The sequence below is a fragment of the Castor canadensis genome, chromosome 15, assembly GCF_047511655.1.
Source record: "Castor canadensis chromosome 15, mCasCan1.hap1v2, whole genome shotgun sequence".
Taxonomy (NCBI): domain Eukaryota; kingdom Metazoa; phylum Chordata; class Mammalia; order Rodentia; family Castoridae; genus Castor; species Castor canadensis.
This window is the reverse complement of record NC_133400.1, coordinates 90,692,807-90,836,985: the sequence shown is the minus strand read 5'-3', so window position 1 is coordinate 90,836,985 and position 144,179 is coordinate 90,692,807. Positions and strand designations below refer to the sequence as shown.

Genomic DNA, 144,179 nt, shown 5'->3' with positions numbered 1-144,179 from the left:
GACTCAACATGGTAACTGTAGAGTCATTTACTAGGACTCTTACATTGTCAAAGGTTGAAAAGTGGATTTAATTATTTAAAATATTTAATATTTATTTCTCCTTACATATTTGCCAGTTCTTCTTTATTCTTTTTTCTCCTTCCACTCCTTTAGTCTCATGTTCTATCTAACATTTTTAGATGGTTTCAGCAAGAAAGGCAGCCTAGGGGTCTACCTGCTCACACTACTGAAAACAGAGTCTGCTCTATATTTAAAGTTCGCTATTCTATATTTAAAGATCACTATCTGATACTGTTACCAAAGCAGTTATATGTGCCAGTGACATTATGTAGGAGTGACATAAAAAGTAGAAAACTATGCTAGACATCATGGTGCATGCTGTGATTCCAGCTTCTTAGGAGGTAGAGATTAGAAGACTTGTGGTTTGAGGTCATCCTGGGCAAAAAGTTAGTGAGGCTAATCACAACAGACAAGCCAGGCATGGTGTTCATACTGTAATCCAAGCTGTGTGGAAGGCATAGTTAGGGTGATCATAACAGTACAAGGCTGCCCCAGGTAAAAAAGCATAAGACCCTATCCAAAAAAGAATTGCAAACACAGAGGACTGAGAGCATGGCTCAAGTAGTAAAGCACCTGCCTAGCCAGCATGAGGCCCTGACTTCAAATCCCCATAGCCCCCTAAAAAATCTGTGAAAGTTCAGGAAGGGAACATTAATATTTTCCTTAGCCTTTCTTGAAGAATATCATTTTTAAAAATCCAAATAACAGATTAAGGAAACTACTTTTGCTAACCCATTTGGAAATGGTCAACTATTTAAAATTCATTAGAATGATTATCTTTTTCATCTCCTCTATTTAGGAGAACTCTTAAAGTTTCTTCATTGCTTTCTACTGTGCTGATAGAGTATAGAACATTCAGGTGGTGTGAGAATAGGAGAGGTGAAGACATCAGTGCTGGTTCAGGCTGGCTTAATCTGGAGAATCCTTGGAAAAAGTATGAAGATAGAGCAAATGAAGTGGGAGTTCAAATTCTGTGTCCACCACTCATTGATGTGTACTCATGGACTAGTGGTTCAAAACCTCAGAATGCTGTTTCCTCCAAAGAAAATTAGAAAATGTTTTATCTCATCAATAAATTGTCTTAAGGACTAAACTGAATGACAAAATGTAAAGTATCTAGCATTCTGGCTGAAATGTTAAACATTAATTCATAATTAAATGTTAATTATCCTCCATCTTCATACTATTACTAATGATATCCGGCATAGAACAGAATAGTTTTAAAAATTGATGGGATTAAGTACTGTATTTCCTGGATTCTGAAAGATAAACTGAATATATATCCAGCTTCTCATTTCCTGCTTGTTTTCTAAACAGAATGTAAAAGATTTCACCGTCTATTTTCAAGGACCATAAATGGTAATTCCTATGCTGGAGCAAGGAATCCTTCAAATAGTCAGCCTAGGAAGCGAATAAAGTAGTAGTGAGTTGAAGAAAGAACAATTGACTGAGAAGAATTCATAGACTTGGTAATTTGATGGGTCTAGCAACCAGCTCATATAGGAAACAGATGGAGTGATTCTTTCTTACTATTTGGCAGTGCTGATGTGACAGTGACCTGGACTATTAAGTGAACTCAGTTTGTAGGCATAGAGCTTTTAACTTTTACATACAATGGGGACACAACCTTATGAGACAAAAGAAAATTCTACATATGCGTATGTATACATACACATGAACAGAAAAAGAAAACCCTGAGTATTTCCCTGGTTGACCAACACTTGGGGGAGGAGACACTTCCACTGAAGCTACTGGAATATAGAGATTCATCTACTGCTTTGGAAAAGTGTTTATTGCCTTTTACATTTACACAATCAGTTACTGGTAAAATTTTCCTTCTTCCTGGAGTTATAGACTTTGCCCTACTGATTCAGAAAAAAAAAAAAAAAAGCTCTGTAAGCAATTCCTAAATAGGGCTGGAATGACAAGTGAGCCAATTAATAAGAAAAAAGTGTTCTGGCTCAAAGCTTATATTTATAATAATTTAAATAATGATAAAATGTCTAACTTGAAAAAAGTTATGTCCTTACAACTTGGAATTTGTTTTGTAACAATCAAATGAGTGGATATTTATTACAGTAATAATCAATAGAGGGTAGTTTTTTCCTCAAGACTGTATAGCAGCATAATTACAAAATGCATTTTTCCTTTTTGATTGATTGAGATTAATGAATGGAATTTGCTTTTTGTTAAGAAAAATAGAAGGAGCGAGACTGGCCATATGCAAAAAGTTTCGCATATTTTAAAAATGTAAATAGCCTTGATTTCATTATGTTGGTTTTACTGTCTTTTAGTAACCAGCATGTACATTAAGAAAATTTATTGAATGCAACTTTTTTAAAAGCCTGGTTGAACACCATCCAGGATCCTTGCCCCTGCAGACTCAGCTCCCTCATTTCTTCTTTCTCTGGAGCAGGAATGGGGGGGTTCTAAGCTTACTGCTATGTCAGGTCTGGATAGCACTGTCTTGCTGTGGTCTCAGTCCCCAGTGGACTTGGACACAAATGCTCAAGGTCATGGGCTTCATGTCCCCAGAAGTGAAACCTGGAAATGGACTTTCTGACGCCAGATTCCCTGAAGTGTCATTACTTCACATTGGAGTAGAATCCTGCATAGATCACCAACTTGCTCAAAAACATTTTTGCTATTTTGCCTTAGGTTAATCTGTGTAATAAGTCCTGTCTTGTACGCTAGGGGAATTATTTGATCTTCCCCACTCTATGACCATTATAAGGCAGGTTAAACAAAAGCAGGCTCATTGGGCCTCAGAAATTGGTGGGCTAATCAAACAATGTTTTCATGGAAAAAATGATGTTGACACAGTCATCGAGGATGGAATCTGGAAGGGAGGTGTCTGGTGAAAGAGGCACTCCCAAGAACATTACTTAGGCACAGGAAGCTAGTGAGGGAGTGACAGCAATTGATGGTTGGCCTCCAAGGAACATTGGGATGAGAACAAGAGGTCAATTTCTGTCTTGTAGACCTGTGGACACTGCAGATGACAGTCAGAAAGTGATGTGATGTGCTAAAAGTGACATTGGAAGAATGGACATAATTAAAATTTGAAGGAACATTTAAACCAGGATTACATGATTTCACTATAAACATTTGCTTTTCAATAATAATTCTTGACTGTGAAGATATATTCTGAAACAACAAAGGGAATCAGGAAATATTATTGAAAACACACTGAGGTAAGGTGGTCAGATTTGATGAAGAATAAATAGGGAAATTTATAATACACTCAGTTCACTGGTATATAGTTTCATGGTAACAGAGGATCTGCTGATAATAGTGAAAGGAAGGTTCCGGTTCTGAGAGGATAAAGATTTCTTTATTTCCATGTATGACACAGTTTCTGTACAGGATGTGGTATGCAATGTTCAGACCTGCTGCTGAATGTCAGATCCTGTAAGAAACAGAATATGGAAGGGTGCTTCTGTGACTCTGAATAGAACCTTAGTTCTCTAAAGTTCCACTCCCATCTGCCTGGTGGAGGGACAAACAGGTAGGGTCCTCCCAACCTAAAGACCATTTTACCTGGTGTTTCCCCATCTAAACAAGATACACAGAGCTCTAAACTTCTTCACACTACCATGGGAAACAAGAAATAAATGGAAGAGCATATGCTCAATCATTCTCCTAGACTTTTACCTTGCATAGAAATTGTTCTGCATATGTGTTGATGTCCCTAAACTGAATGAAATTTGATTTTCAGTCTACTTTTAATTGCTGGAACAGGGGATGTTTAAATACTATAAATAAAGGTATCCAAAGAAAATAGATTACAAACAGAGACAGATCTAGTAATTTAGAATATTTCTAATATTACTTTCATGGATGTGAAAGGTGAAACTACAAATGCAGAAAAGTAGGAAATAGAAGTTATTTGAACAAAGATCCATGTTAACTTAAAGCAAAGGACATGGTAGCTGGGTGTGGTGATGCACATCTGTAATCCCAACACTCAGAAGGTAGAAGCAAGAGAGTCCTGATTTTAAGACCAGCCTGGGTCTCAAAATGAGACCTTGTCTTAGAAAGAAGACACAGAAGCAGGGGTTAGGAGAAAGAGAGAGAGAGGGAAAGAGAGAGAGAGAGAGAGAGAGAGAAAGAGAGAGAGAGAATGTGGTATATCACAGTACTTAAAGTGAGACCAGTGAGACAAATCCCCGGGTCAAACTATCTTTCACCTTTTTCCTGAATTATTTCTGCAGCACAGATATTTCCCTTTAGTATTACATTACCTTTGAGTGCAGTATTTTTTTGGGGGAATAGTCGATAAGAAATTTGTGAGTAAAGAGTCAAAAATGTAAAATTCACATTGATAGCAGCAAACCAAATTACCACTTGGTAGCTAGATAAGAAATACAATGGTGATTTAAATATGGTTTGCTGAAATGAAAAATCCTATCATTTTGTAAGACTGTGAGCATGCTACATGATAATAGGCTGGAGCAAATACTGCTTTCCATGGCATGGTTGAATTATTTGGAAACAAGAGACATGAGCTAAATATGGGCAGAATATTCAACTTCACCAGCTTGATTTGGGAGATAGAAATACCCAACTGTCAAATAGTAAGGCCATGCTTCCTATCCTTCATCACTAATAGGGTCATCAAAACCTTAGAAAAATAAGCTTGAAATCACTATTTGACAGCATTCAGTCATGAAACTTTTAAATCAAGGAGGTTTTGTCAATATTTTTTGCAGCACTCATTATCTCTAATTTCACAAACACTGTAACTGAGGCAAAGAATGATTTTCTAAGCTCAGAGAAATTGATGACATCACTGGCCTTTCAAAGTTACCTCACCAGACTAAGTAAAAGCTCCATGGAGCACAAAACAATATTAAAATAAATAGCTTAGCTAGGCCTCAAGCCTACAATCCTAGTTATTTTGGAGGCAGAGATCAAGATGATTGCAGTTGAAGTCCACCCCAGGCAAAACGTTTGCCAAACCCAGTCTCAAACAATGGCTGTGCACAGTGGCATGTGTCCGTCATCCCAGCTACTCAGGGAAACACAAATAGTAGGATTGTGGTCCAGGCTAGCCCAGTTATGCTGGTCTGAGTACTATCTTAAAAATAACTCACACAAAAACTTCTAGAGTCATGGTTCAAATGGTAGAGTACCTGCTTAACAAGCACAAAGCTCTGAGTTCAACTTCCAATACCACCAAAAATTAAGTAAGTACATGAGTAAATAATTAAGTAAATAAATAAAATAACTAGTTTAGGTTATTTCAGTCTTTTTAGTATCTGAGTAGTATTTTTCCATAAGAAGCGTTTTTAAACAAGGAAACATCCAATTTTTAAACATTTTTGTCAGTTTTACTCCTAATCCCTTAGAAAAACATGAGAACATGTATAACTATATATCAAGATGTCCTCTGGTCAGCATCTTGATATTGTTCTTTACAAAACTCTGTGCTAGAAGTTAGATTTTTTAAAATATTAAGGTATGATTTCTCTTTGCATACCTTTCAGGGTAATGGGAAAAGATGGACAGGTAAACAGAATTGAAATTGTGGTCCTGCTACCCTCACTACAAGACAGAAGAGGGACTATAAGCAGAAGAAGGACTCTAAAGACAGAGGGATGCTCCATAGAGAATCACATGAATGATATGTGAAAGGTAGTGGAATTAAGATGGGTTTGGGTGTAGTTGGCCAGCCTGTTTGATTAGAACTTAAACTCAAGCTGAACAGTTTGGCATGAGCCACATGCCAAATGAGCTTGAGTAATTACACTCTGAGTAAGTCTGTACTTTTATTGATTCTGCAACTCATTCATTATTGAGAAACAGTAAAAGGGAACATGTTTCACAAATGATTAATTTAGGATTTCCTTTCCTTTGGGGTATACAGCTTAGGAGCACACACATCTTTGTCCCAGCAGAAGAAATAGTGGTCACTGATATGATTATTGCTCAGGTCTACAGAACAGAATGCTGAGGTGGTGACAGGAAACTGAAGACAAGTGACAAAGCAATGGTGACATTGTTTAGGCCCCTTCTCTGCAGTGGTCTTGAATAATTTAACTCAGAAAGAACCCAGTACATTCTTCCTGGGATTGCACAGGCCTGAATAGGAGCATAAGCTCATTCCTTGGTCTGATTGAGGTCTTGAAGAAAAAAATACTAATATGGTTGACAAGAGACGAAAACATGACCTTTAATAAGGCTGACAGACAAGTGTGGCTTATTTTGTGGGCCAAGGGCTTCCTGATTCTGAATGGTAAAAGTGCCCCCTACACCTAGTCAGAGCCATGCTGATCTAAATTAGGACTTCTCAGGAAGGAGAGCTCCTATAAAACATTGGCCATGGAGCAGCTTAGGAAAATACTTGCTCCCTAAGGCAGGTAATTCCAAAGAAAGAATGAGAAGAGAGAGCTTTCAAAGTACAATTAGCATCGACCTCCACATTTATCTGTAACATCCCAACCTCATTGGCATTGACTGGTTAAGTCACATTCATCTCTGTGCTCAGAAAGGATCTGTGATTGGAATTCAGTGCTTCCTGATGAAGAGATTGGAAGTTAACCAATGATACTTTGCTCCAATAAAAATTAGCTGGTTCATATTCATTTATTTATTCTGAAATCTTAAAATGAGAATAAATTTTAAAAAAAGTGAGAAATACTTTTTTTATCATGCATATCACAGTAAAGTTCTGTAGATGTTTATTCAATGTAGAATTTTACTTTTAGATTTTTTTATTGAGACTATATTTACTATTGGCAGATTAATAATATCATTCTAATCATATTTATTATTGTCAGCTATATATCAAATACTATGATACATGTCTATAACAAAACTATTAATAAGAAAGAGTGTTTACTCTCTAGAGCCCACAGTCTAGGGCTGGAGGAAGATAATACCTCAGCTGAAACTGGGAGGCACAATATGCCAGTATTATAGAACCTACTGTCTGGCAATTTATCACTTTAAGACTATTGCAAAGAAACCAGAAGCATTCGACAATTTCTGTGAAATATTGCTATTAGAGAGTGTTAGGTGAATGCTCATACGTCCATCAGGAGCTTGAGAAACATTTCTAAGCCCCACAACAAACAGGTGGCAATGTCCCTACTCTATTCACCCTAGATTTAAAGGGAATGCACACCAGATGAAATTCAGAATATTCCCAAAACATAAAAGAAAGCTAAATCATTTTATTATAAGACTAAGAACTTTTAAAACATGATTTGTGAGAATTGAAGGGTAATAAGGGAAGACAGAGGTGCATACTCTCAGGATGTTGAAGCTTTCTAAGTACCCTTAAATGCAAATATATGAGATCTCAGGAAGTGACAAATCAGAAAGTTGTCTTTTATCTTTGCTAATATTCAATTAAATAAACCAAAGCCAATCCTTAAGCATAGAGGAAGCTAATACCTGAATTCCTTTCAAGACTTTTTTTCCAGTCCTGGGGATAAACCTGAGCCTGTTGTATGCTAGGCAAGCACTGTACACTGCATTATATCTCCAATCCCCAAATAATTATTATTCTTGAACTTCCATTAGGATTCAAGGAAAATCAATGTCTCTCATTTTCCTCTATATGGAACCATGTAAAAGAGATTCAGAAGTTTGGTAGATGGAGATAAAAATACCAGCTTTATTACTGCTAAATTTGAAGATGCACCTGAGGATTGAAGTACATTGTGTACCTGAGCAATGAAGTCTAGAACATGAGAGCTTTATCCTCCCAACCACAGGTGTCTGTAACATCACTGGATCTGCTCTGACAGAGGCTGAGCTCTTTACATAAATGCATGGAGCCAAGAACCACTTAGAAACATCCTGGAGACAGGTAGATTCCTGAGAGAGGAACAAAAGGACTTACCCATGCATGCCCAGCTCTTCTCCAAAGTTCCTTTTCAGATAATAACATTCCCTCCCACAGTGGGATAGTAAAAGTATGGAGAGAGGCCAGGATGGCTGGGAATGTAAATCCCAGAGAGGAGGCTGTCTCTCCTACAGCAGTTACTGTTAGCAACTTCCTTCTGGGGCTCCCTGTTTTATTCCTGAAATTATTGTATATTCCCAATTTATGTAGTTGTTATCAATAGGCTTAGAATGGTACATTTTTGTGCAGTCTAACAAAGGCTAATTACATTATGCATACTGTAGGTAAATATAATATGATCAGAAAGCTAAAAGGCGACCAGGAAAAGGTGCCCACAATTTTTTAAGTAAATAACCATCACCCGTCGCTATTACCTGAGATGTGACATGGGATAATGAGGTTTTGTGCAGGTCCCAGGGCTTAAATTCTGGGTGGATATTCTTCAGTATTTTCAGGTGAATGGTAGCAAACAGAGCCATGACTGATTCTATATAACATATTTCAGAGTTTCATCTGAGAACTAAAAGTAGCCTTTTAATAGCTACTGATTGAACAAAAATACTTAGATACACTCTTATACCATATATCAAAATAAGTTACCACTGGATTAAGAGTCAGATATGTAAAATCTGTGGTATAATAAAAATTTAAAAAGCATATTTAAAAGTAAAATGAATTGCAAAGTAAGTTACAAGACACTAACAATTCATTTCATAAATTTTCCTCTGTATTAAAAACCTCTGGAAGATTCTTGAATGTACACAAATATAGGTGATAAAGAATTGTACATTGCAGAAAATTGATCATTTATTGAACAATTATTCAATGTTTTCTTGTTCATACATAGCTTGATTCTTAGGATACAAAAAGGATTTTTGCCCTTGGAGGTTTTGTGGATTGACAGAATCAGATAAAAGAACCAAGAAAATTGTTAGACTATCCCATTTTTAAATAGATGTCTTGGGAAGAAAGAAGCAACATGGATCTGAAAATATTGAGAGCTGAATTCAAGGGTGCATTAGTGAATGACAAAGCCTAACAGGAGAACCTGTCAGAAGAATATGTATGCAGGGCCAAGTGTGGTGGCTCACCCTATTGATCCCAGCTAATCAGGAGGCAGAGATCTGGAGGATCACAGTTTGAGACCAGCTCAGGCAAAAATTAGTGGATCCCAGCTCAGTAAATAAGTCAAGCATGCATGCCTGTAATCCAAACTACATGGGAGGCATAGGCAGGAGGATCATTGTCTGAGGTCAGTCCCTAGCAAAAACATGAGACCCTATCTGAAAAATAAAGCAACAATGGCTGTAGGTATGGCTCAAGTGGTAGATTACTTGTCTATATGTGCAAGGCCCTGAGTTCCAACCCCCTGTACCAACAAAAAAAAAAAAAAGAAAACAAACTAAAACAGAATATGGATGAGGTCTCCACACCTCAAGGCAAACACATTCATTATAGAAAAGGTGAAAGGGAATCAAAATAATTTTAAAAGAAAGAAATAGAGCAATAGGTTTTCAGCAAGAGGTCTAATTATATTGGCATGACTTTACCATTCTAAAATCAACCCATGTTTTGAACCGTATTTTAAATATGGTAACTACTGTTCCTAGTAACTATTGTGATGTACTAGATACCAAGTACAAAATAGCAAAACTCTGGAGCTATGGCAAGTCAAGAGGACATTTACCACTGCTAAGCTGGAACTTACAGAGACTCAAATTTCATTGCATAGAAGATTTAGCTTCATCTTGCATTCATGGTAGTAAATACAGAAAGGGCTACAGAGCTCCAGCATCCCAAAGGTCTGTGCAAATGGTAGTCACTCTCACCTCTGTTCATGAATACTCAGTGCTATACATTTAAGAGGAAGCACTGAAAAGTAATACTTCTCAAATATCGCTTTGAAGAACCTACACTTTAAAAATCCAAACTCTGCACACTTTGAAAATGTAACAGGAGAATTTATTTTCTCTGTGATTATAATATAAAGTCCCTGTTACAGAGAAATACGTGTAGAACATAAGAAGAATGTGAGTGGTGCAGAAGAGGACAAATCAGGATCACATTAGACAGAGCTAGCCCCTAAAGCAGCATTGTTAAGTACATCTACATTCTTTGTGGCATTTCGTTCAAAAGAGATTTGAGACTAAGTAAATAGGGAAATTCTAGATTAAGCAAATACGGCCGGATATTTTATTGCCCTTCTTTTCAGTGTTTTGATGTACTAATATACATGGAGTCCAACAGAGGAGAGAAAAGGACAGGCAATGTGTCCCAACTTACTTCAACACAAACCCTGTTACTACTTCATGAAATACATTGGGGAACATTTTGTCAAGATAAAGTAAGATGTTTACAAACTTTAAGGAGGTAAAAGTGAAAATTAGCACTAAAATTTTGTGATTTTTTTAACTGATTATATGGCTCAATTAACAAAAAAATCAAAAATTTGGTGTATTTGGACAAAGCAATCCCTATTGGATTGCCTTGTTTTCATTCAATGAAATGAGCCAGAGGCAAACAAGTAAAATCAAAGCATTCATTTGAGAATAACAACTCTAATAAGAGGGCTTCCTCTTACATTGTGTAGAGTTACATACAAATTTCCCTGGGAGTCATAGTTACGAATTACAGAGATTTCAAAAAAACATAGAAACACAATTATGGATATCTGGTTTATGGCTTCATGAGACCACAGTTTAGCCACTCCCCATCTTGCCACTTCATCCAAACTACAGCGTCTGGAAAAGCTATTTGTGTCAGGAACGTGAACTATCTAAAGCAATTCTTTATAGTGGGCCTAAATTACAGTCTTCAATGCAAATCAATATAACCTAAATATCTTAAGTAAAAGTAGGAACACATCTCAGAAAGTATATTTTGGAGGACTTGCTGTACAGGTAATTCAAGAAAAATAAGCAAACTGAAACAAACTAGCATGTAAACTTTTGCTCTCCATTACCAAGCTTAGGGCGTAAGCCATTGGTTAGGAGATATATTGTGCTGATAGTGAGTTCATGGGGCAAACAGAAAGTGAGCTCATTCAGTAAACAAGAAGAGCCGACAGACTAGTTCTACAGCCATAGTCTCTACCACCTGAGTCACAAGTTTGCATTCAGGTGTGGTGAGCTCACTGCTTCTTTGTAAAATAGCCAATCATTATTTCACAATCCCCAAATAGGTCACAAAGGCATTTCTGAATAATATTTGTATCCAGTCTCCTAGGAGCAAACATCTGGTAACTATAATTGTGCTCAACAGATCTCATTGTATATCACAGAAATGTGTCTGTGACATCATTCATGAAAATTTTCATCATTCAAAGTCTTTTTAAATGCATTGTGAAGACTTCTATTTTAAAATGTTACCACAAATTAATTTTAGTGGAAATTAAACAGTTTTAAATGTATCTCATGGCCTTCAATTTTGCAAAACAGGGTATGTGTTTTTATCAACAGTTCATGTACATTGGGGCAGTGTGTTAGCATTTATGTCAACACAGGTAAAAAATATAGCAGGAGGAGATGTAAGAGTCAAGTCTTTGTTTTTCTGCTACAATGTAAAGTTTACAGGTATACTTATCATATGTCTTTTGTGTCTCCCTTGAGTGAATGAATGAACGAGTACCAAAGGGAAAGTTCTACTTCCCAGAGACCATGGGAGTCTAGTGATTTGAAACATGCATCTGTTTAGTAGAGGGCAAATATCTTGTTTAGCCATATTGATGTCTCATATTTCTTCATAGTATAACTACAACTGCCAGGAACAAACCTATGCTGGAAATAAAATTGTCAAAATGTTCTCCAAAGTTGTTGTCCTTGATCTGAAATTCACAAAAGCCCATACTAAACACATCAAATATCCTACTTCCTGCATCTATGTGGTGGGTATGAGGGGAACCAGGATTGGAGTAGGTAGATCTTAATTGAGTTTACTTCCATTAATTTTGTACCAAAGTCCTTTATAATTATATTCATGAAAGACAAAAATCATGGTAGATCATATTATAAATTCTATTGACCAATAATACTCCTTAAAAAATGATCAGAAGGTAATTATTATTTAGGCTGTCTTTGTTTACAAAAGACTCTGATCAAAGCTTGTCTTTGAAATCATATAAAAGAAATAGCTAATAAAAGTATAGTCACCTTAGGGTATTATGTGATATAGTTTGGAGTCCCACATTGAAGTGAACAATTACAAGTATAACTAGAGTCTTTTTCAAAATCACCAAAGCCCAAAATAATATTTTATCCAAGCAGGTAGCAACAGCGAACATTCAAACTTATAGAGGGAATAAAAATTCCCACATTGCTTGAGACCTGTCTATAAATCATAGAATTGTCATTATATTTATCCTCCACAAACAGCTCTTTCTAAAGAAAAATGATTCTCTATACATGGTTGTCTTTGCCCTAGAATAACAGCTAACAGATATGTATTTTAAGGTTCATGGTCTAACTCTTCAGTAAGTACTATGTCATTATTTCTCTACATCATTCTTTTGTATATCTTTCACTGTTTGCTTTGAATGTATAATTCCCATTATGACTCACTCTGACATTAGACCAAATATCTCATTGCAAAGGTGACTCACAAACTTAACCAAGCCATGTGTGTATTACTCAACATTTCAAAATATGTAAATATATACTTAATTGAATACAAATTCCTAAATATACTATGTTAATACAATATCAAGCTTCAATTTAGCATTTTTGAACATGTCATCCTAACATAGCCATAGAGCTATGTCTACCATGAACTAGGAAAGTGAAAGTTTAAACTGTTTAGTGTTTAACTATCTTATCTCCTAAGCTCAAAGTCCAGTGTTACATTAACCAAAGTTTACCCTTGAACCACATTAAATTTGGCCATTCTTCTAAAAATAGTTGATTGAGAGACCACATACAATAAAGTATTTCATATTGTATGTGACATTAAATTAGAAACATTAATTTTATTGGTTATTGATTTCCAATAAATTGTTGATGCTTTTAAAATAAATTTCTAAGCTTTTACAGTTCGTATGCATAGAAAACTTTATTTGGGTTTTCAATTTAATTTTATATCTTTAAACTCATAATTGTTACAATATATGACATAGGATATGTATGCTTTTTATTTTTCTATATCTGTTCAAATAAAATTCCTTAAAGATTAAAACATTGAAGACAATATGGAGCAATAATTTAGGTGAAACCTGAATGTTTGACTGCATTGCACTTACTGAATTTAACTGCATGCTTTTTATCCAACCACAAAATTGTTGTCTTCCAACATAGGACATGGATTTTAAAGTCAGTAAAATTATTAAATTCATCAAAAATGGTTTTCTGCTAAAATTTGTTGGTTTTTAATTGCTTAAAGTGAATATGTTTATTGATTTTCAAAGGCTTTATGTATTTTATTTAGAAATAACTGTAGTGTTATCAATTAAAACATAAAAATGAGAAGTGTCAGTTCAATATGCTACGGTTATATTTGGGGTAAATACTGAAATATCCATCTCCTTTTCTATTTAACAAGTAAATAAACATTTCAGTGTTCTGTCATAAGTCTCAGTATGAAGTGGTCTGTGCAAGGTAGATGACAATGAATATAGGTAAGTTATGTAGCCATTATAATGAGGAACATAAACTTAAGCCATAGAAATTTGGAACAAAGCATTAATGTAAAATTCTTTAGAGAACTTCAAAAACGTCGTCTTCTACTCTTCTGAAATATTGTTCAAGCAAACAACTTTGACTTGCTTTTAGTTTTCTTTGTTAAATAGAATTCAGCTTCTCCTCACACAGAAAAATACCATGCAGAATTGCCATAGGAGAAGCAGCTTCTTTTGGATTCTGAAAATCCACTCCTTCATTTCTGTCTGAGTCCATTATGAAGGACCTGAAGCTGGTACCCTATGCAGGAAAGAGGTCTGTTTAGCTTACAATTTTGAAGGCCTAAAACATGGCAGCAGCTTTTGCATGGCTCTGGTGAAGGTTTTCTGGATCACACAGCAGAAGTCATCAAGGTGGGAACACATGCAAAAGGGAGAAAGGCAATGAAGATAGAAAGCAGGAAACCGAGAAGGGGACAGGTTCTTGTTATAACAGACATTTCTATTAGAAACTAGCTCACTCCTGTAAGACTCAAGATACTCTGCAAGATCAGCATTAATCTATTAATGAGGGTGGAGTGTCCAATGACTTACTTGTTCATCACTAGTCTCCACCTCTTACAGATTTCACCACCTCAATACCATCACACTGGAGACCAAGCTTCCAGAACATGAACCTTGGGGTGACGTGCTCAAACTATATCCAAGTCACACCAATTCCCAAGCATCTGCCCTTTTGATGATCAAAATATAGTTTATATATGAAAACATTGTGAGAGATCAAGATTACCTAAAACATCATCCATTTCTTCTGCACTCCACATAGAGAATTGACCTCCTGCAGGTCCCCAAGGTTTAAGACAGAGAAAATCTGTTTGCTATTATGTCAACATTCTAAAGTATATCATTCTAAACATAGCAAACAAAACTGTTGAAAATATGTCAATTTTTCAATGATTTGGTATCAAATGGACTAAAACATATGAGATTTACTCAATTTATTTTACCTTTTGTATTTGTTTGTTACTGGGGTCAGGTTTAAGAATATAAAAAAGTTAGTGTATGAAATCACATAAATTGAGTTAGGATAGTATACCTGTTATAACTGGTCTATGTGAACTTTGCAACAACTTTCTATACACATATATATGTATGTATAGATAATATATGATATATGTGTATACATATATACATGTGAAATATATACATATGTATAACACATACACACATTATATCTATAATAATAAAACCCATCATCATTACCTAAGTCTTCTCTCTTGTTCTCCTGGGACTGAGTAAGACCTTCATAATCCAAAGGGTGACAAAGAGATCTACAAAGTACTAAGAACAAATTGATAGCTAAATATATTTTATATAGGAAGAATCAAGTAGAGTGGGCTAACCATGCCTGTTATTTAAAGGACTTTTAAAAAGTCAATTTATTCCAAATATCCCATATCTGAATATTGAGTCAAATTTTTCTTATATTACTATTAAATCAGTATATAATGAACAAGCTAAATTGTAGTATGTTACGTGGAGGCATAATGTGCCATCTGTATGTATTTTTATAGTCACACACTACTTCGTTGTATCAGTCTCCTGAATCATTCAGCAGAGCTGACCTGAGATCAGATGAACTTTTCCTGTGGGGCAAGGTCAGGGAAACACTATAGGAAGCATTGCCACGGCAGGTGGTATGGAGTGAAGCATTTCCAGAGGTCTGAGTTCATGGTGGGTTTGCACAATAGTTCAGGGTGAGACTGGAAGTTAAAGGGAGTAGAAAAGTTAAAAAGAAAATCTAGTAAAGATGTGGAGCCCTTTGCTGGGACTGCAAAAGTGTTTCACTTGCTCCAAGAGGCAATCTGGAAAGCAATGAATTGTAGAGGGTCTAAAATCTGAGAAGTCATAGCTTCCTGCACATACTGAGAGAAGCGTGCCTTTTTATCCTGACATTTTACAGTGACATTTGCATCTTTGTCATAATTGTCAACAAAGATGTAACTGAAATTTAGATGTTTTATTATTTAATATATTTTTCTGTTCTTTTGACTGAGATCATTAATGCATCCAGTCACTAATGCAGCAAAACAGCCAATACCACGGCAGAGGCAGTTCCACATATTTGAAAGGAATGGCCTAATTCCGACTCTGAATTTTTCAAATGAAAAAACAGTGTTTCCAGTCACCAGATTTTGGCTAACATTTTACAAAAAGACTAAGATCATATACACTCTGAAGATTTTATATACAATTTACCTGCCAACGTATTTCCATTGGGCTTAAGCTATTCAGATGCTGTATAAATTTTCTTGATGTTTTAAAGCAAACTTCTTTCAAGGGAAGATCTCTGATATTTATTTTAAAAAATGATCATTTGGAATGGCAAAATAATCTAAAACAGTTGAAAATATTAATTTGTTTCAGTAGTTATAACATGCCATAGTCAGAAAACTTGAAAATTGGTTGTATTAAAAAGACTAAATAACTTAGTTGGATAAGACACTAAGAGGATTTAAAACCATAATTACAGATATATTGTTGATATGTTTTACTAACAGGACTTTTATATTGATTTGTATATTTTTTTTTAAATACAACTTTCACTAATCAGTTATCTAATATCATTACCGGCCAACAGAAATGAGAGACACACCTGTAACTTTATTTTCATGTAACCATGTTAAAAAAGTAAAAACCAAAAGAATGAACTTGAATTATATTATTTAAGCCAATATATTAAAAATTATTATTTCTTTATACAGCTAATATAAAAATTATGAAGTATACTACATTATTGCTTTGAAATTTTCTGTTAATTATAGCACATCTCAGGATTTTCCACATACTAGCAACTCAGAGTCACATGAAAATGGTGGCTACTGTGTGGTATAGCACACCTCTAACCCATAATCATCAATCATCCAAATTCAATACGGTTCATCTTTCCTAAAAGCATTACAGACTCACTTCACTATGCTCTGTATTTTTAAATAATTTACTGATTATAAGTGCTGATCTCAGTAGTATATTTGTAAGAATGAGAGGAACAACTGATCCAGGAAATTTCTACAAGTGTAGTGGTTATTAAAATTGTTTTTGATGGCATGACAAACTAATATTATTTCTCAGTTGTGTTCTTCTTTATAGGTAATTTAGAGACATTACACTGAATTTTTCTTCAGCACGAGTTTGGATTTTTGATTTAATATGCTCTTGCAAAGGATATAGACCTCAAGAATAACGATAAAACAAATTTTTTATCTACAGTCCTGTGTCCCATAATTATATTTTAGTCAATGACAGACCACATATGCAACATGTGGTCCCATAAGGTCATGGGAGCTGAAAAATTCCCATTTCCTACTGACATCATAGCCATACATGATATTGCAATGCATTACTCACATTTATGTCAATGCTGGCATAAATAAATCTACTGTGCTGCCAGTAGTGTAAAAGTGTAGCACATACAATTTTGTGCACAATACACAATATTTTAAAATGATAATGATCAATTGTTTATGTTTATAAATTTATCCTTCTACACTTTTTTCATTATTTACAGCTTACTCCTTCTAATCATAAAATATTTTACTGTTAAATAATGTTCTTAGCTACACTAGCAGCAACTTCATATGTCATGAGTTTATTATGCCTCTTGATTACACCAAGAGCCCACGTTCAGTGATCAACATATCATCTAGGTTAGTGTAAAGACCCTCTAATGCTTGCACAGTGACAAAAATTACTTAATGATGAATTTCTAAGGAGATATTTTGTCATTAAATTATGCATGACTATACTTAGTAATTGCAAAAATGTATTATGATTTCTACCCTCACAGAACTAACAGACTAGCAGATTACAACATCAATGGCTAAATTTAGACAGATTGACCTTGAATCCATTTTGTAGATCAAACATATGCATCAGTATTAATTATAGTAGTGATATAAAAGTTACATTACAATATTATTGAGAAGACAATGTAATTATTAGACACAAAAATTTGAATGAATGCTTCCTTGTACTCATTAACAAGAATCAATGATAAATTATGATACAATTCATTATTTATAATACAAAATGTGGTTTACTAATACTTGCAATGGATACAAAACTAGCAAAATTCTAAATACATTCATGGTTAGATCTTCATGAAACAAAACATTATTACTTAGTCAGTATATGGTTAGTTGCTAGTGTATGTGGGTGGCTTACAAAGCCACCGGTAGTCAGGTGACAGTAAATATTTGCTTAAATAAATGAAAAAGAACCTGTCACTTAAAGTTGCCTATTGCTTCCTTAACCCTGTAAGAAACAACACATTTCTTAGGTATAAAAAATTATTTGATTAGGTGTTCTGGAATGTTAGAAAGTAGAAAAAGAAAATGTTTTCTTCTCTCAGTGCCTTGGAAGTGACAGTCTATATTTAAAAGCATTTTTGTTAAATAACTATAAGATCCATGTGACCTAAGTCAGTTCTCACCTGAAACATTTAGTATCTTTTCAGGGACAAAGATTCACAATTTGGGATATAGTTGGTATATAACAATATGAGAAAATACCACTTAATACAACTTTTAGGTTAAGAGGTGAACATTTTTAAAAATTCTTAATTAGTGATTTCTCTAAGGAAAAACCCAATTAGCATTGAAGCATTGAGACACCTTAGCCAAACTTTTAAAGTTCACCCACAAATAGATTTTTGCCATTTGAAAAGATTGAGGCAAAAGAAAAATCAAGCAAAACCAAGCCATTCGTTAATACATAATTTGCCTTCCAGGGAATAATCAAATATAGTGGAGAAGGACAAAAGACAAATACTATACATATTAAACCACCGGAAGTCTTTTTATTTTTTTTTTTAAAGCAGAAGCTTCAACAATTGACCTCCTGTTGAAATTATTAATTTATTTATTTAATGTGCTGGGGATCAAACCCAGGGCCTTGCACATGCTAGGCAAGTGGTCAATCTCTATACTTTCCAGTCCTTGATTTTTTTTTGAGACAGGGTCTCACTATGTAGCTCAAGCTGACCTTGAACTTATGATCTTTCTACCTCTGCTTCTGGAGTGCTGGAATTATAGAATACATTTCCCTATCCTATTCTCAATTAAAAATGTTTTCAGAACATATAGTCAGTTATTCAAAAATATACTAACCGTCTATGAATTTATTATCATTTAAAAATGAATCAATGAATAATGACTTAAGTTTTTCTCAATTTTGAATATAGAATATAGGTGAATTCTGTGAATCCAAGCACCTAATTCTATGCCTGAAAACTATTTATATAAATGAACACATTAATGAATATAGTATTTGACTCCACAGCCACAGATAAGTTCATTTTTAAAATTTTAACACAATCTGTGTATCTACAAGTGCTTTAATCATCCATCTAATCTCTCTCTCTCTCTCTCACATACACAAACACCCCTACATAAGCCCCTATACGTAGAGGTTCTCATGGTCATCTTTGATTCAGTTTTTTCACTCTTTCTTCTCCTTTTCTTTAAACAGAATTATACAAACCCTTATTGTGGTCCATGTCATCTCTTTCCTGCATCTAACCCCAAACATAAAATGTAACAACATTCTTCTAATTTCTCACAAAAACAAAACCTTGAGGACTGCATGCTATCTTTACTAAAGCTTGGTAAAAACGGGTTACTTTATAACCTAATCATCAACCCAAACTTTGTAATTATGTAGCTCTCCATATGTGGTTCCTTGGATACTCCAGTGTCCATTTTCCTAATGGACTTTCTTCATCATATCAGGTTTCATATGAATGTATTTTTTATTGGAAATTGAGAATAGCAACAGTACTTGGGATTTTGATTCAGTTCACAAAAACACTTATTTTCTTACAGAACTTCTATAAATCCCTACAAGTATGAACTGGAGAGCTAATAGCTTGGTGGAAATGTTACTACAAGCACTATTGCAACTATCTGTACACCACTAGCACACATTCTTATCTGTAATATTCTTATTAGCACACCATCTGATTGTAAAAATGTGATCTTAATTTATCAACATAGTAACCATTCTGACAATCAAACAATAAGCACTTAACTAGAATAGAGAGAGTCAGTGCTAAACTTTCTCTCTGTTCCCATAGCTTATTGTTTATTCTGTCTCACATTTGACCTCACAAGAAAGCCAGTACATCTCACTAGTTTAAAAACTGAATCCTCTCCTGCAGGGAATGATGGCGACCCATCCCTGGCTGGTGTTTATAACCAACTCAGATTAAAAGCCTACTCATTTTGTTTTAAGGTCTCATGACTCCCATTGTAGTAAAGAATTTTAATTAGAAAAGAATAATATGACACATTGAATAAAAATAACTCTAATTTATAATTCAAAATGTACTTTCTTGATGTGGGTCAGCATACTAACATATACTTCACATTATTTCTGTGAAGAAAGAAAATTTCTGGGGACAAATAAATAACCGCATATTTGGTTTGTTTTCTGGTGTTTAGAACTGAGACAGCTTTCTGGAGCAATATGCAGAACATACTATTGCTCTTTTACAATAGAATTTAAGTTTAAAAAAGACATCAATATGCAGGTTTTCACATATCCACATGGTTCTTCCCTCTGCCCTAGTTGTTCTGAGACTGTTGGACTTCAAAACCAGTTTCAAAGTAGTCATTTATATACAATTTTTAGTGCAAAGAAATGTACTTGTGATTCTGAGTTATGTGCAGCATCCAGGCACCCTTTCTTTAAATAAAAGCAATTGTTTCATATTCATATTAACATTCTTACCTCCTCTGTCTTAGGAATAATGAGCTCTAGTCATAGCTTGATGTACATACAAAGCTTAGATTCAGTTCATTGGACAGAAATACTTTTGTTTAAAATTCAACTTACTCATCAGAAAGCAAATATTCCCCCTTCTCCTCTCCCCTTCTCCTTTTTGCTTATCCTACTTCACTGACTCCATCTCTTCAATATTGAAGAAAAAATAGGACAAAATAATTGATTATCAAGTACTAAATTACTGCAAAACCATTATTAGTGCATTAGCTCCCATATAATGAGGAAGAAATATTTGGCATGGAAAAAAAGGAACTTGATGAAATAATATCTTCTGAGTTTATGTATGCTAAGGAATTGTCCATGGAGATCATGTCAACATGTAGGAAAGAAAGACCAAATCCTTCCTGAAGCTGGAGTTAAAAGAAGACAACATCTTCAGATCACCTATGTCAGTTTTATATTTGTATATTGTTAATGAAAATCCAACTTGTCTGTTGACATTATCAATTGTCAGGAAAAATATACAACAAATTCTAGCATTTTGTAGTTTCCATACATTCAGGCTCTGAACAACTTCAAATTCTCATGATAGTTGCTAAAGGAAAGAGTTGAGGAAATTTTATAAGGATATCTTATAATACATTTCAGAATCCTGGGATGATAATATAATTTCAGATCTCAGTTTAGCTACCATGTATTAATTTAGCATGACATTATAAAATAAAAACTAAGCCTACAGTCTGTAACTTGATTTCATTTTCAACAAGAGAAATAGCTCATCTATTGTAACTGAAAAATGATGGCTATACCATCAGTAAATTTGACTCTGCAAATTTGAAGGCTACCAATAGCTTTCAATCTCTGAGCAGCAGCTAATTGGGGGAATCCCAATTTCCTTGGATCTTGTATACATGAAGGGCATTGACTTTAAAAAATGTAAAAATGGATGCAGAATGGTAAAAAACAAACAAACAAATAAAAAAGGTACAGAGAGCCAAAAGACTTCCTTACAGATTTACTGACAGGAGGAAAATTGCCACACAGACAACATGTGTAGACCTGAATCCACCAGAAGGAAAAATTTTCTGGACTCTAAATTTGCAAGGCTTGAGAAACACCAGAGTGATCACTTTTACCTCTTGACCTGGACATTCCTATGGACTTACACCATATATGACCACCCTTATTTGTGTCAGTTTTCAATTACCAGATTTGACAAAGGTCCATGCCCACTCTCTTTCCTTTGGGGGAACTCTAGTTCAGTCTGGATGAAACTGTGTTTCCTCATTTGCAAATCTATTCTATACTCCAGTAAAAATGTCTTTGCTTTGTTTTATAACATGCCCTTTCTTCCATGTTGCAACTTTTAGTCTCTTTACCAAGTAAGTTTTTAGCCAGATTTACTTTGGTTGAGACTTGCTAGTAATAGGGGAAATTGCATAACAATATTCCCAGGGTGCTCGCTTTTCATTTGCACACTGTGCTATTTTATAAACTTTGGCAGGCTGAGAAGTCCATTAAAAAATTCTACTCTATAAATTAATACATCAGTAGTTTATCACTGATTGTAATTATTTAAAAAGAAAAAAACCAAACAATTGAAAACAACAAAATCTTCTGTGACTGGTATGTCCCATCATATGACAGTGGGTTATTATGACCTTTGTTCTTATACACATATCTGTTTTTTCATTAATTTCTTGGAAAATATTACAACTATAGTTTGCTTTTGTTAGGAAAATGCAAAATCTAATAGGTCTTTATTTTAGCAAACTTTTCATCATTGTGAAAAAACTTCCAACTATGATTTCATTAGTAGCAATAGCCTTAGTTTTACAGAAAGTTCAGATTTGCATGTTCTTACAGGGGAAATAATGGAGGTTCATGTTTGTGACTGGTGTAGATGAAACAGCATATTCAATTCTACTATAGCTAAGATGAGTTTTGATTGCACTCAACAATTCTCTTATCTACCTCATTCTAAAGAAAGGCTCACCCTACTTTAATCAGTTTATACCAATATCTTCTCTTAAACTTATATAACCAGTTGCTTTCTGAATGTTTTAAAACATCTTTGATTCTGATTTTTAAGCAAATTGTTATAAAATAATTAAGGAATAAGTAAAATATTATATCATAATCATTTTAACGTGTTAATTTTACTTCTTGTTTCTGTTACCATCTATCTTATTTCATTAATATTTTCATTTGGGTTGTATTTACCTCTCTTCTTTTCTTTTTGTGATACTGGGGATTGAACTTAGGTCCTCTTGCTTGCTAGGCAAAAGCCCTACAACTTAAGCCATGCCACCAGTCCCTCTCACCACTTACTCCAATGCATTTCTTCTAAATGCTAGTGGTATAGTTTATTTTCAGATTAATTTGGGTAGGCTGAAGCCCTCTGCCTTTTGTATTAGAAAGAAACAGCTTTCACTTTCAGAGTTTGTTAGTAATCTTCCATATGTAGCATGTCCTACTTGGCTTTTCACTTTTTCATTCATGTATATATTGATTAGTTCTTCATTTAAGAACTTCATTGTATTAATGAAGCATGAATCATTGCTTTGTCTATATTTATGGATATAATTCTTGTTATGCTTCTCTCTTAACAAGATGAGGCTGCGGATTGAAGTTTTGGCAGATCAGTAAAAGTACTGCAGTGACTCCATCTGGAAGATAAAAGGGAAGAAAAATAGAAGGTCCATTTGCCTTCAACAGTTGGTATGGTATTATTGCAAAGTTAGGATGACCAAAAATATTGTAGTTCAAAAATGTAGGAAATCCATAATGTTTGTAAATACTCTGATAATATATTTTAAGTATTCAGTGACATAAATAACAGTTGATCAATAGAATTCTATGATTCTACCAATCAATCAATAACAATGTCACTGCCTTTCTGCTGGCAATGAGTTGACTTCCTGAAATGTGCAATTTAAGTCCTTTTTCAATCAATCCACAAGGTTAGTTTTTGCCAGGAAATAACACAGTCCCTCCAGATGAACCACACAATGTTGGGTAAAGACATGGTTCCAATTGTCCAGCAAAGGAATGGAATTATTTTCTTGCTTCACATTTCTTCTCTGCCTCTTTCATTCCACAGTGTCATTCCATCCACCCAAGCTCATAGTGACTCCCCACGTTAATAAAAGAAATATAGTTTCCATCTAGTTACATTTCTTTTATAAAGATCGCAACTAAAATATCACTGTCAATTAACATGTCATATAAAAGAAATCTAAATAATGCTATACGAAAATCACAAATATATTTCATCCTGATAATAATCAGAAAATAATTAAAAACAATACCACATTGGAAAAGGTCAAATATTAAGAATAGCATGATTCCTAAAGCTGCCTGCAGTCTTTTGCCTATAGCTATTAATCATATTTTTCTGATCAGGGTCAATTATGAGGACACAGAAGTCCAGATTGCCAATTTTAATTGAGTATCATGTGCTTTAGCACCTACAGGGTTGGCTTGCATAAGCCCTTACAGGTTTATCCACTGGACAGTAAGCTTGCATCTGCTGGAAAGCCATTCCCATTCACTCAAGCTAAAGTCATCTAAGGGTTTGGAAGAAAAATCTTACAAAACTTTCCCTTCTTTTCACTTCAGTGAGACAAACCCTAAGGACATACAGGGTAATGCTTCTGATGTGGGTATCGCCAATCCTCAGGCAGAGAAGAAACAGGAGAAAATAAGGTGCAAAGATCAGCAGAACAGCAGGGCTCAGGAGTACAGAATGATAGTGTAACCTAGCATTCTGCAATGTGTTCTTGATTTTGACATTTTGTAGTCATTCTCCTCACATTGCCTGATCTGTAAGGTAAGGGAATTATTTTCTCCTTCAGCTTTTTTGTTTTCAAGTGGTGAGGATAACTTCAAACGTTGCATGTTCAAAATCTCAGTTTGTTAAATAGTGTTGCTCCAAAATTCATGATCACTCAGAATTTCAAAATGTAAAGTTGCTTGTGCATAGAGTCATTGTGGATGTAATTAAGGTAAAAATAATGAGAAATCACAGTAGATTAGGGTGTTCCCCAAAGTCAGTAAAAGACATAAATAGTAAGAGAGATGAAAGGACAGAGGGAGGAGGACATGTGAAGAGGCAGGCACAAGCCCAGGCATCTCCAGAGGCACCAGAAGCTTGAGGAGGCAAGAAAGGATCCCTTCTCCTTGAGATGAGACCTTGGAGGGCCTAGGCCAGCTTACAACTTCACGTTAGATCTCCATCTTCCAGAACTGTGAGAACATAAATTTCAGTTGTCTTAAGACAATAAATTTGTAGTAATTTGTTACAACACACCTAGAAAAAGAGCATGATAGAAGCATATCATTTTATATATGGTAGCTATTTAATTACTACTTTAATTAATATGTATCTCATTAGACTTTGTCACTATGTCCTGTCAAGACTGACAAAAGTAAGCAGAAACTGATGAAGAGCTTGCAAGGACTTGAAAAGTTTAGAGCATTGACTGAGATAAAGCATTCTTAAATCACCCATTATCTAAATCCACTGTACTTTTTTCGAAGATTTTATCTCCTTTGTTACTTTCTGCCTTTGACTGTCCTGGTGAAATCACAAATACAATATAAATATCATAATTATATAAGATAAATACTGATGCATAAGGACTTCTGGAGCTGCGATGGCCTATGACCCTTCAGAGGTATCTCTAATGGAAGGAAAACAGCTTGCTCAGGCCATAGGCAATTTCTGGAGGCAGACTGAACTATGGTCAGTCGACATACGCACCCCCGACTGTCTTCAAGGGTAATCTGGTGGTGTGAACATCATCTTGACACACAGCACCCTCATGAATGAATGCATAGAATCATTTAAAACATGCCATAATAATTTAAGAAAAATTTGGCATTTTTAATGAGCTCTGTGCTTAGAAACTGCGTATTCTAAAACTGCCCACCATTCTTTCTATAACCAAGTGCATTTCTAGACATAGAAAAAAATTCTTGGTTGAAGACTCATAGGAGAGAAGGAATGACTTAACAAAAAGAATCAAGTCTTAGAAAACAGGTCGTGAGATCCTGAAAACCTCCCTATCTCTTGTTATCAGTTATTACTTAATCTCTGGCAATATGACAAGAAAACAGCATGAAATGTTATAGCTTTATTTTAATCAATTCCACACATAGTAGAATATTTTGTTAAAATACCAAATAAGATAAGAGATCTAGCATTAGTAAAGACTGAAGATGAAAATATTGAGCAAAGAAACGGGGGCTCGGGGGAGGGGGGACCTAAATTATTGTTTAATGAATTTGAATAACTCAAATAATACTCTATGCTCTCAAACAGTGAAAAGTCACTTCTTAGATTTTTATTATTTGTCAAGTTAGCTGAAAAATCACACATTTTCCATAGTAGAAAATCTTATTTTTAGTTTAAGAGTAAAGTTAAGATCACATCTCTTATCTAGAGAAAGCATATTTGTGGCTCCCATCATATTGTCCCTTCCCTTCTACCTCCATGATCCCCAACCCTATTAAAAAAATTCATTTGCTTTAAGACACAGTACATACAACATATGAGTGAATGGTGAAAATTAAAGTCTATCCAAACTCTACTTAAATGACCTTGATATTTACATAAAAAGACATTAAAATGCCACATATACTCTTTAATGACTCTATGTGCATTAAGAAAAGTAATTTAATACCAAAATTGTTTTCCTAGAATTGCATACAATATTTATAGAATGAATTACAGTGGTGAAATTTGTTATTGTTTGTTAAATGTATTTGCATAAATCTGACTTACTGACAGCAACTTACTCTGAGAAGACAAGTACAAAATTTAAATTACTGAACTCTTGCTAGTATTCAATAAATAGCATATCTTATTTTAAACATAACCATAATTTTGAAATGATAGCTTGTATTTTAGAAACTGAGTTACAAAGAAGTAGCTGGTTAAAGAGGTATTTTTCAACTACTACCTAAGAATGATTCTATAGCATAGTAAAACATTTGAACAACTATGTTAATTTTTTAGAAATATTCAAGTGTGAATAAAGTGCACACAGTATACTTCTAAGTTAAACAGACATGTAGAGTAGTTTTGTTTTTAACAGAAATTAGAAGATGCTGAGGCTTAAAATTTCTGATTTAAAATATACAAAAAATAAATGGAGAGCATAAGCTAATATTTTCTAAGCATTTGTAAAGCTAATATATCATTTCTGTGTCTTATGACAAAAAAGTAAATTCTACATTTTATCACATGAAAATGTGTCAATAGTTTCTTTTTGGCATTCTAATTATAAAATGAATTTAAACAATAAAGCCCATAGTTATTACATTTATAATACAACAGCCTTCCTTTAAAAAAAATCTTGAAAAATTAAAACTAGTTTATATCCTCCTGTACCAAAACCATTCTAATTCTTGAAAAAAAAAGGTGAAAATAATTAAGAAAATTTATTGATCTCTTCACACACTTTCAAATTTGATGCACTAGATAAAATTTTCCTGAATAGTTGACAGAATTGGCATTAATATTTCCTAAAGCCTTATTTGGTAGGGTTTTAAAGATGCCAGTCTTCAAGTTTTCAGTTTTTGATCAGATAGCTTAGCTAAACACAGAGAGTTCTGGTTTCTCCTCCTTGCTGAAGAATTTAGTATCAATATATAGGAAAATCTCATTGTGGTAGTTTGAATAACTGTGGTTATCATTCATTATAGTTTGAATATAAAATGTCCTCATTGGCTCGTGTGTTTAGCGCATGAGATGTGGTAGAAATAGGAAGTGGATCCTAGCTGGAGGAAGTAGGTTACTGCAGGTGTGCTTTTGAAGGTTACACCTAGTTCCTAGTTCCTTGCTTTCTACTTCCTGTCCAACATGAGTGAACAATTTCCTCCACCAAGCTGAATTTAGTGTCTCATACCTGTGATCCTAGCTACTACAGAGGCTGATCTTGAGAGGATTGCAGTTCAAGGCCAGCATAGGTCATAAAAGTTATTGAGACCCCATCTTAACCAATTACAAGTTGTGCATGGCCTGAGGATAAATTGAAGACCTCACTGAAAAATTCTTAAAAGCTACACGGGCTGAGCATGTGGCAAGTGGTAGTGTCTGCCCAAACTGCACAGGTCTCTGAGTACTCTCAAAAATAATTTTAAAAACTTCCTCCACCATACACTACTGCCATTATGATGTTCTGCCCAAGCACATGGGGCTGAGCAACAATGGACTGAACTTGCTGAAACTGTGATCCAAATTAAGTCCCTCCTCCCTTAAGTTGTTTCTCAGATACTTGGTAAGAGCAATGATAAAACTGTGTCACATTTTACTTTCTCTTTCTCTCTGAGATTCTGCAGTGCTGAAGAACATGGTAAGTTCATGTCTCTGCTACAATGATGATGGATTTGGTAATAAAAATCATTATAGGCAATAAAATGGAATGGATGCAAAGTCTTGGATGCAAGACTATGGAATCACTTTTTACTCATACAAGCTGCCTTTAAAAGAAGATATCTAAAGGAGTCCAATGATCCTCAGAGGATAACCTGTGGACCAAGCTTAAAGCAAAATGGCAGCCTTGGAAACTGCAGTCAAATTCTGAAGTTCAGCTTATCTAGCTAAGCTGCACCAAATCTATAGTCTAAGGAGAAAGGGATATATGCCCTCTGTTTTATAAAATTGTGTCTTTTTCAACAATGATGCAGCAATAGCTGATTAAAACATTCATGCCAGATAATTCTTCTTTTTTAGAAAAGTTATATGAGTATTCATTCTTTCCCAAAGTGGTAAGAAACCTTTATTCTTGACTACACATCCATTCCTAGTGAGTTTCAAACAAAAATTTACTGTGTGTTCCATATTTACTTATTTGTTTACTTCCTATCAGTAATCAATAGTTGGCAGTCACAGGCCTATGGTAGAAATCATTTAGAAATTTCTTCCAAATTACTTGGAAATAGGTAGGACTCATGGGGGAATTTCAACAAAATGTCTTAACCAGTTCAAATGTTCTGTGTCTATAACATTTAGTTGGTAAAGGGCATAAGCACATGAGTTTGGGGATGGCACACATACTAAGTGCTTAAGGGCATGGGTTGTGAGATCATTCCAAATTGGATTTAAATTGCCACTGTTCGCTTATTAACAGGTACAACTAAATATGCTATTTATCCTGCATGAGCCTTAGTCTCACATCATTAAATTGAAGATAGTAAATAACTGACCTAATTCTTATGATGAATGAAAGATTAAGTAAAATAATACTAATAAATCATATAAAACATATCTTGTTCAAAGGAACAATCATTATGTATGAAATCTTCTATTTAGCAGAGGTATTGCATGGGAAACTATTATTAATGTAACAGGAATTTTAAATATGCCACTGATGATAGAATAATTTTCATGAATTGATCTATCATCACCATCAAAGATAAGATTAGACCATATATATAAATTGCCTAATTCTCAGGCTTTGGACAAAGAGTAGTATAAGAATATGACCATGAAGGAAGGGGACCTCTGGACCATCCTCGCTCTCTGGGTTAATTTCCTAAACAGCAACACAGAAACTTGGCAGCCAAGCAAAAAAAAATGGCAACTCCACTGAAGTGAGGATGCAGAGATCAGAGTCTGGGGTAACTGAAACGCCTGGGATTTGTGAAGCAAAAAATGAGAGAGCCTAGGGAGTTTCAAAAGTCCTTTTGAGGACCCATCATCAGCCTTTGACAGAGTGCTGAACTACACAGGTTGATAGTGTGGCAGCTTATGTGTTAGCATCGTGTTGCTGCAGGGCCGAGGGAAAAAACAGATAATAGAGGACTGCTGAGGGACATTAGGAGTCCATCTGACAATGGCAGAGAGGTGTTGACATCTTATTAACACCCCTTGTACAAAGGTGACACACCCACAAGGCTTCACTTTAGGCACAAAGGCTAGACCTAGACTAAATTCTACCCTACCACCAGCCTAAAAACACAAAAGCTATAATAAAATATTTAGAACAGAGAGAATTTAGATATTTCATTGCCCAAAATAGATGAGAAATGCATTGGGCTTTTTATGCCTTGGCACTGACAAAGGATTAAATCAAGTTATCAGCCAGCGAATGTATTGACCACTGACGTGATAAGAACAGAATTCACATGGTAGAAAATGGTAATGCACAGTGTTTAGGATACAATAAGAAATATTAATAGATGCACAAAGAAATGGTATTCTGACAAGTGGTGAAGCAAAACCGTTTTCAGAAATAGATTCTGCTTATAGCACAGATTTTTGAATTTAGCAACCTATTATAAATATGTTCAAAGAATTAAAGAAAGACATGATGTTAATGAATAAACAAATATGGAGCCTCAGCAAAGACATGGAAAGCTTAAGAAGGAACCGAATGAAAAGTTCTAGAATTGAAAAGTGCCATTTTTGAAAAAAAAAAAAAAAACCTCTGCATGGGCTTGGCAGAAGGACAGAGTTCGCAAGTCAACATAATAATAAAAAGCTTGAAGATAAACGAATTGACCCTCTAGGGCCTATGAGAAAATATTAAACAGTAATATCTATGTACTTTGGATTCAAGAGGGAGACATACTTGAAGAAAGGGCAGTTGTAAAAGTCTCGAGTTTATTATTTTTAATAATATATCAATGTTAGCCAGGTATGGTGGTATAAATCTTTAAACTCAGCTACTCTGGAGGCAAATTTAGAAGGATTACAAGAAGCCAGCCCAGGCAAAGTTGGTGAGACCCTACCAACTCAGATATATTTTAAACACATATGTAAATATAATAAAATGTCCCCCTGTGCAACTATTATATGCTAATAAAATCATAAAAAACTAAATAAAATAAAATAAAAAAGGGGCTAGTGGCACAGCTCAAGTGATAAAGTGCTTGCCTAGCATGTGCAAAGCCCTGGTTTTCAAAAAATCCATTTATATATAAAAGCAGAACCAACCTAAAGATAAAAACAGTCAGACATATCATTACCCAAGGTAAACATAAAATCTTGAAAGTAATCAAAACAAAAACACTATACAAAAGTGAAAAATATATAAATGACTCTTAAATTCTTATCAGAAAAAAGATGCCAAAAAATGAAAAGTAACACAATAAACAGCTAAGAGTTTACAAAACAAAACTAGAATTCTACATTCTGTAACTATAAACTTCAGAAACAAGGATAAAATTAGATAAAAAAGATTTTAAAAAGTGGGAAAGAATTTGTCACTAATAGATCCAAACCCCCTTAAAAATGTCAACTGATAGTCTTAGAATGAAGGAAAATGATAACAATTAGGAATTTAAACTTTTACATTAGAAAAAGCAGTAAAAATAGCTATATGTTGAAAAATTGAAAAGACAAATGTATGACAAGAAGAGCGTAGATGACAGGGAGGGAGAGAAGCATTGGGCTACATTTCAAGAATATTATTACCTTTTAGAATGTTAAGAGTATTAGGACAGTGTGGGATATAAAAGTCTGAATTACAGTATATAAATTTTGAACTGTCAGGAGTAGGGGAAACCACAAAAATAATTTGAAAAGAGGTATATCCAAGAATTGCAGTAGAGGCAATAAAGTGAAACACTAAAAGTGCTTAACACAAACTAAAAGCAAGAAAAACAGCAACAGAGGGAAAAATGGAAGACACAAACAAGAATAAAATTGCAAAGTCTCATGATTAAACTCAACTATGTCAATAATGACATTAAACTTACATGGATCAAATACTCCCACTAAAAGACCGAGTTTTTCAGACTAGAAAAAGCAGGACAAAATTCTCTAAAAATACAATTTAAAAATAAAAATTATAGGGAAATAAAAAGATAAAGCATACAACCCCTAAAAATACATGTGGTGTATTATCTTAAGTAAGTGTATTCTTAGTGGGAAAGTTTAAAACTTTAAACTTCATGAATCAAGAAATAACTGAAACAAGTGTGCAGTCAGTAATTGATAAAACAATGAGAGAAATTTGTGAAAATTGAAACATTACAGGCTGCAGAGGAACGCATGCACACATGCATGTGCACACCGATGTATCCAAATACCACAAATGAATAATAAGAAAAGAAATAATTCTAGTAAATAAAACCCCTCAGTAAAGGAGTGCATAAGACAGTTTATTGATGAAGGAAGACATTCTAGTAGTCAAAAAGACATGAAAAATATTCAAAATTAATCATCATAAAAGTGCAGAAATTAAAAGTGCTAAAATTAAAGCAAGATAACACTTCACTCATTTGAATGATAACATTGAAAAGGTTAATCATATCAAATTTTGATAAATATGTGGTATAAGTGACATCAACATATATTGCTTGTGGGGTTGCAAAACCTCAAACCACTTTGGAAAACAGTAATACAGATTTTTAGAAAGTTAAACTATTGGGCTTGACAATTCCAATTCAATATATTTATCCTTAAAAAGGATATTTGAAAGTGCTTGGGGCAGATACTGTCAGTTGAGATACTCGTGATACTTTGGCATCAACACTAAGATAGACGCATGAATACAAGTTAACTTCAATGTACATTCCATGAGTGTTTTCATAACACTCATATTTCAGAAGGGATAACTCAGTATTTCAAACTTTGTGCAAATCCATATCACAAGGTTTATTTAAAAGTATATGATATCAGAAATAATTTTTTACTGGTTGAATGAATGATGCTCAGCATAGGGTTCAGTTTGAAAAAAAAAAGGAGGACGTTATAGGCTCTTGGCATCCCCAGAACCTGACCTTCAGTGTAATCCAAAATGCCCTTGGTTGGTCCTATGGGCCTCTCCTATCCAGAGGATTCTGTCACCTGCCCCAATACCCACAGTGGAAACCTTCTTGAGTTGACTTTCCTGGACGGAAGTCTGATGGTACCAAATGGAGCTAACAGAAAAGATTGTATGACTGTTTTGTACCTGCAAATACATATGTTTGTGTGTGTGTTGTGTGTGTGAATTATATATGAAATTATATTGCAACAAAAGACCTACTAGTAAGTGGAAGGGATTTATGTTAATATTTATTTATATATTTAGATGTTTATATATTTGGATGTTGATATATTTGGTCATTATAGATAGGTAGATAGACAGATAGATACAGATTTACTCCCTAAATGCCATAATTAACAAACTAATCTAACTCTTGCTAAAAACTAAATTGTTAATTTAGTTTGCAAATGGGAAGGTGGTCTTTAGTCACTTATTTAAAATATATGTGCTGGCTTCACTTCCAATATCTTTGTCCCTACTCACAAGACAAAAGATATGATATAATTCCTCCTTCAGAGCAACATGAACATAAGATGAGGTTTGTTGAACACCTGGTGGGGAAGGAAATACTATTTTCACTTTTCAAACAAGGAAAGTGAAGTTACATCAGAATTTTCACGAAGTCAGCATCTACTGAGGCAGAGGGTGCCAGGATTGAAGCACCAGCTTTGTCAACCAACCATCACTTGGTCTGAATATAGGAACTGTCATCCTCTACCTGTCTATTATCACAAGATAACAGTGACCAGAAGATCTAGTTGGAACCCTTGATGCACCGAAGGTATTGGAATTGAAACCACAGGGAAGGAATAACATATTTATGAATAATTTCATCTGATTTGGGCAAAGACGGTAAAGGACATCAACCCTTAGGAAGAAGGAGAATGCAGTGTTGGCCATTTCCAAGGGCACAGAGTTTACAATGCAGGTATGTATAAGTTAGGGAGGGGGAAACCCATGCTTCACTTCTTACACTTTCTTTTCTGAGATGGTCTCACACATATTAAAACATAGGAGGCAATTATGTGGTGAGAGTAATTTCCCTAAGGCAGGTGTATGTATTTTTTGCTTACTGAAATCAAGAGCAGTAAAAAGAGTTGAATATAGCTGAAAAGGACCTCAGTGGATATGAGAAGAAGCTGTGTATATTTTGAAGAATGGATAAAATGTTAGTGGTTCAATGATTTTTGAAAACGATTTGCAAAACTGCTTTAGGGGACAGATAAGTAAATGTTGATTGATTCATTGAAGGATACTAGCTCCAGCTGAAATAAATGAGTGGAAAGGTGCACTCTGGAGTTCTATTTCTTGTTCCACACCTAATTTGCTGCTCCTGAGGCAAGCTATTTCAATTCAGCATGCCTCAGATTCCCCCTTATATGGATTTCACCTCATTTGTTAGTGAGGCTTAAGCCAGCTGAAGCACAACCTACATAAGAACAAGGTGATATTGTCAAGCAGGTGGAAAATAATTTGATAAAGAGGTCAAGTGAACAATGGCAATAAAGACTGGATGTGTTTAGCTGAAATGTTATGAGTTGCAGATTTATAGCCATTATTGCTGTCTGCAATCCACAGTAACACTGACAAGCATAAAAGTCTTAGTGTCTCTGTGGGAAGAGTTTCCTCCAGGGTCAAGGTCTTACTCACCCTGGTGATCCATGAATAAACTTTATAATAGCAAGTACTCTAGTCGTATTGTATTATGAGACAACGTTAAAGGTCAAATTTTGTATCCTGGTCAGCAGAATCAAATTCACTCTGATTAAGACAGCATATCCTATCTATGACATGATTTAGTTCATAGTTTATTCAGATCTTACACACTTACTCAAAAGAGTTTCCAAGTTGCCCAAGAACGACATCGTTCAAAGAATATGAATAAACTAGGCGACAGGATTTGATAGACTTAATTTGACATGAAAAATACAAGTCTAAAAATGCATTTCAAAGGTATTATTCTAAAAAAGGAATGAAATATTGAGACCTGCTACATTGTGGTTGAACCTTGAAGGTATTATGCTATGTGAACGAAGCAATTCAGCAAAGGAATGTACTGGAAGATTCCACTTGAATTAGGTACCTAGAATAATCAAACTGATGGAGACAGAAAGTATAATGGTGGTTATCAGTATCTGATGCAAGGAGAGAATGGGGAGTTAGTCTTTAATAGGTACAGAGTTCCTGTTTGGAATGATGGAAAAGTTCTGTGGATGGATGGCACTGATGATTGCACAACAATATGAATGTAGTTAATTGTCCCTGGACGTCATGGTGAAAACGGTAACTTTTATATTATATATATCTTACCACAATAATCCTGGGAGATGAACTACATTCAATGTTCGACCTCCTCTTGGACTATAGGCTGTATCTCTCCACTGTTGACATTTTATGATTATAGTCTTGCCTTTCCAGTCCAATCAGTTGATTCTGGCTACTGTATTGTGGCCGTTAAATTAATCTGGGCCATGCTTTCATCTTCCTGTTTGCAGTTGACCATGATATGTCTTTTATAGCAGAAGCCACTCAACAGTGGGCTAATAGTTACAATACCTGGTGACCTTTTCATGCTGTCAACTATCCACAGCCATTTTGTATTGTCAAATATTGAAATACCTTCTTGAAAAGGGGATTAAAATTTTTTCTGACTTACCTTTTTTCCTTCTGGTCCATGTCCTCAGCAGGGCAGTTTACCCACTGAATGCAGCTGTTCCCAGATGGTATAATCTCCTCTTGGCCACCTCAGGGATAACAGTCAGGATAAGATGGGCTAGAAAAAAACCTATTTTGAATATTTGATATCCCACTCTGTTCATTCCTGGTATCGAGCATTTTACTTTCCCTAATAACCACTGCAGGCCAGCCTGGTTGGTACAATTTTGGGTGGTAACCTGAAAAAAAGGGGATCTCAGAAATTCTAACCTAGTTCTGGTATAGCTCTTTGTTTTCTCTAAATAAAGTGGCATGTGCAGTGAACTGAATTGTGTCTCCCCCCAAATTTCATGTTGAATTTTGTTGAAGTCCTAACCCCTTATGTGATGATATTTGGAGATAGGGTCTGTGAGGACCATGAGGCTTCTAGGAGGTCATGATGATGGAGTGAATGCCCTTATAAAAAGAGACACTACAGAGCTGACCTTCTCTTGTGAGAGGGAATACCAAGATCACAGTCATGCAATCTAGGAAGTGGGACCTCACCATAAACAGTCCATGCTGGCATTTGATCTCAAACTTCCAATTGTGAGAAAATGAAAATATGTTATTTAAGCCATTCAGTCTATGGCAGTAACCTATCTGCCTAAGACATGGTTCTATACCATAGAGTAATGATTATTTGTTTGGTGCATGTTTACCAATCCCCTTGAAGTGGTCTAGATACAACAAAGGAAGAAAATAATGAGATAATGAACACTGTGAGATTTATAAAACATCTTTGTTCTTCTCTCACCTGACCATTTCAGAGAAAAGTTCTGGATATGAGCACCTTAAGATTGCATAATACATGATGTTATAGCTTCTAGAGTGGGATATACTGAATCAGTAGCAATGAAGAAAGCAACAACCTCATCAATTAGAACTGGAATTATTTAGGTCACGGGAGATATAAGAGGGGGAACAATAATGATCTTCATCTTTCTCCAGTGTGACTCTCCTAAACTACTGTGAACAACGGAAATTTAACAAACTGCTAGTGGTAGGCCTTTTCCAATTTGGGACTGTGGTTTTAATTTGATTGCTTTTCCACTTAGCTTCATTAACATTCCATTTGGTAAGCAGGAAAGAACTCTAGTTGCTGGAATACATATGGGCATCACTGGGTATTTTTCCTGCCCCCATGCCCATAGGTGTTTCTCAGTCATTCCATGGGACAGTTACATGCTTCCTGGCTGGTGGCTGGTGGCTGGTGACATGGACAAATAGTACACTTTGAATAGACACCTACAGGTTATCTATCAAAGACTAGGACCAAACTCAAGGCTAGGCTGCAATGTCACATTGATGACACTGTTAACGTGAAGTCTCAAATAATGTGGTTCCAATGGGCATCTCATCAAATGTAAACAACACTTCCTTTCTTGGCATATCATGTGTACCACAGGACTATACTTGTGTGACATCCAGTCAATCATTTGCCTGTCTCCATAAAACATGGTGATTTTAATCTTATGGGTTATCATAGAAACCCATCAGGCATTGAAAGAAATTGTAGATAACCTTCCAATGATACGTAGATGTCTTTGAAACATGAGGACTCCCTGGGTAACTCAAGAGAGATTCCCAGAAAGACTATATTTATGTGCATCCTGAGAGCCATCATCTCAAAAGAGGAATTCATCTGCTCAAAAAAGGTATTAAGCTATTTCCTCTGTCTTCAGCTAAAGTGATTAATGATACCACAAAAGTCCAGAAAGACCTAAAGCCAACCTCAACTCTCTGGCCAGGGTTCTTACAGATGATAGCACTGCCCTACCCTTCTTTGTGGGTCAAGGAAGAATCTGTGCAACTGCTAATATATTCTGCTTTTCTGGAATTAATGCTTCTTCAGAGCAAATTTAAATGTCCATACAGTGATCTAGCAAGAGAGCCACCTAGCATTCTCTGGTAGAACCTGAGAGTTTATGTCAGGGTTGCCAACATTTTATATAAAGAGTCAATAAGTAATGATGTTAGGCTTTGTGGTCCATAAGGGATCTGTCACAGCCTCTGCCACTATAGTGCCAAAACAGTGATAAACAAACACATATGTAAACAAATGCATGGGGAGTAGTGTGTCCACACCTGGTTCATGTAGTTTGCTCAGCTAATTGGAACCAAAATGTAGGGTAAAGGTGAGGTGGGAGCCATGGTTTTGGTCACCACTGCAAGTAGTTTTTTGTTCTGATGCTTAGATTCCTATTGCTTACAGCCTAAATTGGATGATACTGGAGGCAAATAGAACAGATTTCTCTCTACCTCCATTAGTCAGGTTCTCATAGTGGCCAAAGATGGGATATGCTCATGAGAAAGCTTCACTGTATGTGGGGAAGACAATTATCCCTGTGTCTCAGATTTTGGTGCATCTTGTGGGCAGAGGTATGATCGCCTTTTCAAGAGTATTTGAATCACAAACATCATAGAAATTCTCCTTCATGGAGTCTCCTAAAGCAGACAGCACAAATACCTTTTGCCCATTGTAAAAACTCTGTGTTCCATAGAGTCAGTGCTCCTTTTCTACAGTCCCCTTCCTTCCCCACACATGTGAACATCCATGCCTCCATTCAGATTAAATTTCATCATCCTGTGAAACTCAGGGGACAAGTGGCACTAACTTATCACAGGTGCTACTCAAGCTGGCTGCTGCACCATTAGCTATAGTGTCCTCTGTCTGTAACCCTGGAGTCCCATGTCTTCTGCTGGTATTCACGAAATGGTAGTGGCTAAGCATGTTGGTTATAAGGTACAGTAAAATCTTAAATGTCTTGATAAGCCCAATAGGGAGCTACCTTGTGACAATATCTTCAGAACAGCCATATACATGGCTGGATGTAATGAACTTAAATCAGCCATGGGGTTTGAAAGCTTCAGATGAATGTCTTTACAAAAATGTAAGATGATATGATGCATTCAGGCCTATGTATATCAGAAATCCTTCATTTTAAAACTCAATATCTTCACATGGTAAGTGAAAATCACCCAAAAGTTACTTCGGGGAGTATTCAAAATATAGGAATAATATTCACTCCATAATAATTTTGTTTTATTGTGATGTGTGAGTTGATACAGTAGTTATATATATGTTAATATTCCATATAGGATAGATTATACATGTAAATATATAATCTATAGATAGATAGATACGTATTCTAAATGAAGAAAGTTGATAAATTGATAGCAGGGCAGTAGCAGACCATTAACTTTAGTCACTACAGACATTTTCTATCCTTTCAATAACCTCAAATGTAGTTATTTTTCTATTTAATATCATTATTTTTATTCTGAATGGACTATTCATCTTATAAATCAATTAGTTTGATGAATCATTAATTCTCATGGTATTTAATTTTATTCAAGAGACACAGAAGTTCATTAGTTCATCTCTCTTTTCAATCTTTCTATTATTTTTAGCCTTCTTTCCATTCATCATTTTCTCAATAACTTCCTTGGGACATTCAAAACCTGTTCTTTGGCAGCATACTTCATAAGAATAGTTTTGTGTGAAAAGAAATATTCTAAGGTTTGAAGTTCATAATTGTTTTGAGAGCCTTTTTGGTGCTCAATCCATTAAGAAAGTTAATGTAAGCTCATTGATAAAAATGAAATAAGTTTAAATCAAGAAGCCATGCCCCCAGATGTGGAGCTGAAGGAAGTAATGGAGACTTCAGCAGCTCATTGTGCCCACCAAATCCTGCTCCAAAGCCACTCCACATAAATGAATCATTTAATTAAAACCAGGCAGTCTTCTATGCAAATGCAACACTATAACAATTCTCCTAGCCATAAAATTTCCCTCTTAGGTCTCTCCTTTTTAATTTTCTGGAACCCTCACTAGCTGGCCTTGCACTGAGAGACTGAGTTTAAAAAATGACAAGTTAGATCATGTATAAAAATAGAACCTTGGCCAACAGGTTCAGAAGCAATCAGCCAAAAATAGACACAAGTTGATTAATAATTGAAAACTTCCCTAATTTTTGCCCTCACGTTCAACTTAGAACCAAGGAGAGAAAGACAAATATGTAGCCCTAACCAATCACATAGGATGTCCCAATTCTAATTAGCCCACCTGCACCTTCCCTGTGCCAATGGCTTCCACTCAGAGCACATCTGAGGGCTCCCCTTTTCCCATGTAAAGCTTTTACAGTCCCCTACCTGTCTTTGAGTCTCTGTGAAACACAAGGCTGGTCTTCATTTATTTCCACATAATACAAAAGGAAGAGTCTAGTGCTTTTCTAATAAAACCCCATCGCTAATCCACTAATTACAATGTGGGTTACTGCAAATTAGTATAAACATTTTTCCATTTGTTTGTATTACCATAAAAAGCACAAAAGTAAAGGTGGTGAAAATCATACTGGAACTAACAAAATAAATACCAGTTGAGACTATCTCACGTATCCCACAAAACCCACACTCTCCTGGAAGAATAATAAACTTCTCACCATCTCTACCTGAACATAAACTTTCGCAGAGAGTAGGAACAAATGTGACTACAATTCCATTTGCATCTTTGTTATTGTGTAAAGAGGCAGCACACCTTTACCTGTCTTTGTGCTTGTATTTGTTTTAATTAATAGGCTTTATGGGTGTAGAAGTTTACAGACCTCACCCATAATTCTGAAATTCAAAATACAGGGAAAAAAAAAAGAAAAATTTTTTTGTTAACTCATTTAAGAAAAAAATGTAAGGACAGCTACTGACCTGAACTAAGGAGAAACTATTTGTAGTCCTTATTTAATACTGGCTAATGTCATACCATCAGCTGCCTTAATATGTTTGATTATATGGAGCTGCCCCATATCTTGCTGCAGGCAATATAATATATACTCTACATGTGCTATATTATCCTTCAAAATTCAAGGAAAAATTTAAAATCTTAATTTTGAAACACCTCAGGCTAGAGGAGTTTTGAATAAGACCTTAGGACCCACTCCACCTGATGACCAGATCCTGGAGTCATTAGCGGAACATGGTGTAGACCACACCTACATGTCACATGTCTTTTATTTTGAATAGAGAAATTGAAACCTGAGATGTTTCACAAACTACACTTTGTACATTTTCATATGTCTTAATCTATACAATTCAAAATTTGTCAAATTTTCAGCAAGGAGAGACACTAAGTGAAAATCATAGCAATTTGCCATAACTGGTAGGCAACAGTATGAGGTAGTCATTTCTATGTTCAAATATTCAGACTACGTCTATGGTTCATATTATGAAAGTCGTCAGTAACTTTTCTTTATGTTTAAGATTTTATTTATTAAAAAAAGCTAGACAAATCATTTTCCAAAAGAAAACATATGATATAAAATTAGCTAAATTTGGATATAAAGATGAATTATCAAGCCATTAAGTCAAGCTTTTAAATAATGTAGGACTGTTTCCAAGAAGATACTTCTGTAACATTTTGTCCAGGACATTTTCTAATGAAGTAAATAAACATCAGGGAAATCATGCCTACTAATACATAATTTCCAATTCAAATAGGTAGGTATTACAAGTAAAATTTATTTTATCAAATTTCCCTACAATTTGCTTTACACAGTTATTCATGCAGGGATCTCAAAATAAAATCAGAGAAATTTCACTGTTTCCTTTATTTGGAATAATATGTTAAACATCACCAAATGTTCAACCTCAGAATGCTCTAAAAGGACATCTGATTTGGTCACTTAGATTAGTAAACAAAGGCTGGACGGCCAGTTCTTTGTTAAAGGTCCTTTGCTCAAAAGTAGCATGCACTGATGGCTAGGTGAGAATTCTGCTGTGTTCTAATGGTTATAACAACTGTAATAGTAGTAACAACTAGTTATTTGATCCAAGAAATGGAAAAACTGCTTTATGTGCATTAACTCATTAAATCTTGCTTCTAAAGTATACATCCCAATATATTTCCTTTTGTCAAACTGAAATTTAGTTAAATGATTCCATTGGTCTTGGCATTTGATTTCCAGACACTTTCAAAATGAAACCATATTTTAAAATTGCATTTTAAAATTCAATAAATTAACTTTTTCTAATCAAAACATTTGATTATAGCTTTTTTCTTGTATTTACTAATTACAACACATTGAAAGTTATCTCATTGTTAAATGACTATCCTCTATTTCATGGGTTGATGGAAAGATTTACACATGGATGAAAGCAGGCTTAGGTTTTCCAGAAATTCTATTTTTCTCATCTTTGCAATAAAAAATTTTAATTTATCATTTTCAGCATAACTTATCATTTACAGTTTTTCAGACAGTTTTCATGCCATTTGGCAATATCATCAAGTGAAACTATGAATTATAAAGTAAGTTAAAAATGTAAAAGCCTATGACTGTCAGTAACAGGCATTTTACTTTTTTAGCCAAAATGATTATTGTCGGTGTATTTTGTGCTCATGTTGAACCCAAGCTTCCATTAGTTTTCCTTTGCTATAATGTAATAATGCAGTTTAATGTGAGTACCTATTCTCTGAATACTAGCACACTTCTTTTTAGCCTTCTGACAAAAGAGTAGAAGCTGGGTGTCCATAATCATTGCTCTTTGTTGGCACTATAAAAAGTATCTTCATAGTATCAACCAAATGTGGGGAAAAAATTTCTCTCCCTCTGTTGCAGAAATAGCCAGAGACTGGACAGGAAACATTTGGCAAAATGGTGTATTCACAGCTGGAAATGTAGAAATGGAAAGAGAGCATCTTCTCCTGAAAATGCCATCTCTCTGAAAAGACAAATGTTCTTGCAGTAGCAATGAAGAGTCTCCAAAGATAACTGTCTGCTAAAATATTGGCTTTAAAGATATAAACCCCTGAAATGTTGATTATTGAACTAAAATGGAATTTAGCTAAGGGGCAGTATGGTTGAATCAATCGGTGATGGACTGAGTCATGTGACCAGGGCTCTTTTCAAGACACTGTCCTGCTGGTGGTTTAAGTTTAAGGTCAAGAACCTCAGTTTCCTCTGCTACTGGGAACAGAAAGCTCTAAGGTCTATTTCAGTTCAAAAAGTCACATGTTCTGTATAATAGTACTGCCATTACTGTAACACAATTATTACAGGTTCTATGATTATAGTTTTAAATGTTATTATCAATAAAAATCATTATATTTTAGGTGCCTTAAGAATTCATAAATCAGAAATACCATTTTCTTGTAATGCTAACTATAATGTGGGTTGTTGTGCCATCTATTGGTGGTTCTGAGATCCTCTAATTTAGGAGACCGCAATTTCTTTTTAATGATGTTTCATTTTCCCCCATCACCCCTAAAAACTTTCAAACTGTTTCCCAACTTTAATGTAAGATAAATACAAATTCCAGTACTTATTATGGTTTAAAGACAATGTAAAAATGTGAGCTTGAAATTATACATTTTTATCATATTTATGGTTTTTAAATAAGATGTCCTGATTGAATTTTATAATAAAAATGGTGGGAGGAGACAGGTGCTAGTGGCTCATGGCCTACAATCCTAGCTACTCAGGAGGCAGAGATCGGGAGGATCACAGTGTGACGCCATCCCTGACGAATAGTTCCCGAGACCCTATCCTGAGAAAACCCATCACAAAAAAGGGCTGGTGGAGTGGCTCAATGTGTAGGCCCTGAGTTCAAATTCCAGTACCCCCAAAAAAGATGGTGGGAGGATTTGCCCACTGAAATATAGTATTTAGAATGGAGTCCCTCCCCCATCTCTGGACTTACTCCATGATGTAATAGACTGCAAATAAAGCAGCTTGGGCTACAATAAACTAACTTTACTTCTTCCTATAGGCATACTAACAGAGTCTTTCCTAAAATGACACTTCATGATGTGTCATACATATGTATGACTTCATTGTGCCAAGGAGCAGGAAACAACGTGAGTAGTTTTGTGAAAGGGATAATTTGATTCTAAGTTATGAGGAATAAATCTATGTTAATGAACAAAGAAAATGTCTTCTTGTAAAAAAATAGAATGCATTTTTAGTAAAGTATCAAAGAAATAAATAATGGAATATTCCATTATTCAACACTTTAAAACATTCCAAAATGATATCTCTTTCAGATGTGCATTTGGTGGTTTTCTGTGTTTTTAGAAAGGATAGAATATTTGTCTCTTTTAGAGTAAACAAAAAGGCAATATAACTTTAATGACTTTTTATTGTTTTAATATTGAAAAAAATCACTGTGTTCCATCACCCTCCATAAAAAGGCAAGCTTACAGGAAGTTCTCCCAAAACGTCTGGGTTATAGACAGGGCACAATTGCTACTTCAGGCCATATGAGTGGAGCATACTGAAGGTGATATAAGAACCAAGAAGGCACCTTTAAATTTTGAAACTCAGATTCTGTCCTTGAATTAGGACAAAATGGATTCCAAATTCTGTAAGTGTCAAATACCCATATTGCAAATTTTGGAAATAACCGGGCAGCTAAAAACTAGAATTTCTGATAAATATGATGGTCATCAGAGTATATAACATGCTGAGCAAAAGTGACTTAAATTGATTCCACAGTTAACTTAGTCCATGAAGACCTAGTAACATGTTCTTGATAAAATTTTGCCAAACAATTGGGATTCCCACTGTAATTCCAACCTTACTAATCCAAACCCTCTTTGAATCTGGGACAGCCTATGATTCATTCACAAGACATGTGGGGTTGAATGTGCTTTTGGAAATGCAAAACTAATTTTTACCTATGCCTACAATAATGTATTGGCACAAATATTGTTATGCAATTTGGATTTCCTACCCCATCTTTGCTTTATCCCTATCCTCATTCCCTCCATCTCACCCTTTACCTAGGGACAGTAGGCAACTACTGCAGAACTACAGAATTAAAGGAAAGACCACAGATCATGAATAGATTTATTAAAGAATCCCTTAATGCTCAAGATGGTTTCCTAACTAAGGCTTCCTACCATGCTTCCTGAAATTAACAAGACTCTTCTTATGCTAGGACAATCAAATGAAATCCAAATTTCCATTGCTCAATCTACAATAGACTCACGGTTTGAATGTTTCTTCCTTGGTTGTTTTTTGAGCATTTGTAAATTATACGGGAAATTTTTTAATTGACTTAGATGTCATGGGGGAGGGGTAAATATTTACATTTAGGGCTGAATGCTTTCAAAGAAAAATCATCCTGGTCCCAGATCTCATATTAGAGCTGGCCAAGAAAAAGAACGAAAATGTCAGGAAGGGCATAATCAAATCCAACTACTGGCTGTGCAACCAATCCCTTATTAAATAAGGGAACAGGAAAGAAGACACTGGGAACCCATTGCTCTAACTCAGTTAATCATCTTTGCTGTCAGAAAACCCTTAACAAGGGAGAATTGGAAATTACACTGTTAAGCATGGTGAATTTGCAAACACCTAAACCATAAGAAGGAATATTCAAATTAAAACTTTGAAAGGTAAATGCACCATAGATTCCTATACAAAAATAACATTCTTCAATGATCTTCATAAATTGCTGTCAATTAGCATAGTTTAATTTTTTTAATCTAGTGTTATCCTTGCTTATTAATCACTTTTCTATCAAATTCATAGAGTACAAAATCAAGTTAAATTTCTTTATCATATCAAAGATCAGATCCAATTTATCAGTTCCATCATTAAGATAGCTGACTGACAATATTACCACAGAGAAAAAGAACTATAATTGCTAGCAGATTGCTTTTTTATGTAGACAACAATATAATTAAAGATATACACTATTTTTACTTTCATAAATTAGCAAAACACGTACTTAAAGACTCATGCACAGGTAGAAGGGAAGCATCTACTGAATCCGCCATACAATTCTCTCATCATTATAAAAATGGCCTTATTTCTGTATATTTCAAAAGCTTCCCAAACACGTGAAGCTCAGATAATTACATAAGGTTGTGCAATGGAGTTCCTTTTACAAATCAATATAAAATCATTAACTGACCTAGAAGAGTAGAGAATGGAAAGCCATTTGTTTTAAAGGAATGTTAAGAAAAGTTCATAACAAAGAATACTCTGTTAATGTCTTCTTAATAAGTCAAAGCAAGGAATTATTTGTATAATAATAAACATAACATTGAGAAGATGCAAAAATACTATTTTTAAAAACAATAATCCTAACTATTGATTTGATAACCAAATATTTCAGTTTCCTTTTTTACTATCAATATCACTTTTTTAATTTTCTAAAGTGTGGAAATTCCTAGTTAATGGTATATCTGAATGTTAACCTGTCTATAAAACTGACTATGGAATATTTTTGAGAATTATTAGGAATATAAGTTTAAGAATCAATCATACACAATTGAAATTAAGACAGTTTGAAAATGTGTTAATCTGAGTAAAAGATATATTTGATTATTGACAATGTTATAAAATTTTAAAATGTATGCAAACATCCTAGAGATTTTAATTCATAACTTTAATTTAGGGGCCTGGAATTTATTCTGATGCCAGTATCTCTTCCTGAACTTAAAATATTTATGACATTTAAGCACAAGATCATATTTTATGTTATAATTAACATCACTGCTTTGTTTTAATTTTGTCTATGACTTAGTTTATTACTTACAAACATAAAACCTGGTAAAAAAAATGGAAAAACAATTTAGAAATTTATGAGAGGTCTTTTTTCTTATTTTAGAGAAATCAAATGTATTTAATGCCTTTTTAGGTAAGCTTAAAAAAACAAAAATACTTAAGAAGGGGAAATTTACTTAATAAAAATATTTTCTATATTAATATTCATTATTTGAAAACCATAAAATATTATTAGGCTTTTTCTTTCTAAAGTTATGAAATTTCCTTGCCTGGTTGTGGAATCAGTACCAGTGCTGGAAGAAACTTGATAATGAGCACAATCAGATTTTTAAAAACTTTTTTTTTTGTTTCTTTTTTTAAGTTTCCTGTTGGCTTGTCACATTGTGCTCTCATATCCTTTCAAAACCATACGGGGAAGCAATAAAGTGAATCACTCAGTCCACAAATATGCAGTGCTCATTAACTGACTAAGGGGAATACTGGGAGCTTCTTGCAATTTGTCTTATATGGTTAGTTAGTCATGCAGAGCAAAAGAGAAGACCAGGAAACACCCGTGAACAGCAACAATGATAATAGGTGGATTAAGAGTTTAATATCTTTTTTAGAAAAGGAAATCAGACATGTCCTTATACAAAATGCAAAATGCCAATATTGCTGGCAATTTCTATTCAAACACAAGCTCTTTAGAAGACAAGGAAGAAGTTACAGGACTTTTTTCTCTAACATGTCTGTTTTTTTTCACACCAAATTGTGCACATTGTAGCACCACTTACTGTAAAATGAATAAAAAGTCTTCTGCCTGATGCCAGTGGCCCAGTCCTGTAATCCTAGCTACTTAGGAGGGTGAAATAGAGAGGACTGCAGTTGAGGCAGGCACAAGCAAATAGTTTGCAATACCCCCATTTCAAAATAACCAAAGTAAAATGGATTGGAGGTGTATCTCAAGCAGTATAGCATCTGCTTTGCAAGCATGAAACCCTGACTTCAAACTCCAATCCCACTAAAACATAAAGAAGAATTAAAAATCTTCTGTTGCGGCATTTGAAAGGCATTAATACTGCCTTTCAAAGATCTCTTTCCTAGGAATTACAAGACTTGTAAAAGTATCCTAAGGATTTAGCTCCATCTACAGGAAGCAGGAAATAAAACAGTTTTTATAAATACAAAATTCTTTATAAAAACAAAGTCCATTAAGATAGGATTGCTTCTACGTCTTGCAAAAGGTGATTTGGATAAGAAAGTTTCAGAGGAGAGGGAACAGAGTTGACAATAAGCATGACTCAAATTTTATAAGCTATGTGCCATAGAGAAACACTGACAGAGCTTTTCCCAAAACTTATCAAGGGTATGCCAAACAAGAATCCCTAAATGTTACAATTTCAAGTAATTCTGTCTCTGAGTGTGAGTCTCAATCTCTTTGTCTCCAATAAATATTGTATTCTCTGTAGATATTTGCCTGGCCCTCATAGCAGTGCTAAATCCTACAGCAAAGGGCAGGGAAGGTGGGCAGGAAGGTCTGTCCTTCCTCACAACTGACAGAAATATGGCCCTGCTACCTTAACTGCTGCTCTAGGTTAATTGACAACACAGGTATCTGTAAACTTCAGAAGAAAGTGGACACTCAAAGATGGTCTATCCATCAGAAAATGCAGAAAGAAAATTCCATTTTCCCCCAAAGACATATTTATTCATTCCTAAATAAGTCCCTGGAGAAAAACTAATAGCTGGTGTTAGCCAAGCCAAATCCTTTCCCTAGGATTATATCCAAAAGGTACTGAATAGCGATAATGCTTACACATCTTTCTAACAGTAATATGACCTCCAATTTCCCAAAACCACGTGCCTAAATCTTCATCATTGAATAGTCTAAAGCTAAAATTAAGTTTAATATGCTCCAATTTACAGAGATACTTCCTTGTTTATCTATCTTATTCCCATTTCTAAGGAAAACAGAGCATCCCAAAATGAAGATTCTGCTTTTGGGCTAATCCTCCACACCAAAAATGAATGACTAGGTATCACCTGCAACTCTGCAGGAGTTTATACTGAAACTACCCGGTATGTAAACAAATTACAGTCACCAGATCATTTTATTCCAGAGCAAGGAGAGGTTTCACTGAAAAGAGAACTATCAATCTCTACCTCAGGGAAAATAAGCTTCTCAAGTTCCATAAATTAGATGTTTTTCAGCCTAAAGTCTTTTAAGACCTAGTCTCCTTCAGGTTTCTATTACTTATGCATGAATGATAAACTCATAAAATATGTTTCTTCACTATTAAATTTTGCAATATGGATGTCATCTATTTAGAATCAAATTACATAATATTTCTAAGCAAATAAATTATGGAACTTCTGACCAAATGTAGTACATTAAAAATATACTCACTTATGTCTCTTCCTTCTGGAAATCCTAGTAAAAATGATAGAAAACTAAGTATAAATTCAGACAAGTGAATTAAAGGAGAAGCAATATTGGATGAGAGACATTAACAAATATTTGGACTGGATGAAGCAGAGATGAGTAAAAGCTAACTTAACAGAACAGAGTAAGCTGAATCTTTTGTGGGTATTTCTCTAAAGGTCCTGGGAAAGATCCTTTACTCAGAGCAAAGTACTGAATACCAGTGCTAGAGGAATGTTTGTGAATGCAGCTCAGCAACAAGATGGTTGACTGACAACTTTTACAAGGGGCTAATAGAAATCAGCATTCTCACCTAATTAAAAACTAATACAGAAGACTCCACATTGGGTATAGGACACATTTTACCAAGTGGTAATTAGGCACAAAAATAAAACTAAGGAAATAAGGTTAAACTTTATGAATGTAACACTGAATCTTTTGCTTCTTCCTTGGCTCAACTCCTAGAAATCAAAAGTTGATCATATTGCCTTCATGTAGGAGATGAGATATGTCTTCTCTAGAGTAGTGATCTGAGAGGAGAAATTTAAAAGTCCTATGATTTTTGGTATTTTAGTCTCCAGCAAAAAAAAACAAATAAATGAATACTTCTATATCCACCCATATGCCAATTACACTATGAACATACAACTTTTAAACAGTTTTTAGAGACTCCTTTTTAGATTTCAACAAATACTGCCAGATAATTGAACAAATCCTCTAAAAAGAAAGAAAAACCCAAAGTAAAATGTAGAAAAGATTTTAAAAGAAAAAAATCAGTACAGTAGAAGAAAGTTTCTAAAAATGATGAATAGACATTAAATAAAATTCTTGATATTAAATGCAAACATATTGGAAATTTCAATCATCAATATGAAGTATTTTATATTGTAGAATCAAAGAAATCTTTCATGAATTGAAATATAGATTGGCAATATGAATCACTAATTTTGCAAGTCAAAAGTGACCCAATATTGGGAATTTCATATGACTCAGTTTAAGAGTAAATAAAATGACAAAATAAGCAGAAAATTAAAGAAAATAAGAGGATCAATAATAGAGTTCCAATGTTCAGCTAATAGCTCCAGAAAGAGTAAAGTACATACATACACAAGAGAGAAGAAATATTATCAAGAAACTACAGAGAATTATGCTGCATGATATCACGGTCCAATGTATTCAGTAAGAAAATGGTCCACACTAGCAGGCAGCATTGGTCCACATGCATAATTTTAGCTTCACTAGAGGCTAAAATCAGGAAGATTGCAGTTCCAGATTAGCCTGGGCAAAAAAGCACATAAAACCCAATTCTAACAGAAAAACCTGGGCATGGAAGCACACACTTATCATATCAGCTAAAGTAGATATTATAAAATAGGAGGATTGCAGTATGGGCCAGACTGGGCAAAAAGCAAGACACTATCTCAAAAATCACCAAAGCAAAAAGGGTTGGAGTTGTGGCTCAGGTGGTAGAACACCCAGCAAGCAGGTTTCCCTGAGTACAAACCCCATTACTGCCAGAAAAAAATAAAAAGGAAAAAATGTTCCACAGCAAAACATGCATTTCTCTACAAGATACTGTTGACCTTCTCTACCCATGAGTTTTTTGATAATTAATTCCATAACTTCAGAACAAAAAATATTTGAAAAACTTCTGTGTACAGATTTTGTCTTGTCATTATTCCCTAAATAGTACAGTATAACAACTATTTACACAGCATTAAAATTTTATTAGGGATTAAAGATAAATTAGAGATGATATAAAGCATTTGGGAGAAATGTGCATAGGTTATATGCAAATGCTACACTTGAGCATCTGCAGATCTTGGTATCAAAGAAGGGTCCTGGAACAAATTCCCAGTAGATATCAAGGGATGACTATAAAATTTTCAATACAAAGATCATTTCAAGAAATGCATATTTGTTGTTTAATTTTATTAAAGAAAATATCATATTAATGACAAACAAAAAGATTGATCTCCAAATAATTTCTGTGTAGAAAAAATATTATTCAAGATGTTGTTCCTCTTCATAAGTTAATAAAGTATTAGCTCCAGATTTTTACAGACCAAAAAAAAAAATATGGTGTGGGGAAATATCCTGTAAAATATTAGGATAGATTAATGAAGCATTTAGTAGGAAAAAAATCACAGCTATTAGTTCTAATCAAACAATAATTGAATATAAGTGAATCTCTTTCAGATGATCAAAGAAGTGCCAATCTTGCTTAAGTATCTCATCAATCTTCAAAACAAGAGCACATTTGAAGGTATGTTAAGAAGCTGATGTTAGGAGAGAGATCTGCAGTTAGACTTAGTCATAGTTTATAAGTGTGAAAAGGACCAGGAAAAGTCAAATAAAGTAGTATGTCTTGAACCATCTCATTTTCTAACATGGGATTTTTGGACTTTATGTAGTTCTTTGGTTGTGCAGGTTTCTGACCATTAACAACATGTAAAATTTTATATCTGTGTTTTATCTTTTGCAAATAGATCCTTTTCTTTAAGAAATAATTTATAGACACTAAACTAAGATAACCACAATAAAGCACCAAGATACTGAACTTAGGTCTACAGAGGAAAGTAATCATGAAATTGGGTGCTTGGCACTTGAATTGCTCAACAGCTTACACCTGATCAGACATTGTACCGTGAAACACTGTGTGGATCCAAGTATGATGGCCCATGCTTATAATCCCAGCACTCACAAGACAGAGGCAGGTGGATAGCACAGTAGAGGCCAGCCTTGATTAGAGTGACTTTGATGCCAACCTAAGCTATGTAACGAGATTCTGGAGAGAGAGAGAGAGAGAGAGAGAGAGAGAGAGAGAAAAGGAGGAAGAAAGAAAGAAGGGAAGAAGGGAGGGAGGGAGGGAAGGAGGAAGGAAGGAACACTGTGAAATAGTCAAAAATAAAATGGAGAGGATCCAAGATGGTGATTAGGATATGGAAGCGGAAAGCCTAAGCTCTGTGACTCCAAAAACCTCCCTGAGACATTGGAGCCACACTTGTGTAATTCTGACTCCTTTTAGCCAAAATAATAACTGCCATCATATTAGGTGCAGAAAAAAAATTCAAAAACTGACCCTCAAATCTGCCTTTAATTACACCTAACAGACGCGACCTGTGACTCAGTTAGCAAAGTAGGTCCAGTCCCAGAGAAACCCTCCTCCCCCATGGCAATTTCTCTCTCTCTTTGTTTTTCTCTTTTCCTTCCTCCATCAAGAAGAAATAGAGCATCAACCAGAATCTGACTCTGCAACATCCTGTGGAAAGCCTCCCCATGCCACACTGCACTGAGAAAAGTTGGCACCATTCCTCCCTACCACTGTTGCCTGCTCCAAAACTACCTGCACATCAATTGGTAGAATGACAGGTGAGCACCACACACCATGGGGGACTCCGAAATCCACCCCTGGGAACATAAACCAGTGCAGCCCTTGGGCAAATGATTCCCCCGTCACAAACAAAACTGACAAACAAACAGTGAACTGTAATCAAACACAGACAGTGGGATGAGGGGGTAGGCTGAACCTGCCCAGGAGAAAGGGGGCAGAACAAGGAACTAAACTCTCAGTGCTGAACTCAATTAATAAACACAGGAAAGGCAGTGAAGGCTGAGAGCTGGTAGGCAACAAGCCACTGCCCAAAGCAGTGAAGGTAGTGGATCACAAGACTGAGCACCTGAAACAGAGGGCAGCATTCAAAACCAAAGTTCCCCACCTCACTGGGGAGGAGCTGACCAAACAGCTGCAACTAGAAGATAACACAGCTGTCATCTGGGGAAACCATCCTTCATGATTTGGCAAAACTACCTCACCTCACAATTTCAATTAAACTTGTGGACAGAAGAACAAAACAATACTCATAAGCCAGTCACATGGTGAGACCACTTCAGAGCTTCTGCTTATATGCCAAATATCAGGACTGAATGCCAGAGGAATAAATCCAGAAATTAAACTAAGACTGAAATTCTATTCTTCCTGAAACATGTGGGTTTTTTGTTTGTTTGTTTTATTATTGTGGATTTTTATTTTCATTCCTATTTTCTTTTTTTCTTTCTGTACTATCAACTTCACCATCACTATCTTTTCATCCCTACTCTCACCCCCTTCATTTTCCCTCCTTCTCCTGTGCTATAATCCATTGTTTTCCTTCCCAACTACTCTTTCTTCCCCTTCTCATCCACTCTCTCCCTTGCATTCACCTCTCCCTCCAAACCTCCCCCAACCTGTCACCACACTACCCCTCCCTCCTACACACTCATACCTGATGACCAACCTACTACACCAACTTTACACAACCCCAACCCCCTGCAATCCCTGACACAAGCACCCTACACTACAATAGAAATACACCCAAACACACACAAGGACCAAAAAACCCAGCAGTCTTCACACCACTTCCCCCACTCACTTACCCCACTTCCTGCCTCCCCTTTTACTGCCACCCTAACCAATTTCCCAAATGTCTATAGTTAGCCTAACAAATATTAACCCCCAACTCTCACTGTTTTTAGATAATACCACTAAGTGTTCTTCTATATAATATATAATCAACTGGTTGGGCATTGAACTTTTGAATTAGTTATTGCTAAATTACACATCCAGGGCAGGGACAGAAATAGCACACCAACCTAGCTAACAACAAAGACAGTCACAACACAAAAATTAAAGCAAGGGAAAGAAAACAGGCAAATAAAACCACCAACTAGCCTATCAAGAACATAGTTGCACACCACCAAGTGGAGTGAAGGGAAGAAGAAAGGATGGAAACTACACTCCTTAAGAAAATAATTTGATACAGGATTCAGAGGGAAATGAAGAAAATGGATACCCAGTTTCTGACTCCAACAAAGCAATAATAAATGACACTTATGCCAAAAAAAAACATACTCAAAGAATAAATCTTGTTAGAAATCATTGAGAATTTCATGGAGAAGATACCCAAAATGTACAAGATACACTAAAGAAATTTCAAGACACCAAAATTAAAGAACATGAGAACACACAGAAACAAATAAATGAACTCAGAGGGGTGCCCCAAATACCAGTGAAACAGAGGACTCTATAAAAAGAGAGTTAAATGAATTAAAGTTGAAAATAAAAAAAAACTTAAGAGGGAGGTGACCAAAGATGTAAAAAAAAATTGGAAAAAAGAATCAAACAGAAACACAAAACAAAGTGGAAGGCCACTCCAGCAGAGTAGATCAAGAGGAAGACAGAATCTCAGAACTCAAAGATAAAATAGAAATTAAAGAAAAAAACTGAAGAAATATTAGTTAAACAACTCAAGAGCCGTGAAAAGAACATGCAAAAATTCACAACTCCATCAAATGATGAAACCTAAGAATCTTGGGTATTAAAGAAGGAGAAGAGGTCCAAGCAAAAGGGATTCATAATATATTCAATAAAATAATAACAGAAAATTTCCCAAATCTCAAGGAAGATTTACTCATTCAGGTACAGGAAGCCTCCAGGACACCAAACAGACTTGACCAAAATAGAACTCCCCACAGCATAGTATCATTAAAACAATAAGCACAGAAAATAGAGAAAGAGTACTGAAGGCTGTAAGAGGAAAAAAAAAATAACATATAAAGATAAACCCATCAAAATCACAACAGATTTCTCAACAGAACTCTTAAAAGCAACAAGGGCATGGAGTGAGGTATTTTGGGTACTGAATGAAAATAACTTTAATCCTAGGATACTCTACCCAGAAAAACTATTATTCAAAATAGATGGAGAAATAAAAGTCTTCCACAATAAGCAGAAACTAAAACAATGTATGACCACTAAGCCACCACTACAAAAGTTTCTCCAAGGAATTCTGCACACAGAAGATGAAAGTAAACAAAACAATGAGAGGACAGGCACTATCAAACCACAGGAGAAGAAAAGACAAGCAATCAGAGAGTAACATTGATTCAGCTGCACATAATCAAACCCTTAAATAACAAAAACAACTAAATGACAGGAATCACCACATACCTATCAATATTAACACTGAATGTCAACAGACTAAACTTCTCCATCAAAAGACACCATTTGGCAAAATGGATTAAAAAGGAAGATCCAATAATCTGTTGTTTACGGGGGACCCATCACATTGACAGAAATAAACAGTGGTTTAGGGTAAAAGGCTGAAGAAGAGTTACCAAGGCAATGGTCCCAAAAATAGGCAAAGGAGAGATACTTAATGTCTGACAATGTAGATTTTGAACTTACATTGATCAAACAAAATAATGAAGGACACTTCATACTAATAAAAGGGGAAATACACCAAAAGGAAATAACAATTATCAACCTATATGCACCCACTGTCAGTGGACCCAATTTCATCAAACATACTCTAAAGGACTCGAAAGCACATATTCACTCCAACACCGTGGTAGTGGGAGACTTTAATAACCCCCTATCACCAATAGATAGTTAATCCAGAGAAAAAAATCAATAAAGAATTTCTAGAACTAAACCACACCATAGATCAAATAGACCTAACTGATGTCTACAGAATACTGCATTCAACATCTGCACAATATACATTCTTCTCAGTAGCCCATGGAACTTTCTCCAAAACTGATCATATCTTAGGAAACAAATCAAGCCTCAGCAAATATAAGAAAATAGAAATAATCCCCTGCATTCTATCTGATCACAATGCATTAAAACTAGAACTCAACAACAAAAACAACAGCAGAAAATAAGCAAATAATTGAAAGCTAAATAACACATTGCTCAACCATCAGTGAGTCATAGATGAAATGAAAGAGGAAATTAAAAGTTTCCTGGAAGTTAATGAAAATGAAAATATGACCTACCAGAAACTATGGGACACAACAAAGGCAGTCCTAAGAGGAAAGTTTATAGCCATGAGTGCATGTATTAAAAGGCTAGAAAATCAATGACCTCAAACTTCTAGAAAAACAAGAACAAAAGCCCAAAACAAGCAGAAGGAGAGATATAATAAAAATAAGGGCTGAAATTAATGAAATGGAGACCAAAAAAAAAAATACAAATACTCAACAAAACAAAAAGCTGGCTCTTTGAAAAAATAAACAAGTTTGACAAACCCCTGGCAAATCTGATTAAAATGAGGAGGGAAAGACCCAAATCAGTAAAATCAGAAACAAAAAAAAGGGAGATAACAACAAACACCAAGGAAATTTAGGAAATCATCAGAGACTACTTTGAGAATTTATATTCCAATAAATTTGAAAATCTTAATGAAATGGGCAAATTTCTAGATATTCTTGACCATCCAAAACTGAAACAAGAGGATATTAAACACCTAAACAGATGGATAACATGAAATGAAATTGAAGCAACAATAAAGAGTCTCCAAAAAGAAAAGTCCAGGACCTGATGGATTCTTTGCTGAAATCTATCAGACTTTTAAAGAAGAACTAATATCAACTGTCCTTAAACTCTTCCATGAAATAGAAAAGAAAGGAACACTGCTAACTCATTCTATGAAAACAGTATTACACTCATCCCAAAACCAGACAAAGACACATCCAATTAGGAGAACTATATGCCAATCTTCTTAATGAAGATCAATACAAAAATCCTCAATAAAATCCAACAGCATATCAGAAAGATCATTCACCATGACCAAGTTGGCTTCATCCAAGGGATGCAGGGGTGGTTCAACATAGGCAAATCAATAAATGTAACAGAGCACATTAATAGAAACAAAGACAAAACCACATGATCATCTCAATAGGTGTAGAAAAAGCCTTTGATAAGATGAAACACCACTTCATGATAAAAGCTCTAAGAAAACTAGGAATAGAAAGAATATACCTCAATATGAAAAAGGCTATATAAGACAAACCTATAGCCAACATCACACTTAATGGAGAAAAAATGAAACTATTTCCCTTAAAATCAGAAACAAGACAAGGGTGCCCACTCTCTCCACTCCCATTCAACACAGTCCTGGAATTCCTAGCCAGAGCAATAAGACAAGAATAAATAATAAAAGGAATACAAATAGGTAGAGAAATTGTCAAAGTATCCCTCTTTGCAGACAACATGATCCTATTACTCAAAGATGCAAAAAACCTACTCCAAAACTCGTAGACACCATAAACAGCTTCAGCAATGTAGCAGGATACAAAAATCAACTTACAAAAATCAGCAGCCTTTCTATATACCAAAAATGAACAAATTGAGAAAGAATATAGGAAAACAATTCCATTTACAATAGCCTCAAAAAAATCAAATACCTAGGAGTAAACTTAACAAAGGATGTGAATGTCCTCTACAAGGAGAACTCCAAACTTCTGAAGAAAAATTGAGGAAGACTACAGAAGATGGAAAGAGCTACCATGCTCCTGGATTGGTAGAATCAACTTAGTAAAAATGGCTCTACTTCCAAAAGAAATATACATGTTCAACATAATTCCATCAAAATCCCAATAACATTCATCAGAGAGATTTAAAAATCTACCTTAAAGTTCATTTGGAAACACAAGAGACTACAAATAGCCAAGGCAATACTTAGCAAAAAAGAGCAATGATGGAGGTATCATGGTACCTGACTTTAAACTATATTACAGAGCCATAGCAATAAAAACAACATGGTCCTGGCACAAAAACAGATGTAAAGACCAGTGGAACAGAATAGAGGACCCAGATGTCAATTCACACAGCTATGTTCACCGTATTTTTGACAAAGATGCCAAAAACATACAATGGAGAAAAGACAGCCTCTTCAACAAATGTTGCTGAGAAAAGTGGTTATCTGCCTGCAGAAAACTGAAAGTGGATCCATGCCTATCACCCTGTACTAGTATCAACTCAAAGTGGATTAAGGACCTTAATATCAGACCTATAACTCTAAATTTAGTACAGGAAAGAGCAGGGAATGCTCTGAAAGCAATAGGTATAGGCAAGGACTTCCTCAACAGAACTCCAGCAGCCCAGCAACTAAGATAAAGAATGGACAAATGTAACTACATGAAATTAAAAAGCTTCTGCACAACTAAAGAAATGGTCTCTAAATTGAGAAGACCACCCACAGAGTGGGAGAAAATATTCACTGGCTATACATCAGACAAAGGACTAATAACCAGAATATACAGGAATCTCAAAAAACTAAACTCCCCCAAAATCAATGAACAAATAAAGAAGTGGGCAACTGAACTAAACAGAACCTTTTCTAAGGAAGAAATACTATTGGCCAAAAAACACATGAAAAAATGCTCAACATCCCTGGCGTAAAAATGCAAATCAAAACCACTCTAAGATTCCACCTCACTCCTGTTAGGATAGCTATCATCAAAAACACCACACAACAAATGTTTGTGAGGATGTGGGGAAAAAGGAACCCTCATACACTGCTGGTGGGAATGTAAGTAGTACAATCACTTTGGAAAATAATATGGAAGTTTCTTAAAAAACTAAACATAGAACTGCCATATGATCCAGCAATACCAATCCTAAAGATATAGCCAAAAGAATGCAACTCAGGTTATTCCAAAGATACCTGTACACCCAGGTTTATTGGAGCACTATTCACAATAACCAACAGTGGAAACAGTCAAGATACCCCACTACTGACAAATGGATTAAGAAAATGTGGTATTTATACACAAAGGAATTTTACTCAGCCACAAAGATTGAAATTTCGTCATTTGTAAGAAAATGGATGGTACTGGAGAACATCATCTTAAGTGAAGTCAGCCAGGCTCAGAAGGCCAAAAATCATCTGTTCTCCCTCGTATGCAGATTATAGACCTAAAACAAATGCAGTAATATTATTGGACATGGGCTGCACACAAGGGGAGAACACATACAGGAGGAATGGGGAAAGGGAAGGAAGCCTAAAACTTGAAAGTGGTTGATGTGCCCACTGTAGAGGAGCAAATAAAGTAATCTTAATCTATCAGGGACCACTATGGGAAGGTGACTGGGCAGTAGTGAAGAGGTCTTGTAGAGATGAACCAATTCACGTTGCAATACACATGTGCATGAAAGCCATGCTAGGAATCTCTCTGTATAGCTGTCTTTATCTCAAGCTAGCAAAAATGCTATGTCTTTCTTATTATCTCTTATGTTTTCTCTTCAACAAAATTGGAGAAGAAGAGGGCAGAACAGGTTCTGCCTGGAAGGAGGGAGGAGGAGGGGATCAAGGGCAGTGGGGAGAGGTGGCCCAAACAATATATACATATGAATAAATGTAAAACAATTTTTAAAAAATCCCTATAGAAATAACCAAATAGACCCTCAGTGGAATCCAGGTTGGTTATATTATTAGAGAAATGATGGAATCTGTACTGTGTCACTTTCTTCTTCTATAGAATAGAGTCCAGAATAGCACCTACTTGGTAAAATTAAATGAGACATTGTCTAACACGTCCTTAGCGTACACACACACACACAAATGAAATAAAATGGAGCAAACACAGGGGTCATATATCCACAGGACCATGTGCTGAGGATTCTGTTATATAATCTTAGGGCTGGCAAATGAGAAAATTCTGTATCAAGAGAAAGTATCTGTAACCAAACTATTTTCCGCTTAAAAGGCATTTAATAATACTCTCTGATGCCTGATGTTTCACGTTCACTTATGTGTACACACTCAAGGTCTTACATGCTGTCAGAACATTCTCACAGAAAAAGTCCAAGCGTGTGTACACAATTGTGACTTTTGTTCTTTGGTCAATTCCTCTAAACTACTTACATGTCTAAAGGGCTGACACCCAGAAATTAAATGCTAGGCTTCATAAAACAGAGAAAACTGTGAGGTTGAGAAGAAAAGATGAAGAAGGCATTGGTGGTATTCTAGAAATAACAACTATCTCTATGTGTATGCCACAAACAGAGCAGTCTGACATGATGGAGTAGCTAAAGCAGTGAATGTGTGCGTGTGTGTGTGTGTGTGTGTGTGTGTGTGTGTGTGTTTGACTATTGACATCCTAAATAAACTTGTAAAACTGCATTCTTTCTCTGTAATTTCTTGACACATAACTTTAATCTATATCAGATAAACCTGCCTAATTATGCTTTTGCAAAGCAGCCCTTCAAATATATAAGGAAAGCAACAATGTCCTGTCTTTACGTCTTGAGTTTCCTGTTTACCAAGGCAAACATCCTAAAGTCTCTTACCTGCTAATCATATGAAATTCTGTGGGGATTTTCTATTATGCTGACAATTCTTCCTGCAGACATTTTTTACTTGGTCATTGTCTCATGCAAAATTGCGTTTCTTTAAAGGTTAATGAGATCCTTTGGAAAAAAACTTACATAAGAATGTAATGACTGACTTCTGGTTTTAAAACAGGTACTTAGAAATTGCTTTTGCGAAAAAGTACTGACTCCTCGCTATGGCTCTGAAAATATCCAAACGGTAACTAAAAGCAGGATAAAAACTTAACATCCATTTTGTATCTGTGTCCTTTGCAGCCACCTTGGAATCTAAGAAGGATAGGACTGATGGATAAATATTGTGACAGGAGTCAAAACTATCCTCCAACCAGGCAATGATGATTTTCTTAGGGTGAGCAGGAGGGCCCCACCTGACCGAACATGAAATGAGGATCAACCAGACCACAACTTTGAACAATAGAACACACCTTAACCAGGATTATTTAATTATACACACTTTCCACCCTCTCTCCCAATTCTTCCTGTATTTAAACCTAAAGCTCCTGGGTACCCCAAAGATAGCCTGGAACACTTACCTTGCTTCTTCCTCTGGTGTGCACATACCACATAAGAAATCTTTTCTTTCCTTTCCACTACTCATCTCTCTGTCTCTCTCTCTTTATTTATTTAGTCATTTATTTATTTTTGGCATATTGAAATGAGTAGTCAGATCTGGTTTGTTGGAATCCCCAAAGTTAGGCCTCTGGCCTAGAGCTACTGGTTACAATTTCAACTTTAAAATATAAAGAATTTAGAAGCCATCATTTCCATTTTTACACAAAGCAAATGCTACACAAACTGAAAATAAATGACAGTTTTTAACCCATCAGAGAACCAAGTTTGTGGGAAAATCACCACCCCAAATATAAACAAATTATGAGTCACAGCTGAGATATCCTTACTCTTTGCAGCCACAAATGAGTAGAAACCCTTAAATTATGACTTTGATGAATTTCTGGAAGTTGAGTGTTGACTACCATGAGAGTCATAGTCTTAGAGGTAGAAGAAAATTTCAAGTTTTCACAGACTCTATCTCAAGCTAACTCAGCTGCTTCTCATAGGGAAGAACTCAAGAGATTCCCTTGGAGTTCTGGCAGGAGGAAAAGAAGAATAATGAAGGGTTATCCATGATCTTCTCCCTAATAAGGACTGCCTATCCTACCAGAGGGAAAAAACCCTCAAAACTTCTGCTAGTCTTATAACTTTTAGAGAAGGCCTATCCAAGTGAAGAAATGCTTGTGAAGGTCACAGTTCTGAGGCACAGGCCCACCAAAAGACAAATTTAGTTCTAAGACTGTAGAATGCTTCTTCTCTACTATTCACCATTTCCACAAATACAGGCTTGTGGTATGACAGTGGTGTATTTATCATGGTTTTCAACAGAAACAGAAAAAATAGGATACATACAGTTATGTATATCTATTATGAGGAATTGACTCACACAACTATGGAGTCTGAAAACCCTTTATATGCTGTCTGCAAGATGGAGATCCAGGAAAGCTGGGGGAATAATCCCATCTGAATCCCAAGCCTAAGGATCAAAGGAGTTACTACATAAACCCCCATTCAAGACTAAAGGTATAAGATTTGGGAACATAAGTCTCTGAGAGTAGGAAATGAATATCCTAGCTTGAGCTGGGAGAAAAGTTGCCTTCCTCTGCCTTTTAATTCTGTTCAGGCCCTTATCAGATCTGATGCTCACCCACAATGGTGAAGGCAATTTTCCTTACTCACTCAGCAGATTCAAATTTTAATCTCTTCTATAAAATCTCTCCCAGACACACACAAAGAAATAATGTTTTACATTGCTGAACATTTCTTAGCTCATTTAATACACATAAAATAAACCATTATCACTAGATTATACCAGAAAGAGCTGAAAAACACAAATACAACTAGAGGAACCATTAAATCTCTTAGTCACATGAAAGTAAGTTCTCCAAATAAAGCCTGTTTAATTACAATACATGTCCAACTTTCAACAGAAAAATACAAAGCATAGAAAGATAGTGTGAATATGCAAAGCAAGCACCAGGATTAGACAGACATGACACAGATATCTGGACTATCAGAAAAGGAATAACTATGATTAATATGTTCAAGGATGTAATGGGGGAAATCAATGGCATGGAAGAAAAGATGGGCAATATAGGCAGAAAGCTAGAAACTAAGAATCAGAAAGATATACTAGAATATTAAAAATGGTAAAAATAAATGAAGAATGAAAATCTTCAAAGAGATCATCTGATTATGATTGAAGAAAGAATTTGTAAGCCTGAATATGTCAGTGGAAACTTCCTAAACTTAAAAGATAGAAAGAAAAGAAACAATAAAGAGACAGAACATCCAAGAACCAAGGTAAAATTTCATACATGTAACATATGTGCAACTGGAATGTCATCAAGAGAAATGTAAGAAAAGAAGCATTTGCAGTAATAATGGCCAAAAACCTCCCAAAACTGATGACAGATATCTAACCACAAATCTAAGACATGCATAGAATATCAAGAAGAATTAAAAAAATGAAATCCTAGACCTATCATATATAATTTATAGAAAACCAAAGGACAAAGAGATCATCTTAAGAGAGAAAAGTGAGGAGAGTAGAGGAAGAGGAGCTAGGAATGCCTTAGCTATCATGGAATGAGGAGAAGAATCATAGCAGATTCAAAGTTAGAAACCATGCAAGCAAAAAAGAATGCAATGGAATATTTAAACTGTTTAAAGTAACTACCAACCTGTCATTCTATATCCTGTTGAATTATCCTTCAAAATTAAGGAAAAACAAAGCCTTTCTCCCACAAACAAAATATGAAAAATGTCATAGGCAACAGATTTGTCCTGTAATAAAGGTTAGAATGAGTTATGCAGGAAGAATTTGAAGAAAAAAATAAATGAGACATAAACATGTTTTCTTGACTGAACTAAAAGAAAATGATTTAAATGAAGGTGAATATGGTTGATGTAGTTCCCTATAAAAGGGAATATAGAATTTTTAAATCTGTTGAAATCACCATAAGAAGGGGACTAATGTAGAAAGAAGTAAAATAGAAGAGATGAACCAATTCAGGTCACAATTCAAATATACATGAAAATGTCACAAGGAAACCAATGTATAGGTATCTTAAACAAACAAAAATGTCAGATTTTTTTTTAAAACAGAGAACAGGAGGACAGAATAGGTCCTGTCTGGGAGGTTGGAATGGGGAGGGAGTGGGTGTCAGAAGGTGAATATGGTGCAAATATTGTGTATACATGTATGAAAATGGAAAATGAGACCTGCCAAAACTATTCCAGGAGTTGGGGGGAGATAAAGAAGAATGATGGAGAGAAGGAGTATATTCAACATGAAATACTGTAAGAAACCTAGTACAACAATGATAATGGAAAAATAAAATAAAAAATTATTAGAAGGAAGTAGTGGGTGGTAAGAGCACAGGACTTGTGAAATAAATCACAGCAATGTCACAGGGAATGAGAAGACGATATTGGGAATACGTCACTATAAGATGCCATTATAACCTTTAAGATTTTAAATAAAATATTCCATAAAAGAAGTATAATTGATGTGTAAAGAGTAGATAAGAATGGACTCATGGAAAATGCTCAAAGTGAGAGAAGGAAGAAAAACTGAAAGAAAGAAATTAAGTGCCAATTCAACTGCTGGAAATTAGCTTCCAAACATGGTGAATGGAAATCCAACTATGCGAGCATCACTTTAAATTGGAGTGCTCTAAATATGCCAATAAAATGTAAATGTTGCTAAAGCAAATAAAGACAAAGGAACCATTTTAAACAAATAGAAAACTTAGATAAGTTAGGAGTATAGGTGCAAGGACATATATACCATACTTAACACTAATCAAAGGAGAATTCAAAACAATTATTAATATCCTAAGTAAACTTACATAATGATAGAGTCAACTGTCCAAAATAAATAGCTCTTCTAAATGTGTGTTCACTTACCAACAGAATGAAAGAATACATATGGTAAAAACATAAGAGTAAAAGGAAAAATGTTTGAATCCATTATTATAGTTGGGGAGTTTAATGCTTTCCCTCTGTAATTGATGGATCAAGCAAGCATAAGATCAGTAAGGATAAAGCAGACCTCAACAGCACTATCAATCAACTTGATTGATACAAAATATCAAGAAAATATTCTTTCTTCTCAAGCCTACACCAAAAAATAGAAATAATATGAGGCATATTTTCAAATCAAACTATTATTACATGGGAGATCAATAGAAAAATATCTTTAGAAAGCCTCTAAATATCTAGAAATTAGACCGCAGTTTCAAATAATTCATGGGTCAAAGAAGAGGTTCCAATAGAAGTTAAAATTATTTTGAACTAAATGAAACAGTACCTAAAATTTATATAATGCAGGAAGAGCATTTCTTAAAATTTCATCACATTAAATAAATATATTAGAAGAGATGAAAGACTTGATAAAATCTAAGCTTTCTCTTGGAAGAAGAAGGTGACTTTAAGCCTGAGTAAGCACAAGAAAATAGAGAATAAAAATAAGAACAGGTATCATCAAAATTGAAAAAAACCAATAGACAAAATGATTGAAATCACAAACTAATTCTTTGAAAAGATCAATAGTATTGATAAAACTTTAATCAGGCTAGGCAATAAATGAGTAAGAGAGAGAGATTAACAACATAAATGAAAGAAGAATCATCACTCCTAATACTAAGGACATTAAAATTATAGCAAAGGAATATTAAAAACAACATACCCAATAATTTGGTACCTTAGAAAAAATGGATCAATTTCTTGAAAGACACAAACTACTGAAACTCACACAAGTCCTCCATATGACCCAGCAATCATGCCCATAATTATTACCAAACCTATTTGAAAATATGTTTATGTAAAACCCTGAAAGGATATATATGAAGGGGGCACTGTTTCTTGTGCTCCCTCCCTTGCTGGAGTGAGCAGTCTCTCTCGCACCTTGGTTATTACCGGACCTAACTGGGCTTAACTGGGGGCGACTAGAGATTTTAGAAAAGACACAGGGTAGATAGACAGACAGAAAGTCTGAGTCAACTGTGTTGTATGCTCTGCTCGGCTGGAGACTCACAACTCTAATTGCTTCTTTTCTTTATCATGATTTTTTAAGCCCTTTCTCCTTGCAGTTCTTTAAAACTTTGCTTCTAAAGCCTTCTTTAAAACCTTACTTAAAACTTCTTTTCTTAGGCTTGCACTGCCCCACGTATGCTCTTAACTTATCTTTACCTTAACTGCTCTTAAAGTCTTTTGACCCCAGGCTTGCATTGTCTCATCTCTCTTTAGCTCTCTCAAAGCCTCGATGCTCAAACTTGCAAACCAGCAGCTGCCTGAAAAGTGCATATACAAAACTCTTAAGGTCTAGGTCCTTAGACTTTCACTGTGCACTGTCCCATGTTCTCTTTGGCTTTTCTTTAGCTTTAGCCTTCCTAAGGCCTAGGTATGAGGTTCTTGCTCAGCTTTGCTTTCTGAAGCCTATGTTAAAGTTCTCCATGCAGACTTTCTATCAACCCCTCTTTACCATTTTCCCTTCAACAACTCTTTTCCCTTCAACAATTCTTTTCTCTTCAAAAGCTTCCCACACCAAAACCCAAAGTAAAGCCCCAAAAGCCAAAAGCAAAAGCCCCCAGCCCTCCTTCAGAGGCCTTTCATAAACAGCAGCAAACAGGGTGGGGCAGAGGTTCCCCTGGAGGGGCATGACATTTTAACAGGAGAAACCTGTGTTCCTCCTTCTCTCAACTTAGGAGAAGCAGCTGTTCTGTTTTCTTCTGTTCTGTGATGGGGCTGTGCCTATCTCAGCCTACAGGTAAAAGCAATTAACTGTTCATAGGCTTTAATCTGCTCCCCACAATATAGTGTGCTTATTCATGATTTATCAAAACAGTATAGTAGGTACATAATAAAGTCTCCTTTGAAGAGTACACACAGGAAGGAAAGTGGACAAAAAATAAATTTGTAGTAGAAAGTCCTGAAAAACCCTACCTCACTAAGGTAATCAAAGTTAACATTGACAATAATATATTGACACTATATTAATAGTATATACTTTTACAATGAAGTGATAAAAACAACACTTCGCTTCTGTGAGTTTACTCCCCCAAACCAGAACTTCAGTTTAATCATGAGGAAAACATCAGACAAAATTTAAGATATTTTACAAAATATTTAACCAGCGACCCTCAGAACTATGAAGAACATCAGAAAAAATGAAGTCTGAGAAACTGTCATGACAAAAAATCCTAAAGAGACACGATGATTACAATAAATATGGTATTCTAGATAAACTGCTAGAGCCAAAAAAGGAAATGAGGTGAAATATAAAGAAATACAAATGGGCTTTTGTCAATATGTCAATATTCTTTTGTTAATTTTGACAGATGTACTCACATCTGATGTTAATGATAGATCAACCTTGGTGTGGAGTACATGGGAATTCAGACTATCTTCCTAATTTTCCTGTAAAACTCCTGCACCAAAAAAAGTTCATTTAAAAGAAACTGAATGCTTTTAACTTTCCCAAATACATAAAAGTTTATTATGTTTTAGTCATTTGACATTTATATGCAAAAATAGTTCACAATAAAAAGTCATGTTGCTCATTAAAATCACTAATTCGTAGTTTTTCATTGATAGATTAACCTATTATGGTTGTTAAGTACCTTTGCTTGGTGAATTCAACTATGATAAATTTGATATATTGTCAGAACTTTTGTAAATGCCATAATGTACCCCCACCTAGCACAGCAATAAAAATGGAAGAAGAAAAAGAAAAGAATCTTTGTTTGGCTCTTACCTCTTGATCTTAGAAAAAAAATCTCATAATCTATAAAATAAGTATTTGAAGGTATTCCCGTTCTTTGTGTAAAGCTATTCTTTAACAGCCAGCATGGTCTTGAATGTCATGGGTTTTGTAATTCAGTTCTCCATTCTAAATAAGGATAACAGAATTAGTATTTAACAAACATTTTATTACAGTAAATTTATAAAAGAGAGAGAGTTCTAAGAAGAATTTCAATAATAAATGAATATATTGTTTGACTGTAAGAGCACTGCTTTTTATGCAACCATTTGAGTTTCAGACCTGAATGAAGGTCAAAGCACCAATAACAATGGTGCTCTTTGGAAAAATAAAAAGCCCTGAGATAGCATGTAAGAATTTAGTTTTCTAAATGTCTTGACATTTGGACTTGAGTTTTAATCTGGCATAATGTTAGCGTTACAACTCAATGCACATTGTTCAACTTAGTATTAGATTGGTGGAGAAGGTTAAAAATAAATGGTTAGTGATAAATAGTTGTAATAAACTGTAATATTTCAAATTCCTATTTTAAATCTTTGATGAATAAAATGTCTTATCTTCTTCCATTCAACAAGCCAAATAAAAAAGAAATGTCTGAATAGTAATAATTTTGAGTAGTCTTTTTTCTTAATTTATATTTTGATACTCTCTTTCTCTATTAAAATCTGCAATAATAGATTTCATTTAGGGATTCTTTCTGAGACTAACATCATATGAGACTAAACCAATGATAAGAATTCAAAGAAAGTCAGAATTTAAAGGTAGGCAGACAAGGGAATTTGTCATTCATCATGTACTGAGAAACTGTAACTACTTGCCTAGCTACATCTTTATTTTCTACAATTGGATTTATACCCTCTAAGAAATGAAAATATTCTATTTATATGTGCATATTGTATATCTTGCTTTTCCAAGTGTGATCTTTGAGCCGGCCACACCAGCCTCACATGGGACTTGTTAGAAACGCAGACTCTTGTTTCATACCTGATGTCTGATAGAACAATAATGTCACCATTTTGTGAATCAGCCAAAATGGTAGCCCCACCCTTAAACCAATTCCGTGCTCTAAGACAGCCCCACCCCTACCAGAGACTACTGAGCATGCGCTAACTCCTTCCCCTCCCCCTTCTATAAAAGCCACTGCTCTCCCAGGCTCTGGGCTGCGCCATCTTTTCCCCGGCCAGCCTGGCAGTTTGGGCCTGCCATTAAACCTTGCTCTATGGACGTGAGTTTTCTCGTGAGCTTTCTTTGAGAGCGGTGTTTTTCCTAACATTTGGTGCGGAAACCCGGGATCGGGTTGAGTTCCCGGCACTGACCTTGCTCTCCCGGCTTTCCTCCGGGATCTGAGCTGCTTTACTGGGACCCCCTATCCTAGAAAGCGCCTCCCAATAACAGAGGTTATGCATGCATATATGCATGTGTATTTTAAAAATCCTTATTAAGACTTTAATTTGCTGTCAAGGGCAATTTATGTGAAGATGAAACTATTTTATGATTCATTCGCCAAGTGTGACTGTGACAGCTGAGATTAATTTAATCTGGGCTTTTATGCATTAGTATTCCAAAAGAATCTAAAGCAGAGCGAAGTACTTAGTTTTGTTTTAATTTCAAGATGAAGGAAATGTTTTTTATCTTCTCTGTTTTGATGATCACAAAGAGCTTGTGGATTAAGTGATTCTATGGTGAAACACAAATATGTATTCTGAATGAAAGTGAATTCCAAGATGTCTTGCTGTCCTTTACATGTGCTTGAATGACTAATTGTCACAACAGGTTGTAACATTTACCCTAGAAAATAAATATTTACCTCTAGCAGTAATTGACATTTCCAGTTTCTTCTGTGAATGTCAAGCACTGTTTCAAACCACTTTCCCACACATCATCCTTGTTGCTTGGCCTTGGGCCTCAGGCTAAAATCAGATTAATGAACCTGATTGGTTGCTTATTTTTACATCATAGAAATGCATATTCATGTCAGAAGCACCATGGCCAAATTTGTAATAAGCCAGATGTTTGAGAGTTGAAACAAACAGAAGAAACTATAGAAGCAAGGAAGAACAGCAGAAGTGGAAGATGTCCTCCAAGTGTTAACACATCCCACAGAAATCAGGAGGTTTGGAGGCTCTTTGGGTCTACATGTCAACACTAACTTTGAGTACATTATCATAATTATGTACTGCATTTGCTATTTCTACAGATTTCATGTCCATAGCTACGGACACTTTATTAGTTAGCTAATAGAATCCCCTTGTTCTTTCCAGAAGCAGTAGTTCTTCTTTGCTTTACATTTTAGTTCTGCATACACATCATGTACCAGCATATTAAGTGAAATCTGTTCCTCTATCTTCATTATAGTCATGGAAACTTCCTCATTCTCTTAATTGCTACAACACTAGTACCAACGTCTTTGTTCTGATGTTTCTTCTGATTCTCATTTCCTTCTCCTCTTAATGCTAGTCTATAGAGCCAGATTACAAATACACACACACACATAATTTTTTCTAGACTATGATTATTGCTACTTATAGTTTAACATAGGTCAAGCATCTTATGAACTCTAAAATTGTTTAGATAGTCCCAGCAATCTCAACTAACCATAACTGAAGTACTTACAGCATTGATCTGCCCCATAAATTTCACATTTATGTTTGTAGTATTATTAACATATACACATAAATTCTGAATACTCAACTACACTATAAGCTTCTTAAAGTTAATGATTGTGTCTTATTGTATATATACAATAGGCTCAGGATAAATATTCAAGGGCTGTTTGAAACTACATGAAGAAGAGTTTTTAACTAAGATATATTGTAAGCACATTTGCAAATATCACAATATACCACCAGTACAATAATGGTATGATAATAAATAAAAATACAATAAAGTTGGAAATTTAAAAAAAGCCAAAAATGAACAAATAGATATAAATACATGTAAAAAAGTCTGTAATATTTTGCCTACAAAAAGACACAAACGTTCATAAAGCACTGTTTACTAGGAGAGATCAAACTTAGAGCCTAACTGAAATATGCAAAGATATGACTTTATTTTTCTTTAATCTGAAATTTCCTACATACACTCATATCTATTGATAGCAGCAAAGATTTTTTTCTAATTAATGGGCATCTTAATCATTTCTTATTTAACCCTGCTGTTTTTTAGGTAAGTCACAAGTTCAAATTCTGATCCTGAGCAGCTGAAAGCTCAGACGCCATGCAAGTTTTTTTCTTTCTTCTCATTTGTTCTCTTCCAATCCCCTTCCTCTCTCCATGAAGAGCCCATTCACATAATATCCTTGATAATGTACAAATTATATCTATAACAAAAAATAGGTTACAGGGACTCATGGGAGAGCAAATAACTGAGGCTGAGCACAGGGAAAGGGTACGTTATGTGCTTGCTTCATACTTCATGACCAACACAATTTTTTCTGTTCAGTCCCTGATGCTGGAATCCAGCCACACCCATGATTACCCCCAAGTATAGTTTGTTAGCTCCTTTTCTGACATTAGACTTTCATTCAGTAATCCTTGAAGAAAGTCCCCCAAGTCACTTGACATTATACTGACCCCACAGCATGACTCAGCTGTCTAAGTATGAAGTGGATGGAAGATGTGATCCCTGGGTAGTTTCTTTGAGGGAACATTTGAATTTAAAGATGGCTAAGATGATCCTACAGTCAGTTTCTCCACAGGTAAGGATACTTTAGACCAGTTTCCTAGGAAAGCATTTTGGAAACAAACATCTTCATTGATTTGATTGGTTGCTGAGGTAGCAGGTAGAAGAAATGAAGAGTGAGCAACAGGAATTATCTAGAGAATCCAGCGATCACTGACTTATATTTTAAATATCTGGATAATATCTATGGAACCAAAATTCAGTTTCTCTTTCCAAGCATATAAATGTGTATGCTACATTTAAAGAAGTGTATACATTTTAAAATATAACTGAAAAGCTAAGTATTGCTGAAAAAAATTATTCTTCTCCTTTTTCCTTTTTTTCTCACTGAAATGGATATATAAATACCAGGTATAGAGGAAACTGCTTACCATAGACAGAAATAAGAAATGAAGTAGTCTGGAGAAAGTATTGATATTTCTGTAGGCTTTGCTTAGAAGTGAAAAGATTTATGTCTAATGGTTATAACTTTAAAGTTTCCTGCATCTTGCTTAGTTTAAAGCCCAGATAACACCAGTGAAATGTATTCTACTTCATCAGTTTTCTGGTAGCTCTCTCTCGTTCTTTAATATATTCTTAAGCATGACATTGGAATTTCATTAGGGTAATATTCTAGGAATGGGCTGAAGCAAAGTCAAACTTAATATCACATCTTTTATGAATGACTCAGAAAAGGTAATGCTAGGACTGATTCATTGTAATTCATCACACTTAACCTATGGTTATGAAAATCCTTAGCCCCCAAATTGGTAGGACAGCTATAACATCAGATTCTGTTCAGCTCTATTCCTTTAGCTACTCATACCTGCAAGAACTTATGTTCTGATTTGGAATTGAAAAACTGTAGTAGCTTTTATAGTGGGTTGTTTCTCCTTTTTTTCCAGCAAATATATTGTTTAGAGTCTCCAGGAGCCATGTAGATACCACGGAAGTATAATCTAGTCTATTTTAATGCCATTAACTCTACAGCATAGAGGCTAAGGCCACAGGTTATAGGATCAGAGGTTTCCTTCTGATTTTTCCTAGTGGAACAACAGTGGGCAATTCATTTAATAGCTTTAAGCCTCGATATATTCACTTTAAAAATAGTAACAGTATAATTTACCTCATAAATTGGTTGTGAAGATTAAATAAGATAATATATAACAAAATTATAGCATCTTTCAGATAGTAAATATCCATTAGATGTTAGCTACCACTGCTATTATCATTTTAATATATAACCAAAATTAACATTGCAAGAGATCCCAATGGCAGAACAACCACCTTCAAACATTCCTCAGCAATTTCTGAGTTATTAACTCTAATCTACAGTAGAATAAATTACTCAGGCTTGAAGACACAGTGATCATTCTGTATGTGTAAATAATCATTTCAAATAATTTTAAATTGTTGTTTGAATAAATTCTGACTTTAAAAATGACTAAATTATTTTAAAAATCAAAATTATAGGGACATTTAAATTTTTATGCTATCACTATTATAGTAACATTCCTCAAACATCCAAAATATTGATGTTTTTGTCATTTTGAATGAGCAAACACAAAATTCTCTGAGTAAATGGTGGTTTAAAATTGGGCTTAAGATAATGATTAAATATTTACACTATTTACACCTTCAATAAAATAAACTTATGACCGAAATATTTGCAGTTATAAAATTGGGATTTTTAAAAAATGAGAGGTAAAAGTAGAAGAATTTTAATAGAAATATTATTTTTGTCATATTTAAATGTCTATCACTACCAAAAAATCAATAAGTAAATGCATAAATAAACTCCAAACAAACAAATAGTGGGTTGGCTGAGTGGCTTGGGTGGTGGAGCACCTGCCTAGCAAGTACAAGATCCTGAGTTCAAACCCTGTATTAAAAGAAAAAATAAAAAAGCAAAAGAACAAATAATCTATGGAAATGCCACAAAGAAACTCCGTGTGTAGCTATCTTAAACAAATAAAAATGTCTTTTTCAAAAATGGAGAATGAGAAAGTAAAACAAGTTCTGCCTTGGGATTGGTAGCAGTTGGGGTCAGGGAGGATATAAAAAAGGGCGTAGGAGGGTGAATGTTGTGGAATATTATGTACTCATGTTTGAAAATGGAAAACTGAGACCTGTTTAAACTATTCCAGGAATGGGGAGAGAGGGGATAAAGGAGAATAATGCAAGGGGTGAATTCAACTATAATATATTGTAAGAACCTTTGTAAATGTCACAATGTACCTCCAGTACAACAATTATATGACAATAAAAAACAAAGAAAAATCTGAGAAACACAATGGCTTCCATATTCTTACATTCTTGATAGGATATAAAATAGTTATCTTGTTCAACAAATACATCCATATTTCTTATTAGTACCATATAATAAAATATAAATTAGAAGAAATTCCAATCAATAAATGGGCAAATTAATTGATAAGACAGTTCTCAGAGAAAGCCAAATGGCTAATAATATACCAAGGGATGTTCAATAACCTTAGCCATAAATGAAATGAAAATCAAAACAACACTGCGATTCCATCTTACCTCAGTCAGAATGGCTGTCATTGATTTTTAAATCCAGGAACTTTATTTTTTTGGTGGTTCTAGGAGTTGGGCTCAGGGCTGCACATTTGCCTAGCAGGAGCTCTACTACCAGAGTCATTGTTGTGAGTCCAGAATGTCTATCATCAAGAAAACAAACAACAAATATTGTTGGTGAAAATGTCAGTTAGTGCAACCACCTTAGAAATTAGTAAGGAGGTCATGAAAAAACTAAAAATAGACCTACCTTATTACTCTGCTAAACCATTCTTGGGCATACAGCCAAAGGAAGGTAAATCAACATACAAGAGATACCTGCACACCCATGTTTATAGCAGCACTATTCACAGTAACCAAGCTATGGAATCAGCCTCTGTGCCCAGCAACCAGTGAACGAGTAAAGAAAATGTGGAGCATATATATACAATGGCATAATATTTGGCCACAAAGAAGGAAGTTATGTAGTTTGCAGGAAAATGTAGGTAACCAGAGATCATCCTGTTGAGTGTGATAGGCCAAATTTACAAAACCAAATATTGCCTGTTTTGGTCATATGTGGAATCTAGACTTGAGATGACAGTGAAAATAGTAACAACAGTGGGACACAAGCATAGAAAGGGAGAAGTGTCTGGTTGGGGGAATCAGTAGGAAGGGAGAAGGTAAAAGGAGAGAATGCTGGATGGTGAACATCATTGAAGTACATTATAAATAGCATAGTGAAACCCTCTAAATACTGACTGAAAAAGAGGATGGAGATGAAAAAGAGGGAGCAGAGCTAAGAGTATAACAGAGGGAGTGAACATGATCAAAATACATTGTGGGCACCTATGGGAACATCACATTGAAACCCCTACATACAATTAATGTACAGTAATAAAAATTGCCATGATGGCTACAAAAAATGAAAGATAACTTTTACATACATATAGGATGATGTGAGAAGTGTGCGTGTGCACAGAATTGGAGAGACATTTATTTTCTGTCGTAAGTATCATGTCTAATGTTTCAAATTATTCATTTATCAGAGGGAAATATTTAATGCTTCCACCAACAGTATTTACATAAATTTGACATACACTTGATATATACTTCTTAAGGTGCATTTTAATAGGTAGGTTTTATTTACAGAAAAATGATATATCCTAATTATCCACAGTACCTTGCTAATGTGCTTACTCCATAAGCCACTGTGAGGCTGTAGCCCAGAAACATTTTTCTATGAGATTTTCCTTTATCTTCCACAAGAGAAAAATGTCATCAGCTACAGCTATAACATAGCAAGAGGAATAAAAATAAAAGCAGTAGCTTATGACTGGTGGAAAAATACTTGTTAGCTAGAATGCCACTGGCCAACTCTAAAAAATGTTGAACTAAATATAATTTTGTGCCTGGCAAGTCAGTTTATATAATTTTCTTGTTCCCATTCTTTACACTGAAGACATTTCTTGCAAATTGTACATAAATGATGTGGTAAAATGAAATCAAGCAGCCTGAATTAGTGTCCGTGATTCAGATGTACTAATACAATAGATATTGTCCTAGGACATAGAGGCATGGTGAAAGCTTCATAGTTGTACCACATATGTGATTTTCAATTACTGGTCATCACCCTGTCATCATTGTCACTCAGCTATAATAATGTGATCAGGCTTATGAAAGATGAAATAAGTCCTATCTTCAAAAGATAATTCCAGTATTCTAACTGAAGTAAAATAAGTCTTCTTCCAACACACATGCTTGCTTTGGGTAGTAACAGCCTAGAAATTACACTGTCTTGAATAATCTGTAACTAAAACTAGAACAGCATAGTTGACTGAATAGGAGGAAAATAAAAATTAACACAAATAGGAAAAAAATAGAGTCCACAATTGATTTTGAAAAACACAAGTGCTGCTTATCTAATATAAATATTAACACACTAACAACTCACAAAGATATTTATGGTAAGAGATTTAAGACATGTGAATTACTGCTAAAGTGTTCTTTCTTTTCATAGTGGCACATTTAGGGATTTACTAATATGCTAAAATTATTATTTCTCATTAAGTAGAGATGCAGTTAGAGGACATGACATTCAGAATTTAATGGTGACTAACAAGAATGGTATATTAGAAAAACAGAAAGAGTGTAAGGAAAAATAACAACATAGTATACCACTTTCCAGAAATATAGTAGCAACTGAATATTTTTAGTCAAATTTTCAACTAATTTATTACAATTATTTTGTGGATTCATAATTTTTCATCTAAAGTATCTAATTTGCCTAAAGAGTTCTTTGTTATTTGCTCTCTTTTATTATTTAATGTTTTGTGGACCAGCTTATGTATTTTCTACTTTATTGAAAATGTATTTGATAAATTAATTTGTGATCTTCTAATTGGCATGTCAAGAAGTCATTCTTCTCTTTTTATGTAATTGATTTTTTTGGTTCATATGATATTGGCTACTTATTTAATGAAACTCTTCTCTCTACATAATAATTTTATTCCTTGTATCTATTGGAATAATTAATTTGCCAGCTTCTTCCCTGCCCACTTCATTAATATTAGTATTGTTTCTTAGTACCCTAGCCTCAATCTTCTACTCATTAAATAAGTAAATAAATTCAATGTATATTTTGAGTCCCTACTGTAATCCAGAAAAGCAAAAAGTGAGTCAAAGAAGCAATACAGTAAATGTTTTAATAAAGGTTTCTGGAGTGACAATGAAGCTGAGAGTTGGTGAAGTTTAACTAAGGCCATGAAGACTGGTGGAAAGTAAGATGTTCCTTCCATCAAAAGATCTTATTCACGAGGCAGTGAATAACCAGTGCCGAGAAAACTAACTGTGCAATTTAATACTGAGAAAATTCGGCCCCAAGTTAGAAGTGGATTATCTGATTCATTTACTAAGTCTCCCAAAGATTAGTTTCCAAACTGAGCAGGTTGGTGAAGAGATGTAAGAGTGAACAAAGAACCCTGTAGTCCAAAACAGACTTAGAAAGTAATGAGCAGCAGCCATTCTGGAAATTTATATTATATTTTAATATTATGAAATCCCCTTCTTACAAATTTGCACTTAGCATTTTTTTTTCTGTAGTAGGAACTAGAGCCTTTAAAACCTGGAAAATAGATCCGCAATAGCCTATAGCTCCACTGTTAAGAATAGCTCTTACACAAATGGCTTAATGCTTTAAGAATAAATCATTTTTATATTTTAATTAGGAATATTCACTATACAAGGGGAATCGTAGTGACAATTCTGATTAGACTTATGTTATACATTAGTTACATTGCTGCCATAGTCTCTCCCCCTCAACCCCTTTCACACCCCACTTAAAGCAATTGCAAGAGGTTTCTTAGTTCTATTTCATATAGGTGTATGAAGTTCATCTACCTTATACCATCACCTTAATCTCCTTCCTTCACCCTCTCCCTCCCACTAGTACCCCCCCACATTGTACCTATTTTACAGTCCTGGTTTTCATTAATAATATTTAAGTTGATTTTCAAAGGGGTGTGTCAATGTACGACTACTCGGGGTGTTCTTTACTTTGGTCTGCTCAACCCCATTCTATTACTCTCCCTTACCACTTTACCTCCCACCCCAAATTTTTCAGCAGTTTTCAATGCACATCTTTTATCTTCTACCTTCACATCTTATGTTATGTGATATTACTGATGCTCTATCATTCCCTTTTCCTTTCCTTCCTTCCCCAATTTCTATAAAGTGGCTCCATTGTTAAAAACATGTTCTATATCTGAGTTTGTATATGATCATGCTTGTTTCTGTGTATATGTTTATCTTTGGATCCATCCTCGCCAGCATTTTTGTTGTTATTATCCTTAATTATGGCCATTCTAACAGGGGTGAGATAAAATCTAAACGTTGTCTTGATTTGCATCTCTTTTATAAACAGAGAGGTTAAACACTTCTTCATGTATTTACTGGCCATTTGTACCTCTTCTTTTGAAAATTCCCTGTTTAATTCATGTGCCCATTTCTTCATTGGGGTGTTGATTCTTTGGGGGCTGAGTTTTTTAGTTCCCTGTAGATTCTGGATATTAGTCCCTTATTGAATGAATAGCTGGCAAAGATTTTCTACCATTCTTGAATCTGGTGACTGTTTCCTTTGCTGTGCAGAAACTCTTTAGTTTGATGCAGTCCCATTTTAACACCCATACATATCACTTGCTAGAACTTTTATTAAGTGCTTAGTACTTCATGTATTTATTCTTATATTTTCAGTGTTAAATATTATTAACTACTGTACAGATTAGCAGACATGTCTCAGAGAATTCTGAGTAGTCACATAGTAATTCAATAAAAAAGTAATAATCTTAGGTTAAATAATTAAAAAGAATCTTTGGGAGCAGAGAAGAGGGATGTATACTTCAGCGTTGGAAGATTAATGTAGGTTTCAAAGAGGACATGATGACTTGAGTATTTAAAGAGAATTAGGGACTTAGACAAGTAAACATGTATTTTGCTCAAGAAGTTATCACAAAATGATATATTCTTGTTTGATAACAAGATTTTCTCTGTAGAAAACAGTTGCAGTAACATTTCTGGAAAACTCCTCACTGACCTGAGTGATGGTGACAGAAAGAAGACAAGAGTGTGGGAGTTGGGGGAACCCTGAGATACCTTTTAGAATGCTGAAAATGCCCATTATAGTATGCAATTAAATTTTGTCCTTTTTATATTTAAATTATCCCTCAACAAAGATGGCTCTTAATAAAATGCAGCACTTCTCTTTAAAACATCAACTCTGCTCAGTTTTCAAGCTATTTCATGGACAATGAGACATCCCACTTTGCACAGTCTCACACGCACAATTGGTAGAAATAATTACAATCATTCATAGAATTTGAATCATAGTGAGTGCTTGAAATTTGAGTGGAATTCATAGAGGTGGTTAAATTCAAGATTCTTACCTTTTGAGAGGCTAGCATTCTTGATTTTGGCTAAGATGGGCACAAAGAAGAGGACATAGGAAATAAAACATTCTGTCCAAATCTCAGTAAGAAATCTGAAATCAAAAGGTTGGAAAGCGGTTGGTTAAGACAATAGCCAAATTATTTTAATGCATCCAGAACCTGTATACAATGGATATTTTTTGATTAGAAAGAAAATTATAGTTGAATGAGCAATTACATGTTAAAAAAGTTTCACATAAAACTCTAAAGACAGACATCTGTTATTTTGGCTTAAAATACCCTAAGAGTACCATAATGTAATTTGACAAACGCATGTATATAATAAGATAAAATGATGTTATTAAAACAAATGGGACTTGGTTATATCAGGAATGAAATAATGAATATTATTTATTACCTGTCATCTGGCTAGGGTTCTTTTGCTATCCAGGTGAAAATCATGAATAGACAGAGAGACTTGTTGAGTGATGGTGGTTCTGGATGTTTAGTGCCAAGGACATGTGGGAGGAATTAACAGAACCAGAGGCTTGTTTTGGTCCTAAGAGCTAGAGGCATACACCTCCAAGCTCTAGAAGCCAGAGACTTAGATATCTAGGTGCACAAATCAGAGGCTTACTGATCTGGGCCTTCACTGTCAGCCGTCCCATACTCAGCAACCAGCAAGCCACAGCTCACAGCACCAGGTAATGAATGACCAGTGTACCAGTCCCAAGCCTTGGTGTTAGGATGCTCGGCTTCTAACAGTGGGTACTGTTAAAGTTCTCAGGTCTTGGATATTGGGACTCTCAGCCTACACAGGACTTAGCAGTTCTCTGCAACTTTTCCAGAAAGGAGGGCTACAGTCTCTCATACTGGGCTCTTTATGGTTTTCTACTTTCTCTTATATTGGCCCTCACCTTCTCTCACTTTCCTCCATCCTTCATTGTATCAATCACCTCTGATCCTCACTATCTCTGTCTCCCATTGCTCTTCATACACCTCTTGACATTGTTGCTGCTGCCACCACTAGCTCTTCCCACAATAAAGGTGGCAAGTAGGCAAAAGACCATAAAAGAGAACATCGTTTATGGGGTCTAATACTGCAACACCAGAGAGGTTGCACAGAGGAGGATCTCCTCACTAGCGGAAAAAGTGAGCTGAAGAGCCTGGCTCTCAGGAGGGGAGATGTGGCAAGCAAACGGATTGTATTCACACCAACCAGAGTATAGCTTCCAGTTTTACTCGTCACAGGCCCCACACAGGGAACAATCACAGGTCTTCATAGCACTCAATAACAGTTCAACATTGCACTAATTACTGGCAACTTGCTGAGCTGCTGAGGAGATGCCCATCCCATCATGAGTAAGCACAGTCGCACGGTCATCTAAAGTCACTGAGAGTTGTCATTCCTGGAGTGCTGCTTACAGGGCCAGTGCATGTTGTCTGAAGCAGTTGTGACTAGAATAAGGCCTCCTGAAGCAGGAGTCAAAGCTTCAGTTGTAGTGATTTTAGAGTGATCATAAAGTGTACAAATGGACAGGATGCTATGAGGACAGTCCGGCAGGTTGCTAAAGAAATGTTTGCAAAGCCAACAGTTCTTTCTCTCCAGGCTACCAGTCAAAAAGGAAAGGTCTATTGGCTGGCATTCAAAGGCTTGCATGGTGCACTCCTAGCAGTTTCAGGGATTCACAGAGAGAAATAAAAAGGGTGAATACAGTAGAGACTTTAAAAAAAAATAAAAGCTCAGCACAAAACTAACAATCTCACGGCATTTAACAGTGCTTAGCACCATTTTACAACATTCAATAGTGCCTGACTCCTGCCCCAGTGCCCTATGGAGAGCTGGATCTCTCTGTCTCAAAATTATCTAGGTATCTCTTTGTGAAAAGATATCATGTTGTAATAAAACTTTAAAGAGAGCAGCAATTATTTCTGCACAGACACAGATAAGTTTTTGTTCAATCACACATTCTGGTTATCTAAACTTGAAAATGCCCTATAATGTTTAAAAGGGAAGCCACCTGTTACACTTCTATAAGCAAAGGCCAAAACATATGGTTTTTAATACTGTAGGCACACAGCTTTAAAAAATTTTAAAGGTCAATTGCTTTGAACGTGGTTTTCTAAATTGCAAAGTCTCTATCCAAATTATAGCCGGAAATTTAGTCCTTTCCTATAACCAAGGGCTCATTAATGTCATTTCAGGAGGAGGTGTTTCAGTTCTGTGATGATTCCCCGTCTGTTGTTACATGGAATGAGTGAGGCTTATCATTCCCTACATTCCACTCTCCTGCCGCGTGGAGAATGTGAATTTCCCTGAGTTTTCCATCTCTTACTTTCAACCACAAAACTTTACTTATGATCTGCTCTCATCCTGCAATGCTCATCACCCCTTTTTACCTACTAAATTCTCCTTTCCCTGCAGTCTGAGGAAACTTCCCTCACCCTCAAATCTTCCCTCGGACTTACCGTTCCATCTCTGTTACAATTTCTCTTTGCTAGTATCTTCTTATTATTCTATCTCTTAAGAACAGAGCCTGAGTTATGTCCAATGTTTTATCACCAAGAACTACTGCAGGGCTATAATAAAGTAACACATGGCACTTGTTAAATAAATACAGGTGGTATGGCAGCTGTTTTGTTTCTTTATTGTCCTATGCGTTCATTTTGTGTTTGTAGTTATTGTTCTATTGGACAGAGAAAAGTCTTTCTAAGGCTTGAAGTTTATTCGTCCCTTTCATGATTTGTTCCTTGACTTCCACTCTAAGTTTGAGAAAGAATGGTTTACTAGATTCTTTTATTCACAAATCCGCCTTAGCTGACTTAGCTTGGCTGCTTGCAATAGGAAGCCACCTTCATGCAACATAATGGAGTACATTCTTTTCTGGGAGGAGTGATCTTTGTGCCAAAGATATTTAATTTTAAATCCTATCTTGTCATCATCTAAATCTATTAAGTTGGATCAATTCTATTATATTTGATGGAATTCATTTCTTATTTGTGAAAAAAGAGATTGTACTACATGATCTTAGCAGCTCCAAATTGCATGAAAATTTCAGGTGTAATTGCTAATATTTTCATAACATACAGTCAGAAACTCATGATGCTAATGCATGGTTTGATTACCATGCACTTTGTAAAGTAAATCTCATGAATTAATTGCATTAGCAAATGTGAAAATTCAACAAAAATATAACTTTCAAGTCATCACTGGAATTGGCTAAAGCTATAAATAAAAGTTATTAACATATAACCAAAGGCCAGAGTATTCCAGGATTCAAAAGCAATTTCATCCATGCTCCAGGTAGACTTTTATGATATTCATGGTTCTTCCCTCCCTTTGCATCTGTGCTTAAGACTCAGGCTGGCTCCTATTTGAGTAGCAATCTACTTGCCATGGTTTTAAGCCTACTGTGTGGTCTCTTCCCTAGTGAATGAATACAGTCCCGGTCATAATTCTGATTGGTATAAGCAACAGCCCATACCTAAATCGATCCATGTGGTCAGGGCTAGGGGCATTGCATTGATGCTGTTGAGTCTGAGAAGAGACATGCTTCTTGTCTTGTTGGTCCTATAACAAATCTATATTTAGGGTGGGAAAAGCAAGCAAAAATGTAGTGTCTTTTATCAAGAAAAGGAGTAGAACAAAATACAATTACCATAATGGGTACGCTTTGGAAAATGAATCCTTTAATAATAGCAAAGTAAGTGAGAGTTAGTAAGTATAAAAAGTACATCTTCCTCTGCCACATATATCTTCAAATTCACAACAAAAAATTGAACCATGTATATATTTATTTACCTGTTCCATTATTTCCACAACTCAACATATGGACGAAACAGCACATACATTGTTCTCCCATAAACATGGGCCTGCCAGAATTTCATAGTGTTTTCAGCAACACCATCTTCTCAGAAACTCAGATGTGGAAACATGGAATCAACTTTGATTTCCCTGACTTATTCTTAGTCCATACGCATGTAATAATTAAGTTCTGTTGATTATACTTTACACATGGAGAAACAGAAAAGCTGATTTTATTTATCAATATCCATCTTTTTATCTTCATCTCTAGAACCTACCTCAGTGATCTTCATTCTGTACCTTCAAGAATATATTTTGCTGATCATAAATTTTAATCAGTTTTAAGTTGTTATAACAAAATACCACAAACTGGGTGACTTATAAACAAAAAAAGATCTGGAGCCTGGGGAGTCCAAGGGCATAGCAGCTGCACCTGGAGAGGGTGAAGCATGGCAGTGGTGAAAGAGCAAGCACAAGCACATGTTAAGGAAGGAAAATAGGAGAGTAGTCTCACTTTATAACAAACTGCACCTCAGGAGACAATCCAATCTCATGCAAGTAAGAACTTACTCCGCTGAGAACAAAATCACCCATGGCAGCAACATAAAGCCCTTCATGATGACAGAATCCTTACGACTCAAACATTTTGTGAGCGTCTCCCCACCTCTTACATTAGGGATCAAGCTTTGGCATGTTTCAGACAGGACAAACCATATTCAAGCTCAGTAGATGATAACATCAATTACGACATAAAATTATTCCATGTCTGGTGGGTTCTTCTCATTCTGATGGTCTTAAGTCCTACTTTCTAGAAAGATGTTTTAAGACAAAAATTCATCCAAAATTCTCAGACACAATGTAATGACTTTGAACTTTGACTAAGAGAACTAAGACAGGTAGGCGGCTATTCTCTACTCTTCAAAGACTTTTCATTATTTTCCTTTTCTAATTCATAATTTGGATGATTATATGCTATAACCTTGGTTGGATAAAAGAACAGAAATTTATTATCTCACAGTTCTGGCCAGAAGTCCAAATTTAAGGCATTGGTGTGGTCACATGGTTCTCTGTCTCTATCTTCACATAGTCTCCTCTGTGTCTCAAGTCTGCATCATCTTTTTATTTTTTTTAGATTATCAGTCACAGGATATACAGTCAATCCCAATCCAGAATAATGTTACCCCCCATAGTTCCCTTTCTCTTTTCCTAAATAAAGTGAGATTATTTACAGACTCTGGTATCAGGAATGATTTTAAGTATACCTGTGCTCTTTACAAAATCTATAATAGCATCTTTTCAAATTTCCTTATTACTCTCATAGAGTTGTGTAGCCAGAGCTCTTGGTTCTGGCTCCTCTTGAGTAAACATGTAATGTCATAACATACAAAGTAGGAAACTAGGGTATCTTAGAGCTCCTTCTGTCTGAACTGTACCCTCCCAAGGGTCTGAAGTATGAGTCATACTTCTTTTCACAAGTGGCAGAAGTAATGTGATCAAAACCAGTGGTCAGCTGGATGTTGCTAATAAGTTTTATTTCTAGATTCATTTCTCTGTGTCAGTTTTTCATCTAATGTTTTTATCATTTTGACTCTGTTATAGATAAATGGGACTTAGACATAAATGCAAACTTAAGATAAGTAATGGATATTTTAGTTCAGAAGAATAAAGACATAATTACCAATGGTAATAGTCTGAGGAGTGCCCGAAGGCCTCACTCATCCTGTCTTTGACAGACATGGCCATTATCAAGCTTTACCCTATAGACTGGGAATGTGGGACTTACTCTAAAAGACACTATTTTGCCCTAAAACAACATTTTAGTACAGTATATGATTTTCACAGTTGATTGACTGTGCTTCTGGCATTACCATGACTCATTGTCCATGTCTCTAAATCATACTTTCTCAAATAAAAGAAACATGTGATTGAAAATTCGATGACAGTTTGCAAAGTCAGAAAGACTTCTCCTGCCTAGAAAATGTTTTTTCTAACACAGATGTGTTTCTCAATGCCTCAGAATTTCCTCTTTTGAAAATATGTTGAGCCAACTGAATTTTTAAAGAAAATAATTATATTCTGAATTTAGTTCTGCTGAAAGAGCATGCAAGAGTGGCAATCATGTCCTTTGTAAATGTGTCTTAAAGTTTGCCTGAAGTTTATCATGTGAGGAAGAAATGAATGAACTGGTGTCCCAGGGCCAATATAGACTTTGATTTGTAAAAGAATGAGAAAGTGCATAAAGATTTTAAAAATACATATGTGCAATGTGTACATTATCACTAATCCTCAGAATTTAAAAACCTCAATTTCTTTTATGTTAAAATTCTTATAGGTCATTATTCGTAACCTGCTTATCATTAAAAGATTCCTAGTGAAATAAAACCTGGGAGTGGGTAAATGTGTGACAATGGCAGGAATGTCTCTTTATGCATTTCCAGTTTATAAGACAATTACAGATAAAGCCACTGAAACATTTTTTTTCCAGTGTGGCTCACCATTTGCATTCATACCAGCAATAGATGATAGTTATGTTTGCTCAGCATTTGTTATTTACATGATCATTCCTTTTGTTGGTCAGTCTAATTGCTGTATACTCATATCTCATTGTGATTTCATTTGAATTTCTCTAACAATTAAAGAGCTCAGCACCTTTTCTTGTGCTTATTTGTTGTCTATATACCTTGTTTAGTGAACTGTCTGTTTAAATCATTTGCCCAATTATTATCACTTCCTTGGTTCACTATTAAATTTTAAAGTTTGTTATATATTCTAATTACTTGTTAACTATATGTTTTGCTAACATATTCTCTTAGTATGAGGTTAATCTTTTCACTTTTTAAATAGTCCTTCAAAATGTTGAAAATAATTGTAACTTTTTATCTTTTCTTTAAGGATAGTGCTTTTGGTGTTATGAAAAAATCTTTGTTAAATTCACAGTCAAAAAGTTTTTCTCCTCTACTTACCTCTAGGAATTTTATGTTTTTAAAGTTAGGTCAATAATTTATTTACATGCAATACAAAATATGGGTACAATTTCATTTCCTTTGTTTGCATATGGATATCCCCAGCACCATTTGTTGGTAAAACTCTTCTTCCTCAATTGAATTTCTTTGTAGTAAGAAAATTGTCAATTATTAGTGGGTCTATTTCTGGATTCTCTTTACAGGTCCATTGATTCATATGTTTTATTTTTTCCCTTTGCTAACTCTAATCTGTCTTGGGTGCTATAGATTCATATTGGTTTTGAGCCAAATAGTGTGAGCCTGCCAGCTTTGTTTTCCTTTTTCAAAATTGACTAGGCTATTCCTTTTTTTGGGATTTCCATTTCACTTTAGAAATACCAATTCTTAGTAAAAGAACCACATGAGATTTTTGTAAATTACATGATTTTTAGAAATAAATTTTGGAAGAATTAACATCATATTATAAATATTCTAGACTATAGCACAAGTATGTTTTTTAGACTTTCATTATCATTTTATTAAGTATTTTGTAGTTTTGAAAAGCACATCACACACAGGATTTGTGAGATTTATACATCATAACTATTTCAAATTTTTAATGTTATTGGTATAATCTGCAAATTTTAATTTTCAGTTCATTGCTAACATATAGCTGTATAATTGGTTTTGAAATGTTTTTATATCACATATTAATTCTAGTAGCTTTATAAGATTCTTTTGTATTTTCTATTCAGTTAATTTTGTTATTCATAAACAGAAGCAATTGTATTTGTAACTGTATGGCTTTTATCTCTCCTTTCTCTCTTATACTACTTAAAATGAAGATTAGAAATAGTAATAGGTGAACTGGAAGTGTGGATCAAGTGGTAGTGCATCTGCCTAGCAAGCTTGAAACCATGAGTTCAAATGCCAATAACAGAAAAAATAAGGGAAAAAGAAATAGTAATAGATGGTATATCCTAATACATTCATTCTTTTACAAATACATATAACTTTAGTTCTGAGTATTTTATATTGTTGAGGAAGCTTTCTTCTATTACATTGATGAATATTGAATTATATCAAACATTTCTTTTGTATCTAGAGAGATGGTTATAAACTGTTTCTTAAATCTATTTATATGGGTTATAACATTTACTATTTTTTTTACTATTCATTTAGTCTTCTATTACCAGATTTAACTCCATCTTTCCATAAAATAATGCTATTTTTTTACATACTGTTGGGCTCATTTTGCTGATATTCTTTGAGAATAGTTGTGTTTATGTTCATGAGGAACATTTGTCTACAATAATCTTACTTCTTTGTAATTACTTTGTCTGATTTGAATTTCAAGTAATTTGGGTCTCATAAAATGAGTTGAGAATGAAGCTGGAGTTTTGGACCCAAGACCCACACTCTTGAGATTCCATATGCCAGATCCAGCCACCCATCCCTAAATGTCAAGTGAAGAGATTTGGTGACGGCAGAGAAAGGAAATGCCTTGAGAAGAGTCAAAGTTCATTCTCAGCCATCTTCGGGGTGTAGATATAAGCTATAGATTTAATAAACAAAAGAACTGGGGGCAGGGGACTATGGTATACATAGTTAAATAGTCCCAGTCACAGGTGTGGTCTGGTTGACCATTATCTCAGTTCAAGAGTTCCAAGACAGGTTTCGGAGTTGTTATCTAAGAGTCAGGCAGGTGAAGAGTCTACTGTCAGGGGCAGTTTTTATTCCTTGTCATGAAGGTGCCAAGCTTCTTCTGCCTTTAATTAATTCTAAGAAGTCCATGCTTTTCAGCAAAAGCAGTTTGAGCACCTCTTACAAGGACACTGGTTAATAAAGAGCAATGATCACATCTTAACACAAGAATCTACCCACCCTAGTGCTCTTTATCTGAGACTAGTTGAGCAAATATTATTGAATACTTATTTTAGGGACAAATACTGAGCAAAAGGCAAGGAATATAAAATATGAATGTAATGCTACTCAAATTGTTCTCCAGAAGGTCATTCTTGAAGACTAATCATTTGGTATATAACTTTCATATTTTTTTATGAAAATATACCTTTAATAAGTATAAGTATCTAATAAGTATGTAAATTAACTATTGTAATATGGCATAAGTAGAGGAGGAAATGTTGACTCTTCTGCCATGGCATTGACACTATGCCAAGAATCCAAGCCTCTGACCCCTCTTTATCTAGGTCATTTTCAGGGTTGTGTTGACAAGTAGCAATCAGGAAGCATGAGGAAAAAATCTCTCTTTCTAGAAGACAATCAGATTTAAGCCCTTTCACCATAAAACCAGTGAATTCAGCGCATTCAGATTCCTCATTTGTAATGTAACCCACTGTTTACCTAGGCATCCATGTGGGTGGACACCTAACATTACCCTAGTGGTACTTGGGGGATGGTGAAGAATCAGTGCAAATGAACATGGAGCTCTGCATACATTTTTCCCCATGACTTATAAAATAATTTGTCTCTGACAGAGGAATCTCATGTTTTCTTTCTATATTTGCATGAAACAACCTAACTTAATACTTTGCAAATAGTTTAAAAGTTCAGACTCTGAACATTTCTTGATGGTTTTGGTGATGAGCATGGGATGGTACCAGATATATGGTTATCTAGAAAAATAAAAAGGACCCTTATGGGCAAGACGAGAGGGTATGACAGATTCCTGAGGATTTGGTAGGGAATGTTCTTGCTTAATGAGGGACTGGGGAAGATTAGGGTTCCCCATTCCTAACTACTCAGGAATATTTGAAGGCTGAGCAGCAAGTGACAGTACTGAAACTAATGTTCCAATGGTACCTTGGTGGTTGGTCATTATTTTTCTGAATGGGAAGAGGAGGGGATAAACCTTGACAAAGGAAAGCAAATCCTAGGACATTAGATGAAATGCAATAAGGCAGTGACTGCTCAGTCAGGGGGTCTCCAATGCTTAAATGAATGATCCACAAGAGGCAATAAATCATTCTGGGGAACAGTTTGCTTATTGAGCCAAATAGGCAGCCTCTAGAATGGAAAGTGCATGAAAGCCTGACTTACTATTGAGGATCACACTCTTTCCTGTAGACCCCTAAATGCCTCTAACCCCTCCAGGTCTGCCTAAGCTACTTTAAGTACAAAAATAATAAACTGGGAAAATTCAGGGTAGAGACTAGGATGATGGCCATTCCAGTTTTCTTGGAATTGAGGTTGTTCTCACTCCTAGACGTTCAATGGAAAAACCAAAAGTCTCAGGCAAACAGGCATGAATAGCTCTCTTAAGAAGGAACTCAAACATTTATGGCTCTGTTGGATACAAATACCCATGTCACTATTTTGCCTTGTCCTATGAGGAAAGGGGCTGGATTTAGTGACGGTCAAAGTGCTAAGTTTCCCTGAATCTATGGACTTTTGGCTGCTGTGATGTACACAGAGGAGCAGGCCGAACTTACCATGGGAATGAAGAAGAAAAATGCCTCTAGTTTTTCCAACTCAACAAGCTAGGTTCTGTTGCCCTTTTAGGTTATAAAAACCCTCAGTCAGGAAATATCATGGTCTCCTGTAATTATTATTTTCCCTAAAGAAGAGGTGTTAAGTTCTCTGTTGTGTTACATAACAGAGAAAAAAGCACCTGAATTCAACTGAGAAGGTTTGATAGAAACTCAGAGAAGGAAAAAATGGTAACAAACTATCTGTTCTCTTAAGAAGAAATATATACTTGAATAGTATTTTATTAAATTAATTGAATTTATAGTTAAAATTCTTTAAACAAAGAAAGTATCAGGACCAGAAAATTTTGCTGGCAAATATTTCCAAAGATTTAAGGAAGATATGATAAATATTACACAGACATACTTCTGTACAGTAGGAATCAGTTCTTGTAAGAGGTTCTCAAACTGCTTTTGCTGAAAAGCATGGATTCTTTACTCAAGTTCATGAATTAACTAAAAGTAGGAGAAGCTTGGCATCTCTCCTCCATTTTCTATCTGTTTTTCCTCTGAACCATTCTCTGGAGTCACCTTGAAACTACCTCAGAATCAAGAAAGGAAAGGAATGATCAATAACACCTTCATGACAAGGGATAAAAACTATTACCCCCAACAGTAAACTCTCCCTTGAATGGAATACCTTCCTGGCTCCAGATAACAACTCTGGGACCTCTATTGGAACCCTTGGGCAGACCAGAACCACCTGTGACTGGGACTGTTTAACTATGTATACCTTTGTCCACTACCCCCAGTTCTTTTGTCTCTTAAACCTACAGCTCATGTCTGTACCCAAAAGATGGTTGAAGATGAACTGAGTACTTACCCTTCCTCCTACCACAGCATTTCATGAGCCATGTAATAAACATCCTTTCTTTGCTTTCACCAGATCTCTTTACTTGGCATTTAGAGACAGGCAGCTGGACCTGGCATATGGAATCTTAGGAATTTGGGACTTGGGTCCAAAATTATGGTTTCATCCTTACAATTGAACTAGGCACTGTCATGAGTAAGTAGGAGTGAGATGGTCCTATATGTGATTCTTCTTCCGTTGCTTGCAATATTCTTTTAGCCCACAGATCACCTTGTGCAAATAAGAAATGTGAGAACACTTTACTAAAAATAAATCTATTTATGCATATACACACCAAATTTTAAATTCCAAAGAATTTGTTCATAGAACTTTTATCTCCATGTCTTTTCCAATGTGTCTCCAAGCTTCTCATTTTCAATTAGATAACAACAGTGTCCAATAAAACCAGATAATCCAGGAAGGAAAGGAAAACAGGATTGGTAAACATAGATCAAGGGACATAAAAAAAGAAAGTTTTGAATAGACTCAGGGTGTCCTCTTTCAACATTTTATGGAGATCTCTGACTAGAAGGTGGTAGAAGAACAATAAGGCTGCTTGCCTTGATTCTCTCCCTCAGTCATTGTTAGAGTCATTGATGCTTCTCAATATATCATGAGAAGTTTAGTGGTCTTCCAGGGACCTTAATGGTTAGATTGAGGAAAATAATTAATAGGGGCAAAAGTACTTATTCCTTTGGGGAAGCAATACTTTTCTAATGAGTAGTTTAAGAGTTGCTACATGACAACTCTATGGTAAAAGGCGATAATCCAAATACGAGTTTGGGAGGACAAAAGGACATTCCTTCCATCTTTCTTATGACCCATTCCTCCTTGCTTCTGTATCTCACTCATTTTATATCAACATTTGTTTCTGTCAAGTATTCTCAGAGAAATTTTCCCTTTAGCCTAAAAATGCTCAGATACTCTTTTAGCAAACATGCAACAAAACTAAACAACAACAAAAAACAATCAATGACAAAAGGTATCTAACCTGCCAAAACAACAAAATAATAATATATCTTGAGTATAAGCCTCTTCTATCTCTTATCTGATTCCTTTTCATTCACAGACAAAATTCTTAAAGAGTAGAAGAAAGTTTAAACCTTCACATCCTGCCTTCTGCCTTTCCATCCAGGTCTACTGAAATTTATCCTGTATTCATATGGATGTCAGCAAAATCACTCATATGGTCATCACCAATGAATTGGCTATAGACCTTCTTTAAACAGTTCTTCAGTTGTTTGTTTTGATACCAAAGAATAAAAATTGGGATATCTTTCACTTTACATTTCATTAAAATTGAGTTTATCCTTAAGGAAAATTAATTATCTCATGCATATCTAACTGATACATGTCTCTTACTCCCTACAATTACTACAATGTGTCATGTCCTTTTACTTATTTCTCTTCCATATCTGTCTGAGCCTTCCCCTCTTCTTCATGTTCTCTGACATCATGTAGCTCAAGCTTGTATAACTGCAAGCATTTTCTATAGACTTTTACCCTCTGAGTTCTCCCAACCTGCAAGCAGAGGAAGACTTTGCAGACCAAAATGCAAATATTTGGGGATTTCAATCATTTTAATGTACCTAAACTCATTTCCTGGTCCAGAATATGGTCTCTCTTAGCAAGTGTCTCAAGTGCTCCAGAAAAGAATGTGTATTGTTATTTAAGTGTATGTAACCAGTGATGTCCCACTGTGGACAGAGTTATTTTCCTTCCTAACTAATTTTCTGGATACTCGTTCTGTGAAATTCTTAGCAGTATATTGAAATATCTAGTTGTGATAGCAGATTTATTTCTCTTCTTTCAGTTTTATCAACTTTTGATTCACATTTTGAAACTTCAGTATTAGTCCCATACTCTTTGAAGTTTAATATAACAGTCACCCTGTTAAGTATTTTATCCCTCATGACTTGCTTGTCATCATAAGAAATGTGGGGTTATTAAAGACAGGAATTATTTATTTTATCTTTGTTATTTCATCTAGCACAAAATGTTTTTCATCCTACAAACATAATAAATCACTGATGAAAAAGTAAAAGAATACTTCTTGTTCCCCAGAATCGGGCCTCATTCCCTCCCAACTCAATGCTTAAGAGCAAATCCTTACTTTCTGAACACTCTCCTGTTCAGCAAACCCACAGTTAGATGGGAACTAGGCATCATAACATGTACTACATATCTAGACAACAGCAGGGGCGTAATCACAAAAGGCTAAAAGATCTGTAACATGGAAGCAGAGCATAATGATTTGTTTGCTGACCTTGGAACTCAGAATTCAGTTTGGCTCCATTTGCAGGGTTTTCCTGGGAAAGTGACTGAACTTCTCCCTGCCTTGGTGTATACATCATAAAAGGGTGGTTCACAAGAAAACCCATCATGTGGGTTGGAAGTGAGAACTGCTTCAATTAACAATCAGAAATTTTGGACTTTAAGTGTTTTGCTTAGTTATTTTTATTAAATTAACATCCAAACAATTACATTATTTTCTTTGGTGGTACTAGGGTTTGAACTGGGGGCTTCACACTTGCTGGACACTTGAGTCATACCTCCTGTCCTATTTTGCTTTAGCTATTTTTTTCAAATAGGCTCTCCTGACCTTACCTGGGACCGGCTTTGAACCACGATCCTCAGTGGGATCGCAGGAGCGAACCACCTTGCCTTATCCTACCTGATTATTTTAACATACTCTTCATACTTACAAATAGCTGGCACGATCTCTCCTATGAGTAGCTGAATCTCTGTACTGCTTCCCTGAGACCTCACTGGAGTCACTACAATTCTGAGAGGAGTCATATTTTCCCAGACATACCTCTGGTTGTTTTGTAAACAACTGACTTTGGACATTGTGCATAGATTGCATACACTTAACTCTTAGAGGGTTATTTACTTACTTATTTATTTAGGTTTTTAGGTGCTGTTACTTTGTCCCTATTGAATTGGCTATGTGAATTCAGTGCTGACAGAGCAGCATGAACCAGATCACCTAGAAATTCAAGGGAGAAAGTCATCATTGGCAGGACTGATCATGTGACTGCTCTGTAGATGACTAATAGCTTAATCAAAAATGATGTGACCTAAAACAGTGGCTTAAAGCAGAATTTCCAAGAATCTTGAAATGAATATTCACTTTTATCTGAAATCATGTTTTTTTAACTGTGCATTTTCTGTACCATGTTCTTTTTTTTTTGGATTACTCCACTGATTTGCCTCCTACCACAAGGACACTTAATGCAAATTCCTATTTTTAAGTACTTCAGTGAAAACTAAATTGTGTCTTTGAAATGTATAGAAGTATCTAGGTCTTTGAAGTTGGTGCACATTAGCATATGCAAGAATATGGTAAATAAATGCTTTAAAATAAGATGTCACAATATTTTACAAACTGCATACTAACATTATACTCCAGTTGAATACTTTTAATCAACTCATAATTATTTCAATGTATGGATTTAAAACAGATAAAGAGCTAAGACACAAACTCAGAAGTCTAATTGTTTTCGACCCCAGGGCTTGCAATTACTAAGTGGAAGCATTGATCATCTCCTTCCATATGACCCTATTTCTTTGTAAAGTCTGGGTAATAATGAAGTCTATACTTCACATAGTGTATAAGGTGGTTGTGAGAAACAAACTAGAATATTTAAAGAACTTAACTGTACAAAACAGAGTAAATACTCTTAAAGTATTCATTCACTTACTTATTTGTATATCACCCTTTCTGTGGTAGTTATAAGATCCAAAATTATACTGCAAATGCAAAGGTTTCATAGAAAATCACTGCAGTTTTGAATAACAATATTTAGTTATGGTCAAGAGACACCAGAATTTAATTTTGCCAGTAATTTTAAGTGAAACTATGTAATTGACACATGATTTTGTCTCTACATTAAAATGAGAAAATTGAGTGAGATAAATTCTCAGGTTTCTCAAATCTCTGAAAATCAGAGTATAATTCACACATCTGTGTTATTATATAGTCTTTTTCACCTTCACACATCTTTGTCTGCATTTTGAGACATGGCCACCAGAGGGCAGGAGGAATCAATTTATAAAGTTAATGTGGGTTTCAACAGGATTGAAGTACAGCACTGTAATAGAAGAAATAATTTCCACTAATATTGAGGTAACAATTTTTATCATTATTTTTTCCTTAATTGTATTTTCTAAATAATTGTGCAAATCTCTACTGAGTCATGAAGTATTTCCAAAACTCAGGTGAGGTACATTCTAAATAGTGATCATCTTGATTTACACGTGAATTTTCTCCAAATCTATCCATAAGTAATTAACAATAAAAGAATGATTTAAAAAGTGATTTCTATAAAAGTACATGTTATCTCAACTTTTGGCCTGTTCAGATATAAAAATTCTTTTCTCACTTTGCTTTAATTTATGAACTAGTTTAGAAAAGTATAAAATTACAAGTACATTGTAAAAGAAACATAACAACATCTGAAAATTTTAAATTGTTTTATGCCTTATTGTTTCATTCCACAGGTAATCACTGTTAAGTTTCTCATATATGCCAAAATGCTGTATGCATATGTTGAACACATAAATGAATAAACAGAAGGCATGTTTGTATGTGTATGTACTTGCATTTACATTTATAGATATATGTGTATGTTTGTGTTTATGTGTATGTATGTAATTGTGTGTTTGTGTTTGCTATAATGTATATGTGCGGTTTACATGTGTATATTGTATGGTGTACATGCATGCGTGTATATGTCTGTATGTGTGTGCATGTAATAATCATCAAATACCACATTTTGCTTCTTTTGCTGAGTTCATGACCCTGGATATTTTCCCTATCAGTCTGTGTTAGTGCAGTGGAAAAATATTCTACTTTATAGATTCACTAACAGATCTAATTGGTCTATAGTCTTCCGATTTGTGGCAAAATGAATTACAGTATAAAAATTCAAATGCATTTAAAAGTTTTTACTTCAAGCCAACAGAATTCCAATCTAGCTGGTGAAGAAGTCAGTATGATCACTGGTCCCTACCAAAGATGAATTAAGTTCCCTGTGATAGTCTCCTCAGTTACCATGTTTCAGCTGCTTGTGTGCCTCTTTTGGAACAAGAAATCCTCCTGCAGAGTGAGAATACTCCCGGTGGGAGATCTCACATACTAGGGAATAAAGCAGAAACTATCTAGCCCAAAAGGAAATCAATCCCCCTTCCCCCGCCCCACAAACACACATACACAGTGCAGAACAAGAGCTGCTGAGAGGCTCCCTCCACCAAACCCTTCCTAGTTCAGTAAACTCTTGTCCAAAGCTTCAGCCCTGTGACACTGTGCATTAGGACACTAGTTTGAAAAGCCTTTGCTTTCTGAAGGCTCTTTCCCTGCTCTTGTTCCTTCCCAGATCCCCTAGCTAAAAAAATTCTACATCCCAATTCCAGTAAAAAAAATGAAGGAAAAGGAGGAAAAAGAAAAGCAGAGATAGAAGGGATGCATAAATGAACACCTCCAGAAACAACTTTACAATAAACTGGCTTCTTTTTTCCCCTATTTAGTAGAGTTGCAATAGAGAGGAATTTCTTCTTTGAAGTATTAGTGACTTCAGATTTGAAATTGTCTGTTTACTATCTGATGTATGTCCCCAACAATAAGGTACAGGGCCCTCCTCTCCCCCATATGTTCATCTGTACATGGTCAAGTTTAAAAATGTACTAATATTAAACTATCTTGCTATAGTCTAAAGTTTCAATTCTTTCATTGAAAAAGGTGTTGACACATTTTTCAAATGTTTGCATCTTTGCCATTTATATTATTCTCCTGAATTCTTGCCTAAGAAATTTGAACTGGCCTTTAAAAAGAGACACAACTGCATAAGTCAAACTAGGATTTTATGTCCTCTAAGGAAAGGACAACGTTATTGTAGATATCTGAAACTAACTCATACATTTGGTTGAATTATGAAAGCCAATATGCAATATTGATAATATTTTATATCTGTTATTTTCCATCTTATTTGGACCAAAGAAAAGTTTCTAGGATCAAATGCTAAAAAGTGTTATCTTAAAATACATGCTATAATTCCATAGATAGATACATTCTCCCATAGATAGATACATTTTTAAGAACTGCAAAACTGAAACAAATAAATGTTTCTGATATATAATTTAGCATGAGAAAATAAACAATTTGCATTTTAATTGACTGATAGGAATTGGAATTTCAAATTGCTAAGTTTTTAAACGAGATAAAACACATCTCATTGCAGTGTCTGGAATATGATGAATAATCTATAAATTCTAGTGACTGGTGATGTTGTTATTTTCAACAGTTGTTTCCTCTCCCACTTTGTCTTCCAGTCTATGTTCCTTCTGACTGATCCAGTTCGAAGGAATTTATTTTACTGTGAAATTTGGTACAGGTAATGGGATCCCTTTGTAGTGATTCTTGGGAGAGCAGAGGTTTACTCCAGGTTTTACTAAAATTTTGTTGGAAATGACTAGTATAATGTGGTGTTGGGTGATATTTAATCACTGATAGACCTACATCTAGGCAAAATTCACATGAGGAGTAAGTTAGTGCTGTCTATCCTATTCAAGGTGTTCCCAATATTTAGGTGTAAAGATGACTTTGGGCAGCTTCAGTGCACAAGGGCTCATTATGAAACTATAATTCATACTTATAGACTTGTGGACTATTCTTTGATTCTGTCTTGTGTCCTTTACCACAGCAATTTATTTGTTTCTCTCTCTCTCTCTCTCTCTGTGTGTATATATATATATATATATATATATATATATATGTAAGATTTGAGGATAAAATTTTCTTGTAGGAATTCCTATTGAACATTTATAAGAATTTCCTTCTGATTTCTTTCTGTGCACTCTGGAAAGCACTTTGAGGTCCTTGTAATAAAACATTGAAGTGGTTTTCTTTTGATCATAATCCATTTCTAATTAAAGCATGGTTATGTGGCACGCTATTACGTGTGTATCACTTCTAGCAGGGAACTTAAGATGAAGACATTTGGCATTCCTTTTTAAGTCGCCATGCCCTTATGGCAACTCAATCTTGTCCTGATTTGATAAGCTCTTCCCTAGCCAGTTACTCCATTGAACACAGTGTGCACTACTTCCCCCTGGTGTGAAATCCTAATAGTGCATGGCCAGGCAGGAAAACCAGAAAAAAAACCTTTCACCTGTGTTGTTTGGTTGTCCTCAATTCGTGGGGCTTCCAGGGTCAATGCAAGCTTAAGTGGCGATAAGAGGGCCTTGCACAACCCCCCTTTCTTTCTCTTTGCTAGCTCTGGGGTGATCAATACACTCACCGGGTCAATGACTCCAACCCCACTTCCAATGAGGACTCCAAGGGTCCAACAGGGCCAGTCTTTTCCCTGGACTGGCTAGCGATCCGGGATTTTGCCATGTTCTCTATCACTGTAGGTCCTCTGCCTCCCAAGCGACTCTGCTCAGGACTGTCCCCCCTGCCCCGGGACTCGAAGGCATTTTCCAAGGATTGAGAGCACAGTGCTGGTCATCTATGGAGAGTCAAAGCAAAGACACCTGCTAAGCTTGTGGGACCCTCGGAATCATTTGCACCTAGCGCCCCAATTGTAAGGGAAAAAGCTGAGGCCACCTCCCCTGTATACCGCGCTCCCCCTCACATTGAGGGTGGGTGGGGAGGCTGTTGGCCTGCGTGTCCACGTGGTAGAGTAGGATCTCAGACTGTTCCTTGCAGGTAGCTTTAGGACGACTCTGGGCTCAGGAAGAGCCTCAGAACCCTGTGCCCCCTCGCCAAGTCCCCCTCCGGCCTCCCCAATCCCCCGCACCCCTAGTCCGACTAAGCTACGTTGCTAGGAGACTGAATGAGATGCCAAATAACCCCCACACAGGTGCTCTGACCCTCAGTAACGTGGGCGACACTGTCAACCGGAAGCACCAATTTTAGGCTCATTGGCCGCCAGCACTGCCAACCAACTAAGGCGCAGATTTCCAGCCAATCTGGGTGTGCGCCGCCGTCGGCTCCCGCCAATCAGGGAGCCCGCCGCTCAGCGCCTCCCGCCCCCGGTCGCTGCAGCCGTGACTCGGGCCGCCTCCCTCACCAGTGGCGCGTTGGCAGCTGGGCGCCATGGAGAAGATCCCTATATTAGGCCTGGGCACCTGGAAGGTGAAGTTGGGCTGCGGGCCCCAGGGGCGGGAGCTTTTGATTTGGGGGACTTCCGGGCGGGCGAATCCTTTCCCTGGGCGCCCATCCTCGGAGAGTCCCGGGATTTTCGGTGCTCCGCCAGGCCCAGGAGACCGAGCTCTGGCCAGTGGTTCTGACCTGGTCCAGGTCATCCAGCGGTGTCCATCTGTCATTTGTGCCCGGTGAACAGCCTGTGGGGGGAAAAAAGAACAGATCAGCCTCTCTTTGCGAAACAACCTTTTTCAAGAACCTGAAATGCTTGCCCGCTGCGAAATCAGCTGGGCTAAGCATGTTAAAGCCAAAATAATCCTTAACCTCGGGTTTCGTGGACGCAGTTGCACCGACTGCACAGCATCCCCCATCCCCAAAGAATCATTTTTGGAATGTAGGATGAACCTTCTGTGTAAACGGCTGCCATATTTAGACGAGCTGTCTGGCAGTGGGGTGCAGCCAGGCATTTCGGAGTGGAAGCAGAGCGGGCAGGCAGTAATCCTCCAGCAGTGAAGGTGCCAAAGCCCGCAGGAGAGGCTGGGAGGCTTGCGGAAAGCAGATCCAGGCATCTAACTAGATCTCAGGAGCAAACTGGATCACTGGGAGCGTCATCTCTATGGAAGAGCTAGGAATTGCCAAGTTGCCTTTGAAAAGAACTTTGAGCTTCATTTTCTTTCCTGTCTATTAATAGCTCAATAGCAGCTGATATACCTATTCCCTGATGGCAGAGACAGGTTGTAACTCTCTCTGCTTTGAACTTTGTTATTCCCGCCAGTGATTTCAGAGGCAGCACTAACTAAAACACCTTTCAAATATGCCCTTTTTTTTTCCTTTTTCTTTTATTATTCATTTGTGCATACAAGGCTTGGTTCATTTCTCCCCCCTGCCCCCACCCCCTCCCTTACCACCCACTCCGCCCCCTCCCTCTCCCCCCCCAATACCCAGCAGAAACTATTTGCCCTTATTTCTAATTTTGTTGTAGAGAGAGTATAAGCAATAACAGGAAGGGACAAGGGTTTTTGCTGGTTGAGATAAGGATAGCTATACAGGGCATTGACTCACATTGATTTCCTGTGCGTGGCTGTTACCTTCTAGGTTAATTCTTCTTGATCTAACCTTTTCTCTAGTACCTGTTCCCCTTTTCCTATTGGCCTCAGTTGCTTTTAAGGTATCTGCTTTAGTTTCTCTGCGTTAAGGGCAACAAATGCTAGCTAGTTTTTTAGGTGTCTTACCTATCCTCACCCCTTCCTTGTGTGCTCTCGCTTTTATCATGTGCTCATAGTCAAGCAAATAAAAATAAAACTTAATCCTTGATTTTAAAAAATGTTCAAGTAAGAAGTCACATAGAGAGTCATTGGTTGAATCATGATTAGAATACTCAATCCCTGGTGGTCAAAATATTAATTAAATTATTTCTCCTATTCACACAAACTTTTAGAGACTATATTTTGTTTATATTGGTCCTCAGCAGCTAGCCAGGGACATGCATTTCACAGCCATTCAGTAAGAATTATAGGTTTAAGCTGATTACAGGGCTAATATCGTTTTGTGGAATAAGTTGGAAGTATTCCTTCTTTTCCTGTTATCTGAAAGATTTTGTGTAAACTTGGAATTTTTTCTTGAAAATTTTGTGGAACTCTGTGTTTTTTCTTTTTCTAATTGTTTCATTTCTTTAACAATTACAGAACTATTCAAATTTTATTTCTTCTTGAGTTAAGTTGTTCTAGGAGTTTTTCTATTTCTTTTCATTTTCCTAAATTGTTGACACACAGTTATTGGTCACTTTATTTTTTTCTTGTATTGGGGGTTGAAGTTAAGTGAATATTAGGTAAGCACTGTACCATGTGAACCACACCACCAGCCCTTTTATTTGTATTTTGCTTTTCAGATGAGGTCTCAGAGTAACTTTGTCTAGGCTGGCCTTGAACTCTAGATCCTTTTGCCTCAGATTCCCAAGTAACTGGAATTGCACATGTTCGCCACCATTCCTGGCTTATTTTCTGTTAAATATATTTTACCTTCATAGACTGCTTTTTATTCGTGTCATTTAAAAATTGGTCTTGACCAATCTTGCTAGAGGTTGATCTGCTTTATTAAAGTTGTTCAAATAACCAGTTTCAGGCTTTTCTAGATTGATCTACTTAATTTTTTTCCTAGTCTATTGATAACACCTTGTTTTTGTTTTCTCTAACATAAGGTTAGTGTTTGATTTATTAACTTTCCACCACTCTGAATATGATTTTTTTAAATGAAGATAATTATTCTGGTATATTTCATAACTTTACTGGAGGCTCAAGTGAAAAGGGACTTTGTGAAATACAAACCCTTAATGAATTGTGATTTTGTGAGATTGTGAGTCTTCTTCCTGTGAGACTTCTCCAAGTTGTAGAACTTTCCCTTCCTAAAGCCCAGTTTACAGTGACTGTTCCCTTTTCTAAACTTCTCTCTTTACTAATTATGGCATTCAGACATTTTGTTTGGATTTTGACATATGCTCCTTTGTGCAATAGATTATCTCTGCAAGTATATGCCTATTTGTGTTTACAGCTTGACCAGATGGTTTCTGAGGATGGACCATATACCTCTTTGTGTCTCAGTATTATTCATTCTAATTTCTTTTTTTATTTCCTTTGAAACACAGTATCTATTCAGTTCTCTTCAGATACCAAAAATACCTGTAGTTTGTCTATCCCTAAATAAGTAAAACTAGAACTTTATTAATAAATTCCTTCCTAACTATGCTGTTCCCTAATTTAGGACCAGTTGATACCAGTACCAATTTAGTGGCTTAAATTTGTAGTTATTACTTGATTCTACTTTCTCAGGTGACAAGGAGGAGATTGGATTTGGGTTTCCATGACTGTGAGAATGACACTTCTGTGTTGTTGGTTCTTCAGGCCTCTCCAGGAGAAGTGACTGATGCAGTAAAGGTGGCTATTGACCTGGGGTACCGACACTTTGATTGCGCTTACTTATACCACAATGAGAGTGAAGTTGGAGCAGGAATCCATTACAAGATCAAGGAGGGTGTTGTGACTCGAGAGGACCTGTTCATTGTCAGTAAGGTGGGGCTTTTCCATGCTAGCACAGTAGGGTCTCAACCCCATGGTCTTCGAAAATAGGAGAGCTGAAATAACCTATCATGGAGTTGATGACTTTGTCTTGAACTTGAATCAGAATTAACAAGAAATTTCACACCTTCATGAACATGTCCAGCTGTGTTATATGTAGCTTTATTTGCTTGGGGTGGGAATGCACAGAGATCCCTCAATTTGCAATCCATTCATGCAACGCAGTGATGGTCACATGGCTATGGTGGTGGATAGGATAAAGTTCCAGTCTTCATAAACTCTGTCTACACAGTAATTCCCAAACTCAGAATCACCCAAGGTGATTGTTAAAATCCAGATTCTAAGTTCTACCCTAGATCTGCTGAATAGGAAACTTTGGTAATGATGCAGGTGAAGGTGTTGGAGATGGTTTAGAAACAGAGAACATATGGAGCAGAGGCACAGGACATGAGCCAGCATAGAATATGGAAGCTTTGTGTTCTCAGATCATGAAATAGGAAGCTGCAGAGAGTAATGAGAATTGAGGCCAGAGAGGCAGACAGGGGCCAGGTCATACAGGTGTTGGTGTACCATTTAAGGAGCACATACTTTTTCCTAAAGACTTAAAAAACTAGATGATTTTTTAGTAGAGAAGTTTATAGTATATGTAAGTAAGCCTTGTGTTATCAGTGGGATAATGTAAAAGATCCAATGAGCATACATTTGAGATGACTGAGAAAGAGGCAGGAGACTTGTTAGGACATATAACACAACATAGGTAGGAGATGATGAAGGCCTGAACTGGCACAGTAAGAGATGGATGGAAAAGGAGAATGGATGTGTAGGATAGCTAGGAAATATACCCTTAGAAGATGTATATGATAGACTAAGATAGTAGAAAATTAAAGAATTCCTTTGCTTTTGGCCTTGAGGCAGAATGTAAAGACCAGAAGTTAGTCACATATTCTAGAGGTCATTCAGGAACTATGTGTGTCTCAGCTATCAGACAACTGAGCATCACAACTTCAGCATTTGTAAACTGAGGTTTGAATTTGATAATCAATCTCCTGAGTAATTTACAAACCAAAAATTCCATAATTCCAAAATTCAGTGTTGCTTTTATGGTGGATTTGCCTTTCAATTTTACTTTAATTTTTTAATCCATCATTGCTGTCTATACCGAAGCAAAGAGAGTAAGAGAGAAAGCTTGGTGTGTACTTGACCAAGGAAGGAGATTTTCTTCTGAATGCTCAAGGTAGGGAGGCGGGTAGGTAACTCATTCCATGACCTTAGGGTAAATTGCTTCCAAGTGGATCATTGTCAAAAGTGGAAGTTTATTCATTATTTTGGAAATGTGGAAGGATAATTAAAGTATAATTAAAAATAAGTAAGTTACTTATATACTTACCATCTAGAAATAACTATTCTTGTCTATCTTTTCTTATTTTTGTTCAGACTGTATTTGTCTTTTTTATTTGTTTTTTTAGTGCCTTTTATTTTCATTTACCTCATTTTTTACTTGACTTACTGTGACAGAGCTTTCAGGGTAGCTTCTATCATAGTTAATAAAAATGTAGTGAGGAAATAACAATTATAAATTTCTCTTCATATCTAGAAGAGTGGAAGAAAATAGCTAAATAAATATAAGCTTACCTGGTTCAACCTGCATGATTATGGTACCTTAAAATAACAGAAAACCTTAAACATAAAGTCTATAGGAATTGAAAACATGATATAAAAATTCTTCTGATTGTTACTCATATTTTTTGGCTGTCAACATAGTTTTCTTTTGGTCCCAGTGGATGCAAGTAACTGCCAGTCCTTCCCATTAATTTCCCATTAACTTCCATGTCCTGATCTTCCCTTGAATATGAGTTGGGCAAAATCAGGTCTGCTATGGAGGCCCATAATACTTTTCTGAATATAGTATCACTGTCTGACCATCTGAAGTTGTCATGTTGTATTTGTGGTCATCTCATTTTAGATGTTTTGGTTTTCCAGATAATGTTTTTTGGGGAAAATCATGGATGGTGTGTTAGCTGAGGATTGTGGCCTTGTGACAATGTTCTCCTTCTTCTACTATAGCTGTGGTGCACCTACCACAAGAAGTCCTTGGTGAAAACAGCATGCATCATGAGTCTAAAGGCCTTAAAGTTGGATTACTTGGACCTCTACCTCATACACTGGCCCATGGGTTTCAAGGTACAGTTCAGTTGGTAGTTAGACTTGTTTGAGGGTCTATTCAAATATCAAAATGGGAGGTGGGTTTGAAGTGAAACAGCTGCTTCAGTTCATCGTAGAAAATACTTCTAAGGTATGGATTGGGGAACTTTCAACATACTGAATGATTAAGGTTCATTAAATAAATATGTGTTTTCTTATACTTGCCATGTAACATGCTAGGTAGGTGGATTGTGCATGAGTGAGGTAGGCAGGTTAAATATCAATACCTGCAACTGCTCAGAAGGAAAGTTGATTTTCATCCTTGTGGGTGTCTTTCTCTGCCTTCTACCTCCTGTACATCTTTGTATTCTTACTTCATTATTCTCGTTATGATAGAAATTTGAAGAAAAGAAGAGAAGATTCTAACAGTGGAGTTGGAAGAAGGTTTTGCTCTTAAGACATGAAAAAAAGCCCCCTTCTCCCCCAGTCTTTACCTGAAATGATTAAACGTTTTTAGCAGTTAGCAGGGATTCAGTGTCGTCCTTGCCTCTTTTGAGATGTGAACATTGAACTTCAACTCTGGCAAGGACTTTGCTGGCCATACTCTCCATGTGGCCCTTGGTCTTATGAAGGTGGAGATTGAAACCTGGAGAAGGGAAATGGCCAGACTGGTATTACCTAGTCACAGGACTGAGGGTTAGACATAGATCTGCTGACATTGAGTTCTTCCCCTACATCTGAATCCTCTCCCTATCCAGCCTCCTCATCACAGTTGATCATAAGTCCCAGTAAGCTATTTGTCTTCTGGTTCTCACAGCCTGGAGAAAAAGAGTTGCCTTTAGATCACAATGGCATGGTTATACCCAGTGACACGGACTTCCTGGACACATGGGAGGTAAGCTGAGTCACACCACTTGGCAGTTTCTTCTCTGCTCAGAGACATCTAAGTAGGAAGTTTTGTGAGACCTTCAACTTCTTGTGTTCAAATACACCAGATTCATCTACTTGAGACAGGAGGATTATGGTATGAATTAGGAATGAATACTCAAAGAACTCAGGGATGTCAAATAACTTTCTTGTTATTTTTAGCTTAGTATGATGTGTCTACATCATACTATTAACAATAATTAATAGAGACCTCCTTTCCCCCTCAAATATTTATTCTTAATTAAAATATCATGTTTATTCTAGAAAATACAGAAGAATTTCAAGAGGAAACTTAAAAATCCATGTTCCCATTACCCAGTGGTAACCACTACTATACTTTGTACCACCTTATAGTTCTCTTTTAAGCACTTTAGCACCATAACATTGCGATCATGGTAAAGTTTGTGTTGGGGAGGTAGGAGAAGTATGCAGGGAGGATTACCAAGTGTCAAGCCTGTTTCCAGGCTCCACATGAAAAATGGTGAGGGCTTGAAGTAAAGTAGTGAGCAGGAAAGTTAAGGAATCAGTAGCTTTGAGAATCTCCATGCAAGATTCCCTGAGGCTATGGGCTCTTGCACAGCTGTATTCGTGGTCTGGCTTAACATCATGGGGAACAGTTCAAATTTGTACTTGCTGAGTTTAGAGCAGAGCTTAAGTTCATGAGATGATATCTGGAATCATCAGTGTAAGACAGATAGATGAAGCCACAGGAGTGCCTATTGTCAACCAGGGAGAGTGGCAAGAGGGCCATCACCAGGGAGAAGTTCCTGGGCGAGGCCTTACCATCCTTCCCTCCCATGAAGCAGTGAAACACAGAAACTGGCCAGGTTTATCTGAGGTGTCAGGACCAGTACTAGGAGGTTCCAGCTCTTTCTGTCACACTGGGTTTCCTCTCTTGAAAGATTTGGGTTAAACTCTACATTTTCCCTGCAGCATAAGTGAGATTCTGATGATTGTGGCCAAATCAAGGTGTAAGGGGTATACCATAACTCCTCGGTTTCTGGTCTCATGACCCTTCAGACCCTGACTACTGACTGACATGAAGGCCATGCTCTTCCTGAAGCAGAGGGCAGACTTTCTTACTGGTCAGTAAGCAGCTTAGAGCTTTAGGTGAGTCTGCCCTCAAATTCCTAAAAAGGTGAAATGTGAAAGTGGATTTGGAGAATGATGATATGTCACTGTGCTTAAGTTGATTATCTACGTAGAAAGAAAAATAACAAAATCAGCAGTGGACATAATTGCTAAATAATGTCAACAAATATTCAGGGCTAAAGGTAAGAACATGAGCTGAATGTTTGCTAGAATATCACCTTAGATAAATGCTTTTGTACATCATTTCCTGTAAACTTAAAACATCCCTGTGATATAGATAATATTGTCCTCATTTTTCAGATGAGGAACTCAAGGTATGGCGAAGTCATATAAATTGCCCAGTTTCCCCTAGCTATGAAGAAATGGAACAGGTTCTAGACCTTGAGTGCAGAAGTTATTTTGAAGCTTCAAGTAAATGTTTTAAAAGGACTGGGGAAGGGTAGTTTTAGATTGCTCTGTGAAGTCTCTGAGGAATGTGGCTTGTCAATGGAGTAGACAATGCCTGTGTGCCCAGCAGAGTTCTTTGTTCTGTTTTAGGCCATGGAGGACCTGGTGATTGCTGGACTGGTGAAGAATATTGGAGTGTCAAACTTCAACCATAAACAGCTTGAGAAGATTTTAGATAAGCCTAATTTGAGGTTCAAGCCAATAACTAACCAGGTAAGTTGGAAAATACTCAGAAAGTTTAAGATGTTACCTCCATGTGGCCATACTGGAAAGGGAGGATAGGTGAAGTAGGGAACAGGTATTTTTGTCCACTGACTGTCAAAATTGTATCTTAGGCAGGGTGAGTGGCCACATGGATTTCCATAAGTCCTGTGTGGTTAGGGCTTGGTTCTCCACATATAATTACAGGGAGGTTATTGGGTGTATTCACAAGGGCCAGCATTTTGGAAGACCCCCTTGGGCCTCTTTAGAGGAATGAAGTCCTTCCCTTTGCCTCTTCTGCCCGTGCAGACTGGGAACAGAAAAGGAATGTATGTCTGAAGGTATTTACTCCAGGCTCTCAGAATGTAAAAACAGGGCTTCATACTTCTGTTTTTTTAATGCAATAAAAGACTTGTGAGGAAAGGAATACTGCATTTGCCAGTCTGACTGACAGGCTTTGTACATCCAGTACTTTATTTCACTTAAACTTTTTATGTGTGTGTAATGTACATATATAGAAAAGTAAGCTGGAACTTGATGAGTTCTTATAAACCAAATATAACTCTGTGAACTGGGTCCACACCATGAAACAGAGCATGACCAGTGACCCAGTGACTCACTACCACACTTCTCTTTTCCAGACAGCATGCTTGGCCTTGTGAGGGGTAGCTGTGTTCTGTCGTCTAAAAGCATGGGCTAGCTACTGATGTTTATAGATAAAATAGTAATGCATATTGATTCTTGGGTCTAGATTCTTCCACACAGCCTTGTGTTTGTTAGTTTGTCTATGTGCAATGAGAGTGCAGGTCACTTATTCTTACTTCTGTGTATTATACTATTGTCTGAATATACCACAATGTACTTACACATTCTACTGCTGATGGACACTGGGTAAGCACTTGGGTAATTTCCAGTTTAAGACTATTAAAAATAAAGCCAGGCCAGGCATGGTGGTTTGTGCTTATAATCCTAGGTACTCAGAAGGCAGAGATCTAGAGGATTACAGTTCAAGGCCAGCAAAAAGTTAGCAACAATTTACCTTAACCAATAAGCCAGGACTGGAGGCACACACCTGAAATCCCAGCAATGTGGGAAGTGAAGGTAGGAGAATTTTGGTTGGTCCTATCTGGGGCTTGAACCAGGCAAAAAACTTAAGACTCTTTGAAAAATAATCAAAGCAAAAGAGACTCAAGGGTATGCTCAAGTGGAAGAGCTCCTGTCTAGCAAGCATGAGATCTTGACAGTACTGCCCAAAATAATAAAAAGTATAAAACATTTGCTTTGCTTTTATTTTTGAATTACTGTTCAACATAGATGCAGAAAAGAGCATGAATAGTAGGATACATATGTGGATGAGTTTTTGCAAGTTAACATGCTCAAAAACTCAGCACCCAGAGAAAGAAACAATATCCTCAGACTTCCAGAAGCTCCCCTTTGTGTCGTCTTCTAGTCACTACCCCAAATAGCAGCTACTAACCTGTCTCAACATAGTTTAGCCTCTTTGAAAACCTTATAAGCAAAGAATCTGTTTATATGCATAATAGCTTCTATTTTGTGTCCATATTTTTTATTGATGAGCCCTTTAAATGACTAGGAGTGGTTATTGTCTAATGCAGGGAGAACACGTGTGTTGAAAGGTCTGTTTATGACAAGGTGGTGGACACCCAGGAACACAGGATATGGAGGTTTCCAAAAAGACCAGTTTCTCTTTGGGAGACTTTCCTGGAAGCTAGTTCTGCTCTCTGTGGACTGATCCTGAGAGCAAAGGCACTATTCACAGTTATCTTCAATTCCCTTTATATGAGCATGCATTTTAAATCTAGTAATAATCTGGAATTGTACATGAGAATTTCTTTCTTTCTTTCTTTCTTTCCTTCTTTTCTTTTTCTTTCTTTCTTTCTTCCTCTCTCCCTCTTCCTTCCCTCCCTCCCTCCTTCCTTCCTCTCTTCCTTCCTTCCTTTCTTCCTTTCCTTTCCTTTCTTTCCTCTTTCCTTTGCCAAGGAGCTACATCCCCAGCTTATCTGTGCATGAGAATTTAGATAATATGGAGAGAGCAACCCTGCTCTCAAGATCTTTAAAATGTTCATTAATGTCATCTGTAGCATATATTTGTCACATATAACTCTCTGATTTCATTCACTAAACAGATGCTACTGAGCACCTGCTATACATCCAATTTGTTCTTCTTGTCAGAGTACATCCATGAACAATGCAAAGATTCCCATCTTCATGAAGCTTAAATCATAGTGACAATAGGTGGAAAATAAGCAAAAAATCTGAGGTGTCAGTTAATTATAAGTGTTATAAAGGAAAATAACCAACAAGAGAGAGATGGGAGGTATGAAGTTTTGCAGATTTTCTAAGAGATCAGGTATTTGAAAGTCTGTGGATTCAAAGAACTTTAGAGCACCTAGCATCACAGAAATGGCATAGTCTACCCTTCTCACTTGTGGATGAAGACACTTGGCCTCAAGGAGCAGTGGTGTGCCTAGTTGGTGACAGCCAAGACACTGTGGTAGATGTTCTCTTGTAGAGCTGTTAGTCTGAGTTTTTCTAATATACTGTGATTCTATTTGTAGATTGAATGCCACCCATATCTTGCTCAGAAGAAACTCATTAGTTTTTGCCAAGCCAGAGACGTGTCTGTGACTGCTTACCGTCCTCTTGGTGGCTCATGGTAAGGATTTATCAGTGGCTGTGTCAGTCCAAGTCTTAGCTGGACATAGATGCCACCCTCCCATTTCATTTTGAGAGTTGGAAGACCTTCTCTAAGAAGGGGTAAGCGAGGTGTGGGAGGATCACTACCATCATCACCTCTGGAATGGTGATGGAGAGCTTCACTGGAAGCCAGAGAGCCACTTAGAGTGGGCTGCCCTATCGGGGGCAGGGCCTTTTAAGAGACAGAACCAGTGTGAAGTGACTGCTTTGCTGAACTTCCTACTAGTTTATCAGTTAACTGCTGACCTTTCTTCCAGTGCACATCACAGACCTCATAGTTGTTATATAAGGTGAATCCTACAAATTGTCTTATCCCAGAACGTGGAATTTGTACTGTGCTCCCTCTATCAGCTAAGGAGCCACCACCTACTCAAGCCATAAACAAGGAAATCATCTCTTTCCCATTCCCCCAATCCAATCCAGCAACAAGATCCATTAATCTGCCTTTTGATTCCTACTATCATTATCCCTATCTTAGTGAACCAAAGATTCCCTAAGGTCCTAGGGTAAACCTGTAACTCCCTCCCAGACCCACCCCATTCCACTATATTGTTCACATGGTAGGTGAAAGGAGCTATTTCTGTATGATCATGTCACTTTCCTGCTTGAAAGTCAAGTCTTGGCCTGTGAGGCTCAGCTGACCTGGCCCCTACTGGCCTCTGGCTTCATTTCTCCCCCTTCCTGCAAACCTTCAGTGAATCATCAAAATGAAACTACTTGTAGTTCCTTGGATAGAATGTTCTTCCTAGTCTCTGTGACTTTGCATGTAGTATTCTGTTTACCTAAAACTCTACTTTTAAAATCTGGTTAACTCCATTTCTCTTCTTAAATTTTTTTAATTGTATAATTGTTGTACTGGGGGTACATTGTAACATGTATAAAAGATCTTATACCACAGTTGAACTCACCTCCTGCATCATTTTTCTTTATCCCTCCTCCCTCTATTCCTGGAATAGTTTCAACATGTCTCGTTTTTCCATTTTCATACATGAGTACACAATATTTCCACCATATTCATCCTCCTACACCCTTTCCTTATATCCCCCTTCCACTGGTATCAACCCCAGACAGGATCTGTTTTACCTTCCTGTTCTCCATTTTTGAAAAAAGGCATTTTTGTTTGTTTAAGATAGTTATACAGGAAATTTCATTGTGACATTTCCAGGTATATATGTGTTATAATCCAAATAAGTTCATCCCCTCATTTTTCTCCTTTTTACCTTAGTCCCCTTCTTATGGTGATTTCAACAGGCTTAAAAATTCTGTATTAATTCTTTTATAGAAAGTACAATAATATTCACCTTCTTAACTTCTGTCTTTTACCCTCCCTCTCCCCTTAGTGACCATTTCTGATTTAAGTTTAAATAGCAGAATCTCCTCCAAGCAGCCCTCCCAAGCCCCTGTTTTATATTTTCTGCATAGCCCTTCTTAGACCATTTGGTCATTGTTCTTTTCTCACTCTCTTCCTTTATTTCATTCTCTTCCTTTATTTGAAACTACTTGGATGCAGGGACCATATCTTATTAATCTATTCTAGACTCTAGCTCAGTGCTTGGGACATATCAGAAGGTAGAAAAGGCTGAAATGTTTTCCATGTTACCACCTATGTATTTTACAGGTGAAATGAGGCAGATATGTTTGAACTTAACAGGTGGGGAGTTGGCAGAAGGCTGGGTTCCATTCAGTGACCAACCTTTGGGGTAGAAGGGCCTCTGATAGACTGAGTGGGGACACATCTGGAACCCTGACCCTATGCAAGAAAACATTTACTCAGTTTAGTTCCTTCAGGATCCTTTGAGAACTGTAACTAACCCAGACCTTGGAATGTGGTAATTGTTTAATATTTTTTGGGAAAAAATGACTCCCATAGTTATTACAGCCTGTCTCTGTCCTGGATGGATGTTGAGGTTGAGGGATACCCTGTCATAGCCTTCAAAATCTATTGTGGTAAAGGCTCCATATGTTCACTATACCAACTTTTCATGGCATTTGGGGTGAAAGGTTTTGAAATTATCATCATCATCAACTATAGATGAATGGTGGTGTAGATGGGTTGTTAGGTCCTACTGTAGGAATCTGAGAGTCCTGTGGAGGACCCATTGCCTATGAGTTCTAATGGTACCATGTGGTTCTTTATTAAAAAGTACAAAATATGCATTAAAAGTAATGATGTGTAGCTATATTCTGCAAAGTGTTAATAGTGGTTATCTTCTCGAGAATGGATTTGGGGTGGTGTGCTTTTCTGCATTGTTTAAATTTCTAAGACTGAACATATTATCATGATAAGAAAGTAACAGATACTTCATGTTGGAGAAGTTTGTTTTTAGCTCCTCTGTTGGCTCTTCTGGCTCACCATTCTCTTTGTGCTATGTCTCTCCAGTGGTGGAATCGACTTGTTGAATGATCCCATGGTTCAGATTATTGCAAGGAAACATAACAAGTCTCCTGCTCAGGTATAGGATGGGAGGGGGGCAGCTGTCCTCTGCTGGGAGTGTATCTCTTTATGCCCTCCCCTCTTGGAGTCCTGAGGCTTGTCAGTTCTAGGAAGGGATAACTTTACTTCGATGAGTTTGATGACTCATCAGATCTTTCCAGTGTGGAGAAGTAAGTTGGTTAACTCCATTTTCTCATTCATCAAGCCATACATTCTTGCTTTCTTGACTGTCAGGGTCCAGGATGAGCTCTCAGACATTCCCCTCTGCCCTACGAACTAACTGCTTGGACAGCTAGTGTGAGGGGGAACAGAAAGTCCTTTATTATTTTGTTTCTTGTTCTAACATCCAGTTTATTTGGAGTATTATTCAGGTGTTAAAAAAATTCTCATTAAGGCGTGAGCAGGTGCTCTGACCTTCACTTTGTGCCAATAGCAGTCATTACAGATATACTGATAAAACTATTTGGAAAATAACCAGTTTGATTTCTAAAGGACTTTGGTATGAAGACTTTTGGACTCTTATTGGAAAATAAAACACAAACTGTTAGGAAGATGGCTTAGATTTTGTTTCCTCTGATTTCCTTCTGAATAATAGATTTTTTTTTCTCCTGCAGATTTTGATCCGATTTCATATCCAGAGGAATGTGATAGTTATTCCCAAATCTGTCAACCCTAAGCGGATTCAGGAGAATATCCAGGTAGGTATGTTTTCTGTCTTTTATGCTAGAGGGTTTGGATCACGTATAATTAATACCTAATTAAGGACTGACTAACTGCCATAACAAATATCCCCAGGATCTCTGTGCCTTGACACAACAGGGGGCTGTTCTTTTGCACTGTGTTTACACTCAGCCATTCACTCAGTGATATAAGAATCCATCCATCTCAGAACTTCCTCTCCCCTAGGGCTTGGTATCTTCTCTGTTCAGCCCAAAATGGAGAAGGAAGAAAGACTACCTCATGGGACAGATTTTAATGGTCCAGGTTTAGGAGCATCACAACTCCACAGTCATGTGGCCACACTGACCCTCAAAGGAAGCTGGATGTTGCCCAGTGTGTACTCAGATGGAAGGGGAAGAAGTTTGGTGGGTAGATAGCCAGTCTCTGCCACATGAATGCATGCTCACTGGTCTCTCAAGAGCACCTTCCTTGAGTATTGTGTTAAGAGATTCCAATTCAAAGTGACTTTTGAGAGGTAGGATTATTTTCTAGAATGTGTACAAAATGCTAAAAGTTCTTTTGAGGCAATTTTAACCTCAATGAATTGGAGAAGTGTGTAAAATTTGTTTTTGGAACCCTGCATGCCTTCAATCCAGAAGACACAATGAACTGAACAGCAGTTAGGATCATGGGCTTGAGATTCCTATAGGCCCACCGACACTTAACAACTGTGTGGCCTCTCTCAGCTTTAGATACTTCATCTGAGTACCCATCTCACAAAGTGTTGTAAGGGTTAAATGTTATATGCATGCAAAGTGGCTAGCATCGTGCCTGGTATTTAGAAGCACCTGATGATATAAGCTGCCATCAGTCACTGAAATCATTCATAAGAAATCCGTCATGAGCAGTAGGCATTGTTTTGAGCCCACATTCATTAGTCATCTCCATACCATATGCTTATATTTGTGAGCTGGGGACTGCAAGTGTCTTCAGTAGACATATTACTCTTCCCAGAAGTCAAGTGGGTTTTTGAGCTTTCTATTAGCTTCATGAGACACTGCTATATCCTCAGGGCTCAGTACAATAGCTAGACAACCCATTTTCCTCCATAGATGTTTACTATTTTACTTATCTGTAATTGTGCTGTGCCCTCAGGTTCATTGTGTTTGTGCATATTGTGTTGGTTAGGGTGGGGTGCATCTTCTTCACTGGCGGTTGCGGTATTTGCAGTAGTAGAAACAGGGAAGACAGGATGGGGAAACCATGGGAAGGGGACAGTGTATGTCATAGTGCTCATAGTGTTCTCTCTCCTGGGCCCTTGTCTGTAAGAGTAGACACCCCTTCCCACTTGCCAACTGCACATTTCACTTCTCTTCATCCTCCCTGCAGCACTCTTGCCTTCAAATGGCCCAGACTTCAGCCAGTCAGCTAACCCTTAAGCCTGAGGAGTGTGAATTTGGCTAAGCTGTAAACTCAGTTCTCTCAATGACTTCTGACAGACAGGCCTCCTAGAATTATGCCTCTGATCTTGGTCCAGTCATTAGAATTTGCTGTATGGTATCTAACATCTGACACATAGCTGGGCTTAGCAAAGGTATTCTTGGGCCCCTTTAGGGCAGCCATGATTTCTCCTGGAAGGTCATAGGCTAGAGAAGATCCTCTTATCCTTCCAATGTAAAGAGCCCTACCTGAATACCTATAATGGTCATACCTGCATGAAGACGCTCAGCAGGTGTTAGGAAGACCTACAACTACCCTTCATTTCTCTCTAACTGCCAGTGCTTTGGCATCACACAGCCCCATGACAGTGGGTACATCTTAGGGACCTCAGGGCGTGGTCATAATTCTGTGTCCCTTGCACTAGGTCAGCCATATATTAAAGAAAATGCTGTCCATTGGACAGCCGGACAGGATTGTGATGCTGAGAATGCCAAGAGATTTGACCTGATCGTTGAGGGAAGAAAGCAATAATGGTTTACCAGGTTCAGGAGGAAATTCCACTTATGTCAGGAGAAACCAGGAGCTGGGTATGTGAGCTTAACCAGGGAGAAGACAGGTGTCAAACAGGGAAGGAGTACTGGGGCTTACCCTTCGAGTTGGCCAGAGACTCAGAGTTCAAGCACAGGGCCAGTGCTTTCTCTTACAGCCCAGAGAACTCACACAATAAGGCTGCACCATAGCTGCTCTGCCCTTTATTTTAGGGACTCTTCCAGAATTATTTACTTTTCCCCATTAATACAAACTATTCCACTGCTCCAACTCTCCCTCCAGCCAAAATTTCTGTTTACCTTACGTAACTATTTTCAGACTTCAGGATAGTCATTTCTGGGGGTAGTGGTTGGGGGTCCCACTGGACTCTTACCTTTCGTGGGGCATGTTGGAGTCACTTGATAAACCTTCAGTTCCTTCTCCTTCAGTTCAGCCCCTAAGTGTCAGTGGGTGATGATACTCATGGTGAAATGCTGTTGTGGAAATGGGTTATGGTCCGCTATTGTGTTGGGGATAAAAGGTGGAAAGGTGATAATGTAATTTTAAAAGGAAGAAAACATGATTACTCATAAAAAAGTATTCTATAATGTGTGTGCTGTTAGAGTTAATGAGGTCAGGGCCCAAGCAACTCCCTAGTTGATGGAATGAATGAGCAAATAGTTTCATTTTTTGAGGGCAAGAGGCAGGTCAGGGGAAAAAATTCTTTCTTATACCTTTTGAGTATTCCCACATGTTCTTTACTTCCACTAGATGAAAGCAGTACATATCCCATCTTTCCAAGTTTTCTTAAATGTAACTGAGGCTCTGCCAGTATCAGTCAAATGGTGAAAATCAAAGTGCATTGTGAGAGTCTAAGCTGTAATTCAGGGGGAAATACCAGGTGTCTAATGAAGTATTCTGTTACATCTTTTGGTCCCTTGCCAGTTTAATACACTGCTTTATAGGTAATATGTGTCCAATTATATGTGAATTGAACTAAGTTTCCTAAAAACATTTTATTTTGGCTCCAGGTGTTTGATTTTGAATTAACAGAGGAAGATATGGATGACCTTTTAATTCTAGATAGGAATCTCCGACTGGCCACATTCCCCACGTAAATATGCCTCCTTTATCTCCTTTTTGAAATAGTGGGAGTGATACACAGATCAGATGACAGGTTCCTACACAGTCATTAACTGCATGCATTCTAGGTAAATTAAACCTGTGTATCAGAATTTTTTTTCTGTTTGAGGGTGGGCCAATGAATAAAGCCAAAGACTAATTTATAAACTATGGAATTAAAAATGCATAACTATCATTTGAAATGTTTCTCCTAAAATAACTATTCTTTGTTTCTGTTTTTTTATTTGTTGTTCTGCTTTTCAGAACTGAACATCACAAAGACTATCCTTTCCACATAGAATACTGAAGGCAGCTTCCCTCTTCCTCACTTCTGCTCAGCTAGACAAATCGCGAAGGCTGGAACCATTGACCACCTCTGCAGAGGCTCTGTGGTCACAGTGCCAGAGGCAGCTGTGGCCAGGAATGAGAGCAATAGAGTTAGAGATGGGTGGATTCCTGCTTGGAAGAGAAGTTCTCTGAGAAATCCAAAGAACTGACTTGTTCTGTGAGGTAGTAAGAGGGAAGTGCTGTGAGGGTCATGTCATTGCCCAGGGACCACATAATCGGTAGGGATCGGTGCAGCACAGAGTGTGACATAATTTCTACAAGTCAGTCTGTGGGGCCTCTCTTCTCCAAAAAAGGTTATCAATAATTCATTAATTAAATTTACCTTCACATTTTAAGAAAATACTGCCTGATGGAAATATTTAAACAATACCCAAGAGTTGAGAAAACAGTATAATCAATAACCATTTCTGGGCTTCAGTAGTCATCAACCCAGGGCCAGTTGTTATACCTTTACTCCCTTCTCTGGACTGCCAGTGCCTTCTAGATTATTCTAAAGGAAAATCCATACCTGAACATATCAGATCTGAGGCTCCATTTCAGTCAAAATAGAGGCTTTATTTTCTTATTTAAGATCTAAATTTTAAGTTTTTAATGCTATTTATGAATTAAATCTTCTGAAAAATCAAATTGTATCTCTGGAAACCCTAAATCAGAGAAGAAATCTGTCTCCTTTCCCAATGCATGCTCATTGGCTAGCCTGCTCAGATGCTATCAGGAAGAGGCCATAAGTCTTTTTTCTTTTCTGAAGGGTGGGGTGCTCACTCCTACAACTTGTTAAGAGCAGGGTATACTTTATTTTATTATTTTTTTCTTTTTTCATTTTTCTTTTATTATTCATATGTGCATACAAGGCTTGGTTCATTTCTCCCCGCTGCCCCCACCCCCTCCCTTACCACCCACTCCGCCCCCTCCCTCTCCCCCCGCAATACCCAGCAGAAACTATTTTGCCCTTATTTCTAATTTTGTTGAAGAGAGAGTATAAGCAATAATAGGAAGGAACAAGGGGTTTTGCTGGTTGAGATAAGGATAGCTATACAGGGCATTGACTCACATTGATTTCTGTGGGTGGGTGTTACCTTCTAGGTTAACTCTTTTTGATCTAACCTTTTCTCTAGTACCTGTTCCCCTTTTCCTATTGGCCTCAGTTGTTTTAAGGTATCGAGCAGGGTATACTTTAAAGAGCTTAGTACTGTCTCTCGCAGCCTCCTTTCAGAGTGTTTGCCCTACTTCTGTGTCTTCAGTTTCATAATTTCTATTTAACTCACTGGCTTTGGTGTTGATCTAAAGGGAACTTAAGCAGAAAAAAAAGTTGCTTGTCCCATGGCACTCTTAGACTCTCTCGCTCTTTCAATGTCCCCACCCCAGTCCTTGCACAACCTGTCAAAGTCCCTGCGCCATCTGGCACAAGGCTCAAGGGAATGGAGGGATCACCTAGTGGCGTAAGGAGCCTGCTTTGAGGATGATTTTCATCCATATCATCTCTTGTTTCCATCTTATCATGGACAGGCTAGCTGAGTTTGGAGTATGGGTTTTGTAGTCAAAAGTGATGATTTTTTAGCTCTGTGAGCCTGAGCAGACTACTTGACCTTCTAGGCCTCGGTTTCCTTCTGTGTTCAATGTGGGTAGTTCTCACATGAATTGTTAAGACAGTGCCTGCTCTGAAATAGTTCTCAATGAGAATGAACTGTTATTGTTAGCAGTAGTATCACCATTTTGCTCAATTCCTCACACAGACTGACTGCTAGTTAGGCATGTAGAAGTCTCCTAGGGTTTGCTGTAGAAAGTTATTTGCTACTGATACAATAACCTCCTGTGCGGGTCATCACAGTGGGGGTAGAATCAGAGTCAGATGTCATAGTTTAACTAAATCTTCAAAGAAAGTTTTAAAAAGAAGACCGTCTGTAATGACCCTCAGGAATGGGAGAAACTTCATAGGTCTCCTACCACCTTCATATAATTGGAGACTTTCAGACTCTTCCCCACATCCACCACTATGGACTTTAATTGTTTCCACGTTCATGGCTCCTTATTGTTTATTAACTTGATATGCAAGTGACTATACAAATTATTTGATCTCTTAGAGTTTAAATTTTCCTTCAGTATCTGGGAGTGTGAGAATTAAATGACATAGCGCACATAGCTCAGTCATCGGCACATAGTACACCATGTGTGTACTTGTGTGTGTTTTATATTTTCTTTTCCTCCCAGAGGCACACATCTGATCACTTTCACCTAAACCATTGCTCAGAAGAAACATTTTTCTTAAGCTTAACTGACATTAAGATGATTCTGTAACTTGTAATGGGTTGGTAGAGTTCACGCATTCTACTTAAGATAGGAGAGGAGATAGAATCAAACATTAATGATGGCCCAGAACTTGGCCCAGTCTGTAATGTGAAAAGATGACATCTCACTGCTCTTCCAGAGCCAGGTGTAAGCCAGAACTGTGAATTAGGAAAAGACATGGAAGCCCCAGGCCTTTGCTTTCAGGCATAGTCAGTCTCTTGTGAATATGTATATGAGCCAACTGGAGTTCAATGGACATGCCAAGCATTAAAGGGGAAGACATAGTCAGTTCTGCCTTAAGACCACCCAGTCAGGACCCTATCCTTTTCAATGGGTCTTGGGACAGAGCTTGTACAGTCTGCAGATTACTTTTAATACCTAGAGAACCTAAAGAACTTAGTGATGTCGAGGCCACCTTTTCTACTTAAGTTTCAAGAAGCAGGTTTATAAGTCTTTGATTCTGTGTATAGTAGCAGAGGTAAGGGGTCATTTTGCTTTGACAGAGTCGTCTTCATTACTAAGGGAGTGTCACAGATTGTATACATCCCAGTCTGTCCTCATGAAGCTTTCCAGAAAGGTGCCAATTCTTTTTAACAGAAGAATGTAATGTCTGTGAGGCTGCCCATCTGGTCCAGAGCAGAGCTTCAATTTGAGCTTTAAGCTTTGAGCCCTGTTCACTAGATTAGAGTTGCTCTTACTTTGCAGAACTGAATTCTATCCCAGAGTTCAGAATTTTTAGGTTGAATTCATGAGATATTAGCCTTGGACAAAGTATTTTTTGGTGAATGATACTGTTGCATATCATTTTCTGTAGTTCAATGCTATAACTTCCTGTAACATTTTTAAGTAAAATCTAAGAATATTCAATTGTTAATATTTATATTAGTAATGTTCTACAGCATCTTTCTACCCCAAAGTAGTAAGCACTCAGTTATTATTCCCAGGGGAATTAGAGACTTAGGTTTTCTTGATACTTTGATAACCATATTTCCATAATTGAGCAATACTTAACTTTGCTTTATGTCTGTTTCTGTTTAAAGATGCCTTTTAAAATACAAATTGAGGATTCATTGACATTGAACTCACTGCCAACAACATCATAACTCATGCTTGAACAAACCTGATCTAACACATATTTTCTACATAAAATACACCACCTCTTCTTGACTTAGGAAAACGAGACAACACTTCAGCACTGTGGTTGGCACCATTTAAAAGTGAAGTCAACAGGAAACACAAAATAAGAAACATGTGGCACTAACTGGACCATGTAAAGGATACCTGTTTATGGCATAAGAGTTGGAACAAGGAGTCTAGAACTAAAATTTTAACTGTTATATGCAGTCTCATGAATGATCATAAAAAACACCTGAATATTGATTTTAAGGTAAAAAATAAATATTAGTGAGTAGGCAAATTTGCAAATATGGAATCCTTTTTTTTTCATTATTTAGAGAATACTTTATTAGTTTCTGTAATCAAACTCACGTAGATAAGACCTTACATATTTAATACAGTGCGTTACCCCTGTACAAATGGAAAAAAATTAAGTTTAACGTTTCTAGACCAATATGGCTATTAATTTCTGTACAATGCCAACTCAACACAGTAAACTGGGATACTTTTTTCCAAAGTTGACAGCACAGCTAAAGTTTCCAAAAATTCAAATTATATATATATATTTATATTTATATAAAAAGACCAATCATAGCAGTATGTTTTGCATCAATAGCAGCAACAGCTTTTCCAGGTTCTGCAGTCATCTGAACAAAATTATAGAGACATCTAGCACACTCCATTAAAACAACAAAAAAACCAAAACAAAACAACAACAACAAAAGTGAAAAAGTAAAAAAAAACAAAACCCCAGAAAACAGCAATTTTCTGTTACTGTTGTGGTACCTGGCACCATTTTTTTTTTATTAGCTTCTCAATCATCATTTAGAAAGAAAACATTCTAGAGTAACATCATTAAAAAGAGCTCTGATAAAGCACAGTCACTACTCCGTATCATAAAGCAGGTGCAAGGTACTTTACATTCACAGAGGTATGATACAGTACTGTCCTGCATCTATAATACTAGAGGATACAATTAAAAAGGCATTATTTGAGACTCGATTCTACTTTTCCAGCAGACGGCCCAAAGGATGGTATGACACAGCTCTTTAAAGAAATGCACTTTCTTAGACAGTATTTCCTTTCATTGGTGGCAGTTCTAAGTACTCTCTTAATGAACATCAGCTAAAAAACCGTTAAAAAAAAAGCCAGGGGAGAGAGGGTAACCCCAACCCCCCAACCACTGGAGTCATTCATACAAAGATGACCAAATGAAGGCAAGACTCAACCTAACCAGGACTTTCCCAAATCTGTCCTGTTTGAATAGCAAGAACTCCACGGAAGGATGCTAAGCAGCACTTCAAAGCTTTAGACCACAATAAAAAACACCCGAATATTGATTTTAAGGTTAAAAATAAATATTAGTGAGTAGGCAAATTTGCAAATATGGAATCCTTAATAAAAGGATTGATTAGTTACAGTTCATGCATTTCCTTCGCCCACATGAAAAGTATCAGTTAGGTCTACCACCAGGTGGCGCTTGGGGAACACTCACTGCACTTATTTATTTACTGTGCTGACAGGAGATGGCAATCTTTGCACTACTTACTTGATTTTTATATTTCTTACACTGTGTAAAATCACTGTGAGGAAAGAAACAGCAGATAACAAAAATAGGTGAACCCTAGGAAGTTGTAAAGCTTAAGAAGTTTCATAGAGTTTATGTGGTCACACTCAGTATTTCCTAATTCCCTTTTCAAATAGTAATTTAAAGCTGTATACATCTTGTTTTTTAAATCTGAGATTGGAGCTCTCAAAGCTCTCCTCTGCCTTGGTATTTTCAGGTAATGTCGATTTCATGTTAATTCCGCTTACACACTGGCACTCTTCAAGGGATTCTCCTTGTGTCAACAGGCTTGTTTTTCTGATAACTTGATTAAGTCTGGCAGTTAATCAACTCAATAGATACTTATCCCCACTGGGCACTTTGTCATTGCAATATGAGGATAAATATAAACTAAAGACAAAAAACAGTGATGAGAAATGGATTTTTCCTTTGTCACTACCAAACAATAGAAGGTGATTACTGTGTTACATCACCAGTGCATGTTTTCCCTCCAGGCTTGAACCCAATCCAAGGTCCTGAACATTCTCAGAAGCTAGGAAAGATGTTTAGGTAGTTTACTGAAACACTGAAAGATCAAATATGCTGGCACACACATATACACACTAGCCTCCACCTGGGACCAAATTCTTTAAGTTCTCACATGAACTTTATACCCTGCTAACCACCATAGGTAGAATATATCTTATCTTTTTATGTGTTGCAAGGAAGTTGTAATAATAATTAGCTTGGACTGACCACTCTGGGTTTTAGAGCTTCTTTGGAATTCTTATTGGTTCCATCTTGGCATGATTTGGGGCAGTCTCTCATAGGAGCTACTTTGGGGATGACTCTAGCCATGGTTTTGCCCGGTCACAACAGAAAGTAACCTCATGGTCACTTTGCATAACTTATACTCTTAGGGAATTTGGCAATCTTGTTATTGAACAAATTTCTAGTAAACATTTGTACAGTTCAATAGCTTAATCTCAGCTAGACAGTCCCAGTAAATTCTTATGAAATGTGACTCAAAATTGCACAGAGACATACTCTATGTGTTGTATATATTTGCCAAAATGTTTTATGGCTAGTGAGAAACTGTCCTTTCTTGTAAGTATCCCCAGATTCCCATGCACGTTGCTGCTTGTGAAGACGCCATATGTCTATTAGGGAGATGGTAAGAGTTGAGGAAGTCATGCACCCAGGATAGGTGAGCTTGTCTTTATCTGTGAGTAGCAGGGCCCAGGGATATCTGGAATGGATTTTAACATGGATACATTTCTAATTCTGAGAAAGAACTAGTGTATAATAAGAAATACATTTGAGAAGCCAAGAAAAACAGTGGGAGAAAAGATGAAGACAGGACTCTTATAAGGAAGGAAGCTGGCTAAGTTTCCTGGTAAGTTGTGTCAGCTTATTAGGGGTCAGAGCTGTGACACTTGTTTTCAGTTGCATATGCCCCAGGTACATATAAAGACTTTTAAATGTTAGCAGAACACAAAGTTTTAAGAAAATCAACTTCCAGATTTTTATCTTTTACGTAACTTCACTAAATTTTCTGAAAATGCATAGAGTATTTCTTACCCCGGATCTTACTATGATGCATTTGTGTAAGGAATAAAAGCATTCAAATGATAAGAAAAGGATTAGTTTAAATATTTACTGGGGGAAAAGTTTCTTTGCTAAGTATTAAAATCATCTCAAACCCTTACACCAGCATGGTTTGTAGTACATGCCTGTAATATCTGTACTAGAGAATCTAAAGCAAGAGGATCACAAGTTTGACGATCACAAGTTTGAGGACAACTTAAGCTACATAGTGAGGCACTCTCATTCACCTACTCTAATAATTTTTACTAATATGATTTATGAAAATTGATATGTTGGAAAAAAGTCACTATAATCTCAAAAATTAAAAAATTACATTCTTATTTTTGGTATATAGGAAGCAATGTACACTGTATTACACTGTTACCTGTTTATTTGTTTTTAAGTCAGACGTATACCTTGAAATGTCTAACACAAATAAGTATAAGCCTATATATTGAAAAAGAGAGCAGAAGCATGACCTGAGAAAAGCCTCACTAGGTCAGTAAAATAAAAATAAAATTTAAAAGAATCAAGTCAAAGAAGCAGAGAGTGGGCGCTCCAAAGGGTTGAATATCAGTACCATGGTCACTTTTGGACACTAGTTATGTCAACCTAAGTAACACAGTCAGAAACTCGCCAAAGAATAACAGTATTTTGAGGAAATAGCAGAACATTGCAGTAGGAACACACACAGACTATAGAAAAATATAAGTATATTTAGGGAGGTTGAGGAAAGGGGAAGTTTTTAAAGGCAAATTGAGGAGGATTAAATAAAATATTTTGAAACAATTCTTGGCTACAAAGATCAATGACAAACATGGCACTTACCTGAAGTTGAACAGAGTTCTGTGTAGATGTTTTTGGTGGCTTTTATGCAAATGGTGTGGTTCTGCCAAAGTATCTTCTGCATAGTTCCTGTTGCATATGTTCATTAGATCCCTTTCATAACTTCTCATCTTGATTTATTTGTTTTACTTTTTTACTAGGTTAAAGCTTGATGAATATGACTCCATTTGATTGTAAAAACTTTCACAAATTATGCCATTTTTAAAACCTTTTAATTTATATCCTTTAGAACACCTGATAAATCACATTCTTGTTTAAGACATAAACCAATTTTAACATCTTTAATATGTATATTAAAATGTATTTCCAGAAGTTTGACTAAGTCACCATATTATTTTAATTTATGAGTGTGTCAATCACTACCAATATTGAATAATAAAATTACAGCTAAAGAGGGTTGAAATGGAGCACTATTTTTTAATTTACATTTATGTAGTTATTAATGAGAGTTCAGCTGCCTCGGATGTTGAAAACCAAAATAAAAACCTTATAGCTAATTCCAGTTGCAAAAAATGTTTTCTTGTTGTCATTTGTTAGAATAATACTTAGAGAACAGTAGTGTTCATAGACCCTCTACTGTTTCTTGGTGGATATATACAAAAGTGGGGAAAGGATAAAGATATGTATAGACATGTAAATATAAAATTTATACTACTAATTAACTTTTACAGGGTAAGGAAGGGAAGGAAATGAAAAGTGATTAAGATATATTCATAATTTTACTTCTTATGTTGGGTGGAGGGTAAATGAAATGTTTAAAGTTTATTTTCAATGCTTAGAATGTCTGAGAGAAAAATAAAAAATAGAGAAGCAGACAAGCAGATGTATGTTTGGAATACACGGAACCATTATTGCAATGGAAACTGTATGGATTCGGCTTGACAAGACTGCTGCCATCTTGTTGGACTCCATCATGATTACTCTGAGTGACAATATGATGGTTTTCCTGCTTAGTTTTCCAGCAAACCATAAGTATACAAAATTATTATTAGAACAGTATGTGCAGTGAAGCTTTACAAGTGAATACTGGTACCAGGAATGTGCCTCACTCTTTGCTACTAGCTTAAGTTAAACCAGGTACATTCTAGTTTGATCGAAGTCACTTCTGTCACCAATATCCCTCCTTCTGACCCTAATTGCAGAGATCCACTTGGTCTTTTTGCCTTGTAGGACAACATTTATGTCAGTAAGTCTCCATAATAAATTGCATTCTTTGCAATCCTGAATCTGTCTCTTTTCTTCTATTCAGTGGCACCTTGGGGTCCATGCCCAAGCACTGGGCCAAGGTTGTCCAGAATGGAAACATATTAAAATTCATTGCTATCAGAAAAGGTGGAGAAAATGTGCATACAACAACAGATAACACATAAGATGTTATACTCATAGTGACTACAACATTTTCAAGCTTCTGTATCAGAGTAGAAATATTTACCAAGCCACATGAAAATCTTAGGCTGTTCAGAAGAGCTGAAATTCTGTTGAGATTTTCAGATACCTGTGCAATGAATATTGAACTTGATTTTCAAAAAAAATTAGTGTACTAATAAACTGGATGTACTGTTCTTACTGTCAATTACATCAGTGGTTTCTGTGAAAGGACTTTGTTGTTAATCTCACTCTAACAACAACTCCTTGTTGTTAGAGTGAGATTAAACAGTAAGCTGTCTGGAAAGCTGATATTATAAATAAGCCTAAAACATTATAGGCAGCTGTCTCCAAAATAAAATTGTTCCTTGCTTCCCTAGAAGTAAATAGTGCTTTGAGTGGAAACATTTAAATAATAATTTTAGGGTTTCAAAACATGTACTAACTCTGACTCAATCCTTTCATTATTTTTGTGATATGTCCATGGTAGGACTCATTTCGCATTTTTCTTGTGGATGAATGGTTCATTTTTGAATAAGAAGAGAATTTTTAAAATCAGTGGTCCCAATTTCAAAACTTACTCAACAGCTGCAGAAATCAAAGCTATGGTATTGGTGGAGAGATAAACTGATAGGTTAAAGGAACAAAATGAAAAACTCAGAAACAGACCTATGTAATAACCCCAGCCAATTTTTAACAAAAATTCAAAATGAGTTTGATGGAGGAAAGACGACCTTTTTATCAAATGGTGACGGGGTAATTGAGGTGTGTGTGGGAGTGATGACCTTGACCTAAGGGACGCATCTCAAGTGAAAACTAATGCAATATAGATCATTGACTTAAATATAAAAAATATAACACTTTAAGGCACCAGTGGCTCATGCCTATGATCCCAGCTACTTGGGAAGCTAAGATGGGGAGACCTCATTTCCAAAATAACCAGAGCAAAATGGACTGGAGTTGTACTTGAGTGGTAGAGTGCCAACAAGTTCTTACAATTTAAATCAAAAACATAATTCATTAAAGAGAAAAGTTATAAACTGAACTTGAGAGTGGAAAAAAAACTTTGTTATAAAATGCTAAAAAATTAAAGTTCTTACAAACATCAAATTGTGGTATTTTTTACCCACCATAATATGCATGTTTTAATTGTAACAAAATATCTATTAATCAAACATTTTAATTAAAATGTATTAAGTAAATTTTAAATCTATTTTAAAAGTATGATAAAAATGTATGCAACATTTACAGAAGAAAAGTAGCTCAAGAACTGCAGAGAAGTGAAAATCTAAACTTTGAAAATTTGAAGGTAGACTGAATAATAAGCAATTTTTTACCTTGATTTCCCTTGTGATCACTTCCAAGGGAAGTGATCAAATCCATTAACAGAGGAAGCAAAATCAACAATAACAACAACAACAAAAAGAACAAATGTCAAAGCTGCAGAAGGATAGGATGTTTGGAATGTACCTTTATTTTCTTTGGATCGAAGATTTCCTCATGCAGGAATTCAGATCAGCTTGTTCCTAAACTGGGTAAGCAACATGGAGTAAACCAAATAGCTTCTCATTCTTGAACTGTTCTCTTTTCATCAACCAGAATCAAAGAACATTTAGGCACCCCCACATTCTGTTATTAACAGTCATCAGAAAATGGATAATTTGGGTGAGGAGAAAACCTAAGTGATAAAAGGAAAGTATTGGTCAATTATTTCTAGGCTGGGTGAAGAGAGCTTTCCATTAAACTGGCATAAGAATGAAAATTAGCATAATTTTCTTTTAAAAATAGGTCTGTACACAACCCAAAAGGTGAATTAAAGAGGGTAAAACTTGTGATAAAAATAGGAAAAGAGGAGAAATAACTAGCATATAGAATCAATAAGACTCCATTTTGAATTAGATGTGGAGAGTGAGGTTTGAGCTATGATATTGGTGTTTGTAGCTCTAACATTAAGAGTATATAAATAGACGTTTAAAGCTTTAAATTTGGATATATTAAGTTTGCACTGTGGGAATAAGCAGAACTGTCCAGTAGACTGCAAGAGCTCTGGCATAGGTGCAAGGGCAGGGCTGCCTCTGACATTGCAGAACCCTGGAGGTTCCAATGTGCAACACTAGTCTGGGAAAATTGCAGGCACTAGACTTCAACCTATGAGAAGTGCTGCTTGGGATGAACCCAGTAAAGCCATGTGGGTGGGTCTGCCTGAGCTTTGGGGCCACAACCCCTAAGTGTGTCCAAGAGACAGCACATGAAGTGAGAAATTTATTCTAGAGCTTTAATCATGTTTTTTTCACTGCTGAGCTTTGGTCTTTCATGTTTCTTGTTTCTTGTCTCTTTTCTCCTATTGCAGAGTGAATATCCACCTGCCTCACCATTGTATTTTTGAACTAGATAACTTGTTTTGATTTCTCAAGCACACAGCTAGAGGAAATCATGCCTGAGTGTCATCCATATTGATTAAAATAAAACCCTAGGTTTTAGACTTTAGACTTTTGAATTGTTGCTGGAAAAAGTTAAGACTTTGAGCCTATTTGGATGGAGTTAATGTGCTATGCATATGAGAAGGAAGCAAATTTTTAGAGTCAGAGGAAAAATGCCTTGGTTTGATATGGCCCTAAAGTTCATATGTTGGAAAATTAACCCCCAAATTCATATGTTCATAGTATTTATAGGTGGGACCTTTGGGAGGAAATTAGTATTAGATGATGTAATAAAGGTGTGGCCCATGCTGGTAACAGAATATTTATAAGAGAAAGAGGGACCTGATTTGATATCTTTCACTCTCTCATACTTAATGACTTCTGCCATGCTATGGTGCAGTTAGAAGAGCCTAGAAGTTATTTCGCAGAGCTGCAGAAATAACTGTCGGTTCTTTATAAATTATCCACTCTATGGTATTAGTCTATAGCAACAAAAAATAGAATAAGATAGAAATGAAACTGGGGATTTTCCAGTGTATAGGCTGGAGTAAAGCACAGTGATAGATACGTAAGGGAGCATACAACATAGAGCGAGAACACAGGTTTGAGGATGGAGCCTTATCTTGCATCAAGTGCTGCTTTTATTCCTGATTAGACAGTGCCCTGGGCATTGGCATAGAGCTCTGGTCTCAGGTCTGAAAAAAGATGGTGTCCATCAATGTTCTCAAATAACAGATTCTCCCTTCTGTGGATTGTTATAAATGGAATTCCTCTACTATGCTTGCCAGGGTCTACAATAGCTACTTACATAGAATCTCTAAGATAGCGAATGTTTCTGTTCAGCCCATCTAGAGTTTTCATATCCTCCAGTGTCAACTGGAAGTCAAAAACCTGCCAAAACATAGAAGTTCAATTTCAACTTTCCTGAAGCAATTGTTATGGCTCTCCTTCCCTCCCCAGAAACACACAAATTTATGTAGGCTTTATGAACCACTATACACTGACTTGTTTTTCATTTGGTGGCAAAAGTCACAGGAATTTGTCCATTCATAGGTGAAACTAGTATCTCTGATCTTCCCTCAGAGGCCTTTTTTTTGGAGGGGGTGCTGCAACTATAGTAAAAAAAACCCTTTAGGTTTTTTAATCCAAGCCTGTCTGAATCTAATTCCTTCATTTTACAATTTGCTACAGTTTGGATATAGTTTGTTACCTTCAAAACTGATGTTGAAATTTATTCCCCAGTGTAATAATGGTGTTGAACACAGTGAGACCTTTAAGAGGTGGTTGAGTCAGGAGGATCCTGCCCCCATCAGGTGATTAATGCCACTTTTGTGTCATTGTGTTAATTCTCCAGGCAGTGAGTGATTTTTCAGTCTCAGGTCTAGATTACTTACTAAGCATGTTGTTCTAAGGTGAATCTGCCACTCAAATTTTGTCCCTTCTGCATGTGACTGCTTCCTTTTCCATTTTTTCACCATTTTATGAGGCTGCACAAAGCTCTGACTAGATATACCTATCCAGTCTTAGATTTCCAGCCACATAGCTGTGAGTTAAATAAACTTCTTTGTTTATAAATTTCCTACTATCTGGTACTCATTATAGCAACAGAAAATGGATTAAGATACAGCTGAAGAGGTCAAGGGATCACTTACACAGGGTCACAGGGTCATACCATAGGGCAAAATCAGAATTTGGGACCCAACCTTTGATAACCTCTGTCTAGCATTCTTTCCAACAACTACACTCCTTTCCTTGAGGCTGTTAAAGTACAAAACAGTTCAAGATGGTGATTATAGGCATAAAATTTATACAGAAATGAACTTTGCTCAAATATGCCTTGAGAGCCTCACAAATAACTGCCTATCAGAGGGAAATGAGGTGGCTCTGTCTGGTCTCTGTTGCCCACAGTCCTACCCCATACCTTGAAGTTCTCTTGCATTCTCTTCTCATTGAAGCTCTTAGCCAGGACCACCACACCCCTCTGTAGCTGGTAGCGTAGGGCAACCTGGGCTGGGGTTCTCCTGTGTTTTTTAGCAATGTCATTGAGTACTGGATCTTCCAAGAGAACTGGATTGTTCTTGCTCACCCTGAGTGGAAAGACAAATGCTACATGTCTGGGAATGGATATGCATTCCTCTTAGGACTATTTATTCAAGCTAGTGATGGCTAATCCTCTAAAATCTTTCTTATTACCCTCTTGGTGTTTTAATATCTGCCCTGCTTCTTCTCTCTGTCTCTCTGTCTCTCTCTCTCTCTCTCTCTCTCTCTCTCTATATATATATATATATATATGTATATATATATATATATATGAAAAATAAAAGAAAGGTAGAAGAGGAAACAAGTACTTTTTCATTTTTAAGCATTTCTGGGAAATTTAGTAAAAAAAAGACAAAATTTTGTCCAAAGTAAGACTGAATTACTACTATCATAATGAATAACCAACATCCAGATGAGAATTTGCTATTTTAAAAATCTTTCAGTAATTTTCTTTTTTTTTGACTTGCCAGGCAGTAGTTTTTATTTTATTATATTTATTATTCACTTATTCACATGTGCATACATTGTTTGGGTCATTTCTCCCTCCTGTCCCCACCCCACCCTCTCTCCCCTTCCCCCCTCGCTTCCCCTCTCCAGTTCTGTTGAAGACTAGAAATAAGCAATGATAAGAATGACAAAGCGTTTTTGCTAGTTGAGATAAGGACAGCTATACAGAGAGATTCCTAGCATTGCTTTCATGTACAAATGTGTTACAACCCAGGTTGATTCATCTCTAACTGATCTTTACCCTGGTAATTTTATTATTCAATCATGTTATATTGAGTCCATACAGTATGGATGTGGGATAGTAAAGGATTACAAAGGCGAAATATTCCTACTCTCTAACCTTAATTTCCCCCATACTGTCCAGAGAGTCAGTATTCTGTAGTAAGTATCTATGATTAAAATAATTTTATGGAGATCATTACCATTCTTTGTTCACATCGGACCCCAAGGCAGCATATGCAACCATGACAATGTCTTTGGACTTGCAGAACTCTAGTAGTTTTCTTTGATTGAGGTAAGGGTGACATTCCACCTGCAGAATGCCAAGCAGAAGTGTTAGCTCACAGGATACCAATACAAAATTTAGCAGGAACATTCAGTGTCATATTATGTGGTGTAAAAAATTAAGATCAAAAGCAACATTGGCTAATTAGTGATCACCATAGACCCACACAGCACCCAAATGCTTAACTTTGAACTTCAGCTCAGGGATAGTATAACGATATTGATTATATACTTAATGCATCATTCTTAGAGGATAGGTTTAAATAACAAGACTATCAGATGATCTCAGTTTGCATGTGATTGCTTATATAGAATAAACAGCAACTCTGTCCTTTTACTTTTTAAATATTACCACTCGTTACATTCCTCTCTTCTCTCTCCTGCTGTCTGAGAACCAATAAATCACCCCTCAAAGTTTTTAGATTTAATAAAATAGTATATTTAGCAAAAATTTACCCATACTGAACATATACATCTTGATGAGTATAGACATATGTAGGCTTCCATAATATGATCACAAAAATCAAGATACCAAGCATATCCCCTCCATTCTTTCTCATGTTCGTTTGTGTGTTTAGCTTTATTTTTAAACTTATTTTTATTTCCTGGGGGTTTTCTGCAAAGTAAGTTAATAACCTGGTTGAATAATGGAAAAAAGAATAGACATTTAGCCACAGAAGTCATCCCTCAATGTTGAGCAGACTTTTTATAAGGTTATTGATATTCTTTGGATCCAGAAACTGGAATGTTTTCTCTTTCCTATCACATCATATTGTGATGTCCTTACTTGATCCTTTCTCCTAAATCTGACCTCACTATAAATGACTACATTCAATTTCTTCCCCAAGCTTCAGGCTTATCCCAAGTCCAATTGAATTTTGGAAATGCTTCTGGGCTTTTTATCATCAAATGGAAATAATTTGGTAGGTGTTATTAGTCAGAAAAAATGTTAGTGATATTACACTCAAATATTCCAATGATAGAGAAATTTAGTGACTACAATTCCACCTTTCCATTTTCCTCACCTCAGTGCACACAGAATAAGAAACCAGGACCTTTGCACTTATTTTTAACCATTTCTTTTCAGCTCCCTTGTCCATGTAACATGTATGCCAGGACACTGCTCTCATCATTGGACAGTTATTCTAGGGGCCAACTCTGCAGTAGGCAATACAGGCAAACTCACTTTTAAAGAATAATAAAATAAAGAGACTTAATTTTTAGAGCACTTATCAGTTTAGGGAAATATTGACAAGAAAGTACAGAAAATTTCCACATACTCACTCTTCTGTCTATCCTCACCCCTATCTATCTCTATTATTTACATTATATTAGTATGGTACAATGGATTTACCAATACAGAAACATTAATATAGGAATTTCTCCATTGTACATTCTACATTTTTTTGGAGAGGGGACAGGAATGGGCTTTGAATTCAGGGCCTCACATTTGCTAGGCAGGTGCTATATCGCTTCTGCCACACCCCCAGCCCTTTTTGCGTTACTTATTTTTCAAATGGGGCTTGTGTTTTTGCCTAGAGCCTCAGACTGCAGTCATCCTGCCTCTACTTACCCCATATCTGGGATAAGAGGCATGTGCCACCACACCAAGCTTATTTGTTGAGCTATATAACATTTCACTTGAATTATTTTCTTACTGTTACCTCATTGCTACACAGAACATAAATAACTGTACTTAAGCTCAACCTTTGCTTGCACTTTTATCTTCATCCCCAAGTAATCAGTTTACATCTGAACAGATTACATTCACCCTTTAAAACTCATAGAAATGTCAAAGTTCTCCCTTGAGTATTTTCATCAGCTATTCAGTCAAAAGTTTTTTTTATCTTTTCTCTTAATTGGTGAAATTAAGAGAAAAGAAAATGTTTTAGAACTCCTATTGTACTTTCATTCAAAAAGAAAATAGGCTTCACTAATATTTAATATAGAGATTGACCATCATCCGTCTTCAGTTTTCATGCAAGACATTTACAAGGAGGTGTGATAACCTGGGTGAAGTGTGAGCCTTCTACAGCAAGGGAGTGTCATCAATCATCCCTGTGTCCACATTCTTTCATAATTCTCCATGGTATGGCAATTTATGAGATGCCCATTTAAATTTGTTTCTCTTAATGAATAGACATTTACTTTGCTTTAAAGATTTTATGGTAATAAAATATACATAGCATACATTTTGTCATTTTAAGTTCACAGCTGAGTAACAGTAAGTACACTCACTTTCTTATGTAACCATCATGCATCTTCTAAGTAGAATCTTGTAAAGAGAGTAGCTTTGAATCACTGTGCAGAGGTTTTGTATCATCAAGATTCTCAGTGGTTAGCTTGTGGCACAGCACTTAAACAAGCTATCAGTCAAAGATGGATTACTCATTTACTTATACATGCATAGGATCTGAATTTATTGAACATTTGTGTTATCTATAACTTCTAGTATCAACCACCACAAGAACTAGTTGATTATCATCCAACCCACTCTTAGATTTTCATTTTACAAACTCACATGGCTTTGAGCATTGTTGTCTTGAATAAGTTGAAGTACATCCTGCTCTTTTGAAGCCTGTGATGTTCAGAGGCAAAATACATTAATGGGGAGTGTAACTGATGGTCCTGTCTGATCCAGGAAAGAAGAAGGTGAAGAGCAGAGGAAGAAGAGATCTATGGGACAGATTGATCAGACTCACCTGGTTGCAGACAGGTTTGTACTTGAGCCCTGGCTTATTCAGGATCATCTCCAGCTGCCTGCCGTTAAAGTTGGACACCCCGATGGACTTGGTCAATCCAGTATCCTTACACTTCTCCATAGCCTGGATAGGAAAGAGTTGTGAGGAAGAATATGAGACAAGGGGAGAGAAAATCTTTCAAGTTCCAAATATCAATAAATAAGGCAGGAATTGATAAAGTAAGAGGAAAATGAAAAATAATAGAAAATGGGTGAGAAGATAATAGTATGTGAAAATATAAGTGAGCAGGACAGAGATAGTAGAGGCAGCACAAACATCAGTGAATGTCTAGAAAAAGTTGACTGAGTCATGGCAAAACATATGCCAGGGGAAAAGGAAATGGAACCAGGTGCCACACATAAGGTAGCAATACCATCTGCCAGGCCACTGACTCTAGCTTTCTCTGACTTAATTGATTATTACTCTGCAACTCATCCATTCTGTCTTGTTACATATTCCCCCTTAATGTTCCTTGAACAGAGTAATGTCTCTTCCTTTTAAAATCTTTACCCTGGTTTTCTTTCTGTCTATAAAACCCTTTTCCACATACTCACATAGCCCATCCCCTCATTCACTGCAGGTCTTTGTTCAAATGTCACATTTCAAACAGCACTATTCTTCCATTCTGTTTCTTACTGCATCTCTGTGTTCCAAACCCTTCCTATTACTCTCAATTCTTCACTAAACTATTCCCCCCATACCACTGACCATTCTCATCAGACAGAGACCTTTGCTCTGTGATATATCAAGCAGTATTCTAAATACTCAGGAAATTGTCAGAGAAACTCAGTAAGAATTTGTTGAATGGGTAAATAAATGAAATGTGCAAACACTGGGATATTCAGAGACTCACCTGAGTATAGTGGAAAGAGTTGGGGATTCGTCTTTCCTAAATTTCTTGTCCATCCCCACCTCCCTTGAGGTTAGAGACATGGCCTCTCTGAAGTGCACTTACCTCCCAAGTACTACATAGATTCACATCATCAAAAATGAGTTTTCCATGTGAGTCCTTTGGTAAAAGCTCATCTCCTGGCTGAAACAGAGCAAGGATAAGCTCACATGAAGATGTATCTGGCTCATCAAAGCTATTTGTGGCACATAGACCTTGAGACTGATGGAACAATTTGCCTTTATTCTTGAAAGAATTTATAAAGTTAATCTAGAGGCAAAAGAAGTACACAGAGGATAAACACTTCCTAGAGAAGCTTTGAAGTGCTAAAGTTAAATTGATATTGTTGTGTCAAGGCTAACACCCCACTACAGCCCTGTGCTAGATAGAGCATAGAGTAGCATTGTATCCAGTGAGCTCCTTAGTCCTGGAGCCTGGTAGAGGAATCCTGTCCCATTCCTTTAGAGTGAATTGTTAGCACCTCAGCTGCTGAGTCTCAGCCTCATTAAATTTCCTGTCTCTTAACTGAACTCCACATCAGGGCAGTCACCAGCTATTCATGAGCATAGGGTTGAAATTGAGGAGTATGGGAGCTTGAAAATACAGGAAATATAGTCACATGATCGAGGCAAAGACATGAGAACCAGTGAACTATCACTCTGGGGCTGGAATAGTGAACTGAAGGTGAAGAGTTTGAGAAAAAAAATGAGAGGAAGAGGGACAGGAAGGGGAAGAGAAAGAGAGAGAGAGAAAGAGAGAAAGAGTATGTTTCTTATCCTCACTGTATCCTTTCATATATACATATGCTAATTTTTATGTTGATCACCAAAGTAAAAACAAGACAAACACCCTCTCCCAAACAAATAAAACCTTTTGCTAACCTTCAAAGGTACTGGGAAATGAATAAGGTAAAGATCCACATAACTCAGCTGAACTTTCTTCAATGATGCTTCCAGGCCTACTTGGACCAATTCTGGACGGCAAAAGGTGCTCCATAGCTGTAGTGGTTGAAAGAGAAGTTGTATGGGATTATTTCTTTAACAAGAATCTTTAGTAATGAAACTGGGCATGGTGGCTCCAGCCTATAATCCTAGCTACCAAGGAGACAGAGATCTGGAGAATCATAGCTTAAGGCCGCCCAAGCAAAAAGTTTGTGAGATCACATCTCTATTAATGGCTGTGCATGGTGGTACATGCCTGTCATCCCAGTTACATGGGGAAGCACAAATAGGACAATCACATTCCAGGCCAGCCAGAGCATAAAGCAAGACCCTATACCAAACATAATTAGCACAAAAAGGGTTGATGGAGTGGCTTAAGCTGTAGAGCACATGCCTAGCAAGAGCAAGGCCCTGAGTTCAACCCTTAATATTTCAAGAGGAAAAAAAATCTTCAAGAATGATTAATAAAACGGCAAATGAATAATATCAACAACAGCCCGCCCCCCCCCTTGTAGTAGTTATACCCAATGAATCTTATGGATTCCTTATAATAGCATAGTATTTTCAGACTGAATAGGGACAACCAATATAGAAAACACAAACGTGGTCTTAGCACATTGATTGTGAAACTTTAGAATGTAAAAGAATTATCTGGTTTGTTTGTTCAAAATATATTCCTGGGTTCTACCCCACACATAATAAATCACAACATTTTGAGGCCACATTGAGAAATTGTATGTTACACCATAACCCCAAGTGATTGTGACTGAGGAAACTTTTTCCTTACTCTATTAAATGGTTAGGCTTTTCTTTGGGACCAAAGAAAGTTAGTCCCAATATTTTTGGATGTATTAGTCAGTTCCTTTTAAGAAGCAATGTAGGGAAAAATAATCAAAATGACCAAAAGTGAGGAAATAAATAATTCATAGAAAAGGAGCATTAAAAGATAAGAGTGGGGTAGGGTGGCTGGTGCTGTAGCTACATTACATCACATTTAAAAATATTCTCAGGGGCTAGAAGAAATGTTCTTTACAGAATTTCATGGATGTGAACTTGCTTTCTGCCCTACTTACTTCATAGTTCGATTTTTCTTTTTTGCAATGGTCAGTTCAATAAATATCAGCGAAAAATTCCTTTGGAGTTCCCTTTCTTATCTGACTTAAATACTAAGTTATTTGTTTTAAGATCTTGTATCAATGGATGTGAACAATATTAGGACAAAATGACATGAGTTTAAAAAAAAAGAGTACATAAGTACTTTTTACGAGCAATAATTTCATCTTTATATCAATTTGAGGTTTTATCCCCATTTTATAAGGAATAGAAAAAAATATTAAATGACTACCAAATAAGTTGAGATATGAACAGCAAAGCTCAGAAAAGCTAAACACTTTTAGTTAGGAAAATTTCATAAATTCAAATTGATAGAATGTTTAGCTAAAATTTGATTCCAGTTTTGTCTGATTCCAAAGCATACACTTTCAAACTAATTCACATTACCTGAGGCAATAGCTAAGAAAGATTAGGAAAGTGAAATAATAACTTTCAAAATTTGAAAAAGCAGAGTTGGACAATAAAAATTCATTCCTGTGTTTAAAAATAAGATAATGATAACAGCTAGCTTTTTTTGAGGAGTCACAAATATTTTTCTAAGGGCTAAGAGCTTTAGATATTTTTTTGATGTAACACATGAAAATCCTATGAGGTAAATAATATTATCATCATTTTAGAGCTTGGGAAACTAAAACACAGAGTTTAAGTAGTTTGAGGTTGCACATTTAGTAAGTGGTAGAGAGTCTGATTCATATATAGAAATCTGAGCACAGAACATATGTTCCTGATCAGTTTCTAATTTTTTCCTTCAAAAAACTATTCTACTATGAGTAAGCTTCCTACTCCTGTAGTTACAGTACATGCAGCCATACACAGTACCTTTGAAGTATAGAATAGGTCATCTCTCTTCACAATGCCATTGGCAATCTTTTTCTGGATGGCAGATCCAATTTCTTCTTCATTTTGGTAAAAAAAAGCTGAGTCAATATGGCGGTAACCTATATCGATTGCACTCTGGATGGCCTCTTCAACCTTACTCTTAGCATCCTAGGAAAGAAAGAAGTTTATTAGATTCAGGAACAGAAGACTAATTCCATATGCAGAGCTATGCAACAGAATCTATTTTTTTTTGCAATGATGTCAAACATAATTTATTATGAGGAAATCTAGTCATGACTTATACAGAAAAATATGAAAATAAGAATTCAGTTGCAGACCTTATGCATGCTATTCTGTACATCAAATTGTATGCACATATTTTCACACGTGTATGAAGAGATAGGTATCTACCTCGGTGTTGGATCCACAGAATGTTCACATTGGTTGTTGCTAGTTACACTGAGATTTAGGGTGAAATTGTTGTTCTCTTTGGGGGTTATGTTTAGTGATGTAGTCCATAGTGTATTTTATTGAGAAAACATAAAATTGCTGGTAAGCATGCTGAGTTAGAGAAACTCTTACTTTGTTGGGAGTCTAAACTAGTCCAGCCACTATGGAAGTCACTATGGAGACTCTTCAAATTAAAAATAGGACTCCTGTGTGACCCAGTCATACCAATTCTGGGTACATACACAAAAGTGTCAATCAGCTTGCTATAGAGATATCTGTATACCCATGTTTATTATAGCATTATTCACTATACCATACTGTGGAATTAGCCTATTTGTCCATCAGTAGATCAATGAATAAAGAAAATGTATGTAAAATGGAGTTTTACTCAACCAAAAAGAAGAATGAAATGTCATTTGCTGGATAATGGATGGAAATGGAGATCATAATCTTAAGTGAAATGAGCCAGTACCACAAAGACAAGGCTCTTATGTTTTCTCTCATTTGTGGAAGCTAAGGAGGGTGGAAAGAAAACCAAGGCCATGAAAGTAAAGGGGGGATTACTAGGGAGTTGGAAGGGGAGGTAGAAAAGGAGGCAAGGGGGGATAAGAAAGAGTAACAGTGGGAGTGATCCTGATCAGTGTACATTAAATGTACATATGGAAATAATAATGAAACACTTTACTTTGTATAATTAATATATGCTAATAATTTTTTTAAAAAACTTATTGTTTTTCTGAAGGATAATATTAGAAGCTATAAATCTAAATGTTGAGTTACAATCAGTGGTGAATATTTAAAAACTAACTCCCTGAAGGAAGTCTTGATTTGTAGTATTTGCCAATTCTAATAGTGTAAATAGCCCCACTATGCCTAATTTAAAGCTGCCAAAATTGAGAAAAGATATTCACAGTTGATGCTTGGATCCTACATTGAAGACACAGGTTTAGTTCTATGTCCCTAAATTTACACTATCTGTACAGCACACCATCAGGTTTAGTTCTATATCTGAATTTACAGTACCTCTACAACTGTATATTTTAATAATCTACACTTATATTACTAAATTAATTTATTCTAGAAGAGATTATACTGGCTGAAACCCAGAAATCTAATGCTATTAATTATCTATCAATGTAAAGAATATGTAACTTGAGACAGAATAATTAGTAATTTACTAATCTAAGCTTGGAAAAACACTTCAAAAAACATTTCATGGAGGATGAAAAAAAGAAAAAAATAAACTCTTTTCCACTTATAAATATCTCATAACTAATTCCTTTTATTTTTGGTGCTAAGTTGGTCCTTATGTGATAATTTCTCCTTCAAAATTTGATATTTTTCTTAGCTGCCTGTAGTTCTAATGTCCCACCAGGCTGGACTCTAAAAGTAATTCAAAATGCTTTCTTTATTACCATTTGTTACATAATAGTCAGAAATCAGATGTCTGTTGGGTATATCTCTTCATTTCCAAGTTATTATGAGTTAACTGAGTTCCATGGAGACTGAATGTCCTGATTCAAGAGCCCAAGTTCAGACAGAGCACCATTCATGCCAATATCCATGCTTGCAATCTTCGTTGCAATACACCTGTCTTGTTGGAGAATCATTCCCTTGACTTTCCTTGAATAATTATCATCATGAGCACTAAGATGTGCCCTTAAGTTTTCAGTGCTTAACTCAGACACTGATATGGAGTTTAGTATTCCAAACAGAAGGAAAATTTCTAAATGCTACTTGGCTTTCATCATGGCACAGTATCAACAACCTAGCCTTCAAGAGACTGTTTCTAAACTGTACCACCAAAACTCTAGTCCTTTTTCCACATCGTAATTGCCACAGTTTTCTCTAGATTCTATAATTGGTGACACATAGGGGGAACTTGGACTTTAAAAATTACAGAGAAACTTTTTTCACAAGTAAGCTTCCTTTGAATTTTCTGGTACATGGTAATGATGACAACTAGGTTTCATTTACCCTAATATTTTGTAAGATGGCTACCACTGGACAGCAGGTGAGAGTAATAAAAACAGACCTATCCACCCCTGAATTGCTAAAAGATGACAAAATTCATCTGTCTTGATATAGTGGTACTCCAACTGTGATCTTTGGATGAGTAGCATCAGAACCACTTGGTTGCAAATTAGAATTGTGGTATTTTTAAACTTATTCTAGATTTGCTCAGAACTTTTGGGGTTAGGCTTTTGAATCAGCATTTTTAATAAGATTCTCACATTCCATATCTGTAAAATTTCAAAAAACACTGAAAATGCACCTAACTCGGAGACCTGTAACCTAACCTGGAGGGAAGTATCTTAAACACTGAAATGTGAGGCCTGCCTGAGTTCCCTAAACTATACAGTGGCTGGTAGTTATCAGGAACCAGATCTGCTATTCCTCCACCTCCAATCCAATATGTTACCTTATTGGAAGCAGAGGTGCCAAATCCCAGCATAGGCATGAAGTGGTTATCACTCAATTTTACAGAAAGGAGTTTGCTCATCTCCTTACACTTTTCTGGCAAAATACACACTAATTTTTTTCTTTATTAACAGGAACCTGGAGAATGAAGAAATATCACTATTTTTGTAAGACATAAGAGAAATGATTCAATTCAGTCAGACATGATGAACATGCATGGAATCTCAGTGACACAGGAGGTAGAGGCAGGAGGATAGTGGTCAGCAGTCAGCTTAGGCAAAGTAAGTAATCAAGACCCTATCTCAAAAACAAAAAGTTACCAAAGATCTGGATGTGTGGCACAAGTGGTAAACGGTTCTAGCACCCTGGGTTTAATCCCAGTATCATCAATAAATTAAACAAAACAAAGTCCACAATTCTGTGGTTTTTAGCATAGTCATAGGCAACCTGGCTGTCTTTCCCCCCATTAATTGCCCTAGGGCTATATGTTTTGTAGGCTTCAACCCAATTAAAAAAAAGAAAATAATGCATGAAACATTGGATATGATTATATAAAAATTCCCCAAAGCTCCTAGTGAAAGCATTACTAGAATAAACCAGAGAACTGTATTGCTGACCATGTACAAATTAAAGACACAAACTTAATCCAAATCATGTATACTACGCACGAAAATGGAGAAAATACTGCATTCACTTTTGTGATAGGAACGTCAGAATACATAAGCATAAAGATAACAAGGATGATAGAACTTCCATAAACCATAAAATATCATTGAAGGGATAAAATGACATTTGAACAAGTGAAAATATATATGAAATTTTTGAACAGGAAAATAATATACTAAAATGTAAATTCTCTTAAAATAATGTATATATCCATGCAATTATACTTTACATTCCAAACAGATTTGTGTAAGTTGTAAAAAGAGGAAAACATGAAGGAAACTTGATTTACTGGTCCTAAAAAAGTTATTACAAAATCAATATAATCTAAAAAATAGTACATGTATAAGGTTACACAGAAATATCAGTGGCATAGAATATAAACTTCAGAATTAGCTTTTATTTATATGACTTTATAAAGTATGATTTATAAGGTAATATAACTCAGAGGAAAATAATGGATTATTTATTAAATGCAACTGGAATAAATAGCTATCCACTACAAAGAAAATAACATTGATCTTTCCCTCTTACTCTATGTTTAAAAAGGAATTCCAAATATGTAAGTAATATGAAAAAGTAAAAAATGAGAGGAAAACTCTATGAGACTCTAAGGTACAATTTTGGGGGAGAGTAAGCCTTGTTATAACAGGCCAAAAAATCACTTTCCTTTAAAGAAGAGGCAGATATATTTAAGTACATAAAATAAAATTATTGCATGGGAAAATATAGTATTAGCCAAATTAACAAAAAATGATAATTTGGAAAATATTTATAACCAGATAAAAGGGCTGATATTTTACACAAACATGTTTACTGGCAGCCATTCAATCAAGTGAACACTCACCATGAGCAAATCAATAAATAAATAAGGCACATTGACTCTATATAGTATAGTATAGTCTATATACTTGATATTCACAGATATATGGTTCTAACATGATCCCCATTGAGGAAAAACCATGAATGATCAGGACGCATAGAGTTGAGCACTGTACTGAGGATGCTCCATTCATTTTCCCATAATGTCACCCAACTTGTGTTAAAGACAAGCTGACTTTCTACAAACCTAAATTTTAAAACACATTTTATTAGCATATGTTAGTTGTGTAAAGATCAGTTAGAGACAAATCAACTTGGGTTGTAACATATTTGTACATGAAAGCAATGCTAGGAATCTCTCTGTATAGCTATCCTTAACTAGCAAAATCGCTTTGTCTTTCTTACTATGCTTATGTCTTCTCTTCACTTCTGCCTGGAAGTGAGGTGGGGGAAAGGTGAGGGTGAGGTCAGGGGAGAGAAATGACCCAAACAATGTACACACATGTGAACAAATGATATTGTGACATTTCCATTCATCCCCTCTACCATCTCTCTTCCTTATCCCTCTCACCCCCCTTTACAATGACAATAGGTTTCATTGTTCTAGTCCATATAAGAATATAAAGTACATCGAGAATATTTATTCTCCTTTATCCCCTCTTCACCCTTTTCCTCCCACAAGTCCCTCCCTCACAGTACCTGCTTTATAATCCTGTCCTTCATTTTTAAGTCCATATTTTTACAATGGTATTTCAGCTGTGAATACACTGTACTTTTGTCACATTAACTCCCTTTATTACTTTCTTGTCCTTTCCTCCCACCCCCTATTATTCAATAGCTTTTCTTTATGATATCTTCCTTTACAAATGCAATGTATTTTGATATTGTTCAATCTCTATGATTCTCTTTTTCTCTTCCTCCTCCCCCGATTCCCATGATACAATCCCACAATTGCATACATGTTCTACATATAAATGTGTGTAAGATCATGTTTGTATTTGCATATACATTTATCTTTTGCATACATCCTCAATATATGAGAGAAAACATACAACATTTTCTTTCTGAACCTGGTTTACTTAGCTTACCATGATGCTTTGCAGTTCCATCCATTTACCTGCAAACAACATAGTTTCATTTTTCTTTCTGGCTGAGTAATAGTCTCATTTCTTTAATCCATTCATCAGTTGTAAGGCATCTGGGCTGTTTCCATAGCTTGGTTATTGTGAATACTGCTACAATATACATGGGTGTACAAGTGGCTGTACTGTATACTGACTTATATTCCTTTCATTATATACCCAGGAGTGTTTCACTGGATTCCTATGGTAGCTCTGCTTTTAGTTTTTAAAAATAAGCTCCATACTGCTTTCTACAGTACTTGTACTAATTTGCATTCCTACCAACAGTGTATAAGTGTTCCTGTTTTATTGCATCCTTGCTAACATTTGTTGTTGTTTGTGTTTTTAAAAATATTCATTCTAACTGGGGTGAAATGAAATCTTAAGTAGTTTTGATTTTCATTTCTTTTATGGCCAGGGAAGCTGAGAACTTCTTCATGCATTTATTGACCACACCTGTTTCTTCCTTTGTTTGAAAATAGTCTGTTAAGTTCATGCGCCCATTTCTTCATTGGGTTGTTGTTTCTACAGGAATTTATTTTTTGAGCTCCCTGTAGATTCTATGGTTAACAGTTCCTTATCAGCTGAATAACTGGCAAAGATTTTCTTCCATTCTGTAGGCTGTCTTTTAAGTTTAGTGACTGTATCCTTTGCTGTATAGAGGCTTTTAGTTTGATACAGTCCCATTTGTTTACCTTTCCTCCTAATTGCTGAACTATTGGGGTTCTATTAAGGACATCATTGCCTATGCCTGTATGTTCCAATTTCCCCTATTCTTTCCTGATTCCTACAGCAGTTTCATAGTTTCTGGTCTTATGCTAAGGCTTTTGATAGACTTTGAATTGATGTTTGTACAGGAGGGTGAAAGATAGAGATCTAATTTTAGTCCTCTACATGTGGATATCCAGTTTTCCCAGCCCCTTTGTTCAAGAAGCTATCTTTTCTCCAATGTATGTTTTGGGAGGTTTACTGTACTTGTTATATAGAACAATTGGAGTGTATCCTATGTGCTAGACAAAGGATAGTATGTATTAGAATCCAGTTTTCTTAAATCATAACCACATAGTTTTCAAATTTTCACTTAAAAATTAAGCATATTTCAGATTTAGCTGTGTGGTATTTATGTCTGGGTCTTTTATTCTGTTCTACTAGTCTTCATGTCTGTTTTTATGACAGTACCATGCTGTTTTTATTGCTATGGCTCTATAGTATAGTTAGAAACTAGGCATTGTCATACCTACAGCATTGTTTTTGCTCAGAATTGCTTTGGATTCTCAAGTTTTTTTTGTGCTTCCACATGAACTTTGGGATTTATTTTTCTATTTCTGTAAGGAATGTAAGTGAAATTTTTATAGGGATTACATTGAACATATAGATTGCTTTTGGTAGTATAGCCATTTTCACAATATTGATTCTGCCATTTGCCTCACTCTTGCTCAATACAGTTTCAAATCCCTAGCCAGAGATAAAAAACAGGAGGAAGAAATAAAATGGATTTTAATACAGAAGGAAGAAGTCACATTATTCCTATTTGCAAATGATATGATCTTATACCTAAAAGGCCCTAAGCTATTCACACAAAAATCCTATTAAAAATCATATTCTTTCAAAAAAGTAGGAGGACATAAAATCCCAATACAAAAGTCAGTTAACTTTTCTATATACCAACAATGAATACACTGAGAAAGAAATCAAGAAAACAATCCCATTTACAATAGCCTCAAAATATACCTAGGAATAAATTTAAGAAAGGAAGTGAAAGATCTCTTCAATAAAAACTATAAATCACTGAAAAAAAGAAATCAAAGAAGATAAACTTCAAATTTTCACTTTATTATTTAAATTAAATACATGAACTCTTACCTTGATTTTTGAGCACCATTTGTTTTGGGGGAGGCAGATTTTTTTCAAAATAAGGGCAGAGAAACATTCAGCAGTTCACACAATGATTTAGGCACCCTGATGATAAACACAGGACTGACTGAGAGCTTTTGTGTATCAACTGAATTATGGAATGTGCAGGCAAGAATTTGAAATTTAGCTTTTGACATATTTTTTGACTTTATTTATTTATTTTTGCCCATGCTTTGTCAAAAGCATGCATAATAAATTTGCAAATAAGGTAGCTTACTTTACTTCTTAAATAGAAAAATTAAAGTGTATTAGACAAAGGATAGTTTTTATTAGAATCCAATTTTCTTAAATCATAGCCACATGTGTTTCAAATTTTCATTTAAAAATTAAATATATTTCAGTATTTGCTATATTATCTTAGAGAAATATTGAAAGTACATATTAAGCTATTCACCTGAATGATAGTGAAGTTGCTGGAAACTATGAAGAAAAAATTAAGTAAAAAGAATGTATGTATATACATTTACTTTGAAATATACATTTCTATGTAAGGAAATTAAAATTTAGTGAATCATATCAAATTACTGAGACAGCAAATGACAAAGCACTCATTATGATTACTTAAAGGAGCAATAATTACATGTTACAATTCATAGTTGAATAAGTTTAAATGGTCCCACCTAACATACAGGAATTCCTGACATTAGAGAATTATTTTCTGTATATAAGGATTTTTGTGCTTACCTATAAGTGGATATAGAGTGTATTTCAAGCCATGAATAAGAAAATGCTGAATTTCACAGGGAAAGTCAAAGTAGACTGTTGCTTAATGGACATTGGAAAGGTCTTAACTTCTTATCTGTCTATTGATCTTCAATTGCAAAACTTGACAAACAAGTTGATATTGTCAACTGTGCTCTCTCCTATGCTACTGTTGAAGTCATCCAAATATTAGGAGACACACACAATGAAAGAGAATAAAGCTCTATTATTTATGTGTCCTGGTAGGTACAGTGTCTGCCTGGAGGTCAGGAAGGTTTGGGGGGAAAAGTCACAGACTAGCATATTTATTGCAGTCCAGAATGTTATCCAAACCAGTTTCCCATGGAGAGTTTTAATTGGGTTTTAATCAAGAAAGCAAAATGCCAAGCGATATATTGTGATTTTGGTGATTATTGTGACACACATGCCCAATCTTTTGGGGAATGAACAATGGGGCAAGTCAAACCTTCTGCATCTAGCTGTTTCATAGAGAAGACCTCACTACAGATCAGTTGCATATGGCAAGTATTTGATAGATTACATCAAGGAAGTGGGAGGAGATAGAGAGTTAGAATCTGTGTCAAAGATAACTAAGCTCTGCTTCTCATATGAGAAAGTTAAACATATTTAAAATAGATGGCACGGCAACATAAGATTATAAAAATTCACCATATATAAATGTAATGTAAATGAGTAGTGCATATATTTACATATTTGAAGATCCTTATGCTAAAAAGCAACAGTTTCTGAAATTTGAAAACCTGGCCACATACCAGACTTTTTGGAATAGGTATGAGTCTGATGTAGAAATTCAGACTCTATCTAGACAATAAATATGGTGGTTGGGTAACTTGGACTCTCTTCTCATGGATGCAATAAGGCTATCATTTCTAGAATTAAAGTATAAATGTCTTCATATAAACAAGTACATGAATGGTGAGAAATACAAATTACCATATTGGCTAATTTTTTGTCCCTAACCTCTAAGAAAAGCAAATTATCTAAAGAGCATTCCCTACCTTCCTTCTTTTCACCCTTCTTTGATCCACAAATTTGACAATGTGTTTGGGGAGGTTGGGATAGAGGGTTACTTGATTCCTAAGGGGTGTAAGACTGGGAAAGTAAGTAGAATCAACTTATGTTATGTTACCTTTTGCAACAGATACCTTATAAGAAAGAGGTTGTTGAAGCGGTAGTTCCTAGATTATTTCCAACAATGCAATCTGTTCAGGAAACCAACAGTCTTCTATGTATGCCCAAGTTTTGATGATTAGACTGAGGCACAGATAATTTATCTACTATTCCTAATATTCTACCTAGGCTCCATTTTGTTCCCTAAATTTTATTTCAGTATACCATAATGTCAACACATCTGTTTCTAGTGAATATTTTCAGTTCAGGGGCCTGGCCTGAGTCCAGATGAGTACCTACAGCATGGAAATTTAGGATTTTTCCCACGATGTGCTTTTTATACTTACAGAGGGCATGAGTTTATGAAGTTGATAGCTACAGTGTGATAACTCATCTGGTTTGCTTACAGCTTAGTGAGAAGACATGGACTTCCCCTGCCCTCCATTCTATTAGTCAGTCTCACACCATCGCTCTTCCTTTCTTTTGTGTCAAAATAATCATTTAGTCTTTTTCCAGTGCTACAAACCTATTGCCTTGGGAGAGAACATGAACATGATAGCAGGCACAATACAAGAAGGGTTGAGAAAGTTTAAATGTTTTATTACACGCACAGTTCCCTGGAAAAGACAGAACATCATGAAGGCCACATAGAGAAATATCAGAGTTGGTCATAAGTTAGAGACAGAAAAATCAAACTGTGTGCAAGACTCTTCATTATTTTTTCCACAAGTAGGGATTATGAAGGTCTGTGGGCTTAGACTTCTCTAGTTAGGGTTCTACTTACAGTGAAGGTATATGAGTTTAGGTTTCCCTAACTATGGATGAAAATTCTGCACTTAAAAAATTCATGTTCATTTGACTGTTACAATGTCTGGTCTGGAACTATCTAAAGTCTCCACTTATTTTGGGTGCAAATCAGGATTAACTTGAGAACAACAAATGTACAATTTTGTAAATGTTCAAGTGTCCATATGCAGAAATTAAAGTATGGTTGATATAAGTGGCCCTATAAAATGTTATCCCCATTATTGGTATTAAGTACTCTGGGGAGTAGATAGGTTACCAAGAAGAGTACTTGTGGGATGTATTGTGAGATCCAGGGCAGCATGTATTCATGGCATTTAAGTGA

The 144,179-nt window shown here is 36.0% G+C and overlaps 2 protein-coding genes and 1 long non-coding RNA gene across 7 annotated transcripts; 1 reads left to right on the top strand and 2 right to left on the bottom strand.

The window, feature by feature from the left end:
- Window positions 1-34,764: 34,764 nt before the first annotated feature.
- Window positions 34,765-95,552, bottom strand: LOC141417310 (uncharacterized). The gene is made up of 4 exons (XR_012441832.1): window positions 95,129-95,552; window positions 76,764-76,858; window positions 71,851-71,987; window positions 34,765-34,841 (listed from the first exon to the last, which is right to left on the bottom strand). It is a non-coding gene; the product is annotated as an uncharacterized lncRNA (long non-coding RNA).
- A 308-nt stretch (window positions 95,553-95,860) lies between these two features.
- On the top strand, window positions 95,861-121,711 carry Akr1e2 (aldo-keto reductase family 1 member E2). Of its 2 annotated transcripts, XM_020154278.2 has the most exons (10): window positions 95,861-95,967; window positions 98,874-99,041; window positions 101,112-101,228; window positions 102,007-102,084; window positions 103,746-103,868; window positions 106,436-106,533; window positions 108,955-109,027; window positions 109,623-109,706; window positions 112,668-112,750; window positions 113,023-121,711. In XM_020154278.2, exons 1-10 carry the CDS (start codon window positions 95,929-95,931, stop codon window positions 113,063-113,065), a joined length of 906 nt encoding a protein of 301 aa, XP_020009867.1. In that variant the 5' UTR covers window positions 95,861-95,928; the 3' UTR covers window positions 113,066-121,711. The 2 variants fall into 2 exon arrangements, with proteins under 2 accessions (XP_020009867.1, XP_073912848.1); XM_074056747.1 differs by lacking the exon at window positions 98,874-99,041 and having other exon boundaries at window positions 95,875-95,967.
- A 1,259-nt stretch (window positions 121,712-122,970) lies between these two features.
- Window positions 122,971-141,989, bottom strand: LOC109678869 (aldo-keto reductase family 1 member C1-like). Of its 4 annotated transcripts, none has more exons than XM_074056743.1 (12): window positions 141,902-141,988; window positions 141,167-141,262; window positions 136,699-136,835; window positions 133,827-133,994; window positions 131,835-131,951; window positions 131,020-131,097; window positions 130,026-130,148; window positions 129,845-129,901; window positions 127,242-127,351; window positions 126,194-126,359; window positions 125,081-125,163; window positions 122,971-123,530 (listed from the first exon to the last, which is right to left on the bottom strand). In XM_074056743.1, exons 3-12 carry the CDS (start codon window positions 136,777-136,779, stop codon window positions 123,488-123,490), a joined length of 1,026 nt encoding a protein of 341 aa, XP_073912844.1. In that variant the 5' UTR covers window positions 136,780-136,835; window positions 141,167-141,262; window positions 141,902-141,988; the 3' UTR covers window positions 122,971-123,487. The 4 variants fall into 4 exon arrangements, with proteins under 4 accessions (XP_073912844.1, XP_073912846.1, XP_073912845.1 ...); XM_074056745.1 differs by having other exon boundaries at window positions 122,971-123,383; XM_074056744.1 differs by lacking the exon at window positions 141,167-141,262 and having other exon boundaries at window positions 141,902-141,989.
- Between the last annotated feature and the right edge of the window lie 2,190 nt (window positions 141,990-144,179).

Bases quoted from the DNA above. Each gene is read 5' to 3' on its own strand.
- LOC109678869 (XM_074056744.1), bottom strand. From the start codon at position 136,779: ATGAGCAAACTCCTTTCTGTAAAATTGAGTGATAACCACTTCATGCCT. The intron at 133,995-136,698 runs GTAACATATTGG...TTTCTTTCCTAG, and splicing joins GCACCTCTGCTTCCAATAAG to GATGCTAAGAGTAAGGTTGA. The intron at 131,952-133,826 runs GTACTGTGTATG...CAACCACTACAG, and splicing joins ACCTATTCTATACTTCAAAG to CTATGGAGCACCTTTTGCCG.
- Akr1e2 (XM_020154278.2), top strand. From the start codon at position 95,929: ATGGAGAAGATCCCTATATTAGGCCTGGGCACCTGGAAG. The intron at 109,028-109,622 runs GTATAGGATGGG...TTTCTCCTGCAG, and splicing joins ATAACAAGTCTCCTGCTCAG to ATTTTGATCCGATTTCATAT. The intron at 109,707-112,667 runs GTAGGTATGTTT...TTTTGGCTCCAG, and splicing joins GGATTCAGGAGAATATCCAG to GTGTTTGATTTTGAATTAAC.